This window comes from Xiphias gladius, chromosome 24, assembly GCF_016859285.1.
Source record: "Xiphias gladius isolate SHS-SW01 ecotype Sanya breed wild chromosome 24, ASM1685928v1, whole genome shotgun sequence".
In the NCBI taxonomy this organism is placed as follows: domain Eukaryota; kingdom Metazoa; phylum Chordata; class Actinopteri; order Istiophoriformes; family Xiphiidae; genus Xiphias; species Xiphias gladius.
In genome coordinates, this window is record NC_053423.1 from 16640413 (window position 1) to 16782622 (window position 142210).

General features: G+C 41.5%; 9 protein-coding genes and 1 long non-coding RNA gene across 22 annotated transcripts in view; 3 read left to right on the forward strand and 7 right to left on the reverse strand.

Annotated features, from left to right (window-relative positions):
• Positions 1–728: 728 nt before the first annotated feature.
• On the reverse strand, positions 729–20584 carry cgnb (cingulin b). 3 transcript variants are annotated; one of them, XM_040122649.1, is made up of 20 exons: positions 20383–20583; positions 14545–15707; positions 14337–14431; positions 14165–14234; positions 11542–11639; positions 11154–11286; positions 10839–11051; positions 9451–9599; positions 8005–8125; positions 7411–7623; positions 7064–7162; positions 6135–6392; positions 5717–5887; positions 4611–4772; positions 4287–4376; positions 4094–4177; positions 3854–3972; positions 3595–3703; positions 2474–2637; positions 729–2168 (listed from the first exon to the last, which is right to left on the reverse strand). In XM_040122649.1, the coding sequence occupies exons 2-20, from the start codon at positions 15676–15678 to the stop codon at positions 2036–2038; spliced, it is 3615 nt and encodes a 1204-aa protein (XP_039978583.1). In that variant the 5' UTR covers positions 15679–15707; positions 20383–20583; the 3' UTR covers positions 729–2035. The 3 variants fall into 3 exon arrangements, 2 of the variants coding, with proteins under 2 accessions (XP_039978583.1, XP_039978584.1); XM_040122650.1 differs by lacking the exon at positions 20383–20583 and adding an exon at positions 19819–19896; XR_005706779.1 differs by lacking the exons at positions 729–2168; positions 2474–2637; positions 3595–3703; positions 3854–3972 and having other exon boundaries at positions 4159–4177; positions 4533–4772; positions 20383–20584.
• A 1544-nt stretch (positions 20585–22128) lies between these two features.
• On the reverse strand, positions 22129–27479 carry pygo2 (pygopus homolog 2 (Drosophila)). 4 transcript variants are annotated; one of them, XM_040121481.1, is made up of 5 exons: positions 27262–27479; positions 26032–26095; positions 25363–25415; positions 23518–25229; positions 22129–22699 (listed from the first exon to the last, which is right to left on the reverse strand). In XM_040121481.1, the coding sequence occupies exons 2-4, from the start codon at positions 26081–26083 to the stop codon at positions 23556–23558; spliced, it is 1779 nt and encodes a 592-aa protein (XP_039977415.1). In that variant the 5' UTR covers positions 26084–26095; positions 27262–27479; the 3' UTR covers positions 22129–22699; positions 23518–23555. The 4 variants fall into 4 exon arrangements, with proteins under 4 accessions (XP_039977415.1, XP_039977413.1, XP_039977416.1 ...); XM_040121479.1 differs by lacking the exon at positions 27262–27479 and adding an exon at positions 26861–27088; XM_040121482.1 differs by lacking the exons at positions 26032–26095; positions 27262–27479 and adding an exon at positions 26861–27088.
• LOC120786206 (SH2 domain-containing adapter protein E-like) lies at positions 26261–38486 on the forward strand. Of its 2 annotated transcripts, none has more exons than XM_040121483.1 (7): positions 26261–26364; positions 27782–28826; positions 31571–31697; positions 34270–34506; positions 35078–35318; positions 35680–35799; positions 36654–38486. In XM_040121483.1, the coding sequence occupies exons 2-7, from the start codon at positions 28317–28319 to the stop codon at positions 36835–36837; spliced, it is 1419 nt and encodes a 472-aa protein (XP_039977417.1). In that variant the 5' UTR covers positions 26261–26364; positions 27782–28316; the 3' UTR covers positions 36838–38486. The 2 variants fall into 2 exon arrangements, with proteins under 2 accessions (XP_039977417.1, XP_039977418.1); XM_040121484.1 differs by lacking the exon at positions 26261–26364 and adding an exon at positions 27025–27102.
• LOC120786207 lies at positions 34354–35754 on the reverse strand. The gene is made up of 3 exons (XR_005706671.1): positions 35540–35754; positions 35136–35304; positions 34354–34464 (listed from the first exon to the last, which is right to left on the reverse strand). It is a non-coding gene; the product is annotated as an uncharacterized LOC120786207 (long non-coding RNA).
• A 4882-nt stretch (positions 38487–43368) lies between the features above and the next one.
• Positions 43369–45869, reverse strand: s100s (S100 calcium binding protein S). Its single transcript, XM_040121910.1, has 4 exons — positions 45827–45869; positions 44446–44492; positions 43791–43944; positions 43369–43577 (listed from the first exon to the last, which is right to left on the reverse strand). The coding sequence occupies exons 2-4, from the start codon at positions 44457–44459 to the stop codon at positions 43380–43382; spliced, it is 366 nt and encodes a 121-aa protein (XP_039977844.1). The 5' UTR covers positions 44460–44492; positions 45827–45869; the 3' UTR covers positions 43369–43379.
• A 252-nt stretch (positions 45870–46121) lies between these two features.
• On the reverse strand, positions 46122–53932 carry s100u (S100 calcium binding protein U). 2 transcript variants are annotated; one of them, XM_040122378.1, is made up of 3 exons: positions 53681–53932; positions 50781–50911; positions 46122–50481 (listed from the first exon to the last, which is right to left on the reverse strand). In XM_040122378.1, exons 2-3 carry the CDS (start codon positions 50898–50900, stop codon positions 49912–49914), a joined length of 690 nt encoding a protein of 229 aa, XP_039978312.1. In that variant the 5' UTR covers positions 50901–50911; positions 53681–53932; the 3' UTR covers positions 46122–49911. The 2 variants fall into 2 exon arrangements, with proteins under 2 accessions (XP_039978312.1, XP_039978313.1); XM_040122379.1 differs by lacking the exon at positions 53681–53932 and adding an exon at positions 52584–52657.
• A 1411-nt stretch (positions 53933–55343) lies between these two features.
• Positions 55344–56898, reverse strand: s100a11 (S100 calcium binding protein A11). The gene is made up of 3 exons (XM_040122275.1): positions 56831–56898; positions 56571–56717; positions 55344–55659 (listed from the first exon to the last, which is right to left on the reverse strand). The coding sequence occupies exons 2-3, from the start codon at positions 56697–56699 to the stop codon at positions 55525–55527; spliced, it is 264 nt and encodes an 87-aa protein (XP_039978209.1). The 5' UTR covers positions 56700–56717; positions 56831–56898; the 3' UTR covers positions 55344–55524.
• A 1244-nt stretch (positions 56899–58142) lies between these two features.
• On the reverse strand, positions 58143–70908 carry pbxip1a (pre-B-cell leukemia homeobox interacting protein 1a). Of its 6 annotated transcripts, none has more exons than XM_040121314.1 (10): positions 70739–70908; positions 68072–68200; positions 66920–67004; positions 66715–66782; positions 65245–65896; positions 63204–63440; positions 62275–62318; positions 61990–62085; positions 61604–61784; positions 58143–61404 (listed from the first exon to the last, which is right to left on the reverse strand). In XM_040121314.1, the coding sequence occupies exons 2-10, from the start codon at positions 68141–68143 to the stop codon at positions 60365–60367; spliced, it is 2475 nt and encodes an 824-aa protein (XP_039977248.1). In that variant the 5' UTR covers positions 68144–68200; positions 70739–70908; the 3' UTR covers positions 58143–60364. The 6 variants fall into 6 exon arrangements, with proteins under 6 accessions (XP_039977248.1, XP_039977247.1, XP_039977246.1 ...); XM_040121313.1 differs by lacking the exon at positions 70739–70908 and adding an exon at positions 68993–69167; XM_040121312.1 differs by lacking the exon at positions 70739–70908 and adding an exon at positions 68752–68979.
• Positions 70909–71109: 201 nt separating this feature from the next.
• cks1b (CDC28 protein kinase regulatory subunit 1B) lies at positions 71110–73993 on the forward strand. The gene is made up of 4 exons (XM_040121315.1): positions 71110–71245; positions 71494–71561; positions 71759–71886; positions 73189–73993. Exons 2-4 carry the CDS (start codon positions 71503–71505, stop codon positions 73236–73238), a joined length of 237 nt encoding a protein of 78 aa, XP_039977249.1. The 5' UTR covers positions 71110–71245; positions 71494–71502; the 3' UTR covers positions 73239–73993.
• Positions 73994–123105: 49112 nt separating this feature from the next.
• The window catches only part of efna3a (ephrin-A3a), a 56391-nt gene continuing 37286 nt past the window's right edge, over positions 123106–142210 (forward strand). Inside the window, exon 1 of the mRNA XM_040121004.1 lies at positions 123106–123215. Within this exon, the coding sequence (XP_039976938.1) occupies positions 123106–123215 (110 nt within the window). The remainder of the gene's footprint in view (positions 123216–142210) is intronic.

Sequence of the window (142210 nt, forward strand, 5' to 3'; positions counted from 1 at the left end):
TTTTACCCCTGTACTGGTGAAAGTTCTTGACCATCACTTTTTCAATACTATATAAAAAATAAATATTTAAAATATATATTATGACAAAAAATATCCTAAGAAATATCTCCTACTGTAAGACTATACAGTACACTGTACGGACCACACTAATCATGGGCTGATGGTTGATGTCAATCTGTTTATAAACTTTCTTTCTTATTGGACTGTGGGACTATTTTCAGTCTCACATTCATGGGTGTAGAGACTTTTGTGTTTATCTTGTTACTTTCGTGTTATGAGGATAACCATATTGGTGGGACAGTTAATGTCAGTTTTCAGTCTGGTCGATCGCCCTGTTTGGACACACAGAGGGGAAGGTCGCACAGTGCAGGATTATTATGTGAAGTGAGGATGAGACGTGAATTAACTGGCACTGGGTTCTCCTCCCACCGAGTACGCGAAGCAGGCAGGTATGATGTAATGGCTGCACCCCTGGGATAAGATGGTTCATGTGGCTATCATAGACAAATAGAGTATAGGGCACTCATATCCTAAAAACTTTGTCAGACTTTGTCAGTTGGACGATAATGAAATTTTGCGTTTGTGGATACAGTGTGTGGATCTTTTGTCTGATTTTTGCCTTTATGTGGCTATCATACCTACTGGGTTAGAACTGAAAAAAAATGAATATACTTAAATATTAAGAGATAGAGGAAAGGAAATTAGGAAAAGTTACAATATACCTCTTTTTATTGTGCACACGGTCCAAAATTTAATTAAAATATCTGTCAAAAATGTTGGGAAGGTTATAAAGCTCTTTGCCGCATATCAAATGTTACCAGCAGCTTAATGAACATACTCTAAATTTTTAACTTGCTTCTAATTGCCCGAATAAAAATGTTAAAAGTGACATATTTGAAATATAATAATACCATCAAAATGTCATTGGGAGACTATAATCAACATTCATAACAGCCGGGTGCAACAAGGATGATACGTCCGTTAGGAATGCACGGGAGACACAAGCAAGCCTATGAAATACAATTGAAATCATTACAGCAGCAGCATAACAGAACACAAGTGGTGACAAGTTAAAATAAAGATATAAAAGTAAATTTCAAGGCATTTGAGGGAAAACATGCAAATGGATCAAGCCAAATACACAGCGATATATTGAACCACATTCGGAAATATGGCCATTAAAGTAAAAAAAAATTTTTAAGCGAGAAAATTAATCTCTGAGGATACACAGTGTTACTGTATGTATATTTGATTGTCTTGAGTAACAGGTATGCAAAGCTAATACAGTGTAAAAATACTATACAGTTTAAACGGCCCATTACTGTCACAGTCAAAGGTAAAAAAAACAAAAACAACCAAAACATTACATTACTTTCAATACACAAAGAAACACCTGGAGCAACACTAACAACACTGACAGATGCAACTTATCATGCAAACAGATAAAACCAACAAAGTAAGAACAGTAAGAAAAAAAAATATTCTTTTGGTTTAAAATGGATTTGAATCTGCAAGTCTGGCGTCAGTGGAACTAAACTGGTAAAATATCTCGCTACCATTTGACCTCTGAACATAAACCATGTCACAGTAGTGTGCTACCACAGTAGTATACAGTAAATATGGTCAATAAAAAACACCAACAGCATAGAGCCTTTTTGAAAACAATTCAAGTTGAAGTACATGAAGTAAAACCTTATATTTTTAACTGTAATTGTAATTCTTCTCTTCAACAAAACAGAGAAACAGCAGATCTCGAGACAGATACAACATGACAATAAAGAAGCAATCCTAATCACAGCTGAAGGCTCAAAGAACTGCAGTCTAATTGTCCTGACAACCTGTCTCTGTTGGACTGCTGCACTAAAAATAAGTCCAAGAACAACTGCAAGGCAAGTCTGTAGTGCATGGCAACAGAGTTCTTCACACAAGCAAGCGAGTCCCTGATGCACTGAGTACCTTTCTCTGACAAATTCTTACATGTTTTTGCTAGGCAAAAAAAAAAAAAAAATCTTTTTACTCTTGCGGTCATCTTATTCTAGCAGTTGGTGGTCTGTAGGTGGCTTTCATTCAGGATGGAGGTGATGTTGGTGTTATAGAAACCGTCCTCATCCTCAGAGCTTAAAGTGGAGGAGCCCAGAGCTGCACGATGTGTCTGCTGTGACTTCCGCCTGAGACAAAGCAAACAACAGAAAATCCAACAGCAAGACTCAGTTCTTGTACTTTTACACCTTGCAGCTCAGTGAATACAGGCATGTGTCCCGCTAGTTACTATGTAGTGCCACCTAGTGTAAACAAGACACATGGTATTTATATGGTTACTTGTCAAGTATGGAAAGTTAGGGAAGTCATCTTACATTATGTGTGAAACAGTTAAATTATCAAATATAAGCTGACTTAGCATTTTTTTTTGTTTGCGAACAACATCTAAGATCAACATTATTTCTCAGAGTTGGATTAATAACTTAAGTCCTACTTTAGTTCAGTCTCCAGTGCTGTGACTTTTGCCTGCAGTGCCTCCTGGAGCTCCTGCTGCTCCTCCAAGTCCCTGAGAACCTTACGGCGGACTCCCTCCAGGCGCTCCACCTCTCCTTCGCTCTCGTCTACCTGCCGTTTCAGGGCCTTCACACGCAGAGACAGCTGGGGAAGGAGAAGGAGAGGCAGGGGGTTAGAGGGGAACGGAGGAGGTCGCAGGTGAAGGTGTGGGAGCAGAGGGGAAGAAGCCAGACAGGCAGGGGTTAAAGCCAGGGGTTCGATTGGTATGTGGGATTGTAAGGGGGGCAGCTACGGCTACTGAAAAAAAGGCTGAGGCAGCAGAAAGATGAGAGGGGAAGGGAGGTCAGAGAGTGTTCTGGTGACCGAGTGAGGTTGGGTGTGGGTCAGGAGGAGTGCAGATGAGATTAGTCTTATCTAAAAGAAGCAATTAACCACTGTTTGAACTGCATTAATGATTAAACAGCAGGTGTAAGTCAAACAGGATCTAAAGATAATTCTTACTACATAATTAAAACCGTGTCGAGTGGGTAAACTTGAGACGACCACAGGAACACGTGATACTTAGGAAGAGTAAATTTCACTTGTATGACAATGAAAGAATAGTTTGGCATTCTGGAAAATACCCTTATTTACCCTGTTGCCGAGAGTTAGACGAGAAGATTAATAAAACTTTTGTGTATAATGGTAAATATGTAGCTTAGAGCCAGCAGCCACATAGCTTAGCTTAGCTCAAAAAATGGAAACAGTGGGAAACAGCTAGCTTGGTTCCACCCAAAGCCCACAAAATCGACCTACCAGTACCTCTAAGCAGTAAACTCAACAATTAACATATTACACCTTGTTTGTTTGATTGCTTGATCCCTGAAAAAATCAAAGCGTAAAAACTACATATGTTGGTGTTAAGGGTGGTTATAGTATGTGCCAGCTTCCCTGGATCCTCTAACCCCCTGCAACAAAGTACCGTAAATAAGCGTATTTCCCAAAATATCTATCTGTTCCTTTAATTGATTAGATCCAATTTGAGTACCAGCATTTAGTATTTAATCAGCAAACACTAAAACAAAGAGCAAAGATTATTTGCATACAAAACTTGATATTTACCTGATCTCTCTGCTCAACATGCTGGCTTCTCTCCTGGTCTAACGTGGCGTTTAGCTCCTTTAGTTTTCTCTCCACTCGTCTCTGAGAGGCCTGGATACTGGCCTTCTCCCTGAGGGGAGAAAATCAGGATTCACACAATACTACCACAATATTATCTGTCAATAATGGCACTAAATATTTTTTTCGTCCCTTGTTCCTTTCCGGGTTTCCAGGTAGAGACTGTTTCTTTCTAAACTTGTCATTTTGTTTTCAATCATACCTTTCTTCACTGCGAAGTCTCTCCTCTAACTCCTGAATTTTGTTTTCCAGCAGAGCGATTCCAGCTGAGGGCCGAGTCTGTCCCTCCATGTCTGCCACACGAGACTTCAACTCCTTCACCTGGGTGGGGAGTGGTATAGTGAGGTGAATAAATGGCTGATTTTGCAAAAAGCTGTTCTAACTGTGTGTGTGTGTGTGTGTGTTTGCGTGCATGTCCAGGCACTGGATGAATGAACAGTACTTGTCTCTCAATTGCACTCTTGTCCATCTCCAGGTCATGTCTTGCCGACCGCTCTTGCATCAGCTCTGAACGAAGCTGATCCACCTGAGAGGAGAATGAGGAGACAATGTAAGTACACCTGGGATCAGTTCTACCAGTACATAGAAATGCCTCCTGCCTATTTGCATGTGAATTCAAATATTTTGTGTGGTACCTGATCTCTGCTACGTGTGATACGGTCATTTAGAAGCTCCACACTGCTCCTCTCCTCATCCAGCTCAATCTCCAGTGTCTTAATTTTATCCTGTGAACACACACATGGGAAAACGAGGAGATTAATGCATACTATAACATATTTCTTTTTTTTTTTTTTTTCAACCTGCTTGTACTCAAAGCTTTTTGATACCTCAACTTCACATGCATGACTCCCTCACCATTACTTTAAACTCCATTTGCTTACACGTCACTGAATCCCCACTTTGCTTCTTCATCCATCTTTAGATTCCCCAGTTCATGACCTTTGACCCTGAAGCCTCACCTCCAGGCCCCTGATCTCCCTGGTGCGATCAGTGTGGGTGCTCTTCTCTGACTCTAGTTCACTCTCCAAGTGTTTGAGACGGTTGCTGAGGAGGTCTCTCTCCAGCTGGGCGCTGTCTCGGTCCTCACTGCACACCAGCATCTCCTTCTTCAGACGGGAAACCTGAAAAAAAGGTCATTATATATGAAATTCTATAGGAATTCCACCCATTCTCATGCAATTTCTGCTTTCACAATTCCCCTCAAGCTTGCCTTAGAGTTTGCCAAAGATGCATGCTCTTTTTAGAACCCTGCTACACTTCCTCAGACTAAATGTTAAATATATACAGTATTTACACAGTTCTATGCAAGTCTTAACCACTTCTGCATCTTCATAAAGACTTGCTGTTCTAGTTTACACTCCTGAAAGCTACTTCATACAGTTTCATAAAACATGTATAAAAGAGTACTAAGCCACAAACAGTCCATCACCTTATATACTCTTATATACACTTACACTTATATACTATATTCTAACTCAACTTAGAGTCTACTGCCATGCTTGCAGCTCTGTGAGACTGTACTTAGGCACAGCAATGCTATGAGCTACATGCTAACATCAGTATGCTAACATGCCTACAATGACAATGTTACCATTATGTTTAGCTGGTGTAATGTTTACCATGTCAGTTACCACGTTCCTATACTAGCCTGTTAGCATGCTAACATTTCCTAATTAGTACTAAACACAAAGTACAGCTGACACTGATGGAAATATCATTAGTTTTGCACGTATCCATTTGACATGAATGTGTGTGCCAAATTTTATGGTAATCCATCCAGTAGTTGTTGAGATATTTCAGTCTGGACAACAGTGCTGGACACTGCCATCCCTAAAATCGCAATGCTGGCACAGCTAAAAAAAAGCTGAAATACTTTTAAAAGCCTTTAAAAACAATAGAAAAAAAAATTAAGGGTAACAATTAAGTTTCCATTGTTTGAGGGATCTAGTTTTTTACAAAAGAATTCATTTACGTACTGCTAAAATAATGAAAAACTTTTTGAAAGTTTCAGACGTTCTGGGTTTTCCAACACAAGCAGATTTGTTTTTTAGCCTTTCGTCCTCACCTCTTCTTGCTGGGCCTTCAGGTTGCTCTGGGCTCTCTGCAGCTCAGTCAGCCTGTCTTTGCAGTTGCGCTGCGCCTCCAGCAGGTCCTTCCTCGAACGCTCCCTGTAGTCATCAAGTTGTGTTTGAAGGGCTGCCACCGACTGACGGGAATCTCCCATCATCATCTCCATCTGACAGTGGGGGAAGCACAAAAGAGGAAATGGCGAGGTATGAAAACATCTATCTATCTATCTATCTATCTATCTATCTATATATCTATATATATATATATATATATATATATATATATATCTATATAGACACACACACACACACACACACACACACACACACACACACACACACACACACACACACACACACACACACAGTATATGAGCAAACCATGCTGTTGATCTAACCGTAACACACACACACCTCTTTGTTAATCTTCTCCAGGGCTCGGTCCAGCAGTCTCTTCTGCTCCTCCAGGTCGCTCTTGCTCCTCCGCAGTGCCTCCCTCTCGAGGTCCCTCTCTTCCAGCCGCCGGGTCAGCTCATCCCTCTCCTTGCTTAGGCGGGTGGCTCCTCTCTTGGCCTCCTCCAGCTGAGACTTCAGGGAGCGGTTCTCATCCTCCATAGCTTCCACTGCCTCCTCGGCTTCCAAGCTCCGGGGCATGCTGGAATGAAGCCTCGTCTGGAGAATGAGAAAATATCCCCTGATGAAGATGGGGTCTATAGCATGTGGACTAATTTTTGTTTTTATTGCTATCATGCTGTAGGTAAAAAGTATTTTGTGTGAGAGAACAATATTTACCACATAGCAAACCTATTTGTATTTCTCAAGTATTTCATAATTTGGTTTTGTATTCTGTATTATTACATCTGTTATGTAAAATAGGTGCTCTAAGTCCTTTCATATTCAAAATATATTTGAAATAAAGACTCTGTACTTTAAACTTAATTGTCCTGATCACTGCATACAAACTCCAGACCAAAGCTTTACCCCGCAACCTTGACACGTTGATTTTTCTTCAATTTGCACCTATACTGATTTGTATATGACTATGCCTGTCACATGATCAAAAGTAATACGATTATAGCACTTAAAACAGCTGTAATACGTTAGTGTTCCAGCACATACGGAGTACAATGCACAGCTTATGCAAATTTATCTTTGAGGGATTATTTTCTAAGCTTACGTTTGAGTTTTCTTTTGGATCTAATTTACCTCACATCTCTCATTTGAAAATAGAATCTGTGGGAGGCCTTTTCTTTTGTTCTTGTACAGTACGTGTGTTTACATAATTTTGCGTGCATGTGTGCGTACAGCTGTGTACTGCACTGTCTTTTTTTTGTGTGTGGTACCATGCGTGCCAGCCTCTCCCTGAGGCGAGTATTTGCTTCCTGGAGCTCCAGGTTGGTGCCGTAGTCCACCACGCTCCTTCCTGTGGATCCAATTGATGACTGCAGAGAGACATGGGTCAAAATAGAGAGAAGAAAGGGGGAGGTGAAACAGAAACTTGATACACGGTTTAGAATTTACTGACTATACATAAATACCAATTTTTGATATTTATACAAAAACTATAATCTCCTGTTTATTTTGTACATTAAATCCATTTCAGCGATGCAAGAGGGGTTCCTTTTATCTTTTTAAATTTTCTATATTATCAAATTCACTTGTTTTCCATTGAATCTAGATGCCGCTTCACCTCTTTTGACTTCTCGAGAGCCTTTTCCAGCTCGGCCCTGTCTTTTTGCGACTGCTCCTTCAACCTGGTGATTTCAGACAGAAGCTCGGCCTCTTTCTCTCCACTCGCTTTCTTCACGGCTTGAAGGGCCTCGCTCTTCTCGTCTAACTCGCCCTTTTGTTTGTCCAGATCGGCGCAAGCCCGCTTCAGGTCGTCATGGCAACGCTGAAGCTCCTTGGGATAAGTAATCAGAGATGAACAATGCGTGTGTGAGCAAGAGGAATGTGCCAGGGCGCATAACTAAGTGTTAATATGAGTATGGGGCATGCGAGTGTCATTGCGTTTGTGTGTGTGTGTGTGCGTGTGTGCGTGTGTGCGTGTGTGCGTGTGTGTGTGTGTGTGTGTGTGTTTGTGTGTGTGTGCAGGAAAAATGAATGATAATGAGAGAGAAATGATCTAAACTCCACCCAAAGGAAAACCCACAGCCACATTTCTGGTCTGACAGATTATCAAAAACTAAACATACTGCAAAACAGAAAAGATGAGCCCTTGGATTTCACCCATACAGCGAGAAGGAATTTGTTCTGCCTCGTGGCTAATGTGAACGTGAATTACCTCTGTTAAAGAACGGTTATCGTCAGATGCAGGCTTTTGTTTCTTCATGGCGAGAAGTGAAACCTGGAGATCCTTCAGCTCACCCTCAAATTCTTCCTTCTCTAAACGGGATTTCAGCAGCCTGTGGAAAGAAAGTAGATCTTAAAGAGCACACAGTGGTTACAGTAGCTCTATGTACTGCAGACATGCTCACACACTGCAAGGCCATAAGCACAAACACACACACGTGCACATGCCAAGGATAGCAGTGACAAACGACAAACGAAGCGCCAGGGAGTTAAACTACTGCACTGAAAACATCATCCCATTCAGAATCTGTCTTTTGTTGAAGGAGAGACACTTTCACTGTAGGATTGCACCTTAAACTGAAATGCATCACATACTTATTAATTATGTCCATTAGCTATTAAATCAGGAAATGTGTTGTTTGGATTGTATGATTGGAAAAAAACAATAAAATAATGATTGATCAATATAACTTCATTAAGACACAATCATTTAACTAAATTTCTGAATGTTGATTTGTTTGAAGGAATGATATGATTGGGTTTATTATCACTGGATTACTGTTAGTAAAGGTTCACCAATCTAATGATCAAAACAGATGTCATCAGATACACAATCCACTCTGAGATATGAGCTTTTCAGGTGAATTTCAGGGAACATATCTCAAATTCTGATTGAAACCAGGCTAAATCTACTCGAATCAGACACAGTGAGATTAATTTCCCCTCTCACATTCGACTGCTGTTGTTCTTCCATCTCCTGCCGAATGAAAAGTAAAGTCAAAGAGTGCATGCATTAAAAATATCTTGAGAGAAATGCAATTGTATAGGAGTGAACCAAAAACTCTTCTGATTGTAAAAACATCCAATATGACAGATGGTGTTCGATGCTTGACCGAGGCTGGAATATGTTACAACTGCCAGTTCAAAGCAATGAAGAATAGCTGTGATTAAAATCCTATTTTAATGTGTACATGAGTCTTTTTATGGATCCAAAGTGTTGGGATAGCTCCATAATCCTTTTGGTTCAGCATGCGATCTTAAGACATTTAAACTTCTATCCTATGTCTTTAAAATAAACATTGATGTATCCACATATTTGTTGTCTTTCAACGTTGCTTCATGCTTGTGTGTTGTTTTTTTAAAGACATCTTGAAAAAGATACAGTATGTGTCCTCCACATCACTACGGATTCATACAATTTAGAGAGGCTTCTGATGTGAGTTACCTCCATACAAAACGTCACAGTAGCAAGTGGTGCCATATCTGCACAAAGTGTGAAATACTTTAGTTTTTGGTGACATGTCTTTTACGCTCAATGGCTGAACAGCTTACTATTGGTTGACATTGATATTTTTTACGGTCATCTGCCATTTAACGGTAAAATAAAGAACATATTTATGTAAATATATGTAAATATTTATGACTTATAGACACTAACTCTTCTCTGGTGATGTGCAGCTTCTGTGTGGTGATCTCCAGCTGTGTCTTCCACTGCTCTCCCTGATCTTTGCAGCTCTCCAGCTCTTCCTCCAGGGTCAACACGGAGGTGTTCACCCTCTCCCTCTCCTCCTCTATCTGCTCCTGGGACTGATATATAACCACAAACATACACACAAAAAAAATGATATTTAGAGCTCTCATTATTATGACATAGTGTATAAACAGTGATTCAAAGGGAGTTCACACTCCCAAATGTATCACATTTTCTTTTAATTCATAATCTTTTTCAAGCAAATGCTTGGCACAAAGGAACAGAGACACAGATGTTTCAGCTTACTCCTTCACCAGCGGGCCTTCAACTTCTAAAAAATACTTCTACATAAGAAATAACACTATCAAATTTCAGACAAGATAGGGCATAGTACAATCGACACAAACAGCGATCCAGCTCCTTTAATCCTCCTCCCGTCAAATAAATCACCTCATCAAAAGCAGCTGACAGTCTGTTTGCTTATTTCCTGCTCTCAGGCTGTGTGTTACTTTTTTCCTGACACTGCTGTTAATGTTTCCATAAATCTGCATAATGATCAATTCCTGTATATACATATATGCTTCAAATTTCTTCTACACCACATCCTACAGTACTCCAAAAATACACCACTGGTAGAAACAGAAACTCTACAATAGAAATTCTGATGGAAAAGTTTTACATTACAATAACAAGTAGCAAGATTCTCTTTTCTAGCTCTGCACACTGGGCTTAACCTGACGTTACAGTACCCTGATTCAGTGTTTGAACAATGCATACTGATACATAAAACAGAGTAGCAAGACAAAGCCTGGGTGTATAAAAGATGCAACATCAAAGCACAATTTAATAATCGACTTAATAACGCACAGAGGTCACACGAACTACCTGACAGGTTTAACCTGACCGCTCTCCCACTACATCTGTACAAAGAGCTTCTCTGAAAAAAAAAAAAAAAAATGTTCTGACTGTTTCTGTCTTAAGAGTGCATTAGGAGACTATGATCTAACAGAAAAAAAAAAAGAAAAAAAACTCACACAGTGATCAGAAACTGAGAAATATTCATCGTGATTGCTGCATTGCAAGTTTTGCTATGGCCATCAAAGAGGTTAAAAAAATCCTTCCTGGTTAACTGAAGTCTAGCCTGAGACAGTTCAAAAAGACTCAGCTCAGCTGCTCAGTTTTTATTCCTTTTATCCCTGTTTCCAATGTTTAGTCGTCATTTTTGCTATGATAAACCTTTTTTTTGTTAAATATTCAATAAACCACTGCTGCACCACAGTTCAAGCCCCAGGAGATCTGTTCCGAAAAGTTGCGTTTTAACTTAAGTTCGACTAACTTAAGACAGTGCCATCCACCTGTGTGACCTGTTCCATGGTTTTTCTCAGGTTCTCCATGTCCTGGCTGTACTGCTCCCTGAGAGCCTCCATCTCTCTGTCATGGCACTCAACCTCCTCCTTCAGCGCTCCCTTCAGGGCCGTCAGCTCGCGCTCCCGCTGGTGGAGCATATCCTCCTGGCGCTGACGCAACATGGCAGCCTCAGCCAGCTCGGCCTGCAGAGTCATCACATCCTATGGAAAAAAAATTACAAATGATACAGAGGAGTAGATAGTAAGATAAACAGATTAAAGTGTTTGTGTGTGTGTGTGCGCAGCTGTGCGGCGTGTCAGTACCGTCTGCAGTGATTCTGAGTGGGGTGAGATTTCTGAAACCCTCCTCAGCTCCTCCTGAAGGTGAGCCAGCTGATCTTCCTGTAGGCGCAGACGAGATTCTGCAGCCTCTCTGGCCATTCGCTCCTCGGCCAGTCTGCGCACACACAAACACACACACACACACACACACACACACACATACACACACACACATTAATATTGCAACACCAGAGTCATTAGCATGCCAATCGATAAGGCAATAGAGAAATAATCTTTTGACATAAAAACCAAAGTAGCAATAACTGGAAGCTTATTGTTGGTTGCTAAGTGTACACACAAAACCACACACACACACACACACACACACACACACACACACACACACACACACACACGCAAACATCCTTACTCATCATGGGCCTGCTGCAGTTCTTTCTTGCAGCGATTGAGTTGCTCCTGAAGTTCCTCAAGATTCCCCTTTTGGAGGCTTCCATCAGATCCTCCCTTCTGTACACAAAAACAGGGTGAGACTTAAGAGAAAAAGGACAAAGAGAGAGCACAAAGACATAGAGAGCAGGACTGCAACAGAGTGTCACTGTCAACCTTGCAAATACATTATACACTCTGTATTATCTTCAACATTAAAAGAAAAAACCCTGCCTCGGATTTTCTTGCCCTAGTTTCTGACAGTCAAAAAATCTTTGGTAGAACAGGCCCTGCAAGTGTGCTCAGTCGTTGTCAAGAAAGACGGTTTCCCCACATGAACAACAGTTTCTGACAGGCTGCAGGGGAGCAGAGCCGGAGCGGCGGCTCCTTTGTCGCCTACACCACTCTGCCACTCGTCAAGGCCCCCTCTCACTGAAAAGGAGGTGTAAGCGCAGCCTGCCCATGAAACCTCTCTTATCCTCCTACACACTCATTACAGGGACGCACACACAGAGACAGAAAAGAGAAACAAAGCGAGGATCACAGACGGTTTTGCTCCTCAGGGGACCTCACATTTCTGTTACTTATTAGCAATGGATTATGACGATACGCTTTGTACAGATTTGTTTCATTTTCTTTTCGTCCCACAGTCTCTCGCTGTCTTCACAAAGAGATAATTAAGAGACGATAACATAACTGAGAATATGTATAAGTTCTTTTGAGCACTTGAAGTGAATTGCATCAGCTGTATCCTTATGTGTATTAGTAATAAGAGACTCTCCCGCAATGCTAAATACATCAGAAGTTATAGCTGAAAAACTTGTGATTACATACTGCAAATGACATTCAATATAAGCCTGGTCTAAAAGAATAGCTGATTTGATCTTGATAGCCTCTAGATGATGAGCCCTTTAGTGTGCAACAACACATGTCATCTGATCCTGCTCTAATGTCTGATCTCATGTTTTGGTTGTACACAAGCAAAACGGTGTTTTGGTTTCGAAGCAGAGCAACAGAAGAAGTAACCTCAGGCAAAAAAAAAAAGCAAACAAAAAAAAAAAAACAGTAGTAAACCCCTTCATCCAGCACTTGGTGCTTGGTTGAGAAATCAGCCGCTAATCCGCTAAAGCGGACGGTATAACACATTGCGAAAAACAAGGAGGTTTTCGTATAACAAGACCCCACTGAGAAGGATCTGTCCCATCCGGCAAGCCAACCCCCAGCTGGTGCAGGGTTCCAGTCCAGTTAAATTATTGATGGCCCTCGATGACTCTCTCTCAACACACACTGAGCCCTCAACAGCTTTCCTCTGCAGGTGCATCGTTGCCAAGAGACAAGACGGGCAAATAATTCACAAGTAGCCATGGTCACAAACACGCTGAGAGGTACATAACAAGGGATCATATATAATCAAGTGCATGTAATACGATGAGTGAAGGACACAAAGGAATTACTTCTGTATGTAGATTTATGCAAAAGGTTGCAAATTTAAAGGAAGCAGTGTGTGCGTCCTCATAAAAACCATGGCATAGTCTATTTTAATAAGGTGTCAGAGGGGCACAAAGGAGCAGAGATGGCAGCAAAATTGACAGAGGGATACAACAATAGCATGCCCATTACTTTTCACATTTTTGGCCCGCCAAAAGAGGATCCTCAGAGACAAAGTTGAATGAAATAGAAAACTTCATATCCTCAGTATAGAGGATCGGCTGCCAACCATCTGCTAACTTCATTAAAAGAACTGCTCTGTTGAGAAGAGGCTTCCCATCCCAGACACAACTACTTTCTATCCTTTTGTTTGACCAATATGCTGAATCTAGACACAACAAAAGCTAAGTTGATCATGTGCCATTATAAATGCAATGTCTTAATTGTTATTATTTCTTCTGCTATACAGTAGGTTTGCTGAGCTTTCTGTGAAGTGGTAAAGTTTTAGGTTAGATGGCTGCAAAATAACAACAAATAAAGTCTACTACTGATACTTTCAATGCTGCTGCAGCTACTAATATTACAACTACAGCCACATTAACAGTAACATTCAAAAGAAATGGGGTCTCAAAGTTTACCTTAAAAGTCTGCTGTATTATCAGTAAACAGGCCCTTTTAACCTTCTTATTAATACAATTTTAAAAGGACAGGGCTGATTCTCGCTAGCTTGTAGTTTTTAGAGCTTGTATACCAGCTTGAAAGAAACAGTTCAACATGGGGAAATAAGCTTAGGGTAGGGTAAATATGAAGCTACAACCAGCAGTCAGCTAGCTTAGCACAAAGACTGGAACCAGGGGGAAAACACTAGCTAGCCTGGCTATGTCTAAAGCTAGCAAACTGACTGTGACTGTGCCCGGTGCAACAAGATGTAATTTGTTAATTGGTGAGCTTTAGAGGTGCTAGTAGGTGGATTTTGTTAGCTTTGGAGAGATCCAGGTTAACGGTTTCTCCCCGTTTCTAGTCTTTGTGCAAAGCTAACTGGCTGCCAGTTGTAGCTTAATATTTACTCTACAGACATGACAGTGGTATTGATCTTTTTATCAAAGTGAATAAGCATACTTTCAAAAATGTCGAAATGCGTGGGCAAAATAATAATGAGCTTTAATGTCTTGTCATACCTTAAAACTGCCGGTTGTCTCATAACCAAGGTTGACCTTTCTTTTGAGGGATCCTTCACTCTCACTGTTGCTGATGAGAAAACATTGGACAAACGATTAGATTAGAAACTACGTCTATCCATATACAGTAACAATGACCCTAGCCCTTCAGTAAATCTTGTTTGTAGTTTACCCGTCTTTCTGGATGTTGAAAATAGACTGCTTGACCTGAGCTTCTTCTTCACTAATGAACTCTGTGCTTTGACTCAGGCTCCTCCGAGGTATCTCCTTCAAATATAAAGTAAGCAAAGTAAAAAAAAAAAAAAAAAAACAAGATACAAAACAAGGAGCCAATTAAATACCTGCAAATAGCTCCTTAGCTCCCCCTTGCTGGTACTTACGGGCTTTTTAGCTACAGCTGGAGAGAAGTCCTTGGCAACGAACTTCCCTGGTGACTTAAAGCTCGGCTTGGGGGCCTTGAGTGCCGTCACCTTGGCAACAGATGCAGGGCTCCTTCCCAGGCTACCGCTTGCCATGGCAGATGACGTCAACAAATTGGAGGAGGTAGACAGAGGAGGAGCATAGGGATTCAGAGTGGGAGAGGTAGGAGAGGGAAGGGAAACCTCTGGCTGAACATCTTTTCTGGCATCAAGACTTCTGGACCGCCTGCGTTCGTCAAACCTGAGCCGCTGCCTTGCTCCAGAGCGGCCTCTGGTCTGTGGGGTGCTGCCTGGTGTCCCACTGTTAAACTTACTGATGAGCTTGTTGATGGGTGCCAGGGAGTTGGTGTCGATTGCTGGGGCAGGCTCCTCATTGTTTGATGCTGGAGGTGCTGGGAACAACTCTGAAGGGGAATCTGTACTCTGTTTTTTCCCGCAGTACCTCCCCAAAGAGCCAGTGAAACCAGAACTGGTTTGCTTGACCCCTCTGGGTCCCATGCCGTTTAATTTGACAGGTTTCAGCCCTGCTTCGTTATAACCATCTATACTAGTCCAATCTCTGTTTTTCTCTGTTTCACTAGCTGTTGCTTTGAGTTGGGGTTCAGTTTTTGCCCTTTCCACCTGTCCTTCTCTTCCAGGTCCACCTTCCTCCTCCACTTGTGTTCCTGCTTGACCATCCCCTGGAGGTCGTCTAAGAGGGCTCCTGAAAACCTCCCCATCCTCATCCTCTGCTGGAGAAACAGGGGAGCATGCTGTGTTTACAACAGGGATGTAGGGGTTTGTGAATTCTTCTGGTTCTTTATTAGTTTTTGGGAGGCTGCTGTAAGGTGATGGTGGACCTGAGCTGGTGGTGGGAGTGTTTAGTTGAACTCCATATGAGTCACCTTTCTCGCCATCTTTCAGGACCACATAAGGCTGTCCAGAGATTCCCTGGACCCGCACTGCCACCCCATATTTACTGGAAGTAGGAGTTGCACTGTTGTTTCCTTTGGATTTATCGGGATAACCCCCGCCTGTGTCATGGAGGTCCTTGATGAAGCGGATCTGAACGCCGTAATCCACGAGCGGCTTCCTGTCGTTGGAGAGAGTGCTCATGTTCACTTCCTGGTTTCTGTGCAAGCAGCCTGGTCAGACGGGGAGGGTAAAACAGCAGAAATGCAAATGAGGTTATGTGAGCAACAAGAACACTGAACATGAAAGTTTAGGTGCTGAGAGCCTTCTTTAAAAAAAAAAAAAATCTGTTCCACAATACAGACCTGCAGATGATTAAATCCTCACTGACCCTTTGTTTCGGCCACCTTACTGTTAATATGTGCCCTAGTCCTTTTCGCTTTTGCTGTTTCCAGGCTTTACAAAATGTAATTACTCCCTAACTCAGATGCCTCTTTTTAACCCATGTCGCTCCTTCTTCATAACCTTTTCCGTGGCTTTTGTATAAATTGCCTACTTCTTCCTGGGTGGAGTGAGTCTGACTCAGTTAAAATTACAGATTGCTAGTATATCTTGATGAAAGTGTCATCTCCTTTTGCTGCTCTACAGGTAAAATTCCCTTTCAACCAGAATGTATTGTATTCATGTCATGCCAAATATGCCACTGCGGCACCAAGAGTCTCTTTGTGCAGGTTGAGGCCATAATCTTTCCAGAGGGTGTGTTCAGATAGCAGGGAATACATGGTGAGAGTAGTAGTTTGTGTGTATGAGACACCAAAAAGATTGATATGTTGCCTCTAACTTATATAGGTAGGCTGATATGCTACTTTATGCGTTTATCCAATCATTCTTAAAGAACGACAAGACACAAAAAGGACAACTGGGTCGACTCATTCATGGAGTTTTTGATATTTATAAACGGGAACAAAGACCTATTGTGTGAAGGTGTTTGACATGAAAATGGTGGATTGTATTTGCATTACTGGTGACCACAGTGGCAATGAGATGCTGACAGTTTATGCCGTATTTTACTGACAAATAAATATAACTTTTAATATCACGTTAAAGGGGCATTCCACAGATTTTACACACAAAGGTCAGTTTAGTTTTCACGAGGGGCACTGCTCAGCCAGTGATAGAAAGTTGTATAATGTCTTCTTTATCTCTGAGGGAGCTTTCTAAAGTTTATAAAATAAGTAACCCATTGCCCATAAATACATTATGGGGAATGTACGATCCAGCATTTTTGGAGCTTGACCTATAGCGGAGACTGAAAGTCAGGATATCTTAGCCTCCATTGCTTCGATTTTGATCACTCTTTTCAAAATTTTGTCTCTTGTGAGTTCTCCAACTATATGGAAGTACAACAATAAATTGCTGGAGTACCTCTTTGAATGACACACTGAGTCTGTATTGCTGTTTTCAATTGAAATATGGCTGCATCTAACATTTTCATTGTCGATTAATCATTTTATGTTTAGTCCAACGTGAAGTGTTCAAATTCCTTGTTTTATCTAACCATCAGTCCATAACCCAAAGCTGTTCTATTGTACATCACAAAGAAAAAACCATCAAATTCTCACATTTGAGATGCTGGACCCGGTATATATTTTGTATTTATAAAAAAAATAAATAAAATAAAAATAAAAATAAATCACTGAAACAATTCATTGATGATCAAAATATTTGCACATCAATGTTCAGTTTATAGACTGAATTTAAACAACTCAGACAGCAACAACAATGGTGCAGAAACTAAGTCGCAGTAGCAGAAACTAAGCATGTCCACCTTACATGCTCTGAAAATTAGCTTGGTAATGAACACTATGAGAAGGTGAATACTCCTCCTTTTGTACGGGCTCTGTGGAGCATTAAACACTAGGGACTACATCAGGAATGGGCCTCCCCTCTTTCTCTCTGCCCCTGCCTTTGCCAGAGTCTCCGCAGTCACCAGCCCTCAGAGTAGAGTCACTCAGGCGTAGACTGTTTACTTTGAGCTGTGCAGGCACACACACATCAGCTCAAGCATATGCACATACACACACACACACAAATATGCAAGGGTGTGCACAGACGTATGCAGAAATCTGCTGTGCATTCCTCATCTGGTAGCAGGTAGTTGATCTAATAAGCATCACTCCTTTCAGTATCTCTATAAGCAAGTACTAAGTAATGTGCAGTATCTTATAATAGCTTCTTGACAAACACAAAGTGTTATTTCTCCTGCGTACATTCATCTTTGTATTTAAACTCTGCTAATGCTGATTTTCAGTGCCACACTCTGACCCCAGCCTGTTTCCTTGGTCCATACCTACAGCACTTAGAGGTGTGGTCCACAGAGGACTTAAAAAGTAACCGACTCTAAGCGATGGCTAGTTATAGAGTAACGTGCAGCAACCTCGACTAGCAATGAGTCTAGATTAGCGAATCAAAGTCGGCCTTTGTCTTTCCCAAAAACATTCTTAGGATTCCAGACGTTGCCTTTACACTCGGCATTGCGCGTGGTTTGCATTTGTATAATAAGGACAGATCAAGAGGAAACTGAGAAATGGGGCAGCATCCACTGTAAAGCCTACACATGCGGAAAACTGTCCACATAGGCAATAAATAAAAAGTGAAGAGACTAATTAAAGGACGACAAACTTGAGACTAAAGATATAGCGCAAAACAAATTAATTCTCCTGTCCTAACATAACAACAGGCAACCAGGTTTGCAGACCATGTTGGACATAACAATGAAAAACTATGAGCTGAAGGTTAAAAAAAAATAATGTTTCCATTTCATATTTCTGAACCTTGTTCATGTGCAACTGTTGTCAAGGTGCTCAGCCCCTCAGCTGCTGATCGCTGCTCACACTGAATGCTCCCAGATGTAAATATGCTCCCTGGGTAAACACAGATTTCGACGACAGCTCAGTTATTGTGCACGTTCAGCAACCAGTAGCGGTGCAGTTGTTTGATGACAACTGGTTCCTCTCCTCTCTTGCTCTCTGTCACTTGTCACAAGGAAAGGCTGTGTCAACAGAGACAGGAATGTCGCTAAACGGGCCAATCTGCCATCACGCCTCCCTTTCTCCTCACCCAGCATTCACTTCTCATTTTCCTCCGGTCCTGCCCCCTCTGCTGCTTCTTACTGCATATCTGATCTTCAGCCTTCTCCCCCCAGTTTCTCTTGCCCCCTGGGAATCTGAAGAAGACCAGTTACTTTGACACTAGGGCTGGGCGATATGGCTGAAATCAATGTCAGAAGGCCTATATTACAACTGAACTGATTAGTCGAATAATATATAAACAGAAGTAATTTGCAACAATTTTTGATTATTAAATCAAAACTGCAGTAATTTTTCAAACAAAAACTCCAAACATTCGCTGGTTCAAGCTTTTCGAATGTGGGCATTTCCTGTTTTTCTCTACCTTACTTTATTTTTAAATTGAATATCACTGGGTTTTGGACAGTTGGTTAGATAAATTTAAAAATTTGAAGCTATCACAGATATCCTATCACGATATCACATTTTTCACTATTTTCTAACATTTTTCTTGATGAACCTGGGAAAAAGTTGATTGCTTAATCCTCAATCAAAATAATTAGTTACAGCCCTAAAGAATTTTATGTCAAATATAGACAAAAGGCGTAATTAAATTGATGTTCAACTCTTCACATGTGTAAAACAAAACCTTATTTATAGTTTTGTCAGTACTTAGTATAATTTCCTTGGATTGAATATTTAAGATAAGAATTTTCGTAAAACAATAACACAAAATGGACATATCACCATGCAATTTCACTAAAGTCTATTAATGATGTGATGCTGAATTAACACCCAGCCCTGTTTGATACCAAAAAAACCCCATATCATTTCAATTCCTGGAGTTTGTTTTTGAGGGAGTGTAGTTAATTTTCTACAACAGAAAAGCCACACCAGGCAAACTGCTCTGGTCGCCAGTATCGTGGGCTGTGTTGGTGAGGTAGGGGCAGGTTCTCTTGTGTAAAGTAACAACAACATGGTGACATGTTGACCCATGCACCTTCAACACCGGAGCTTTAAGTGTCGCCCAGAGCTCCCATTTGTAAACTTTATTGCTGGCTGGGAAACGGGGGCCTCTCATACGGCTCGTCCCACTTTTCAGCCACGCACACCTCAACAGTGCGGAGACGACGTTGTAATTCATTGTTTGCACGCCTCGACTCATAAATTAAATAATGTCGCTTTCCAATTCATACCGTAATGTCAAATGAAACCATTAGAGCAGTGTCGCCCCTGTGAGCCAAGTCTGCTCCTGGATTAATTGCGTCACACCCACCTATCCAGTCAGTCAGTATCGGTGCGCGTCGAAACCACCCGGGTTGTTTACACGAGCCAGTGGGACCACGAGCGGAGCTACAAGGTAGATAAAAAAAAAACCTTTCACCTGCCCCCCCCCCCAAACGAGACGCCGTCGGATCCGATTTGAAGCCTTTCCCTGCTGTAATAACCTCTCATATCCTCTTTGCGCAGCGCAGTCAGATCCAATTATACGGAGCAGAGCCGCAAACACACAGAGCTCCATTCAAACCTCTGGACTAACGCCTGAGAGCGACCAAACAAAACGCGCACCCCCCCCACAGTTCTTGTTTTCGGTCATTATCGTGAGCAGGAAAAGCTGAGCACAAGAAGAGGGCTGCCAAAAGCCTATCACCAATCCACAGGTGTCCATCTCTGCTTATCCAAATATTAAAAAAAAAAAAAAAAAAACGCTCAGCAAAACGGGGATTACAGTATTACTCACACATCCGACACTTTCCCCCACTTGTAGACCAAGTAGATATGTAATAAATAGGCAGCAGCTGTGTGAAAACTCGAGACTAGGATACCTGTTCTACTGTACCTGCAAAGATAATCCAAATCCCTTTCCAGTCAGGGGCTCCTCTGTCAGACCTTACCACAGCAGCAGCAGCAGCAGCAGCAGCAGCAGCAGCAGCCCTGTAACAGTGCTGGTGGGATGAGAGGATGTTACTCAAGGAACCGAAGACGTGAGGGGAAAATCCACCGCGCCACCAGCGCAACCTGTTGCCAGCGCATCGGACAGTCGTCGTCCCGCCTCAGGTCCGGCTTGATTGGTGGGAGGCTCCCCGAGGAGGCGGTGCCCACGGGCGGTACTCCCGTCTAATCTCCGTACACCAGGGTTAACGGAGCGAGCGCGTGACCCGTTTGTGTTGCGCGAAATCATCTCTCCATCAATCTGACAGTGTTCGCGAGACAGTGTTGGGCCATAATCGTACCCAACGCCAAAGCCGGTCAGGGGAAATATTTATCACTGCTCAGGCAAAACGAATTGATCATCGACAGGAATAAGAGGAAAAAGGCGATTCTAGTTAGTTAACATGGTAAGTTACTTTCTATAGCTCCACTATAGCCTATATAGCCATTAAATTGACAGTGTAACTGTAAAAATAGGGCATTAATGGCTTTGAAAACTCAGTGGAAAATATTGTTTATGATCCATAGTTTGCCGTCTTCTGAGTTTCCCGGTAGGGCACTTGACAACAACTCGATCAGCTTTTAAGACTTTTTCTTTTTAAATGACCTAATATTAATCATTTTAACCCATCTCTATACATCAACAGGCCACTCATAGTCTATAATATTACTGTTCAAATAAACACTCTCTCGTGTGTCTATCTTTGTAAAGACTCTCACAACATGATCTTAAATATCCAAATAATCTCCCAATAATTTATTGAAAATTCCTGGAAAGAACTATGCAATTCAGTATTAATTACGGGAAAAAGAGAGACAAACATTTGGATGCGTTGGGTGCACATGCAGTTCTTGATTTCTTGGGGGATTCCATTGAAAGGACAGCTCAATTTAAACCCAAGTTAGTAACTATCATTAATTGAATCACTGGAAACTTTACTATCTATATTTGTTGAACTGTTTGTTGCCCTATAGACTAATTGTCTATTTTTGCATGTTCAGCTGGCTTGGGTATGCTACTGTATTATAGCATTTCACTGGAATTAATTTGAACACTGTCTCTATTTTAACTATATTTAGAGCCAAATTACACCTTTTTTTTCCTGGACACTTATTAGTAAATTATTTGGTCATTATTAAGAATTTTACAAGCTATTAAACAAAGTTTTACCTATTTTTTTTTCTTGTAACAAGTCAACAACATTAAGAACCACCACAGAGCCAACTATTATTCCACTAATAAAAGCTTCCCAAAATAACTTTTTCAAATTAATTTCACACAAACTTTAAAGAAAACCTTGAAACAAATCACTGATGATGGTTTAGCACAATGACCTGGGAGAAATTAACCTTTAAATGAAGTTAATAACTGTACAGTAACTGAGCATTATGACAAAGAAATTACATTATCGGTTCTCCAACCCTCATTTTAATGCAATGATTAGCAAAGAACTAAAAAAAGGGAATAAAAACAGACATGGACAAAGTACAAAAAAATCTGTCTTTACTTCAGAGTTCAGTACCTTTCCCTTCCCCACCTGGTGTGGGACTCACTGGTTCCTCCAGGTTCCACCAGGAGGCGCCAGAGCAGAGCAAAAGCACAGCACAAATACCAGTACAAAAAAAAAAAAAAAAAAAAAAAAGGAACAGCTGAGAGAGCAAGAAAAGAAAGGCAACTTGGACATTGAATAAAGAAAAATTAAGGAAAGAGAGAAGGAAGAATAGTCATAAACACCTTATACCATGACAGAAATGTGAAAAATGGGTATTTTGCGCTCTTTAGTTATTTGGTCTACTTCAAGGCCCCTTGCAGCACAAAGGCCAGAATATAAACATAAACAGATGACAGTTACTGCATTGGTTCACATGCACCCCCCCCCCTTTTTTTAAAAAAAAAAAAGGACTATGCACATCTGATATGAAATGATGTCACTACTTGCTATGCCAACACCATCCAAAAGCACTGATTTCACAATTCATGTGTATTGCAGAGATAAAAAGAAATTTTTGACTCAAATGTACTGTATAAAAACCAAAACTCCATACAACCAAGACACAAGTTCAACTCATTATTTTGTTCATTGGTCAACTCTGCGGCATGTTCACAACTGATGTAGTTCCAGACAAATGTTTTGTCCTAATATTTACAACTATTTCGGTGGTAAAACCTTCTCTGTGAAGTGTGGATGAAGTCTCGGCCCGGGTCTCCTTTGGATTAATCAGCACTGTGTACAAAATGACAGATATAAGAAGTACAGGGTCAAAGTGTGTGTATGTATGCATGTGTGGAGGAGCAGGATTTATCAAAAGAACTTTACATTTATGTTTCACAATACGCCTGATATAGATAGTTTACATTGCAATATACTGATGTATTTTTCCATTTTTCTTTCACTGTATACTGTTACTGCCTGTATACTGAAAAACAGGCTAATTGATGGGATAGAATGAAATTCTAGTCCCTTTTAGGTTTTAAGGGACTCTTTCAAATATAGTTTTTTTTTCAATGTTAAGGAATTTATATATCGTGTGCTTCAATTCAAAGCCATGGAAATCAAAGAATAATGTCGATACTTTGAGTCATTGTATCAAAGCACAGTAGGGGATTATTTCAACATTTCTTTCCCGTCTAACGTTGGTTTGTGAGTGTGTGTTTGAAATATCATTACACTCATGTGGTGCATGAATGTGGCAAGTCAATCACAGTCAGTCAGTGCAGGAGCTTCCATGCCAGTCAGTCACAAAGTGCGTGAGGTAGTGTGTTGGTGTCAGTGCTTTGCTGGTTGGCAGGCTAGATGTCTGAAGGACTGTTTAGTTTAACATTCATCATGATTTGACTCCTATTGGGGGGTTGGGGGGTGGGAGAAAAATCATTTGCCTAGAGTCACTCAAAGTGCTATATATAAGCATGAATGTCAATGAGTGTGTTTCTCTGTGTAGTGAACAAGTAAAGGGCTAGTCAAGAGAAAATTGGGCAAGTAGCTTACATGACACAGAGGTCATTCAGTTAGATCAGAACAAAGATGTCTCTATGTGTCCTTACGTGTCGCACCTCCACGCTGCTCCTTTGTCATCCACGCCTCAACTCTCATTAGCTGCCACCAGCTGGCCTAATCCTTGGCGCACAAACACAGCCTGGATATCCTTGGTCTTGATGCAGAAGTCACAGGCCCAAACAGCAGCGCTCTCTCGAGTCAGCAGCCCGTACGCTGGCTCTGTCAGGCCTGTGCAGTCACGGTGGAACCAGCGTTGGCACGATGCCTCGCACAGGATGGCGTCCTGGTCGTCATGCACCTCCGCCATACAGAGGCCGCAGGGGAAGACCATACCGGGGCCACCGAGTTTTCCTGGGCCAGAACCAGGGCCGGTTGAGGGGGCAGCAGGGCCAGGGGGCAAGGGAGACTGGGTGTTTGGGGTTGAGGTGGAGTTAGAGGGGGGATTGGGGTTGCTGCCAGGAGTGTTGCCTCCATTGTTGTTGGTCATGTTGTTCTGACCTGAACTGGGGGCCGTGTTTGGCATTGAACCACCAGCACCAGGAGTGTTGTTCTGCTGATTGTAAGGCGTGGAGCCAGGGGCAGAGTTAGGTGGAGTGGATTGTTGCGGCTGCTGCTGGGTAGAATTATTAGAGTTCGGGGTGTTTGTATTGCTGGGGGGCTGTAGCTGATTGGGTGGTGGATGCTGGGGCTGGCCTGATCCATTCAGGGGACCAGTCGGAGAAGAGTTTGGGTTAGGCTGTGGTGGTGCTGAGGGAGGTTGACCCGGTGTATTGGCATTGGGCTGCTGGACATCAGGGTGGCCAGGGAAGCCGCCCCCAGGCTGTGGTGGGCCAGAGTTAGGAGGAGGGCCAGGAGTGGTATTATTAGGAGGGGGGCCATTGGGATTTAGGTTAAGCTGTTGCTGCTGCTGTTGTTGCTGCTGCTGCTGAGGCCCAGGTGGTGGCCCTCCTCCACCAAAGTTCTTTCCATCCTCGTTGCCTGGCCCTGGTGGACTGGGGCCAGGATAGGGACCATCCTGTGAGGGAGGGAACTGTCCTTGGGGGGGCATACCTGGCAACCCTCCCACCATGTTGCCTCCGGGACCACCACCCATGCCACCCATCATGTTCATCCCAGGACCCATGCCTCCTCCCATGGGAGGAAGGGGGCCATGCGGGGCTCCTCTGGGGCCCCCACCACCAGGTAATGGTGGGCTGTTGAATGGGTGTCCACCCTGTCCATGCTGCTGCTGTGGAGGCATGCCAAACCGAGGATGGGGTGGCCCCCCTCCTCCGGGACCTCCCATACCCCCCGGAGACAACATGGGATTGAATCCTGGCCCAGGGTGCATAGGTGGACTGAAGTTTGGTGGCATATTGAACTGAGAAGGGGCACCAGGGGGGAAACCACCACCTCCTCCTCCCCCACTGCCGCCCCCACCACCAGCTCCAAAGCCAGGCATTCCTCCAAAGCCTAGCTGGTGGTGAGGTCCAGCGTTGGATGGAGGGCCGAATGGTGGCCTCCGTCCAGGCTGGCCACTGCCTGGTCCTCCTGGGCCTCCCATGAAGCCCATGCCTCCGCCCAATCTGCCTCCACCTCCATACCCACCTCCTCCACCTGTGCCTGGGCTAGGAAGAAACGGAGCACCACCTGGTCCACCTGCCCCACTAGGTCGGGATGGGGGCCCAAAGTCATCGTCAAAGGGGTTGGAGGCAACCAGGTGGTCCACCATGGGGGTAGGAGGTGGTGCAAACTCAGTAAGGTGGGAGAACCCCGCCGCCTAAAACAAAGGAGAAGAAAATGCAGAGCAAATTGTTTTTATGAAACCACATATCTGAATTTCTTATTGTATCAGCCTTCAAGGCCCTTTATGTATTTCCTTTGTAGCAAAGTAATCGGACTTCCAAAATTACCTGAGTGGTTGATTTTCTTGCCTTCTTCTTCTCCGGGCTCTTCATCTGTGAAGCTGAAATAGTAAAATATAGAGGGAAGGGGTGGAAAGGGAGAGATATAATATCAGCAACAACAAAAATAGACCCCCATGTCTCATGCCATTGGTCCACCACCAATCAAGTGCTGAATCACATTTGGATTGGCCAATACCCCTTAGTGACAGAGTGGAGCAGCTTTAGACCCAGGGCTTCTTTTTCAAGTCCAACAGTTGAGATGAATTCAATGATGGGACATAGACTGGCATGAGGACAAGATGCTGAACATCCAGGCGCTATCATCACCAAGGTTATGAAGCCTTGAATCGCAAATGACCCAGGCAGACCAAATGACCCAGGCGAGAGGGAGAGAGGCCGCAAACAGAGGCAGAAGAGGTAAGGTCAATGAGGGAGACAGGAAAAGACGAAGACATGAGAACGAGGAAACGAAGTTGAAGGTACATTGATAGCAAGATAGACATCAACCCCGTTCACAGGTCCACTCTGTGAGAAACAGCCACCACCGGAGACAGTCGTGAAGTTTACATATGGGGGAGGCGAGAAGGGAATTGCTAACAGCACCAGTGCAGCCCATTGCAGCGCAGTAATGGATGATTCCGATCTGATTGGGAGATGGGTGAAATTAATTCCTACCTTTGCTTCGTTTTCCTTGTCCCGCCAGTAGTCTCCCCGATTCGGCAGCCATTAGCTAATATGACTGTCAGTGAAGTGGCATATCACCGTTCATATGCAAGAAAAAAAAAGTTAAAAATGACGACGTCTTGAAGGCTATGAGCCGAGTAGGTGGAATCTGCCTTCAGGTCATGTCAATAACGATAAAATGGTTATCATCACAGCAGTAACTAACACGTATTGGTAACTAAATCGTATTATAACGCCGGCCCAGGTCTGCAAACTCCTTTCCAGCTGCAAATCTTTCGCCACGGTGTCTGTCACGCCGGGATTTGGTCACCAAATAAACCTCAGGTAAACCCGAGCTGGTTCACGTTATTTAGCAAAGTTCGTCTTGTTGCAAGCCAGTTTCTGCTAGCTGAGTGAAACTGGTTGCTTGCCACCTGGCTCGTCTGCCAGTACAAGCAAGTTACAGGGCACCCCCCCACCACCCCTTTTTCTCTCTCTAAAATGATCACTTACAGATGTGCAGCTAAGAACTCGACCAGCTAGCTAACGCAAGGTAGTTACTGTCTTGGCTAACTAGCTAGCCACGTTATTCAATGTGGCTAGCTAGCAGCGTTGAGTAGCCGCAACACTGGCACATTAATCGGAAACTGTGATTTATCTTTCTACATTCACTTGTGAAGATGTGCACTTAATTTCACTTATCACAGCATGTATGAGATACAGCAATCGATCAGGTTTGAAAACTGTTGTTTACTATGCTAACATTAGCTTACTAGCTAACGTTAGCATGCCACTGAAGATAGCTAGCCATCTTGCAGACTGTCTTGGAAGCAAACTGTACCCTTTCTCCGTTGCTTGCTCTGCTGTCCTTTAAATTGAAACTCTCTGGTGTGTCATTGCCAGCAAACCAGTCCTCACACGGTGTATGCTTGATGATCCACCATTAAACTATAATTCATTCAAAAACGCAAATTTTGCCATAATTATCATGGCCTTCCGTCGCCACCGGACAAAGAGGGACAAGCAGGAGTATAGCGCACCATGGAAGGTTACATCTCGTTGCAAAAATGGGGGTGTTGATAAGTATATATCATGACTATTAAAAGCATTTTTGAAAGCATTTGTAAAAATACAGATTCTATTGCATTATATAGAGAACTATACAATTAAATTTTGAAAATTTACTACCTTTACCATCGTTCAAAGTATATATTTTATTTATTTACATAATTTGTGTCATACCTTTCGCTGGTACATATGGAGCAGCTCAGAACGGACCATCTCCCATCTATACCGTGTACAATTAAATCAGGGGTGGGGATTAATTGGACAGCCAATTAAGCACATTATCAAGCGACATTAAGATTCATATTTAATTAATATCCAACATCAAAATATTAGCATAACTGTCAACTTTGGTTTAAGTCGCTATCCGAAAAAAACTTTCGCATGAATGGAGGTAGGATACTGTGTGGGAGCCTATTATTCATGTCTCAGAGCGGAATCAATAATAAAAAATCAGCATTTTAGGAGGCCTGTACACTGATTTTTGTTCTCAGTAGCAATTTTGATTCGTATATAATTATCAAACAGAGGCTCCATTACTTACAGGCTAAAGCCAAGGAATAATACATGTGTGGCTATCATTGGTGGGTTACCTGGGTAGAGGTCTGAGCTCCACACATGGTTATTCCACCATGGTGTCTACAATTAAAAGCTTAACACCGCCCACCAGGTCCTGCCTCCCCTCTCTCAACTTCAGATACCCCCCTCCCCTCTATACTCCAGGCGCAGTCAGGAGCCTCATTGCGACCGTGGACAGTTGTTAAAGACCAGATAAGCCACTCTGGGAATGGGACCACAAATCAGAAGCGAGAAAAACTTTGCCTTCTTTCGGGTCTTCCTCCTTCGAAGACACCTCTTCATCCAAAGGGAATAAGCTTTTCCTCCTGAGCAGAAGAAGGAACAGGTGTAAGAAAATCACAAATGGGATAAAGTCCCCCCCCCCCCCATTGCCAAATAGGCATGAAGGCTGCAAGTACTTTACTTACAACCACTTTTTTAAAAGTTGGAGGTCTAAGAACAGAGCCACTGACTTTTAAAAGCATTTATGATATGTTTTAAACTGAGGTGTGGAGATCCTGTATTCTACACGGGCTCTATCCTAGAATAAAGCGACGGAAGTCTTTTGTTAGAAAGGCTGTGATTTCTAAAGGTGCGTCTCTGGGGCCCTGGTGTATGGCGCTAAAAGGTGTCGGAGAAGGTAGAGAGGTTTATTGGTTTCCATCTGAGTTGCAATGGCAAAGTGGTTCAAGGAGTTCCCCATCAATCTGAAGAATGGTACCGACAGGATCCGCTCGGTCTCCGAATCAGGCTCGCAACCGAGAGCCAACAAAGGCGGGCTGGTGGCCAGCATTGGTACCAAAGCAACGGGCTCCAAAACGGGCCATCGCAAAAACTCCACTGCTGACAGCACAGGCGGGGGAGGTGGAGGAGTCGGGTCGCTCCTGTCGGGAAGAAACCGAAAGAACTCCGCCGTGGAGCTGAGTCGAAACAGCGCGAGCTCCCCGAAAGATGGAAAAGTCTGGGACAACCTCCTGTCCGGGAAGAGTCGCAAGAACTCCAAAGCGGAGCCGGTGTTTGAGGAGCAGCAAAGACCCCCGAAGAGCTCTCCGCCTGCCTGCGCCTACATCAACCGGCTGATCAGGGTGGACAAACAGGACAAAAGCCCCAACTTCAACAGCGGTACCATCGGCAGCCAAGTGGTACCGGACGCAGAGAAACCAGCCCAGTGCAAAACAGAAACAGTGAGTTACAGTCTCGGCCCTGAAAGATCCACATTCATACACCAGCAGCAGATATTCTGATGTTGTAGTTGGAACTCGCAAATGTAAGTTTGCTCTTGTTTTTCCCCTGTGAGGTGTTACACGTCAAGCAAATATTCCTTGGAGGCCGAGGATATCTGAGACATTAAATATTTAATTAGTAGTCGCCCTTTTGTCATATTTTTAATCTCCCACCAAGATCATTTTTTTCTTTAAAAACATCTCAAAGTTTTGCAGTGATATTTGAGTGTCCACATTTCGACATCTAACCGAAGTAAATTATGGATATTTTAAAAACCATTACGAAAAACTTTTGAGTCACTTCTTCTACTTTACTTATTTCCATTTTATGCTACTTTACTTTCCCACTGCGCTACGTTTCAGAGGAAATGAAACCAGATTAAAAACAATTACCTGGCTGCTAAACTTACTAGTTACATTTAAGAATAAGTTTTTACACTTAAAACCTATGATACGTTACAAAAAAAAAATATGATGGAACTACCAAACTGTATATAACCTAGCAGTTGAAAAAATCTCCAACTCATCCAGCAGCAACATTGCATTGCTGCTTATGGTTTAATACACCAGTGATGACCAATTATCTAAAATATAATATATAATACAATAATACAGTCTTCTTCCTAACAAGTACAAGTACTTTTACCTTTGATACTTAAAGTACATTTTGTTGGTTGTCCGTACTTTTACTCAGCCTAAGTATTGCTTCTGTAACGGAGTCTTTCTACAGTGTGGCACTGCTGCTTTTACTCAAGTAAAAGATGCAAATGCTTTCTTCACCACTGCTGAATGATTTTTGGGTTTCTATCTGTTGATGGGATCTCAAGGTGAACTAAATGAACAGAATCTGAAGCTCCTCTGTCTAATTCTAGCAGCGGTGCAACACACTCCACGCCAGCAAAAATAACGTGGTGTCATCAATACTAGCGACAATGAGGTAGCCAGGATCCAGTCCAAGCTCTGAAAACTGATATTGTTTTTGTTTCTCCCTCCCCTTTGTCTCTGCAATACCCATTGTGTCCACTCCTCCCAGTCTGTCTTTCTATCTCTCTTTCTCTTCCTCCCCACCCCTCTTACACCCACCTTCCCTGCCTTGAATACAAATCTGTGGTCAGACGTGAGGCCTTTACCTTCCTTTCCTGTATGTAATCTGGCTCAGTAACACCCCCCCCCCAGTCTCATTCCTCTTTTTCACTAGATTCAGGCCCCCTGGTGAGAGCTATCACATTATAAAAAGCATTGTGTTATTTGACACTCAGGCGCTAACCCAAGTCCCCTCCAGCTTGGCTTTGAGAAAAAAAATGGAAAAAGATAGAGAAGTCAGGGAGGTGGTAGTGGGTAAATGGTGAGAAAAAAGACATATGAAAGAGTTGAAGAATAAAATGGGAGTTTTATCTCGCAGAAAGGGAGTAAATCATCATTCTTTATCTCAAATTCAAGCATCAGCCATTAGCTTTGATTGGTGGAGTTCTAGTTCATGTGTGCTGTATGTCTACCGTTGACCCCAGTCAATAAAGAATATGCAGGTATTTCCACAGGAGGTGAAGGTAAAGGCAAGGCAAATGTGTGTCCGTGTATCTGTGCTCTGCATTTGTCCCACTAAACCTCTCTAAACTAATCACCTGAAAAACACTTGAGTTTCAGCCTCTCATGCGTCTGCTGCTTTGTTAAAACACATTCAAAGGCCAGCATTTCTTTGGAAAGGGAGCACAACTGGAAGTGATTACAGAGACGGTTTCATTTTACGGCCTATTATTGTCTCTTGGCTAGTGGCTTGTAAAGTAAACAAGAAATTATATGGCACTGATAAGACAGGCCAGTCAAGCACGACTGGTGTGGCAGAAAGAGGCTGTTAACAGAGAGATATGAATGTGAAGAGAATGGGCTTTACAAGAGTGCCTCTTTGGAAGAAATGTAAATGAGGTTGCAGGTATTCCTCTGACTAGCTGAAGCCTGTCTTGTAGTTTATTGAAGTTTGTTTACTATCTTTTTTTTTTTTTTTTTTTTTTGGTCTGACGTACCCCTTCAGCCCTATCAGATGAGCTCCAGTACCTCTTCATCAAATATATGATAAGAAATTGACTATCGTTGGGTTTTTGGACTGTTGTTCAAACAAACAAGATATTAGAAGATGTCACTTTGGGCTCTGGCAAAATATAATGAGCATTTTTAACTATTTTCTGACAGACAAAATAATCAAGAAAATAACCAGCAGATGACTTAATGATTAAAATAATCATTAGTTGCAGCCCTATTTTAAACTGGATGATGTTTAACACTATAAATTATATAGACGTGGATGATGTTACAATATTTTTTCATACAAGACCTGATCCTGGAATTTTCCATGGTCATTTTTCCTCTTTTTTCGGTAGATGTGGTTAGATTTTTGTACTGCTACCATTTGGAGTGGTGGACGTGGGACGATTCAACCATTTACCCAATACTACTAGATACCTGTGTCTACTTTTCTGCTTGCTTGCTAACACGCTTCCATGCAGATTCAGTTGCAGCATGCGGCATTAATGTGTTACCACTGACTGGAAGGTGGAAGGTGTGTCCTGTGGAAGGCTGGTAGATTGCTGTGACCACAATATATATTAAAGATTAGCATCACCGCAATTTGTAAACCTATTTCTATGTTCAGAGTTTATAGTATCTAAGTATGCATGAAAAATATTGATTTCTTGTATTTTTTGATGCAGGTGATCATTCTTGAGGATTATGCAGATCCGTTTGACGCTCAGAAGACCAGAGACCAAAGGGAGGCAGAGAGGGTCGGGGAGAACGATGGTTACATGGAGCCTTACGATGCCCAGCAGATGATTACTGGTAAGACTTTTGTTAATATCCTCTTACTGCCGTCTCTTGTAGCTGTCAGCCGTTACGGTGGAAATGTAGTAAGAGAATCTGTACAGCTGTGCTTGACCACGTAGTCCCTGTGTGAATGACGGGATTCTCATTTTCAGTCTCTCTGGGCCGAGCAGTGAGAACATGAACTCACTCCCCTAGTGCTCTCCGTACCCCATGGGGTTGCCACAGCAACTCTGTTGCGTTCGGACAATGGGTGCAGTTTCCTGCCCCTGCTTCCTCTTTCCTGTCTCTGTTTCCTGGTACTATTCTCTAAAAAGGAAGCTGGAGCTCGGTGCCCCCCTCCTCTCGGATGCAGCTCTGTGTAAACCCCTATATGGACCTGTCTGACCATTTATCAAAACTTCCCAGCATCCAGGATGACTGGTGGTCCGTCGTCCAATCACGTGCTCTCCTGACCTTTCATTCCATCACTCCATTGTTCTTAACTAAAGGGGTTACACAATAGCCTGCTGCGAATGTGAAAATGTTTTATTGCAATGCTCTCTAGTAGATTTTACCTCAATCAGTGCCTGTGCTACTTCCAGGCCTCCTCAAAGAAGTCTGCAGAGGATGCGATGAGGTGACTGAGTCAATTTGTGAGGCTTAAATCATACTGAGGAAGTAAGCAAGAGTCTGATGTCACTGTGATTCGTAAGCAAAGCCATGAGAGTAGGGAAGCATTGTTATTAACACTCTAACATCATATACCAGAAAAAAATTCTATAATTGAGTGGGACTAATGTGGAATTAATCGCATAGTTTTAGATAAGAATTTGTGTCTAATCCTGACTATTAATTTAAGTTGATATTCCCAGCCCGAAAAAAGGACAGAGAACACTTACATTTTTAAAATTAATTTCAAGTCAAAATACTCTATTTGTCTCCCAGTGGGCAGTTTTAGGCAAGATGGTTTGCATACATTAAAAATTTCCAAAAATACTGAATCGACAGTCCATAGATAACCAAGGGTGTCTGCTGTGGATACAGTCTTTTTCCTTAGATCCACGTTTTATTGTTCAGGTACAGTATAGTTTTTGTCAAATAAATCAAAGGAAAAATCATACAGTAAAATACTAAACAATATGATATGATAGGAAACCAATAAAGGTTCAAGATCCCTTATGTAAAGCTTTATTGTAATATGGATTGAGAACAAGTTGCACTTGACAATGGAAAAGTCTGCTTTTCTCTGTGAACAATAAAAAATAGTTAAAATGTTAAAGGATTTTAGGATATTCGTCGGGGATCTAGGATCTTAACGGATGGATTGGTATGGCCAATCCAAATATATATAAATGTACTTTTTATTTTGTTTTGTGTTTGTGTTTTAAGCTGATTATAGTCTTACTTTTCATCACTCACTTTTTTTACTGTTTTTTTGCGACAACTGATGACCCACAATCCTCTCTCAGCTTTCCTCTTTCAGCTCCGCTCCCCTCTCCTCCCTCCCCTCTGATGACTTTCATCTTTTGACAAAGGGTGTAGTAACCCTGTAACCATGTGATGATCTTTTTCTGAAAAAAAAAATAGATAAATGGTAATTTTTTTTTTTTTTTTTTTTTTTAAAAAAAAAAAAAAAAAAAAAAAAAAAAAAAAAAAAAAAAAAAATGAAAAAAAAATAGGTAAATCCAAGCATATCCTCCATATACTGTAGTGGTCTATTAAAGGAAGGATCTTTCTTTTTTTTCTCTTCCTTTTTTTTTTTCTTTTTTTTTTAGTTGTTTTTTTTGTTTTGTTTTGAATTGAAATGATAAAAAACTGACGGGGAAAAGCTTACCATCTGTTTTTTTTTTTTTTTCTTTAAAAAAACCCAACATAAATGAGATTTTTTTTATTTTTTTTTTTTTTTTTTTTCATTTCATTAAACTTACACTTTTTAAAATTTCAAAATATTCTTCATGTTTTGTTTTGGTTGACTTCTAATTTTCTCTAAGCTAGAATTGGAGAATGCATACAGAGGAAAGAAGTGATTAGAGTATGAAAATAAGTATGAAAAATTAAAAAACCGTACAATGTGAGTCTGACGTGCTACAGTTGTAACTCAATGCTGTATGCTTTTCTTGCACTGTGGTAAAATTGTGTTGCACTGTCATCAACCTTGATTTCACATTTAACCCATTAAAACATGTTAACGGGAGTCTTGTAAATCACATAATTGATAGAAATTACTCTGAAATAAAATTATTATTTTAGACCATCAGTTATGGTCATTGAATCATGGCCTGTCAGTAACCCTTTAATCCATCTGAGCGTCGAAGTTCATTCTTGACCTTTGGGTATAAGAATATCTAACAAAATAAACTAAATTCAAAGTTCCTCTTTGCTTTCAATCACTTCTCATGGCTTTCAAATGGAGATGGCTGAGGTATCACCACATGACCTAAGTCTCTGTTTAAAGATGGCGTCAGATGTGGAAGCTGTAGCCAGTTTTGGTCTGATGTTCACAGACAGCTGCTTCTGCTGTTCACTCACTGACGTACACCACTCATACCACTTTAGCGTTTATTAGCAGAGGTACTAAATCTTTAGTCTCATGTTTTCTACCTGAAAGAGATCAGACGTCGGGGGTCCAAGGACCTGCTGAAGGTGTGTGTGCTGATGGAGGGGAGTGAGGGGAACGCGGAGGAAGGTCAGGCCGCGCCCCTACAGATCTATGACGTCCCGTATGAGGGAAGTGGTGACAGTGACAAGACGGCGGTCACACGGCCAGAGCTGGACCCTCGTCCCTCCACTGAGTACGAGCTGCCTTGGGAGTGGAAGAAGGAGCATATTGTCAAAGCTCTGTCAGGTACAGCAGACTACATTTGTCACAGCACACCCAGTTAGAGCTTGATCACACACACACACACACACACACACACACACACACACACACAATGATACCTGACAACAGGCTCTGCACACACCTGAACTGAGCTTCCTGCACTTTTCGATTGCTAATCCTTTCTTCTCCTTATCTTAATAACCCAACTAGCAAAACCTTTAAAAGTAACTAAAAGAAATAAATGTATATCACTAACTTTAGGCTGTCCGTTTTTCGGATCGTGATACTGGTTACACTTTTGCTGAACTAGTAGCCAGTAATGTTTAAATAACACAGTACCAACCCTGCCTCTTCTCTGCCTCTTTCCATATGAAAAATATTTGTTCAAAAACAAGTCGGGCCTACTCTCACATTCATATTTTATATGCTGCATAGGCCAACAGCATACTGAATAATATCTTGCATGAAACATCAAAGTGCTGTCTTCTTATTCTATATTTACTGGAGGCTTCGGCATCCCGTTCAAACTCGAGCATAGAGTCAGTTGTGTCTTTTCATAAATTCATATCTTCTTTCAACACTCTTCTTCCCCCAGCACAGTTTGACAGCCCTGAACGCCCAGCCAAAGATGAGACACCTCACCCCACACTCACCAGGCAGCCCCAGCATCCACCAACGCAGCCACTGCCTCAGCACCAGCATCTGAGGCAGAAAAGCTGGACCCAGAAGATCCTGCGTTCCTCGCCCCCAACCCTGTCACCTTCCTCCACCCCAGGCAGCAGCCCTGACACTGAGGCCTGCTGTGTGGACCCCTCCCTGCCCCTGGAAAAACAGAGGTACCAGCACTAGTATGATGAATATAGAATAATTCACCCAAATCCTGAGCGTAAAAAGATTGTGAGCAAAAGACAAACAAAACAAGGCAAATAATAAGATTGTACCTCAGTGTTGGCTTTTACCTGTAGATACATGTATCATAGATATTCAAAATGTAATACTCAAACTATTTTATAAGGAATTTAAATTGTATTTGTATGAAATATGTTAAAGTGCTTACCTCACCCCAGAATTTTTAATACATAGTGTAACTTAGTAACATTAAGGTTAATTTCCAGGGATTTTGTATAAAATGAGGTTCTACACTTGATCAATAGCAGATGAACTGTAATCTTCCCTCACTCCCACAATCTGTCTCAGCTGGTACCATGGCTGTGTGACTCGCCAGGAGGCGGAGTTTCAGCTGCAGTCCCACAAAGAGGCCAGCTTCCTGGTCAGGAACAGCGAGTCGGACAGCAGCAAGTACTCCATCGCCCTCAAGTGAGTGTAACCGGAAAGTGCATCAGTAGTTTCTAAAGGGCTGAAATATTATTTTGTGAGCTCGCATTGGTCTCTTACTGCGCCGTATGAAAGGAATAAAATCTAACAGGTCCAGCTGTAAACTCAACAGTTGAAAATGACAAAATTTACTTTTTGCACAATTTAAAGTATCAGGCTTTTAATACTCAGTACTTTTCTTTTTGTCAACAAATCCCTTTAAAAGACCAAAACCAACAATAAATTTGCACTAGTAACAAGTATTGACCATGTATCCAAAGGAATATAAAACTTATTCTTCTGCGTCATAGAGCTCCATCTGCCAAGACTATTAAAAAAAAAAAGTAAGCCACACTGTTGCACTGGCTAACATCATCTCATATGTATTTTATTCTAGAGTATAAAATGTGTATTTTAAACGCTAGTAGTCCCTAACAAAGTCCCTATTTGCTGCTGTTTGAGTAATGTTTGCTAAAAACTACACTGCCCAGCTGTTTTAGGAAATATTTAACAGTTTATAAAAAGGAAACACCCAAACTTGACCAAATTGACCATATATATTCCTATTTTTTATATTTACATCTTCAGTAGTAATGAATGTGTCTGAGTATTGCAGAATGGGCAGAGATGTCAGAAGGCACTACGAGATGTTACATTAATGAAAATATTGCATACTAGTAGGGGAAAGCTTACTAACTATGCATAATGCAAAATAAGATCCACACAAAGAGCTAATTCATGTTTCATTTTTACAAAGAAATTCTGTTTTCATGATCAAAACGCACACCAGGATGTATGAATTTATAATATTTTTGGTTAATTCCCCTTTCTTCTTTCCTCTCCTGTGTGTGACTCAGGACGAGCCAAGGTTGCGTTCATATCATTGTTGCCCAAACCAAAGAAAACGGCTACACCCTGGACCAGAGCAGCTGCGTGTTCCCCAGCATCCCAGAGGTGGTGCACCATTACTGCACTCAGCGTCTGCCTTTCAATGGCGCCGAGCACATGACCCTGCTGCACCCAGTGCCTCGCATCCACTGACTCCAACCCAGCCCACGTTAGGTATACAAAACAAACACACCTCTGGGCCTGCATGGACAAAATGTTTCCAGACCTCATTTCTGGTCAGTGAAGCTCAATGTGTACTTCTACTGCTATGTCCTTATTCTTATGACCCTTCCTTATTTGTTCTTTTAAAATAATTTCTATTTGATCATCAGGAAATGTCTGCAGCTCACACTGTGTCTTGAAACTCTGGCTTCTTTTGTCTTTATTTTACTTTGATGTTCAGCTGATGCAAAACAGCCAGGCTGATGTTTTGCATGTGAACAAAGGGGAAGCATGAGGCACTTTTATTGATTAAATGTGACCTGGAGTTGGATTTGAACAGGACTCAAACATAGATGTGATGTTTTAAGTATCCACTGTGACTCTATTAAAAGATACAGATGCTATTTTTATTATTGTTACTAAGTGAAATTTATTATGAAGCAGGAAGTACTTTAGACATGTTTGTGGCTCTCTTTCTCCTTCTGGTGGATGTGCTGGTACACTGCACCAACTTACCGACGCCAATTTTCTTCTTTCCTTGAAGTTTATAGTTGGTAAATTCCATGCACATAAGCATATCATTCCACTTATCAAGATATGAACAAAGACCAGCTATTTTATCTTGATGCTTGCAGCAGATTTCTAATTTATGCTCTTAAACTTGTTAGTCTTCTGTAACCACCCTTGTCCCTTGAGGTTTTCCTCTGTTTTACTGTGAATGAGGGAGTTGTTTCTACTGTATTATCTGCACTGTGAAGAGTGAGTGATTCACGCTGATACAGCGGGCTTGAAGGAGGAATGGGTGTATAACAGTTAGAGCTTTTTAGGACAAGAACTGTGGCCAAGTTTCATTTTTAGTTTTCAGCTAAATAAACCTGTTCATTCTGAGGAACGTCTGTAGGATGACCCTGCAAGTTACTGTGATCTGTGGTCTGCGTCGAACCAATCTGGGTGTACAAAAGTTGATGATTTACAGATATACTGTAAGTACAGGAAATTAACACCAGATAATGAAATAATGGAAACAAGAAAATTGATTTAATTCCATTATCGGCATAAAAGAAATGTCAGTCTTGTCATAGCCTCTCTCTTTTTAATATTCTTTATTCAGACCCCTGTTGCTAAAAAATAATGCTGTTCTCCCTCGAGGTGTAATGACCCCTGGTGCTAAGAGGCAGAACAGCAAATTGAGAAGTGGCAACTACTGTGTATTGTATTCACGGTCTTATTTTCTTTGTGTATTCTAAATGTAACTGAAACATCTGACATTTTGTGTTTTAATTTAGTGATATGCTGGAAATCATTCGGGCAACTCTGATCTGGAGCACAGCCTGATGTTAGCCATCAGACCGACAATTAAACATGGTATAACCAAGGTTAAGTTTTATCTTATGTTATAGTTTATTTGGAGGTCTGCCATTCCCATGTCTTTTCAAGGATTTAAGGGAAGTTAGTTTGGGGTTTTTGACAGAGCGTTCAGGCAGAAGTGATCCAAGGAGACACACCTGCTATACATTTTTCACCATTATCTTTTGATATGAGGAGACCTGCTGTTCAAACATTTTAAAACAAGTTATAATAAAAGGTCCTGAATCTCAGTGCTGGAGATCCCCTGTGAGCTTCTCTCTGATCCCAATAAATCAACAACGTAAACAGCAAAATGTGAGAGTGTTTATGTCAACGTGGGGCCTCTGATAGAGAATGATCAAAGCATCAAACCCTCCCATCATCCCGGAGCAACCAGCCTCTTCACACATGCTGGAATGACTGACGGCATTTTTGAGCATAATGAATCTTTTAACTATGAGAGTTTGACTGTGGTTTCAGCAGGGGTTTCAATTATGGTTGATAATTATGCCAGGTAAGAGTGAAAAGGTTAGAGGGAAAGGTCCAGTGGGGAGATTAGATTTAGCCCAGGATCATGTGGAGGACAAAGAGCTTACGTACCTGCAATGAGCATCCCAGCCTGTGTCGTGTGTGGAAGGTAAATGCGGCTCTAAAAACAGACAAAAGAGTACGAGTGGTATCATTACACCCATCTCAAGGAGGCTTAGTGTGAAGGAAAAAAAGAGCAAATGACACCATCCCTCTCTCCTTTCCTCCTTTTCTTACGTATCGTTCGCCCCTCTCCTTTACCTTCTTCACCCTGTCAGTGTTATCTGAGGCTGACATCTGTCTGTCACCCGTTTCTCCTTCACTCACAGGGAGGACACTATCACTGTTTGCTTCTGTTGGGTGCCAAGAGTTTTTTGCTTTAATTTAAGAATGCGAGTGAGCCACAGGTTGTGTTTCCTTTCTCTTAGACCAGAGGTAACCTTCAGTCTTCCCGCGAATGCTGTGTTACCTAATGGATAAGTGTTTGCTGTTACCTTTTGAAGCAGCTCACTAGGTTGCAGTTGACTTATGAGACACTTTACCTCCCTAGCTACAAAAATAAACCTCTTAACAGTGGTCAAAGAAGTATTAAGATCATTTAATTAAGTAAAATTACCAATATAACACTTTGAGAATACTGTATTACAACTAAAAGTTCTGCATTCAAAGTTTTCTCAAGTAAAAATACAGAATTAGCAAAATATACTGAAAGTATCAGAAGTAAAAGTACTCTTTCTGCAAAAAAAGGTCCATGTGACTGATTTATCATTAAATATTACATTATTACATTACATTATATACAGTATATTAGATTCTTTGGTGAAACTGCTAACAACCAATAGACATTTGACATGTGACAGGGGGCCCAAACAAAGGGGCCACAAAAAGATTGGAAACTACTGGTTCCATATCTAACAATGTGTTCTATTTTTTAGGCTTATTTTAAGATTTTAAATGTAAAATCTTAATCTGAAAAGTGACTAGAAACTACAGCTGTCGGAAAAAATGTAATGGAGTTAAAAGTGCAATATTTCCTTCTGAAATGTAGTGCAGTATAAGTATAAAGTAATCGAGTAAAGTCCAAGTAACGCAAAACTGCACTTCAGTTCAGTACTTGAGTAAGTATACTTAGTTACTTCCCACCACTGCCTGTTACATCAACGCATGTTCTTTATGAATTAATAGTGCCAGAGCCTTGTAATTTATATGCGTCCTGACTCCTCCTTGGCAGTGTGCTGCAGCCATAAGGTCTCCCTGTGCTCCTCTATCAAGATGGATTTCATGAACCGGAGGAAAGCAGGCCTTCTCAAATTCTACCCAAGAGCGCGAGCTACGCCGGGAAAGGAATTAATCATCAGCTGATATAGACCTGGCTCCACTTATGCTACTGTATACTTGAATGAATAATTTCATTTTGTTCTCACGTGTATGTCATCCTATTCTCACGCAATCGCTGCCCCCTCTCGGGCTCGCATGACAGCTTGACGTGATCGCTGCCTGACTCTGTCTGATGGACGTGGTGCGTTGACATCGTAGTGTCTGCTCTGTTGGTAACCAAAGTGTCCCCGCCATCCTTATCAGATGCCTCACATTCATTGCCAGCGACATGGCTCGGCTTTGTGTCGCTCATCTCCTTTCCTCGCACAGGCAGCACCTGCCACGCGTGATCCGTCAGCAGAGACTCCTGCCTTTTAGTTTGAATTGGCTCACCTGGTGAGGTCAGGCGTGTAGATACAGTTTGCAGGACGTCCTCAAGCCATTGTGTGTCTTAAGTAACAGCTCCGGAGCATAACTCATGGAGGATGTCTGTCTCACTTTGGTTCACAACTGATACACCTCAGTTATGAACAAACATCATCCTTCTCTCTTTTACTAAATACAGAATCACATGCATTTAATTGACACTAAATCTGATTCCAAATTAAATTTATAGTCTAAAATATTCATAAATAACACTTGACTCTTCACATAGTTTTACTCACCAGTCCAAACATTGTTGCTTTTTTTAAATTACAAGCCAGTTAGCACTATTTGTAATCCTCCTATAGGCGTATTGTGGTGGAATGTAACTAAGTACATTTACCCTAGTGTTTACCCTACTGTACTTAAGTACAAATTGTAGGTATTGTACATATTTATATTACATATTTATATTCAATTAAATATTTATTGTATTTATATTTATTTGACAACTGCAGTTACTAGTTAATTTTCGTACTGGTTAAGTACGATACGCTTATAAAGCACAATGCGTTGTTAAGGATTAAACCAGTGGTTCCAAACATTTTTGGGCCTGTGACCTCTCACAAAAAGCAGTGTGAAGTGGTCCCATTTCAGATGACTGTGAAAAAAGCCAAGATCGGAGAAAAGCCCTAGAAATTAATGTAAATTTGTTTTTTCTTCTTTCCTATCCCATTGATTATCTCATGACCTGTCAGATTTAGTCTGTGACATTTTGGAGGGCCCCAGCCCCTAGGTTGGGAACCATGGTTGAATTTAGCTCCACCTTGACCAGCTACAAAAATTAAAACAGTACTTGTGCATTGATGCACGAGTATTAACAATCTGCAATTGTAATTTATAATAATATATCATTCACCGGGGCAGTTTTTCGGCAGGACAAGTACTTTTGCTACTTAAAATATATTTTGCTGATAATAGTTCTGTGTTAAGTAGTAGATTGAATGCAGGATTTTTTCTTGTATTGTTGTCTTGGTACTTTTACTTGAGTAATGTATTCCACTGTAGGTATACTGCACACTGAAGCTTTTCCTCTTAACATATGAAATAACACTCCTTTTTTCACCAATGCACCTGCAGCTAGGGAGCAGAGGATTTGACTTCTGGTTACATTATTTTTTCCGCCCTCTTATGTCCCTACATGAAAGCAGTTGATTTATTGGTCTCTTGGAATGAGTAAGCAGGTAACCGAGGCTGTCAACACTCGTAACAGGTTGTCTGTTTCCCCTCAGGTTGCAACAGGGTTAACAGTCATGAACATGGTTTTGTTTTGAATTGTTTACCTATCTGCAGGCCATGCGCGTTGAGCTCAAATATTCAAACCAACCAATCAGAGGACGCCTTTAGAGAACACAGCGGCCTGAAGGAATGAAAGCAGATAGGGCTAACCCCGCCCATAAACACTGACTATCCTGGAATTAGCTTCTTATTGTTGCCGAAGGTAAGATGAGGAGGCGGTTAAGCTCATCAGCGTTCAAGCACAATTACACCCAGACGTGAAGATATCCATCTAGTTGAAAGGAGAGGATCCGCTATTCAACTGCTCAGCATTTCTTCCTCTGTCATATTTTAAAAGTGACGAGCAGCTCTAAAAGCCAATGAGGAGGAAGAAGACGTGTTGATTTACTGATTTGTGTGTGTGTGTGTGTGTGTGTGTGTGTGTGTGTGTGTGTGTGTGTGTGTGTGTGTGTGTGAGGCAGACACTGAGGGACAGTAAGTGTGCTAAGAGTCACAGCAACTTGAACATTCCTCTGTGATTATACCACTGCTTTCCAAGTTGCATACTTGACTGATGTACTCCATAAATTGGACTCACTCCCTGCCCTTGCTGTCCTTCCTTCAATCACCAACACACACTTACACACACTTATAGACACAAACACTGTCTTTATCTTCCCGCTCACCCTTACTTCTCTGTCTTTCTTTCTTTCTTCCTATCTCTTCTCCCTCTGTCGCCCTCTTTTGAAGAAGTTTTCCATGCAGATCCAAGTCAAACATCTGGGTCAGCTTATATCTAGTGGAGCAAGACTTGCAGGATATTGTTGGCAGGATGTATGAGCTAGAGCAGTTTACTCTGTGGGAATCCCCAATACACACACACACACACACACACACACACACACACATACAAACATGGACGCTCACACACCAGCGCACACTCTCTGTTTGCTGACATTGTTTCTCTCTGCACCATTCAACTTGATTTCCAGGGGCAGCAACTCATGTCTGACATGTCGGGGAATACTTGTGCAGCATGAAGGATTTTAAAGTATGTGAAACCAAGCGAACCACAATTAATAGCTGGTTAAATGCCATGTTTAATATTGTGAAGAATGCATTGGTTATTACCAAAAAAGATTACAAAATAGGCTCAAGAAAGATGATAAATCATATTCTATTGTTCAACACTGAGTACATACAATAATATGATAATCTGTCACTTAATACATGTTCACAAATTATTCCTGTGCAAGAAATGCTTAAACATCCCGGTGTGCGTTCTGCAAAAATTTAACTTCCTCTCTCCCCAGCGCCTTATTCAGAACATACAAAAAACTGTCAGAACTGCTGAGTTTGAGTTGGAAGAAGTTGGAATATACCCCGTTCTGTATGTAAAGTCACTCCCTGCTTTGAGAGCAGAGCAGCAACCTCTGGATATGCTGCGGTATGGAAAAACGAGTTGCAGAGGGAAGACACTACTGCTGCTGAATGCTCCATTTTCTGTGAACTCACAAACTATCTGCTGGGCCACCTCCCTTAAGTGAAAATGTAGTGTTTACAAATTGCATATGACAAAAATCCATTGCAACTCTCTCCTCTATCTTTCCTGATTTACAATTCTTTTCCCTACTCCTCCTCTTCTCCCCCTTTCCACCTCTCCCTCCCACTTCCCCCACTCGTCTCTCTCTTGCACTGATTCAATCTTTCTTCTCCACCGACTCGCCTTTGCTTCCGTCTTTGGGTTTGTCGTCTGTTTTGTACTCCAGGAAGAAGTCATTGCAGGCAACCGTGAGGGCGCCCATCAGAATGATGAACTCAGTGAAGTCCACCTCCCCGTCATTGTTGGCGTCCAAGTCGTTCATCACCTTCTCAACTGCTTCATTATCTTTGGAGCTCTGTCAGTGGGGAACAGAGAGAGAGGGAGAGTTAAGAATGTGTTCTCTGTTATGTGCGTGTGTGTGGGAATACATCACTGCACAGGCTTGTTCCAGCTTGTGTGTCAGAGTATGCGAGTGCATACCTTCACTTGTGTGTTGCATGTTTTCAAACTGCATTAGTGTGTTAGTGTGACACCACATATTTGCCTCTTCACACACTTCTTCTCTTACCCCTAAGTAACTCCCCAGCTCCTCTAGTAGAAGCTCCTTCAGTTCACCCCTGCTCAGCGTGTACTTGTCGCCCTCCTTCCCCGAGTATTTGTGGAACGTCTTTATGAGCATCTGCATGGCACTCTCCAGATTGGAACTGGGCTCCTTGGACATGCTAGAAAAAGGAAGCGGGTCAAGAGGTCAGACTCTGCCACAAAATGCCCGCTCCAGCCCCAGCTGCATGTGCTTTCACATAGCAGTCAGGGTGAAGCCACCTCCAAGACAAATTGATAGTTGGACAGGCAGATGCATGGATGGAAGGAAACCAAAGCAGAAAGGTTTACCCATTTGTAGAAAACAGGTCGAATAACGCTCTGCATGTAGTGCAGAGGCTATTACTGACCCTAATTTAAGTAGTCTGGTCCCTGTCTGTGTGTGTGTGTGTGTGTGTGTGTGTGTGTGTGTGTGTGTGTGTTTGTGTGTGTGTTTGTGTGTGTGTTGTGTGTGTGTGTTTGTGTGTGTGTTTGTGTGTGTGTTTGTGTGTGTGTGTGTTTGTGTGTGTGTGTGTGTGTGTGTGTGTGTGTGTGTGTGTGACCTCACTGGGTTTTACATTTCAGAGGTTTGGATAGAAAGGTGGAGGATAGCTTGGAGAGGCTTTTCGAACAATCTTACACACATTGTGTCCGGCATCGTGGACCTTCTTGTACTGGACTCTGGGAGAGACTGTGCACACACAGACACAGATAAGTCACCGTCAATGATGCAGAGTCTGAGTGTGAATACTTCTTATTTCAATGTGTTTAAAAAGAAAAAAAAAAGCACATTCATATCACCTCATTTGCCACATAAAAAAGGCACCTAAAAGAACGGTTGAGTTGTATTGATAATCCCCAGGTTATAGCTCTTGTAAGTTAAATTGATATTGCACGTAACAATTAACACCATGGTATCAGCAAAATGTTGTATCAGTGTAAAACATGTTCTCTGTCCATTGATCGTGCAACGGCCTTATCATTTAAAATGGAAACCAGAAGAGAAACAAAAAACTCGTCTGGTAATGACATTTAGAAACTAAGGGGCCGAGTAACCTCAGGTGCCATAATGTACACTAACGTGTGCGTACAGATGAGGGCAGTCATTCACTTCCATGCACGCTCAGTCACATTTAAAGTTTAGGGAACTTCCTACAGAACCACACAAAACACTGAGGAAAACATTCAATCTGTCAACCAATCTCCCTTTGCATGATTTATTAACTAATCAGCTATTACTAAAGGAGACAGCGATGCTAATGTGAGTCACCGGTTATTGCCTCTCATGATGCTGCAGAGCTTTGTACCGGAGAGGTCAGAGTTGTAGGCCGTGGAGACAAAAGGGGAGGTGAGCGGACACCAAAGCTGGCTAACTGGAAAATCTATAGGGGTCATCTGTCTCACTGACTGACACAATACAATAGGGAACCTTGGAGACAAAAATGCTATCAGTAACACAATATTGAGGAAGGTAATAGTGCATATGCACTATGCAATCTTAATGACGGAACAAAATCCATGTTGAGAGATGTGATGTTACAAATTTGGACGAAAAAGGTGAAATCCATTTCATAGTTCAGGAAATATTGATGCAGTGGTGGTGTGGTATATCCATGTCATTCTTACTTTTGCCATTCATACATGTCACATAGTTTATTCTATATTAATCCCATTATATTGTTATTTCTTAACACTACTTTGCCACAAATCCCTATTGGCTTCGCTTGTTTCCATATTTCACTGATGTATACATTTCCTGTCATGCTCTTCTCAAAGCCCGCATATCAACAGAAAGCAAACTGTAACTTTTCGAGACAAAAAGTCTTCGAATTAATCCCAGTTTTCTTTTCCAGGTCTTGTGATGAGCGCCCACTTCTCAGTGTCTTAATTCTCTAAAAATGTTTAATTTGACCACTATTTGCTGCAGTTGCACAGTTGATTGAATACTTTACTTTGTAAGGAAACCTTCATCAGATACAGAGGAGAAAGTACAGTGAAGCAAACCCACCAAGCTGTCTGTCTTACCTGAGTGCTGATGGAGGGCCTCCTTTGTCTTTGAAGAGATGCAGGGGACAGCGCCAAGGCAGAGATGGATGGGGCGAGAGTTTGCCAGTGGCTTAAATATCACCTGCCAGCCCCCCCCCCCCACTCTTTCACCCACTTACATACATACACTCTGTGTCTGTTTCTCTATCCTCCCTCTCTCTCTCTCTCTTTACAGGTGCTCTCTTTCCCTTCCTCTCCATCCCACATAAACATGCACATATATGGTGACTGCAAGTAGCCAAGCACATAGGAGGCCACAAATAAAAATATGTTATTGTCACAGTTTTATTCAATATTAGCCATTACACGTTACATAGAATAAACAAAAATGATACAGCATTTCATATGAAATTGAAATACTAGCATAGTGGAGTTTTAGTAGACTTGACAGTAGACTGAAATTAGTCCAACTGCTAAACAAAAACACCCTCTAGTACTCGGCAGGAAATAAACAGAGAACATCAATGTACAGTGATGAAAGCCTGCACAGTATCCTGGGAATGGTCCCATAATCACAAACATTTTGACCCAGTGAGCCTTTAAAGCATATCTATATACTTGTATGTACACCACTGGGAGGGTTCTTGACACAGGCTTTTATCTTCATCTACTGTGTCTCAGTGAATGAGACTCATTGTGTGGCAATAAAAATCTGGCTGCAAACACTCCCCGCTGCAAATCTGCTGTGTCTGGTTCCAGCATGTTTTTAATCTACATGGAGTTAAGGTTGGGTGGGGTTTACACTATGGGACAGCAACAAAACTGCCAGTGCAGACAGTTCAACCCTGTACATCTCACTCCGTCCTTTTCCAAATAGATTAAAAGAAAGCATTAGCTGAGATAAAATAATTTCCAGATGATGTTTAACCCAAGCCTGTTCACTCTAAATCCAGGAATCTGTTGGTAGTGTAGTTTCTTCTTACGATAATTTCTCTTATGATGATCGGTTAAGAGCAAAGAAAGAATAAAAGATCACATTTTAAATGAATTACCCGAACGAGGATAAAAGTGATAAAAACTGCAGTGTTTAAACACACTTGGCCTATGGAATATGGCAAATAAAGTATGCAGCTTGCCATTAGTGTGTATGTATGTATGTGTGTGTGTGTGTGTGTGTGTGTGTGTGTGTATATATATACATATATATATATATAAACACACATATATGAAAGATACAAGTGCTTGAGGCCTTCGTACATGTTGAACAGGAAAAGGGCTGTAGATGGTGCAAGAGAGTGATATGTTTCCATTATTCACAGGAAGTACCTAGATTAGAAAAATTTTTCATATAAAAAGAATATAGGTTTTAATAAAAAAAATAATGATGTAGTCTAAATAGCCCAAAATGCGTTTGTTAGTAATAGATCATGCAGGAAACATAGCGTACTACTGTATGAGTGTAAAGGCTGAGCAGGGTGATTGTAAATGAGAGTATTTACAATGGGAGTGTCGCAGCGAGGCAGGATGACCACATGACTCGATTTGTTTGTCTTGCCCATTTTGCTGCCAAGCAGTTTGAAGTGCCTGGTGCTGTTACAGTGCATAAGGTGCGGATTTGGTAGTGTGCCCAAAACATGTGTGCCTTAAGCACTGCGCAGCTGGCCAGGTAGACCTATAACATAGCAATCCTGAAACACGAGCCCCTTTCTAATGGCTACATTATTGATGATGAGACAATTTACAAATCATTAAATTCTAATTAACAAATTGCATGTAATGTGACAAAGAACTAAAATTTCAAGTGATCTCCATAGTGGTCCAAACAAGAAAGAATTCGGTTAAAAAGTTAAATATAAAGAGGCCATGTAGAACTTAAATAATGGCCAAAATAATGGCAATACAATGGTAATATTTAGCAAATAAGTTTCTGATAGCATGCAACACCTTATTATTAGTCAGTTGTAAAATATCACACCACATAGATTCATATTGATGGCTCAGCATTCTTTTTTACTTAAAAAAAGCACAACCTCTGACAGTGATCCCTCTGACACTACCACCTCGTCTGATGGGCAGGATCAATGGCGCCCGGGATTACTTTCACGTAATTGTTTGAGTCCCAGGGTGTGTTACCCATCAGATGCCTAATCCAGTAGTTCCCCAATGCCTGGGACTCAAGGAATCCAGGGTCTTTAAACCGTGCAAGGGTGTGACCGACACAGAAACACGCAAGCCTGAACAACTGGTGATAAAACCAATGGGGAACAACAAGCAACAATCAGCAATTTTAAACAGAGCCTCAAAAAAAGAGGTCAAGATTTGGTCACTCCAATCCAGTGCTACGCCAGATACTCAACACTCCAGCACCTTTTTGGATCAATAAGTAGAATATGACCATTGTAACAGCGTGGTTTGGAAAACAAAATAACAACATATGTAATTATTGTATCGTATATTGCTTTAGATAAAAACTGCCACCAGCTGACACCTGTTGTGGGTTTCTTTACTTCTTGGTGTTTGTTATCTTGTTCTTGTCCACCAGTTGTAATCCAGTTGGATTAGGTTGCATAAAGACCTTTGCTGACTGGCTCCTCCAGTGACCAGCTCTCTCCCATGGGGCTATTTTTGGCTCCCCTTTGACCCTAAGGGTCCTGGTGTGGGTTCCATCCTTGAACCTTAATTATTTAGCCAAGGGCCACGCCTCATCTTCCAGTTCCTAATCCATGGCTGACTACTAGTGAGGAGAATATACCATAGACTCCAGATGAAGTTAACCTCTTTGGGAATTAAAGACAAAAAAAAGCAAGAGACAAAGAGCCCATAAAGTAGACTGAAAGAAAGGGAGGAGGGTGTGATGGGGCATTGAGTACACATTTATGATAAGATGAATGCAAAGCTTCAGCAAAACAATTTGTTTATTGTCATGCCAAATCTGCTCCATAGCACGGCGAGTTAAAAGATGAGAATGTAAAAAAAACAAAAAAAACAATATAGTGTTATTGACAGATTTTCATGCAACCATTACAGGAATAGTTTGAGATTTTGGGATTTATATCACACTTATTTTCTTTTTTTGCCAAGAGTTAGATGAGAAGATTGATACCTCTTTCATATCTGTCCGGTAAATATGAAGCTGTATTCATTAGCCATTTAGCTTAGCTTAGCATAAGGAATGAAAACAGGGGGAAATGGCTAGCGTGGCTCTGTCTGTCGGAAACAACGTCTGCCTACCAGCAGGTTTTGAGCTCACTAATTAACACGTTATATCTTGCTTGTTTACTCAGTGCAAAAAACCGAAGTATAAACAAGATTAAACTGCCTAGATATAACATTTTAGTCAGTGAGCTTTAAATGAGCTGGTAGATCCCTCTGTTTCCAGTCCTTATGCTAGGCTGAACTAACCACCCGCTGGCTGTAGCTTCATATTCAATGGACACACACAGTGTAGGAGTGGTGTCGACTGTCTCCTCTGTGTTCTCGGCAAGAAAGCTAATAAGCTTATTTCCCGAAATGCCCAACTGTTCCTTTAAGCCATTAGTACCTAGTGAGATGTATACTAGCGATATATCACCCGGAGGACTGAACAGTAAGTAATGTAGGGCAGCGTGACACGACTGTGGAAGAAGAGACCCAGAGAGAGTCAAAAGTAAGGAGAGGGCAAGATTTAAACTGAACCTCTTGTCTGCAGCAGTGTGTTAACGTGTAGTAACACCTTGGTCTCGTGTGCAGGGGAATCATACTTCGCAGTAAAGTTTTCACAGGGATATGGCATGCACATGATAGTGTACGTCCGCATGCAGTCATGGTATATTATCATGATGAGGTAAATGTGCTAGATAGTGGGATGCACATGCTGTACATATGAACATAGTGGTAACTAGCAGTACAAAGCAATAATTCTACTGTCATGTACATGTATTATTTATCATATATAAAGAATGGGGTTTCTTCAGAGCTGGGTTTGTAGTGTTTGAACTTTTACCCATATCTTCTATTTCAAAGTTGTATTTAAAAAAACATCTTTAGTGGCTTACAAACTTACTTTGTCAATGTCAATGCTATGTTTTGTGTAGTGTTTAATGTAAGTGTGTAGTGTGATTTTCTGTGAAGCAATGGATTGTTCCCTATGAGGTCGCCTCCTCTTTCTTCTTCTCCACTTCTTCCTCCACAGCTGCCGCCAGCTTCTCTGCAGCTTCCTCCACCTTTTCTGTTTCCTCCACCTTCTCCTCTTCTTTCACCACCACTTCTACTGCCGCCGCTGCCGCTTCTGCTGTAACTGCCTCTGCTGCTGCTGCCACCGCTGCTGCTGTGGGCTCCTCCTTCGCAGCCTCGGGCTGCGTCTCTCCTTCTGCTTTTACTTCTACCTTTACTTCTACCTTTCCATCTGCATTTGCTTCTACCTTTCCTTCTGCATTTGCTTCTGCCTTCGCCTCTTCATTTGCTCCTGGCTTTGCTTCCTCCTTTGCCTCTAGGTTTGCCCCTGTCTTCTCCTCTTCTTTGTCAGGGGAGCTTTGCGCCACTTGCCCGGATGCAGCATTTTGGGCAGGCTCCTCTTTGGCGAGGGAACGCTGCTCGCTGACCGAGAGTGCCAGGTAGCCGACCAGCTTTAGGTACTCCTCAAAGCCAACTTTGCCATCCTGGTTTTCATCCAGTCCTTGACCCATGTTGTTGACCGCCTCCTTGCTGTCTGTGTCCTGGGTAGTATGCACACACAGCCATTGAGACAATCAAGCATGATGATCAGTAACTCTGCCTGGACTGTTTATGGTGAGATCATCATACACTATTTGTAAATGACCATCTATCAGTGGCTCTTTTTACATTATAGCGCTGATGAATGTCATTCTATCATATTGAATCACTTTTCTCATTCACCTACTGTATATTACACCACCATTTGGTCACATTGCTCTGGGCAGGTTAAGACTTGTCAGCGCCAACGGCAAGATTACTGGGTTAACATTTCAGAAAGGTTCAATGAAGATTTCCTAACCGACAGTATGTTGCTGAGCTGACTCTTGACGAGGCTCTGGAATTCTTTCTTTCCTAGACTCTCCTTTCCCTTGGTCGACTTCAGGAAGACCTTCACCATGGTCTGAATGGCAGCCTCCATGACTCCTCTCTCTGGGAAAAGGGAGAGTAAAGACACTGGTGTGAGTTAGATAGATCGATAGATAGATAGATAGAAACAGTAGACCGTGGCAGAAGCGATTAAACTGCTGTTACGTGCTGTGTAAGGGAGGAAGTTGCAGGACGGTCTGATTCAAAACACATTCAAGTGACGGGAACATCGAGTGGAAAATGAAATCGAGGCTCTCCTCGCGTCCCTACGAGGCCTTTCATTTCAGGTGTTGAGCCTAGAGCTGCAATAAGGGAGGGAGGGTGACGTGAGATAAGTGGAGAGGGTGAGAGGGAGTCTGATTGAGAAACAAGCACTGATGCACAATAGAAGTTTTGATCTTTGATAGGTCATCTGATCTCATGAAGCTACCTAGGGGACTGGGCTTCAGATTACCTGAGGGATTACCTAGTCCCCGTCTGCTCCTCTCGCTCTCTCTCTTTCTTTCTTTGTCTCTCTCTCTCTCGCAAGCTGTACCTGCCTCTTTCAGTGCCACTGTGTCATCCTTGTTTTCAGTTTGCAGCCCTGTCTTCTTGCCAAGCCACTGCCTTCACACTGTTGTACACAAACACACGCGCACCCTAGCGTATTTGCCACTGTGGCCTGCTATGGATTACATATAAATAGCTAATTCCTATATGTTCAAAACATGCACAAATATTAAAAAAGTCTACTTAGACGTTACCTGACCTACGTAGAGAAACAATCATAAATTTGTATCTCGACAGATGTTTAGATAATCTACAGACACTGCTCAAAATCTAAAACATGCCAGTAGGTGACACATCTTTGCAGGAATTCCATTCATTGCTGTCTGTGGAGATCACTTAGACAGGAATTTACAGGCTAACGCCGAGCTAGTTTGCCCCAAAGCGGTGTGAGGATATGATGAAGCTGGCCGTACTCGTCTGTCAGCTTCAGTGTTCAAATGCTACAGAGCAAACAACAGTTTACGCTGGTGAGAAAACACACTGTTGACTCACTTCTTCCGACCGGGATGGCGTCTGGCTCACATCAGCTGAGTGTTCGCTTGTGAGCAGCAAACTAATATCTCAACTACTGAAGTGTATGTCACACTCAAGCACCCTCCAGTTTTTCTACAGCAGACACCACAAGCATGTGTGGCCAAGAGCAGGTACCTGTTCGTCTCATTATACCCTGAGACACAGTGAGCTCTGATACTGTGGCACAGGGCCACTAAAATCTAAAATTTTACTCGACCCCTTTCGTATTTTGCAAGGTGACCAACCGATCTCTGACTGTCTGAGTCATTCTGAGCCACAACCCTAAGTTTGCACGTAACAGAGTGAGCACGTCTCATCTGATTGTCAATACAGCTCCCATTGACCGATAGTAATAATGTTATGAGCACTGATTCAGAAAAGGAGTTAATTTGGCGCATCTTCTTTAAAATTTCCACCCACGGACCATGTCGTCTCTCAGTTTTTGTTATATAATAGGCTTGACACAGTCCGTGTTTTGTAGGAACTTTAGGGGACTTCTCCCTGCACCGGTGACACACCCTCTGCAGCCTGAGTACACAAGGGCCTCAATGGCTCTCATCGCGTCCTATCAAAAAAATACCCAGGAAAGACATTTCTCCCACTCTTAGATTGACATTTCTGTCCATTCTCACATTCCTTATTCACTCCGTGTGCTGTCTTAAGGTGGTATTACCTGCTTGGATAGCGTCCCAACATGTGCCCTAATTTCGACAAATGAATTCAAGACTTGCATCACCCGTCCCACGTCAGAGCTTCGTCTTGTCCCACTCAGGGGGCAAACTGATCCCCGTTATTTGTCTTAAAAGGCCGAAAAACAACTGCGCAAATAATTAAATATACAGGCCTACAACCAGAGGTTTCCCCTTTCCCTCCAGAGCCCAAAGGAGATTGAGTGTTGCGTTTCCAAATGGGCGAATGTGATACGGTATGTGCGCAGAGTAATGACAATACTACCGCTCGTCCGTCATGAAATATTAACAGAGGAACAAGTTAGGCTGTGGCTGTAAATTGCGGTGAACAGACGTATAGTGGCTGTATTTCATCCAAGTCGTCGGCCAGGCTCGAAAATACAGTCGACTGAACGTTGAGACGCGTGCGCAACACTATCAACACGCATCAGGTTTGCCAGGACCCGTCCTCACTGACACCGCAAGCAATTTTTAATATTGAAAACCCTGCACTGGAAGAAGCTGTCATAAGCGACACAGCTCCCCCAAAAAACCCACCCACCCAGCAAGCCAAGCTGTCAGTCGTGTGGGCCTCTCCATACAAAGCATATTGTGCGCAAAATGTTAATTTTGCGCAAAATTACGGATTTTACGCACGACCCGAAATACTACACTTAAGGTCAATGATCTTTCACCTAAAGTCACTTCAATTTTTGATAAACTGTTTGCAGTTGATCGGGAACTTGAAAACTGATCTACATCAAAATATCAAATGTCTTTCCGAGAGAAAGGAGGAGGAGGAGGAGGGGGGGGGCATATGGCAATTAAACACAGCTAATAACACCGAAAAAGTTAAGGGGTAATAAAAGCAAAATAGCCACCAACGACTGTTATTCACTCTTTTATAAAAGTGCAACGTGAGAATCCAAACTTCTGAGAACTATAGTCATTGAAACCGTCCTGCAGTCAGACCGCGGCCAAGTTTCATGGGATGGCTCTTGGAAGAGTGTAGCCTACCGAAACGTGGCAAAAACCATGCGCAAATACCATGCTTATACGGCGGAGAAACTTAAAATAATCCCGAAAGACGCAGTCAACTCACCGTATACCGTCTGCGGGACAAGTGAAGTGTAGAAATGTGCACAAATTTGAGTTTCTGCCCTCTTCTCCGCCTTTCAACGCCGCTTTGAGCCCAGAGAACTTGCCAAACTAGTAGGACTGCAGAATCTCTTCCGTGATTTAGGTTTTTTTTTTTTTTTTTTTTTTCTTTCCTTAAAACTTTTCCCCCTTGACAAGTCAAAGGGCGTGTACCTGGAAGAGACAGAGGGAGAACTGGGAATTTGGAAGAGCGCGGTTCAAAACTCTCAGGAAAAGGGAGTGAAGGTTTATCAAAACACTTATACTTGGTTTTCATTCGAATTACCGTGGCTTACGGGCCAGCTGTTTCACGTCAAGTGCGATTTGCACAGTTTCACGCCTGCTAGCCAGGTTTGTGGCTTGGAGCCACAGGGGCGAGGAGACAGGGCGGATGGGATTACTTCATCTGCACAAGTCTCAGTCGCTTTCAAATGCATCTCCCTTATTAAATGTAGACACCGGAAAAAAAAAATAACAGTTCGATATTTAAAGTGTAGTTATCACCCAGACTCCTACAATCCCTTTTAGAGAGGAGGTGCCTCTTTTTTTATGTCTTAGAACAACAAACAGATGTGTTAAGGGCCACAAATACGAAATACCCGTCTGTTTTTGCACCAAAAGTTACAAACATGAAGAAAATCCTATTTTGCAACCACAAACCACAGTTAAAACTTAAAGTTGGCAGGGATCTTTTCCCAACTGACACTTTGGAAATTTGAGAGAGAAGGAATCTTCCTTGAAAATACTTCAGGAAAGCCAGTGTGGGTGGCAAAATGGTGCAAGAGGTAAAGCTGTCTGGCCAGATTCTTGAGGGGGCTTTCAAGTCTTTTATTTTTTAAACTACCCCCCCTATTTAAATCTCACTACTGGTGCTTCTTTTTATGGATAAGTGAGATACAAGCCTCCACATTCTGGGAAAGCTCCTGACTGCCAACTAAGAGACCTTCCCTCTACAGACCATGTATTCACAGCCCACACTAGACGGGTGCCCTGTTCATTTAGTCTCTCACTTTGTTGCTGCTGACTCATTTGCCCATCATCACTCCTCCCACACTGGCACCTTACCATGTGTAATTTCGATACAAAGGTCACATTTACTTATCTGTTGAAAGATCCACATTCTCAAAATCAGGTGGAAGCACCTTTTCTCTTTTACAAAATTAAAGCAGGCCTATAGGCTATAAAACAGCTGGGGAGCATGCCAGTACACATAACTCTGTCTAGACATCAGCATTAATACGCCGTCATACCAAGAATTACCAGCTAAATGAGCAAAATGCAATTTAACTATAAAACCCCAAATGTTGCAAAATCAGTAAGTCCTCCCAAACATAATGGGATGCATTTGGTCCACATATCCCCATTACATAGTTTGCTGAGGCCACACTGACAGACAATGAAGACCAGGCTACGCTTTTGCATCACTGCTGCTAAACGCTTGGACAGGCAGCTTTGTACAGGCATTATGAAGCTCTATGGAACAAGATATTGTCTGCATGGTGTAGTTGTGGCAGCAGTAACGCATATAGGATTACAGGCTCCTAAATCAAGGCTGTAATATACTCCTGCTCAAATGTGTGTGGCTGGACATCATATAATGTGGTGAATGAATGACAGGAGACTGAGTGTTGGTGGCTTAGGGTTCAGGACATAGAAGCCTTTAATTCAGAGTTCCCTGCATTCAACGAATGGTTGACTAAAGAGTTACACATGTGGCATCGATGGAGTGATAGAAGAATTCAAATGCCTCTGAGTTTACAGCCGGACAGGTTAAATTAAGCCACAACTGACACAGGACACAGTCACGCTCTACTGACTGAAGCCGCCCTGTTTGCTCGCAAGTTTTCCAATCAGCTGCCAGAATTCGGAGAAAGTCAGCTCCCCGTCGCTGTTTTCATCCAGTGAGCCCATGAGCGCGTCAATCGCTCCAGCGTCGCTGGAGTTCTGTGGGCAATCACAAGAGAAGAGAGCCTGATCAATACAAGATCCCTCTGAGCTGCAACATCAGCTACTCTGAAAGACTGTCCTGCCACCTAATGGTTGAGCGTAGTAATAACTACAGCTGAGATAAAGATTCATTTAACAGCCACACAAAGTTTCCTTATCATAAAATCTGTCGAAAGCACATATTTAATCTGTGTATTTGCAGAGCTCAAACCCTACAACTTACAATCCCCATTATAAAACATGTATTGAATGAATATATGTTGCGGAAATGTGCAATTAAGATATTGTGCATATAAATATAGAATGTCTGATGTATGTGTCGTATAGGATTATTTCCATTCCGCTTTCATCCAGGTGCAATCCAACATTACACTTACAAATTCTAAATCAACTGGTGAAAAAATTGATAACCAGTTAATCATTTAAGCAATTATCAAGTAAAACTATTATCAACTGGTGGTTAGAGCTGCTCAAACATGGCATTTGCTTGCTTTTCTTTATTCCATATCGCTGTAAACTGAATCTATTTAACTGGCAGCCAGACAAACTGAGCGTTTGTAAGGCAACATCTTATGCTGGAGATGCTAATGTGAGACTGGAAGTTGACACAATTTTATATGCAAAGTTATTCACTGATAAATGGAAAAAATGGTACATTAATAATAATAAAAAAAATATCAAGCATCATCTGTATCCCTAGTATATTATTTTGTATATAGAAGCACAGTTTAAAAGCAATTACCCACAGTAATATGTTTGAATAACAGTACAGTGATATCTCAAGAGGCTTCAGACGCCTTAATGTTGCATAATAAACCACCAGTTTCTTTAATGTCTGTAGGGGTTCAGGATGCAGAGTCAATGAAAATCATTGGGCAAATTGTCTAAGAACAACTCCAGAGATGTACCTTGACATAGTTGGGCAGCTGAGAGGTCACCAGGTTTTGGAATTCATCTTTGCTCAGGGTGCTGGCGGATCCATCTTTCCCAGCATACGCCTTGAACTGGGTGACAAGGGTGCAGATGGCGGCTTCCATGGCGGTTTGTGCTAAGACCTGCAAAGTAAACGGACAGGGAAAGATAAGCCTCGGCAAAGCTGCAAACATCATTCACACAGGAAATAAGTGAAATATAGAATTCTGATGAAAAACCGTGGCTGCGATCTCACCTGTTGTGTTGAGATGCTGTGTGGAGTGTTTCAGCAGGTGCCAAGAACCTTGTCTCTCCACTCTGACATGTCCTCCCTAAATATATATGCTTCATCTCCATTCACTGATGCACACATCAGCGGAAAACACTTAGCCTGCCCTCTTCTCCCCCATCCAGCAGGCTGCCCTTATCTCTGCCCGATTTCCCCTACTCTGGGGATACACATCACAAAAATGCACACATACGTAGCTACATTAACACACACACACACACACACTAACACACACACACACACACACACACACACACACACACACACACACACACACACACACAAAATCTGCCACTCTGTCCTGCAAAGGGCAAATTTCTTACTGATGATAGCACAAAACCTTTTTTGGTCTGTTTGCAGAGCAAGGGATTTACTGACATCATCCTTGTCAGGCCATTCTAATCAAGCGACTGAATCATGCACGCCTAAGCAGTAATTAGTTTATACAAAACATGACTCAAATAATATGGCATTCAGGAGAAACACACACCATCTTTTGTGTATATATTTCCGGGTAGAGGAGTACATCTGCCTGGAATACCTGCGGAAAGATGGTAACTTTAGCGTTGAAGGACGCATTTTAAGGACAACAGAGGAAGATTTTGAGTATTTTACCTTTCTGTTATTTCTTTTCTCAAGATTGTCTGTTGGATGTTGGGGACCCGCCTGCACTTTAATGGGGCTCAGTTTCCCTTTTTTCAGTCAGGGTGTACCTTGAAGAGAAAGTCTTAGAGAGGATCCTCTCTGGAAGAACAGGAGGGGGGAAAAAAGTTCAGACACACAGAAATGCTCGCATGGTGGCTCGTGTGCAGAATTCAAAGAATGACAAGCGCTCTCTGCAGTTTCATAGGGACTGACTTGTTCTCTATCACTGCTTACATTCTCGTTCATCAGCATAACGGGTCAGTGACCAACGCCGGCTGGCTCACATATGAAGACAGGCTGGAAGTGAGTTCATTCCTGTGAATGTGTAAGATCCTGCACAGAGTATTTAATCTGGCTGTAAATATTTTTAGTCTGGCAGCATAGCTGTGATAATAGATACCTGTTCTAAAAACACTTCCACTTCCCACCAGAGAGTGAGTCGGATGATACAAAGTCACACATGGCTGGGTATCACTGTAAATTTTTCACTACTAGAATAGTTGAATTAACACATCTCATTCTGATTCTTAACACTGAAGCGGGGGATATACTCTGTGATATCCTTTTTGCATGTTATCCACACAATTAATCAAATTAAGTGTTTAAAGAAAGACAGTATTTACATATTTAACGGTGAAAAATTTATTGAACTTAACACTGACTTCCGTAAAGAGGACATAACTGATGAATGGGAAAAATTAGAAATGATCCACATTTATCAATACATTTGTCCCGAGATCAATTACATGCACATCTGTGCCACATTATTAGTAAGCACAGAGCCCCACTGCTGTCCCACAAAGACAAAAAGCTCAGATATTGATTAAACTTTAATACGTGTGTTTCATTAAAGGATTCATCTGTTCTTGTAAAGCTTTCTTTTGATCCATTTGGTCTAAAAACTTTAAAAAAAAAAAAGTTCCTCTGTAGAAACTGGAGATAAGACAACGTTTAACAAAATCTGTTCAACACTTCAGTAAAGTAAACTCTCTGACATTAATTCTCCGTCCTATCAACAAAGTAAAACTCCAAGTAGTGTAAACTTGTTTTCTTTTTAACCTAGCAGAAGCAAATGAAATTAAAGACCTCTTGTTCAATCTAACATATTTATAATAATAAAGGCACGTATGCAGCAGCTGGAAAACTAAATTTCTGAAACCCAAAGTAACTGAACACTTCACCATTTTCACATTTAATGTGTATGGCCTAGAACAAAGTCTGTGGTTCTTCTAGTTAATAATAAGAAAAGAGTTGCAGTGTAGTGACTGAATAAATAAATATAACACTTCAAAGCTTCTTTCAATCACTGAAAAGGAGAACTAACAATCACAACCTGTCGATTTTAACTTGCACTTAACATCCACCTAAAGAGGAAAACTTTCATGATCAAATATGACTAAGATCAGAAACTGAAAGAAAAAAGCAATTCTTTTATTTCCACTAAAAAGTAATGCTGCACTACTTTAGAGACATTGTTTTGTACCATTCTTGTTTAGCCTTTGTCTGGCTTATTCAACTCAGAAAACAAAATGAAATGTAGCAGCTTCCTTATATATATTTTTTCTCTAGAACCAAACAGCTACCACCAAGTCACTTGTGTCCATGTCAATTTGCATCAACCTACTAACAAAATATGTACTGGTTTGGTTTTCAATCTCATTTAGATGAATTAACAAATTCATTAAATGAATGACTTTGGGGATTATTAGAAGATCATCAAGCTCTCTACTTTTTACTCTGCGTACTTGCGTACTCTGGGATACCCAGTATATGTAGATCACGTGTTAGAGGTCCCCATGGCTACATTACAAAAAAAATATTAAAGAGAACCGGTGGTCTAAAAAAAGAAAAGTAAGTAAATAGTGAGAAAAAAAACTGCTGTAAATGTTTGAAAAAAGTGCTAAAGTGGTTTAGCAGTCATCAATTCAACTAATTTTTTATATATATATATATATATATATATATAAAAATCAGTTTGTCCAATTTTTTTTTTTTTTTTTTTTGAAGTTTCACAAACTGGTTCCTCGCTCCACACATCTGCTTTCAACTGACAGTTGGGAGTTGGAGCATGGACCGTCTTTCAAATCTAGAAACCAAACGCTTAGGGCTCTAAAACAGCGCTCCCTGTGTGTTTGCCCAAATCTACTGACGAGCTGCTGACACAAAACTGGTCTGACCTGATCTTATTCTTATCACTGAAAGAACCGGGATCTCATCCCCTGGGATTGGAGAGTTACACTCGACTAGAGGCAAATGGTATCTGCAAAAATTTCTTAGCATTTGTTTTAACCTGTTTGGAGTAGAGGCAGTTTGTATTTCTTGACAAGGGAGAAAGTCAAGTGACCAAAAAAGTTTTTAACAGTCAATTTAACATGTCTTTCTGTATTTGACAACTTATCTAATACTATATGAACTGTATGAATAGATTTAACTCCATTGTACTGGTGCTCAACAGAGTTATTTGCTAATACTACCTCTTTAAAACCCTGTTTTTTGTGTGATCTGAATATTATCAGTTTGAATTTAAATTATGAACTTCAACATGCACTTGGTACTGACAAAACACTATATAGAAGAAGAAAATCCACACAACACATTACTGAAGGATTTCGCAGTAGGAGGCATGACCTGACAGAGGTAGGTAACAACAACTAAGTCCAAAATGACAAGTACAAGTCTAGCTTATAATTAAAGACTCAAAGGGACACATTTATGAGAGGCACAACCACTCTGTACCAGAAGCTACTACAATTACAGCTCTGAAGAGGAGAAGGTAGGCAAGAAATGTCCTATAAAACCACCACTTGTGTTGTATCTTAGTGTTGTATTTTACTCCTTTCCCCTATGTGTCTCTATTTAAGCGGTGGCAGCAAACTTCCAGAGGGCTTCTCGTTCAAACTCCTCCATCTCCTCCTCCAGGGAGTCGTCATCCTTCTGCCCGTCATCCTCTAAAACGTCCGCCATGTCCTCCAAAATGTCTGCTACATCCTCAGCAAAGTCACTGAAAAGAACCCTGTCGTGGATAAACACGCCGTCCTCGAAAAACTCTGCAGTCAGCTTTCGGATCTTGTCCTTGCTCTCGGATGAAGATCCTTCAAGCTTGCTCAGGTAGCCCTCCAGCAGTTCCTCAAACTCGGACAGCTCCACTGTGTACAGCCCCTCCTTGCTGGCGCAGTCGTCCACAGAGCTGCAGCCCAGCTGGGGGTGGATGTTGTGTCGGAGCTTCTTTTCCTGGTCTCTCCAGAAAATGTTGTGGTTGTACTGATGAGACTGGCGGGGCTGGTGATGCTGGTGCTGATGATGATGGATGTTGTGGTGAGACTTTTTACTAGGCCGGCTGTGCCATGGTTTCTCCTTCCTCCTCTCCTCTCTGTCCATTCTGCGCTCGTCCTTCTTCCTCTCCCACTCGTCCTGGTGTTTCCTCCATGCCTCTTTGTGAGAATTTTGCTTCTGAGACTTCCACTCTTTCTCCTTCTCCTCTTTGTCCTTCCATCCTCCCTCCTTGCTGTGCTTATACTCTTTCTCTCCTCTCCACTCTTTCTTTTCTTCTTTCTTCCCATGGTCCCACTCATTGTTTTTGCCTTTGTGTCCTTTCCATTTGGACTCCTGTGGCTTCTTCTTCCCCCACTTCTCAACTTGTTCAGAAATCTTCTTCTGGATCTCCTCCAAACTATCCCTGACGCGTTTCCTGCCACCTCCATCTTTTTTCATCCCCTCGAGTCTCTTTCTGCTCTCCTCCAAAAGAACCTTCTGTCTCTGGAGTTCCTCCTTCAGCCTGCCTCCCCTATTTGTGTCCTTTCTCCTCTCAGGTCCAGCTGCTTTCTGGTTACTCTGACCATCTTTGTCACCAGGCTGAGGGGCTGGACTAGGAGTAGCTGGAGGCATTTTTTGATCAGCTGTGAAGGAAGCAAGATATCAAAGTTAATTGATATTAATTTATGTCAGAAAGATCAAAAGATTATCACTGAGAACTACTTTTTATTGCACAGAAGCCTTCTAATTGCATTATCATTTAAATAAATATTAAACGAGTACAATATACAGCGGCGAAGACGATTGAATCCCTTCATTCACTTCATGTTTGCCACATCATACCTGTGAGCTGGCTGAGTTCGGTCACCCTGGCCCTCAGACTCTCCAGCTCTTTCTTCAGTTTAGGCAGAGATGACAGCTCCTCTTTCAACTTTGCATTTTCTTTTTCCAGATCTGCTTTACCTTTTTCATCACCACTTGCTGCCACTACCTTCAGCGCTGAGTCGAGTTCTTCTTTCTGAGACTGGAAGGTAGAGAAAAATATAGACGGTTAACAATGTTAACTAAATTAATAAAGTGCCTTAATCAAATCCAGATTCTAAACAACTACCAACAATAATCAAAAATATTTATTGAAAACATGCTGTCTAATCAATATATTGCAGTGCACTTAAACATCATGACAATGTAAAGTAACATCATTAGCATCAATATGACTGTATACTGACCTGTAGCTGAGCCTCTAGCTGAGCGATTTGTTGGTTTTCCTGTGTCAGTTTATCCAATAACTCTTTCATATCCTGTGGATCAGTGCTAAGCCAGTCCTGGATTGAAAATCATTGGCAAATGAATAATACAAATATTTTTAAATAATCCAGTCTTTTTATCCTTTTAGCATTTGTCTTTAAATTCTTAAGACTCGAGTTTTCTTTAAATAGTACTGTTTTGACACATACTGGGCAACATATGAAGCTGAGATTGAGTAAGTGAAGTGAGAGACAGTAGGAACAGACCTGGCTTTGTTCTCCATCACTCAGTTCAGAGGCGTCAAAGTCACCTTTTAGATAAGAAAACACATCTTTCACACAAGTCTTACGGCAGACACTTTTATTGACACACAGCTGTCAGTCGGTCTTACAACAACGCAGGGCATTTTATGAGCCCAGGCCACTACTTGTGCAATAGATGGAAACTTTTTATTTAGGCAGATTATTTTAAATTACATTTTTAAAGTATGATATATTTGCCTTTCCAAGCAAACTGCCTGCAACAGATAATTTTCTCCTCAACCTAAGCACCCCTAACATCCAGTGAGTCCTTCCAGACAGTGGTATAGAGTGTTATTGTACAACTGAAAATGCGTGTTTTCTGCTGCCACTGCATGAAATGTCAGGCCAGATAAGTGTTAGGACAAGCTAATGAGTGTTAGCCAGCTATTGCAGAAGCTTACACTGCTGTCTTATCTTTAGCGCCGGACCTACCATAATCCAGGTCAGAGAGGAAACCTGTTGACACAGTTCAGCTTAGTCAACAAGATCTAAAAACGGACATTGAACTATTGCTGAAAACTGCAAATAAATGTGCTTATGTAATTTGTAAATACTGACATTTTCAAATAATGTCGAATAATGTCATTTTCTGACAATGTTTACAATAAACCCTAAAGCTGTCAAATCTGTGATGCAATATGTGTAAATAGGTGCATTGATTCTGATCATTTATAAAAGACGATGTGCAGTAAGTACAAACTGTCACAATAAGTTATTTCTAACATATGCATTATTAAGTATTAGTTAACAAATATAATAAACATGGTTCCATGGGTTCTAACTGTTAATGCAGAGCATGCAGAAACTATGAGCAAAGGCAGTGTCTCTTACTGTATCTGGCCATAAAAGCAAAGGCAAGCTGTCAGGCTTTTTTAGGCATGAGAGGAACTCACCTGAGAGGAAGAGGGAACCTAAAAAGAGCAGGATCAGAGCACCCACAATGCATTTGTCCAAGGAGAACCATGGCTTTTCCCCCTTCTTCTCAGCCAGCTTGAACTCCACTTCCTCATCCTCATCTTCCTCATCTGATGTTCTTGATCTCGACGCCTCAAAAGAGGGGACATTCCTCCTCCTCAGTCCATCATCGAAGCTGCTTGTGTTTCCCAAATCAAAACTAGTTGATGGTTCTAAGAAAGGTATAAATGTGATAAGAGAAAACAGAGATTCTGATTTCTGTATTTTTGTGCCAGAGGATAATTTTGCTCCTAAACCTAAACCACATGTATTCACATGTGGCTCCGAGTCACTTCAACAAATCATCTCGACATCTTTGGCTGGAGAAGTGTCAGAGCGAAGCTTATTTCCAAATATCATGATTATCTACTTGCAGACTGCCTAAAACAAAATACTAAAATCTAAGTGAATACATGAACTGCAAAACTCAAGAGTGTGTACACAGTGTGTAAAAAAAAAAAAAAAAAAAAAAAAGGCTGACAAAAAGTCAGTGCTGCTCGTGGAAGTGGATGACATTTTCTCATTAAATTACAACAGTAATTTCATGCATGGGGGTTTCTCATTTTCTCAGCGGGGTGTATGCCTCCCTGTCATACTGATAAATCACTTTGCAAATGCAAGTGTGACACAGATAAGAAACATGTTAACCAGTTCTTCTGCAAGAGGACTCTCATTTTTTGCTTCTGTTGACTAGTGCTAATTACAAAGAGCCATAAACCACTTACTTCCCTCAAGGCTGTGTTACAAAATGGGCAAAGCGGTTAACTTCTGCAGGGCCACAGATCCCCCAGGCACCAACTAAAACCTCACGTTCACCATGTGGCAATTGGTTTATGGTAATATGATCTATTTTAACTTCACTTGGTAACATGCCCCAGTAATGTGAAATATTAACTGACATGTCACAGGCCTTAAGATGAGTCCTGCTTTACTAATTGACCCTGAGGCCCTGTTTCAAAATGTAGCTTTTAGATCTCATAACTTCAGCTGATACTGTGCTTATATGGTGCATATTTCCACATTACCTTGTGTTTAAGATTACCGGATAGCAAACACAGGGCCACATATTATTCCAGTACAGGAAAATTGTACTCAATGCAGAGAGACACGAATGGGGGATTATTAGGCATCCAGCAACTTGTTTTTGCCCTTGGGCACCAAAGCAGGTTACTCTAGCCATGACTTCACTTCAGAAAGGACTTTGTTCTTCTGTAAATCAATTTAAGTGCTCGTGTCTTTTATATAAGTATATATATATTTCTTGGGTGTAAGGCTGTTGGGTCAATGTCACCGGGGCTGGAATGGGTTGGAAAACAGTGGATACACTGTTTGAGGTGAGGACACACATTATATATGCTGGTATATGTATGTGAATATGCTATATTGCCTTGCTGCACCTATAAACTGTGTATGTCCATTTCCCAAGGCTAACTGGTAGATCGGGTGTTCAGAAATGATGCATTATTTGTTTCGCTTGTTTTGTTCTGTTGCTTTTTCTTGATTCATTCATATATAACCTTTCTGACTGGCATTTGATTTGTTATAGTATTACGGCTTTTTTTTGGCTTTTATCCAGCCAGTAGCAAAGCAAGAGGATGGTGCTGTTGTTCTAGTCATCACTTTGGTGCAGAGTGAGATATCTCAACAACTGGCCAAATTGCAATGGGTGTATTATGAACAAGTCTGTCTCTGGGTATTTTTAGCCTTGTGAATATAATATATAATTACATTTAGGTGTAATCAGTGTGATTGTATCATGTCATCTATTACACCAGTGGTTCCAAGTCTTTTCGGCTTGTGACCCCTTAAGATGAATCAATGCCTACTTGCAACTATTGCCATAGATTACAGCCTTAGGGTTGAATTGAGTTTTTCCCTAATTTGGGAGCTGATTGACTACCTCTAAATTTTCTCCTCCAAAATAAAGATCATTCTAGTGCCATGTGCTCATATATCTTGCATGCATCATCCATTCTATACCTTCTTCTTCTTCTTCTTCTTCTTCTCTCTCATCCTGGGTCACTGTCTCAGAGGGCTCTGTTGCTTCTTTTTCCACTACTTCCTCCTCCTCTGCTTCTGCTGAACCCAAAGTCTCTGGTGCAGGACTTTCATCAGTGGGGTCTTCTGTCACCAGGCTCACTGGGACTGGGCTTGGCAGCTCTGTGCTTTCTGGAACAAAGCTGATAGCAGCATCAAGATGAGAGGGAGGATCGGTGGCTGCAATGGTCTCCGTGGTGATGTTAACCTCAAGTTCAGAAGTGAGGACAGGACTCTCCCCAGCAGGGCTCCCAGGAAGTGGCCCAATATCAGCAGGCGTGTCAAAATCTGGTTTTGTAAAGACAGGGATCTCAGTCATGGGAGGAGCAGAGCATGACTCCTCAGGCTCTGCTGGGGGGAGTTGGGCAGCAGGAATATCGAGTGGAGCCCCCAAATCAATGTTGGTGACAAAGGGTATGCCTCCTAGATGATCATTGTCACTGGGGGAGCTGGTGTCAATATCATGGATAACTGGAGGGTGACTCTCCAGGTCAAGGTCTGCAGAGTCCAGGGGGTTGTGTGGTAGAGGACTCATCCGGACCGGACTAGAAGGGATGGGACCCTCACTTGACTCTGGAGAGGTCTCTTGACACACCTAGAAATAAGGGCAGTAGAGAAAAAAAGTTATCTGTGAATACTTCTACACTTTGATTTCACCTTTTTGTGATCTTCATTACAATCAAGGTGTTATTTTGTAATAAATTGCTATGATTTTGTTTTTCGGTGCATCCATTTCCCTCACTCTATATTGTCTACAGTGTGTCTCTTTCATTTAATGACTTCCAATGCTGCCCCCAGTGACTTTTGACAATTTCAAGAGAGCAGGTTTCAACTTTCTGATTTATACTGAGCAATAGGCTTTGGCATAGTAAGAATGAGGCAGTTGTAATTTCACAGTCATCTCACTGAAAAAAACAACATCTGATACGGCAAAAGGCATCACACTCTATTGAGGCTACTTTTAGTGTAAAGACGGGTATTTCTTACTCCATCTGTGATAAATTTCACTCTGTACAATTCTTGAACATGATTGAAAAAGGGTAAAATAGAAAGGAGTACTGCTTATTGATTCTGGGGCAAGAAAGTCCAGAACATATTTTTTTTTAATGTTATAGATCTGGTAAGTGCTCAACTGTTAAACTTGACTGCAGCTACAATAAGCTGGACAGTAACTATGTACATGTGGTCACTAAGATAAAAATACACCATCAAACAAGAAATTAGACCAAAGAATAAATCACCAACAGTTGGTGGTAACTGTGTAAATATGCTCTGGGTTAGGATTTGTTCTCTTAATAATGACTTGATTAATGGTTTTGTATTGGCATGATATTTTAGAACATAGATAAAAATTAGCATCTGTACTTAACTTAAACCTTGATAGGATTAAGACATTGCTTATCGTGTACTAACCTGATGGCCTTCCTCAGACAGGATAGTTTCTACTGGAATGTCACTTGGTTTGAACTCCACAGCAGCTCCTGAAATAAGATCGACACAGTGTCAACACTACGATTTGATACTGCCGAAGTTTTAAAAGCAATATCTTGAAATGCATCTTGCCACAACCCTGACCATAGGTCTTATTAAATGCTCCAGCCCTTTTGACTTTCAGTACCTGCCACCTCCTCAGACAGACTGGGAACGTCGCCCAGGCTCTCAGTGCCGTCGTCCACAGGTCCAACATTCTCAACAGCAGCTTCCTGTGGAGTAGGAAGATCAAAGGAGATCAGGCTTCCTACAAGCATTTACATTAACACCTATATTGCTCTTATTGGTAATGCTGACCTTGACATTTACAGCACACCCAATACAGGCCCGCATGCTTGCCCATGCACATAAATGACATGGCTGATATTTCTTTTGGGTCATTGTTATCGAATCATGGGGTTTTATTTTAATTTGCAGTGTGCCATTTTGTTGTCTTAATTAACAATAGAGTAGTGACTGAATCGGATTTCTTCCATAATGATTTCTGAAATAATTTATAAAAGCTGCTACAAATTACAGTCACAGTTTGACTTAGCACCCATTATTGTCAAATGTGATTGTTATACATGTAGATATATAATTCTCCATTTTTAAACTGATATTGTGATATATACTCAGCTGACATATTTAGTGTTCTACAAGCATTGATGTAAATGTAGTAAGCAAAATATTACGTCTTAGTATAACACAACAAAATTCAACAGCACCATGTACTACGGAGTCCAATCAACACACCTCTAAAACAGTTTCAACAAAAACTGAGCACTATAATCATCGTGAAGGCAGGATTCATTGCACGGCTGTTGTATTAGTCCGCATTCGTTTTAGTTAGGTGTACTTAATAAAATGGCAATTGAATGTACATTGATATCTTAGGAGGATCTTTTGATTATTACAGTGTAAACGTTTTTGTTTTCCCTGCTGTTAACACAGCCACAAAGTCATACACAAGTGCATGCACATGGAGTTGACATATAAACAAAAAAACAAAACAAAAAAAACAGACAACAGCTATTAAAGAGTTGACAAGTCGATGCCTTAAATATTCATAAATACACATATTTCGTGAATGTGCATTCAAACTGGTAAGTATCTGACTAATGGGTCATAATTCGGCAGAAACATTCACCATGATTTGATGTTGTAGGGGGCTCAAGTTCAGACGTCAAAATTTTACATGAGCCTGTATTCACGAGACAGGATTCTAACCATGTCCCAAAAGATATCCAGGCATACAGATCTCCAAGCAAAGTTTCCTGAGCCGGTTTCTAAGTCTTACCTCGGGGCAGAGGAGGGTCCAGCTGTTGGTTGAGGACGCACTGCTGCCTGTGCTATTGCTGTTGTCAGACATCGCCCTCCTCCGGCTCAGCTTGGCACAGCACGGTGCAGATTCACCTTTACGGTATTCCTGCGGACGACGACGGAAACGGCGTTTCTTCACTGAACATGCCTGACGCAAAACACCATACGCCTTGTGGGAGTTAAAAGTCTAATCTAGATAATAATAGCATGACTGTAACTTGGTTATTAGCATAGTACGGAAATTAGTTGTCTTAAACATTAAAATTCACACTAAATGACAAACTATGTCTCATTTCCCGCAGTATTTTGATTCTTGCTATCCACATGCCAGTCCAAGAGGACGCAGTTATGCGGTAACGTTACAGTTTTGGGCCCTAATTCACCGCTAGTTGATAAAGACCAGATTTGTCGTTGATCCAAGTTATGTAACTCTATGGTGGCAACCATAATGTTGTGCTGCGCAGTTAAACAAAGGCTTCCGTCAGAAGAACCAGGCATATCCTGATTATACTCATCACCACTATTTTCAGCCGACCATTGATTTAGATTTATCCATCCACTCAATCTGTGTGGCAGTAAAATGACCAAAAATGGTCAAACCCCAGACACGAGCAGCTCATTGATCCAGAAAACGAGCGAACAAAGGTTAATACTCACTTGTCGACAACACTGTGCGCGCTTGGGTTCTGTTTTGCACATATGAGATACAAAATTCAGGGGCTGTGGTTGTTGTAGCAACCAAAATCAAGGCGCACACATGATGGTAAACAAAGGACGGCAGGCTGAATATTCCCACTCCCACTCTTCCGCGTTCTCACTCGGGCCCCGCTAATGGCGAACACTTCAAACACCTGCTCGACTCGTATCAAGTTGAACACAAAGAAGACGTTTTATTTACCCCACTCGTTTACAGCTCAGTCGTCGGCTGTTTTTCCCTTCAAAACGTTTTTTAAAAAAAATATTATTATTTTTACTAAGAACAACGCTCCTCTCTTCCCCCGAACTTGGGAACTTTGGGAATTCCAAGCTGCGTCACGTCGACCACGGCGCCTCTCGTCCTATAGGATCTCAGCAAAGCCTACGGAGCGCCCGCCCCTGAGGCAAGGCTGGACCAATCAGAAAGAAGTGTCGTGTCAGGAAAAACGACGCAGAGCCTCGCTTGATTGACGCCCGCAGGTGAAAGTGGCAGGTGACGGACGCAGGTCCCTCCCCTAGGTTTTAATAACACAACTTCATGCGTGAACCCAACCCTCAAGTTGCAAGCGTGCACATATATATATACACCGAAGGAGAGAGGTTGCCAGGACCAGCCTCTCACTGACACGTCTGCAGAGTTATATTTGAACTGGGGGACTTACCACAGTGCACACCCCCTCCGCTCCTATTGCTCCCCTTGGGACATGCATTTCATCATCTGAATCCCTCTCCTCTACTATCAGTGTGTTAATTGGTTTTTTTTTGTTTTTTTTTCTGGGATAGGCATTAGTCTACAAATCGGGCAGAGCGGGCAGCTGTCCAGAGGCCCCAAAAGCCTCAGGGTTTATTTCATATCAATTGGGTCAACATAATTTGATTAATCACAAAATTGGTGGAAATTTGCAAAACTAAAGTACAATATCAACCGTGACCGGTTATCCATCTTGTGGCCCTGGTCTTGCAGTGGGACCCTGTGTCAAAATACAGTTTTAAGACCCTAGCTGTTTCAGTTTATATTGAGCTCATTTGTTTTAAAGTTGTATTTTATCCAACTGCTTTAATTTTTTACTTGGCAAAGGTAGTATTATTCCATCATATGAGTACTGTAAGGCTGCAACCAATAATTAATTTAATTATCAGTAGATCTGACAATTCTTTTCTTTAATAACTGATTGATTGTTTAGTCTATAAAATGTCAGAAACTAGTGAAAATGCCCATCATTGCCCTCTGAAGCCCAAGTTTACATATTCAAATTGCTTTTGCTGTCTTACCAACAGTCCAAACAGAAAAAAAACCCTCTGTAAAAATAAAATAAACAATTTATACCATATACATACAGTTAAATCTCTAATAATGCATCATTATTTATAAGGTGATAACATTTTGTTTATAGTGTACATAATATTAATCTCCAAAGTAACTAGCTACAACTCTCAAATAAGTATGGAGGAATAACATATATGATAATTCATTCTAAAAATGTAGATTGGAGTATAAGTATAAAGTATCATAAAATTAAGTACTCAAGGAATGTATGTATACCAAAATGTTATTTATATTTTTAATATACATTTACCTTTATATTTTCTGACTTCTTTACAAGATAGGAATACCTCTTCCCACTTTATTTTTATTTATTACAAAATACAGACTAACAAAGTCTACAATTCATAGACTTTATTAGTTTATGAACATGCTTTGTTTGATATCTCAGCAGAGAATTATATCTTAGCCCCCCTGCAATAAATCATGTAGCTCTTACTGTGTACCTATAGCTTATAGTGTTAATGTCATGTTCATCACAGTCACAGACTCAGCTCAGATTGCCATCCCCTCAACTTAAGGAACACTTTTTTTTAACGTCTACAGACATAGAGAGTAGCGTGGAAATTATTTTGGAAATATGGCATTTTAATGGAACATGGTAAATGGTATAAAACTTATAACCTTATGAAGTTGTTATCAGTTTGCTGAGGTCAGTACCCTGGAGGTCCTACTGCAGCTGCTCTTAGAGCATCATGTCACTTATCGGTCTCTTTAATTGCATCTGTTACAGTTGTATCAAGACTTTAAATCCAGACACGACAGTACCGTGAAAACGAATCTGAGTCACTCGTTATGCAATAACATTAAAGTATGTCATGTTTGTTTTGCGGCACACTCGCTGCAGCTTCCACGAATAACCTGAATGGTTTCTCTACCACGATGACCAATTAGAGGGCGAGGTGGCGTTTGCGACAATTCCCTGCGACAGACAGAACTGGCCAATGGCAGGACAGCTCTTCAGTTCGATTGGCCAATGGGATGAGTAGAGGTGTATTTGAACGGTGAAAAGCGGGCTTGCAAACATTCGAGAGGGAAACAAAGACGGAGAAAACATCTCACTGCTGTTGGACACAAAAAACTGGAATAAGTTACTTATTTAAACACCAGGATACATTGGCAATCGACAAGGTAACTTTGGAACCTCACTGACTGTGTCGTACAATGGCAGAAACGTCTAGTTTGGCATTTACATCGACCTAAGTTGTCAGAGATAACTCTTGTTCTCAGCTAACTTAAGCAACGTTAGCCTAGCCACACTCGCTTAGCAATACGAACTAAAACACGCTGTCACGTTGCCGCTAAACTATTTAGCTAATCTGCTTTATTTGTGATTCTGAATGTTGACTAATGTAAAAAAAACAAAAACTCTCCACCAGATTTCCGTCATGTCTCACAAACAGATCTACTACTCTGACAAATACGATGATGACAAGTACGAGTACAGGTGGGTATGGCTTATTCTTGTACAACATGCACTTAAACTTTGTCAATGTGTCAACGTTATTCTATAACAAATTTAATAATCTTACCCAAGGAAACATTGTACTGAAACTATTCTCAATTACGTAATAATGTACGCTATAATCATTTTTATCTGGTGCACTAATTTTCTGTCAATAATAATACCGTAAATTTATACAGGCATGTAATGCTACCCAAAGACATTGCAAAGCGTGTACCGAAGACCCATTTGATGTCGGAGACCGAGTGGCGGAACCTGGGTGTTCAACAGAGCCAAGGATGGGTGCATTACATGATCCACCAGCCAGGTATCTTATTTTGATGATAAGCCAGGAATGTCTTCAACAACTGACCTGAAATGATACCAGTAGTAAAAAAAGATGTCCAAACCATCTCGTTTTGATATGTTTCGGATGTTGCCTGTCTCCTAGCTGGGGTTAGTAGCAGGCCATTATGGAAAAAAAATTAACAAATATAATTTTGACTGTTTGTGTCACTGAGATAAGTCTTCATAGATGGAAACTTGAGCAAACATGCAAAACATCATACATGATATTGATCATACATGAAAGGAGAATAGTGTATATGTGATGTTTTTGCTACTAAATATAATTAGTAGACAAGTTGAGCATGAGGTTTTTGTTTTGATTTTTGGGGTGGGGGCACATCTATTATAAGTAATGACAAGAGACTATGACAACACAGACCCGATGGGGCCAGCCTGTTACCTGTAGCTGTAGATTTTCAAGTCTTTAACAGTTTTCAAAAAAGTACAATGCCAAAATAAATGAGCAGTCACTGAGCATTGGTTATCATTAAGTGTGAAAATTGGATTCTAATCTGGACAACAGCTTAGGTTTATACACGTTTAAATGATAGATATTTTACAGTCAAATATCTCTAACTGTTTCTGTGTCTTTTATATAAAGGAGATATTGTTTTGACTGCAGGCCCCGCTAACTCACAATCACAAACTGAAACTAGGCCCACTACACAATATAGAGAATTCGGGCCTTTTAATCATGATTAGTCCATGTATTTTTTTTTTTATTATTATTATTATTTTTTTTAACTTTTAATCAACTGATCATTCAGTCTATAAAGTCAGAAAATTGGGAAATGTGTGTCAGTTTCCCAGAGTCTAAGGTGACTATTTATATTTGTCAAATTGTTTGCAGATTAATTTTTCTTTTGATCAGCTAAGCAATTAATTGACTAATTGTTTCAGCTCTTTAGAGGATCTATATCTTGCTAATTTGCATGTTTGTTGTTTAGCTGATTGAAAGTTGCAGCCCTTTTTGCCCCCTTTTTGTTTTGTGATGGTGAAAGATAAGTCCTTAAATGACCCAGGCGTGTGTCTGACACTTAAACGGGTTCCTTCACACCTTTTTTGAAGAGGTGGTACAGATTAGGGGGGTCAACATTTCAATAGATTTGGTGGCCACAAGCGTATGGACAACAGATGTTAACCGAGTCACACGTTCCATTCAAAAATTGTGTAATAGGACTACAAGACTCAAGTTTCCCCACAGAGAATCACAGCATCACAACTGCTTAAGTATGATTATCTCTGCTTATATATTGTATACCTTCCTTCTTTCCTCCCCTAGAGCCGCACATCTTGCTGTTCCGGCGCCCTCTGCCCAACCCAAAATCATAAGTGAGAGATACTCTGGGTCCTTGGAAGATCAGTCACACTTATGTGCCACAGATCAACGCATCAAAATGGGGATCATGCTTTCAGATTACCAGGCTCTTGTGTGGTAGGTGACTTGTAATTTGGGCTGATCATGTTGGACCTGGAGAAGGACTATCACAGTTATGAACAGTGGTTGTGGAATGGAGTGTGTGTTGAAGGAACAAAATCATCACCCTTCTTTTGGGGAAAAGACTTGTGCACGTTAACAGCGAGACACCGAAACATTAAGATCAGCTAACACTGTCTTTTTGACTTAACCTATCTGTCCAACTTGCTGAACCTGCTTGGATATTCCAGCTTTTTAGAGCAATTGTTATAAGATGTGGGGAGTGAAACTTGTTCAAACATTTGATTTATTCTAACAGAGTGTATTCTGGGTCAAGCGCGGGTCACAACACAAGCCAGATAGAGTACTTGGTGCCAAAATTAAGTTGAACTCTGAAACATCAAACTGCGGTTTTAAGTGACATGTTGCTGCTCAGTTTAAATGACACTATAAATTGGCATTTAACAATTTGTCATGTGCATGGAAAGCCGTATCTATAACAGTCACCTAGAAACTAGTTTTGATCGCCTTTTTTCCATAAGAGCATATATTAGTTTGGGGCCTACTTTAAAACAAATCTTCTTGATGGGTCTGATTTGTACCAGTGAGCTGCTCAGTATTTATGAATGTGTTGCCCTTTCTGAAATAAATGTAAACTTTTAAATCTTAATCGTGCAGACTTGTATTTTGACAGTATTTGGGGTTTACAGCGACTGTATGATTACACAGAGCCACTTGACAAATGAAATGCATGTTAAAAAAAAAAAAGAAGGCGGTGGACAGCTTTAATGACAGGCATTACCTTAAAAATGCTCCTATAGAATAAACCCAGTTAATTGAATCAGATGTTGGAATGGCAGTTGCATTTATTTTTGGTTTGGTGTTTAGTAGTATTGCATTGAGGCACTTGGGTTTTTTTTTTTTTGTTTTGTTTTTTGGACATACTTGTTCTGAATACTTTCACCCATTCTGATATGTCATTTTACAGTTTGTCCCACTTTACTACCACGTACTGAGCTGCTTTGCTGTCATTTGAGGCCAAGATTTTGGCTTTAAGTTGTACTGTGAACTTGTGCCTTTTTGTAAAGTTTGCTTCCTAATTCTTTCTGACAGAATTAGTTTGTGTAATTAAATGTATAGGTAAAGAGATCTTCTACCTTTCAGAATTATTAAATCAATATGGGGAAGTCACAATTCGCATTTAGTCTTTGAAATAACTGAAATCATGTTGGATCAAATCCCTATATCTTTAGAGCATGTGATGGGGTTTGACCTTGTGCGGTAATCTTGACTATACTAGAATACTGGATTATTACAGATGGAGCATGGAATTGATAATGCCCTATTCTGCATCGTATCATATCGCAGCTGAATCAAAATGGAAATATTTACTCATCCTCAATGTTTTCACTCTATTCTTTTTCACTCATCTTCGCTCTGTAGTATATATCCCATCACGTAGTGGTTGTTACAAACACATCCACCAGACGGCAGCATGAAATACACCCTTACTTCTCACTGTTTCCTGTCTCTGTCGACTGTGAGGCAAAGGGGAAGCTTACACTTAGGGAAATAAGGGGATTCCCATGTCCTTTCAACAGCCTGTTTTTCAAAGGCAACTAGATGTCTAACAAAACATTTCTGTTAACTCATGAACTGAACTTAATGATGCTCAACGACCGTACAAAGTAATCATTTGGAGAAATTGAGGTGTGCCAGTTGAAATGCGTCACAATTATATCCCAACACTTCAGTTGAAAGCTTTTATCATTAAAACCAAGATTTTTTTTTTAATTTTTTTTTTTTCCCTCACTGTAAATGTATTTACAATTTAACAGATTGAATGTAACAATTTTGAACGTGAGCACATGAAATTCAGTCAGGCCTGTTGCAACAATGCGTTAAAATGTTTGTTTTAACACTGCTTTATACTTGCATGGAGAACTTTGCTTTTCAAATAGTGCTAGTTCCATGATGTTTCTGTATGTACCACTTTCTTTTGTTACCAATCACTGCTGCAGCCATTCACAGAAAATAAAACTACTGTAAAGTCTAAGTTTAACCCTGGTTTGTAATGCAAAATGTTTTATGTTCATACAGCCTTTTTTTTCTTTTTATTCTCTTCTTTTGACACTGATATACTGCTTTCCTGTATGACCCCAGAAACGACTTGCAGTTTATTCACAGCTGAAGCCTTGCATATTATAATGTGTGATATTATGGCACAGTTGGTGTTCATCCAGTGGCGCAGTGATCCTGCATCTGTTGTCTGGCACTGTGACCGGACTCTTGTTCTACTTATTAGCTGCCGGTAATCCAATTCCAGTTTCTCCCATTTCATGTGTAATATATGGGTCTCATCTACCGGTAAATGTCTCTGTGAATGTAATGGACAAAGTGTTTTACTGAATGGGCAGCTCATGCACATGCATAAAGGCAGACGCAGCACCTGCCACACATTTAGCAGTTATATGTGGTGTAAATGACTAGTAGATTATTGCTGTACAGAGGAGTCAATGAAAAGGCGGTGACAAAACTTAAAAGGCTGGATAAGTCAGAGGATATGTTAAACTGGTTTGGGTGTCGATTTTTAAACAGGATTCAGCTATTCATGAATTGTTGTTTTGTTTTGTTTTTTGTTTTTTTGTTTTTTTTTGTTTAAAAACATGATTTAAAAAGTTGTCTAGCCCCATTTAAGTATTTTAATCCTGCAAGTAATCTATGAACTAACAGATAGCAAACTACAAGAAATTATCATTTCCAACAAAAACGTGACACCACTGATATGGAAATCCTTTTGACTAAAGCGAGTATTTAGGTTATAATAGTGTTAGGGCTACAACTACTATATACTTATCAATTAATGTGCCGCTTATTTTCTTAACCATTCGGTCTATAAAATTTCAGAAAAAAATCAAATGTGCAATTTCTCAGAGCCCAAGTTGACATCTTTAGATGTCTTTTCCAGCCAATGGTCTAAAGATATTAATTTTTTACTATCTGATAGGACTATGAAAATCAGCAAATATTCACATTTCAGAAGTTGGAGACTTTTTTTTTTTTTTTTTTTTTTTTTTTGCGTAATGACTTAAGAGAGTGCTGGTTTTTAATTTTCTATTGATCGGCTAACCAATCAATCAACAAAATTGTTTCGGGTCTAGTTATTTTCTTACATTTTGGGAATTTGTCTGACATCATTGAGTAATTTAATGCCATTGATGTGGTTCACGTCTCAGGTTCGATAACACCCCATGTCGGACAAAAAGTGGGGTAATGCTTTCACTGAGCTTCAGCCTGGAGGAAGCTGTTAAGAGGCAAAGAGATGCTGTACTCAGTTAATTTCATCAGTGGGGAATCCCAGTGTCAGTTTGTCATGGGCCTCTGAATTTCTGGCAGCACACCCGGAGTAAACCGGTTGGCCTTTTTTGTTATGGGATAAACTGTATTTATAATTATCAGCCGCCCTTGAAGCATGTTATAAAGACCGATCCATCCCTATTAACCTTTCACTCTGCATCATTCTGGCCGCGGTATGTTTCAATATGTAGACCTCTCAAATGCCATTTCATTGGAAAGTTAATATCGTCATGTATTAAATGTGTCGCCAGATTTGACTTAGATTTTTCTTTTTGGTCATTGTGGTAATTTTCAAAAACAGACCAAGAAGGTACAGTGTAAAGCAGAATATACGACTAAAACCGCAAAAATATGTCTCCTTATCCTCAAAACAGTCCTGCAGTCTTATAATGCAATAAATCCTTGAAGGCATAGTGATCAAAAATAGTCAATTTATTTCAATGTAGGCAGTCCAACCCAAATCAAAGAGAGCTTCCTGTTTACCAGAACACCCAGTTGCCTTAGGCTGACTCGTTCTAGACGGTATATAATAATCAAAGTGAGACCAACCTAATCCATTAGCAAAACAGTTCAATGCAAAAATGAAATTCCCCATTCAAATACAGTAGGATATTTCAAAAAAGGCAGAGCCCAGAACAATGTCTCTGCTGTCTCACACACCTTTTTTTTTTTTTTTTTCCTAAGTTTCACAAGTTGGGCTGTAGAGGGCAGTACAACATAACCACGAAAAAGGAGACTGTCTATATTAATTCATGTGGCTTTTTGCATATACAGTGTGCTGCATTGAACACAAGATGTAAACGAAAATGCTTCTTACTCAGGGTTGTATTTAAACTGAATCTGCACTTTCTATTTGTCTACATCACATTTGTAAGATCATTTTTGTAATGTGCTGTTCCTCTAATCTTTAAAAAAAAAAAAAAAATCTGTTTAGGGTGTGTTTCCCAGATGTGTTCAGACTGAGATTTGCTGCAAACAGCTCGTGGCGACAGTCAGACACTGTGGGTAGTAACTACACAACTTTGGAAGTCACGGGTAATGGAGAAAAGAAAATGTTTTGTTCAGTCACGGGGAGATTTCTGGAAAATGTTGCCCAGGTAATCACTAGGCTGTGATGGTCAGCAATTTAAGCCTCCTGCTGGGATCCACAGATGTGTGGTGGGCAGAATAAGAAAAAAAAGCTTGAGCGTCTGCCAGAGGAATCATGCTGAAAACTGCTTCCTGTTGGAAACATAAAGGTAAATGATAACCTAAATCTGGAACTGTATTTACAGAATAGCTAGGTGCAGCAAGATGGGGAGCCAGTTTATCAGGCCAATAGCCCTTTATTGAAAGTCTACCGGTCAGCGTTGTTCACCTATAATATTAATAATATTACTGTGCTCATTTTCAAAGGAGAGATTTAATGGTGTTCAGAGGAAGTTTCACCCTGACAGAAAATCTAGCAGGGCATACACCTGGTGGTTGAAGTTGGGGCTGCAACTAACAATTATTTCCATTATCGCTTAAGCTTCACATTAGTGTCTCTAGTAATTTAGATTATTCCTTTGGTCAATAAAATGTAAGAAAATAGTGAAAATACCAGTTTCATAAACCAATGGTGATGTATTCAAATTACTTTGTTTTGTCTAACCAAATCATTCAAAAGAAAAGCAGCATATTCTCAAATTTGAGAAGCTGGAACTCGGTAATTTTTGGCATTGTTGCTTGAAAAATTAATTAAACCAATTAACTGAGTAACTGTGTTAGCCTAAAGTTTAAAGGGTATTTTGGCACACAGATATGAAGCAAGAGGTATTTTGCTAGGAAATTGTTTAACACACTCAAAAAGGGTTGCAAAAAAATTTAAGTTGGTGGTTGTCAAATCTCCTCGGCTGTGGCCCCCTCAGAAAATTGAAAATGGTAACCTAGATAATTTTAGTTATTGTAGCAGTGTAAAATATCTAGGTTGGTGGTTCCCAATCCAGGTGTCGGGACCAAGGGGTTGCAAGGAACAAGAAACACATTTTTTTTAAATTTTTCAGTATCTTGCTTTCTTATGAAACGCTGCAGACTTGTTACCACTTCAGGCCTCCAAAATCATTTGAATTAAAGAATCTGAGAGGGTAAAGTCCTCACTTCCAAGTCTTAATGAGGGGTAACCATCGCTCATTGCTTAATCAGGGTCATTTCTTTTCGTGCATACTTCTCATTATGCTTCTCTTGCGCAGATAAGAAATGAAGGCTTAAAGATTGACGAGAGTTTCTGCAAACAAAAGACACAAACGCTCAGGACTATTTGTGCTCAATGTCTGAACCAATTGTGCTAACGTGAACCTTGCTAGCTTTGTAGTATCCGAGAACTCCTCTGGTTATAGTTCATCAATCGGATTCATCCCATTTAAGAGACTATCCAAATCCCCCTGGTCATGCATGCCCCCCCTGCAATGGCTCTATGTTAACCCAGGGCCCCCCCGACCCCGAAAGGTACAGACTAAAAATCATGGGGTCATTGAGGCACCAATTACTTACTGTTTGGTTATTAACCCAAACTAAAAACATGTTATGGTTGTGAGCTTTTATAATGTACTCTCGCTCTTTTTACTTTTTGTCGCTATTTGCTGTTGACTCTTAATAATACAGTCAAGACTGGAAGTATTTGGAAACTTACACGTTTTTTTGTTCTTTAGGCTCTGAGCTTCAGCACATTCATTTTTAAATAAAATAATGGATACTACATTAAAGGTCCAGGTCTCAGCCTTAATTTGAATAAGTTTACATCAATATAGAAAGAACTGTGTGGGAGATATAGCCCTTTAAACACACAGTGCCCAGAGTTTAGGTGTTCAAAAGTAATTGGAGAGTTACACATGAAGTCAAATATTATTCTCATATTGAATATTTTGTGGAAAATTCTTTGCAGTCAATGACTGCCTGGAGTCTTTGACCCACAGACATCAGCAGGTGCTTTGCATCTTCCCTGGTGATGCTCTCCCAGAGCTTCCGTGCAACCACCTTCTTGCTTGTTGTGGGGTCTCTCTGCCTTTATTCTGGTCTGTGTTTGCATCTTGCAAATTTTCTCTTGATCATTGACAATGATCATTGATCGTTGGTCTCTTGATCATTTTTTGAGCCCCATTATTATCTTCTTCACTTGCATGGTTCTATAAACCTACTCAAATTAAAGCTGAGACCTGGTACTTTAATGTAGTGTCCATCATTTTATTTCAAATTAAATGTGCTGAAACTCAGAGTCAGAAGTAAAGAAAAAAGTGTAACTGTCCAAATACTTCTGGTCTTGACTGTATGTGTATCCTTTGCAGTTTTTAATGTAATATGCACATTGTTTGGGGCAATTAACAATAAATGTGTGACAGTTTTAAGGTAAAAAATTGAGCTTTTTGTGTCTAACACTGGGTAAAAATATTTACATATACCTTTATATTATCTCATTTGGCAAACATCTTTATCCAAAGCTACTTACAAGTGAGGGGCAACACTAAAGCTTCAGTACAGCAAGATACCTTGAAGTGAGTACTAAATACTAAATCTATTCAATAAGACAAAGCGCAAGGAGATCAGGTAAAGAAATGCACGAAAAGTGCTAGATAGACATGTTAGGGAGTTAGAGGCGTTGGGACAGGGGGTGCGCTCAGACGAAATGAGTCTTCAAGAGATTCTTGAAGACGGAGAAGGACGCCCCTACTCTGATAAGATTTGGTAACTTGTTCCACCATTGGGAAACCACGAATGAGAACAGTCCTGACTGTGATTGCGTTAATGTGTAAAAAAATTTAAAACATTTTTTAACTCAGTGATTTTTAGAATGCAACTTAACACCTCCTGAAAATCTTGTTTTTTGCTGACCTCTGTTGGTTCAACTTCTCACCTTGCTGCAGTGATGTGCACGTGTACTCCAGGACCTTGTGACATCACTGTTTGGAGCCGTAACAGGTGCAACCGAGCACAAATCTTGCCAAACCCAACCACACCTATCGGTGAGGCAGCGTCTGGTCAAAACCAAAACAGGCTTGAATATTTTCAGCCAGAGAGGTTGAAATTACTCATCACTGATGAAAAAAATGTAAAAGTATACAATACGTTGACTTTATCACAAAGTCTCGTACAGTTTTCTTTACATAAACAAGTAAAACAAAGCCTAAAAAGATATTTCACTTTAATTTTGGCATCTGTGAGACATAAAAACGGACAACTACTTTAACTGTAAGTTCTGGGTTTGGACACAGAACTTACTGTACATTATGAACATTTATAGAGCATGAAAAAAGAATCATGGTTTGGTTCTGCATCACTGTTCTATTTTTGGTATTGGGAACTGACACTGTACCTCCATTCAATAAAGTGAACTTCCAAAAGACCTCTCAAGTGTTAATAAGTTTATCCACGTATATGAATAATTTAAAGCAAAAATGACGAGCAGTGAGAGGAAAGTGTGATGGATAACTGGGTGTGAAGATGTGCTCAGTTAAGGACCAGAGGAGAGAAATGAGAGGGAAATTTTACACTGAAAAACAGATGTGAGACACAAAGAGACAGAGACAAGCAGGGCAAAAGGTAAGTCTTTACAGGAGCAGGTAGGAGAGAAGTGAATGGAAAAGAAATACAAAAAGGGGAGAGTCAGAGAGAGAGAGAGGCGAGAGAAGGAAGGTCAGACAGAAAGATGGAAAGTGCTCTGCCAAGAGGGGATATTTAGAGTGTCGCTGGCGCAGCGGGACGCCTCCTAAAAGGAAGCCAAGTTTGATACAGAGTGTGAAAGAAGAGAGAGCTGCTGTTTGAAAGACAGCCGATGGAACAAAGAGCTCAAAATTGCTCCATTAGTCTGTCCAGAGAATCATTTTCTAAAAATGAATTTTAGAATAGCATGAAATAATTTATAGGACTAATCTATCAAAGTGTACAAAAAACCTGGCAATTCATTCTAAGGTTAATATTCAACAACAAACTGTCTGTGATAAATTAATCTTTGAATAATACATTTCGCAAAATGTATAATTCAGTTAATATGATTTACCGATTTGCTTCAGACCGATACTGTCAGGGAAAATGAAAGTATGAAATGATCCGCCACCCACTAAGACACATGACATGAGACATTGGGGCCAGAAGGGCAATTCTGGCAAAAAAAAGTGTGTTATATATTAAATTAAAGCTCCTGATGGGATCTGTCCAGGGGCAAAGGCACACTGCTGAGGACATTATAGAAGACAAAGAGAAATGATAAATAACTTCTTTCAAGTTTTAATACAATATATTAAAAATCCCCACTGCAAGTTTCTTACATGGCATGTTGTTTTTTCTGCCAAATGAAAGAAAAGAAAAATTGAACGTCACTCACCGTGACTGCTTGTTGGCCCCCTTGCGAAGGTTTACATAACCTAGTCAAGCTCACACATCAAGTAGTGAATCTAATATGGTATAAGTCAGTTATTCAGGCAGCTCTCACATGAACAACAATAAATCAACTTGTAATCTATAGTACCTGCTTAAAATAAGTATTGCTCAAATTCCAACCCTATCTTTTAGATAAAATATCATGTACGACTCATATTTCAGTATAAGTCACCTCTTTTTGTCATAGCAGTTTTCTCATATACGATTTAAAATAATCACAGCTTCTGTCTAGTGTTTAACAGTTCAGATTTTACAGATAATTAGTGCTGCAAGACTAAACAAGGACATAAATTAAACTTCCAAGGAGCCGTGTTTAACACCACATCAATGTTGTTGAACCGTGGTGGTGTCATAAAAAGGAGAAAAAGAGAGCGACAGAAAAACAGAGACCTCTGAGGAAAATCGATGATACTTTGTACAGTTAAACATTTTCTAGGATTTCTAAGGTCTGTGTGATCTGCCAGAAATCCATCTGAGCGTCTGACAGCCAGATTGCTGATTGTTCAGGCAATTAATCAGGTGTTGTGACACCCCCCTCAAACTGCACGTCAAGCGACAACCAATCTGTTAGAAGAGCAAACAGTTTTTGGTTGAAACTGGGCTGCACGTACACAGTGTCTGGCCAGCTTAATGAATACACCGCATCTTTACCATATCCTCGTCTTGTCCTTGTTTTTTAATGAGCGCTGGTCAAAGCTTAGTCAGGACAACGGCAAGAGTTCCACCAAGACCTCAAATGAGTTCATCCACTTAAGTGCAACTGAAACTTACTGGAAGAGGCTGAAGGCTAAGCCAGCACCTGCGCCAGCACTAACTCTTCCACCTCTACGATTCACTTCTGTTGATAAAACGGTCCTGTAATGGAGTCAGCCAGGAATCGATCTGGTCTGAGGAGCAACTCCGGCACCTCTGGTGATACCGATTTTAAGATGTTTGGTCCGTGGCACGTTGCCGTTAGCTGTATTGATCTAACCTGCGGATTCTGCCCATTGTACTTTATGGCGTGTCTGTGTAAGAGTTGTTCTATGAGTTGGCTTATTGAAAAGGTCATTGAGATTGACGGTGAGAGTTCTTTCATGAGCTGGCCTGTTGGGATTGCTAGCGGCACACTGAGTCCTATATCAGAAAAAAATCAGTAATGACTGTCGATATGAGCGGCAGGGGTCAAGCTGCCTGTCCTTACAATGCTGCACTGTAAACACACGACATCATTCCCTGGAGCCAGCTTTAAGGCTGACAGAAATACTATCTGACCATATTTTTGGATTATGTCCTGAGACTCTATTCAAAGCGTATATGCCTCAAAATGAAATCAGCCTTAAAGACTGTGGCACTGGCTCATGTATTTTCAAGAGCTCTTTCTGAGAGGAAGGTTATAAATCAATTTTAGGATCGACTCAGCACTTTATCTTGATTTTCGACCTTGGCAGATCCTTTATGGGTCTTTTAAACATTAGTATATTTCTTGCACTGGCGAGTGGCGGTCGAAGCATCTGACTGCTCTCTTTATGTAGAACAAGGCGCCTCAATCTACGATGATTCAATGACTCACTCTTATAAATGAGGCATATTTAACTGCACCTGTTGATGGGAAGTTGGGAGCAAATGGAGAGCCTGCGATTGTGTGTATGCATGGTGTATTGATCCCGCTGGAGGAGAGCTGGGGAAGACTCCCACATGGCCTTGATGTGTGAGATGCCGTCTGGACCTGGAGACTGCACTATTGATCAACATGTCGAGTCTTAAGTAGCCTCTCCATTCAGACCCCTTGACGGCAACACACTTCCAAAACGACAGTAATCAATGGAAATGGTTAAATGACCCCACACAACTCAAACATTATGAATTGCCTTCGCATCGTGGATTTATCTTTGTGGATTATGGAGCACCGTCTGATTTATTGACCACTCGTGAGACTACTTATCGTCCCCGAGGACAGACTTTGTGTCAAACTAGAGCTTAGTGTTTATTAACTATACCCCCAGTGAGTCAGTGAATGTTTACTTCTCTTCCCTTGCTGCTGCAAAAAAAACCCTCTTTGCATGATAGATAGGCAATATATGAGCCATTTTCCCCTTTTCACTCCTCACTGCTTGTAATCCAAACACATTTGAGTGTGATGGTTGTCAAATGATAGCGGGTAATCAGACACAGACAAAAATGAATAATGCATAACAATATGTCTGGCTATCATTGTGTTGATTATTGTCAGAATGAGCCAGAGCACAGTTGTTGAAACGAAAAGGCATTCAACACAGCTCTAGCGCTACGTCCAACAGCAAAATATACATTGTCACTCTCTCTCTAACATGCAGTTAGAATATATTGTGGCATAATACCATAAAGTTATAAAAACTCAGAACTGAAATTGTCACTTCCTCCCTCGTATATTGTAAGCTCAAGAGACGAGAAGTTAGTCAAGTCGTCTATCACTTCACTTGGCTCCAGTAGTGTAGACACATTGACAAACAGTATTACGCAGACAATTGAGATTGATACAACCGCAGAGAGACACAAAAAGCTCCGGACATAACAAAGCAGACCACAGCAGCAATACTGTCTTCTCACAGACTGCATTTATTAAAGTGAACTGAACTCCAAGAGTGAGAGCTGCAGTGTTATGAAAACCGCAAGCGAAGAATGGACATGTATGATAAACTGGCATGAATGTCCACAGTATGCATATAAAAACTGTAATCTTCTCTGTCAAGAGTCTGACATTCGGTGCTGCTATTGCATTTTTTCAGAGCGTTACATGATGACAAGCCCCTTCCATTTTTATCTGAGCCTTAATGCTTTTAGCCCCACTTTCTGAATTAGCTGTCAGCCACTGTGGTCTCCTTCTCAATGCTTCTTTGATGCTCAAATGACTGAATTAGGCTCTACCTTTAAAGATAATTGCTTAATTGGGGTCTTTTCATATGCTGTCGGTAGCTGAGGACCTGAGAAAGGCTCTGATAACTCTGTAATTATGCGGCTACGGCAGATATTCCCAATCGAGGCAGAGCAGCGAAGAATGAGCCGTCAACCTCATGCTCTCTCTATGTCCATTCTCCCTCCATGGACTTTGAGATAGAATTAAAATTGCAGGGCCTCTTTCGATACAAATACACGAGTATTTGTGTGTGTGGCTGTCTCCGTGTGTGTGTGTGTGTGTGTGCGTGTGTGCGCGCTTATGTCAGGACTCATGAGTGTATCTCAGTATATGAATGAGACGTCAGAGGATGTCTGAATCCAGCTAGGCTGCAAGTATGTCTGGGAAAAATATTTGTTTCTGCTTTTATTCCTGCTGCACTGCCCCCGTCTCCTACTTGAAAGGTGGAAGAACACTATTACACGGTACATCTTCTCCCTTCTAGTAAAGCCCTTGGATACAAAGTGTCAGATGAATTGTATCTGTGTGAGATGTTTTGGGGAGGAACATCACATACATGGCTTTCACCTGAGCCTTTTTTCCAAATGCTCGGCTGTCAATATAACTTTGCCCGCAGAGAGTAGGAGAGATCTACTGTGGTGGGGAAGGAGCGGGGAGAGAGGTAAATACAGTTACGGTCTGAGGTGAATAACAGTTGGGTGTCAGAGGGAAGAAGCGGGAGCCAGAGTAGGAAGGAGGGAGGAGGGGGCAAGGAGGACTGGAGCCACAGCGGGTAGAGAAGGATGGGGGAAGATTAGTTTTGCTCCGGTAACGACAGATCATAAAAACACAAAGGGGAGGAAAGAGGAGATGAAAAACAGAGAAGGGGGGAGGATTAGTGCCGATTCAGGAATGACAGAACATGGGGGAGTGAGAGAAAGAGGAGTGGGATGGCAGACCGTAGGAATCCTGGGAGTTTAGTTAGGATTAGTTTTGCTTCAGGGACTGGGGATTGAATGAGGGAGACGGAGTTGGGTGATCTGGGTGGCGTCATGAAAACAAAACCTCTTATCAATCAGTTGATGACAAAGTGAGACCCAGAGCAATCTCTCTCTCTCTCCCTCTCACCCCGCACTCCCAGCCCTCGTGTATTGTATATCTACTGGACGTCACTGGCAGCACACTTTTATAACCGGTGATGCAGTGGTAAATAAAAATGCAGTCGGTGACGATTGTAAGAAAACAAGTATAAAATCATATCTCCAAAAAATATGACTAGTTTTGAACTCACTTTTGGTTACTCACTTCATAAATAATTCACTTTTTGGAAATCTTATACACAAAAGATTCCCAGCATTTTAAGCTTTGCTAGTCGTGTGGCTCTAGGGATGGAAATGTTGGTCTGGTTGTCGGTTTGACAGTTGGCCAGTCCACCACTGTGGTACAGAATGAAATATCTCAATAACTTGATGATGGACTGTCATTGTCCCAAAAAGGATGAATAATACCGACTTGGTGATGCTCTGACTTTTCCTCTAGCACCACTACCAGGTTGACATTTTTGGCTTTTAGTGAAGTACTGTATCTTGACAACTTCTGGATGGATTGCCATGGAATTTGGTGAAAGCCATTCATGGTACCCAGATGATGAATCCTAATGACTTTGGTGATCCTCTGATCATCCCTCTAGCACCATCATCCGGTCAACATTTCAATGTGTCCAAGACTTTGGTTTTACACCAAAACTAATGACATTCCCATAAGCTTCAGCTGTAAGTCGTGCATGCTAACACACTAAACAAATATGGTGATTGTGGTGAACATTGTAACTTCTTACTATCAGCAAGTTAACCTTATCATTGTGAGCATGTTTGCATGGTGATGTTAGCATTTAGCTCAACTGCTGTGCCTTAGTACAGCCTCACAGAGCTGCTAGCATGGCTGAAGACACTTAAGATGCCAGTACACTCCATCAGAACTGCTTGTTGCCCCATGTTATATAGCTGATAAAAACTTGTCTTCATCTCATGACCGATCAATTCCATTTTGGGATGTCCTAACCCCGATGCTGGCAACCAATGTCATACATTAATTGTGTGTCTGCTTGTAAAACGCTGGGTAAACACAGTGTTGCTGACCAGAAGATAGATCATGTCACCTCATTGGTGTAGACAAATTTCTCCTGTTTACTGGAGGTAGTCCATCCCCAAAATTTACGACTAATTACCTTAATCAGCTCAAAACAAAAACTAGTTTGCAGCACATGAATCAGAATGAGCACCTACAGCTGTTCCTTTTTCGGTTGGCAGGAATCTCTTGTTGCTCCTATTTTGCGTTGGAAATGAAAGATTTGCTTGTGAGATTTTTTCCTTTTACTGAGTCTGTCAGGGGAGCCTTTAACATAGAAATAGTGCTCAACAGGGTGTTGTTTCCTGTGATAGAGGGTCTGAAAATGATGCGATAACAAACCATTTGTGGATTCTGAAGCTTTCTTCAAAGTTGTATAGATATAAGAGGAAAAAAGGAGATAACAGGAAAGATTTCTAAGCAGCTCCTTAGTTATTAAATAAATCTGCACGGCAGCCAAAAAAAACAGAACAAATAGCTGTGCCTAATGGGAATAAACACCACGGCTGGATAATATCTTTGACTAATCAAGTTTCTTGGATGAAACCGAGTAAATAAAAGTATGGAAATGACAGATGTCTTCTGTTTTTCTTTGGCAAAATTTACATGTAGTGAGAACAGACTGACATGTTGCCAAGCCAGGTTAATGATTCTGTGAAGCTGCGTGTATTTGCTTCATGCTCTCCCCTGACAGAAAGTGATGGGGGAGAGAATAAAAAAGGAGATTGAGAGAAAAAGCAGGACTACAGTGGGTAACTATGACTGGTCCATTAACAGGGCTGGTCGTCAGTGTCAGCGGGCTCAGCTGCAGACAGTGGGCAACAGCAGTTGCAGAGGAACGTTGTTAAAAAGCAGCAGCACTGTCAGATCTGGACATTCTCCTAAAGTGTACATGGCTGAGGTCACAGGGCACATGGTTAACAGTAGCAGAGGAGAATAACAGAGATAACATGTCTGGTGCTATGTACAGATTGACTCTGAAGACTGTCCCAATGTGAATATCCAACCTCTACCGTGACAAATAGGCAAAGAGGCTGAGGGAGGAAGGGCCAGGCGAGAGTTGTGAAAAGAGAGAAGCATGAGCGAAAACTGATGGAAAAAGGTTGCTGGGAGGGATGGAGGGTGGGAAAGAGAGAGAGCAGGGGGATGAGGCAGATGGAGAGAGGTGACAGTGCGGGGAGGGAGAGAGAGAGAAAGAGAGAAAGGAAGAGACAGAAAGGGGGAAGGTTCGTGTTTAATTAGTGGCCCTGGAGAGAGTCTTGGTTGAGCCAAGAAGGAACATGGGATGTTCTCTAATTGGCCCTGTTCTGTGGAGAGGGAGGGAAGGAGGAAAAGTGAGAAAGATAGGAGACAGACACAAAAGGGAGGAGAAGAAAATGAGGGGAAAAAAGACTGGACTCCTGTCTACTTGGCTGCATGTGCATATGAGGAAGCTGTTGTGGATGTACACAATATAGTGTGTACTGATTAATTCCACTATATCATTTTGGACAGTTTTTCAGTGTTTTATTATTAAACAGATAGTATTTCATTTAAACTTCTATAACTATCATTATTGTTTATGTATAACATTTACATGAATAGTGTGACTTTTTTGGAAATATGCTAATTCACTTTGTTGCAGAAAGTTAGATGAGAAGATAGATACCACTCTCAAATTTATCCATTAAATATGGAGGTGGAACCAGTGGACAATTAGGTTAGCTTTGCATAAGGGAAACTGGAAACAGTCCAAGGTGTAGTCCAGACTGTAAACTGCAAGTTTTCATTTTTACACTTAGTTTTTTTTTGTAGAGCTTAAACAAATGAGATGATTAGCGAGCTGTAGGGGTGCTGGTAGTCTTGCAGTTTCCCTGTTTCCCCCTGCTTTCAGTCTTTAGGCTAAGCTACAATTAGCTAACCAGCTGCTGGCAGTAGCTTCATATTTACCATACAAACATACTGATCTTCTAATCTAACCCTCTGCAAGAAAGTGTATTAGTGTATTTTCTAAAATGTCAGACTACTGCTTTAAGTTGCTCATTCATTTCCCCTTGCCTCAGGATGATTTTAGTTCTTACCTGCTGTGGTTTTATCTGAACCCTGAGAAAGAGAAGTTGGGTGTTTACTGACTTGCCATGTTGGAGTTGACTTTAATGCTGCCAACAAAGAATTCAGGTTTTGTGTACTTTTAATCTAGTTCTGTTTGTATTAGCAAGGGCTTTTACTTTTAGTTCCAATTAAGGGAAATATTAATCCTTCCAGATACAACTTGTACACAGTAGTGTACTTCCAAAATTGTTTCAATATGGCAGTGCCCTCAAGCGTAAAGTGAGGATCATAACGAAATGGCTTTTTTCCCAGTCTGCTGTGGAAAAATTTGACTGGCCTGCACAGAGACCTGACCTCAACCCTATCCAACGTCGATGGGATGAACCGGAGCACTGACTGAGTGTCAGTGGCCGACCTCACTAATGCTCTTGTGAATGAATAGGAGCAAATCCCTCTTCCAAAGAAAGCGTTCTCAGAAATATCAACAATAGATAAACAATAACATATGGGTGTAATGTCTGACCGTCCAAATATTTTTGACCATGTAGTATAGACAGATACAGGGAGAGATAGATGTAGGTAAAATACTGCAAAACATACAGAGCAATAAAAAATACATAACTTTCTATGAATGATATACTAATGTATTGATTGTATTGTCTCACAGTAATGTGTGTGTGCTTTTGCTGCAAAGGGTCAAGGAGAAACTTGGTTGCTATGACACGCAACAAAGAAAAGAGGAGAGAAAGCTCAGAGGATATGAAAAAAGGGAGCAGGAGAGATGGATGAGGGGAGTGGGGAGAGGCAGGAGAGAGACAGAGATGGATGGAGTGAAGAGTCTGGCTGTATAGGGGCACAGCCACGGAGAGACACAATTCACAGATGCACAGAGGAGATCTAGGAGAGGCTTTGGAAAAATGACAAGTCAAGAAGTTGGGGAAGGAGGGATAATGAACAAAGACAGAAAGGAAGGAGTGTGTGTTGTGTTGTGTTGTGTGTGTGAAAAGGAGAGACTGAGGCCAAGAGGGAGAGAATTATTGGAGAATTTGGAGAGGAGAGGAAGAGATGTGTGCAGAGAAGGAACCGTCCAGAAACAAATCGGGCCAGCTCAGCACGTTCTTCTTCATCCACCCCATTTAGGATGGTGGCATTATTCTAACCATAGTCCCAATCAATACTTGTGACAGCATATTGGTGATCAATCAAAGTGCCAGGACAGAATTGATCATGCTCAGTCAAATGTGACATAAACAAGGCCTTGAAATCAATATGATGTCGGTGTATTCAGTCCAAGACAAACGCTCTGTATCTCAATTAACTGTGCATTTTGCCACTCTATACTTTGATAGAGAGTCATTTATGCACACATAAAAGCAGGAGAGTGAAAGACTGGAGCAACCACTGGCCAAAAAAGAGTTAAATAGTAACCTTTATCGTATTGTTAACATCACTGAATTATGTCTACCTTTATACCTTTGCCCTACTTTCACTCAAACAAGGAAAGTTGCATATTGAACTATCACTTTTGTACTCTTTGTTTATCCTTTCATGTGCACAGTTGAAAAAAGAGTAAATTACCATAAAAAAGTACAATAAAGAAATGAAAAACATACACCTGAAACATTTAAGTGAGCATGTTACTGAAGAGACAGTCGGCAGAGAAACAGGAGCAAAGTTAACAACACAGCACACCACAGCAAAACCTTCAGATAGTGAAGAGCCACGAGAGATGCCTTAATTATAGGTAGGAGCTAATTATACTAGATTGAAGTTATGTTTGCCGCACAGATGTCACCACATAATGAAATAGAGTGGAACAAGGGTCAGGAAGAAGGTGCATAAGGCAATTGACCACACATCTTGATGCTGAGGTCTCACCAGATCCAGACGCAGATTTAAAATCTTCATTAAAGCTTTGATAATTGTGCAGCCTATTGAATGTAAATGAGGCTTGAAGATCGATACCCCGACACTTGGTTCAGTCTAATGGGGAAAGGAGTGACGGTGATACATGGTTATAACCACACTGCTTCGCATTACGGATAACCCTGGCTAACCCTGTGTACCCGCTATACCTGCAATTAAACGATAATGCCTATGGGAGCGAGAGCAAGAGAGAGGCCCACTGCTCAAAGCACAGATGCTTCTATCGGAGCTAAATGATACTAGGTCTGACCTCCGGTGTTGCTGGCTGCAGCGCATTGGGAGCTTTAATGCACCATTATGATATCGAACGGCCGATAGCTCCCCCTCCCCTACTCCTACCACCACCCCCGCACAACTCTACACAAACCCCTCTTCTCCTCCTCCTTCCACCCAGTTCAATGCTCCCATCGAATGGGAGAGCGTTAGCGTGATTTCCAGGAGCTGAAAACCCTGAGGAGAAAGCTGAATGGCTAAAAAAAACAGATTACTGAGACTAATTGGTCCAATCCTGAAGAACTGGCTAATTACGGTGTGTGTGGAGATAACGAAGCATGCTACAGAGTGCAGAGGAAATGTGTGAATAACACACATGCAGACACCATGGCTCAGTGCACCCAAATCAGGAATAAATATTTCCTCACTAACTCTTCGTAGAATCTTGCCATTCAGTTCTGAGAGACCCACGTCTGACATTTCTGCCTCCACCTGAATCTCTGATTTTTTTTCTACCAGAGCAATAATCCCTATGCAACCCTGTCTCTTTAAATTTGTGTTTATATACAACTAATATTGTTTTGTCAGTGATGTATTGCTGAGTGGATTACACTTTTTTGATCAACATATTTTGGAAATGATGTTAATTAATGTATCGGGCAAGCCAAAATGTTGATACTGAACTTAACAGTAAAATATTTGCTGACAATGTAATTCAGTTTTTTTCCTATTATAGCCACTCTAGCAACCGTACTGTAAAACCTTTTTTATGGTTTTGTTTAAGAACATGTCTGTTTAGAAACACGACCAAAAATTTTTTGCAAACCTTAACCAAAGTACTTCTATCAGCCCACATGAGTCTCGGGATAAAAGCCCTGGTTTCTAGTTTCGAAGTCCTGCGCTTTGTGCACCCACCATCCACCCTGACCACCTCCCTATGACTTCTCTAAAGTATAAGGATATAGGAAACAATGTTCCCACAGAACATAATCTTGGCAAGAATTATTTTCCCCTCAGTAGTAATATTAGTAGTTGTTTCTAGGAGACAAGGTAGCCCTGTGATAAATGTTCAGAGCAATTTCTGTTGATTATCCAGCCATTGTTTTTTTGTAGAAGTTTTCAGTGCTGTAACCACAAATAAAATCCACTAACCTCCATAGAGACAGAAATCTCAAAACCCAGACAAATAAAACCAAAACAATTTCCCTGGCTAGATAGTTCAAGAGGTAAGATAGATAAAAGTCCTTTTGTAATTTGGGTTAACTGACCCTTTAATGTAACAAGCACACCAGCTCTGATGTTCTGAAGGTTGACATACAGACAATAAATGATTAATTGGGTAGATGTTTAGGGCCAACACAAGATGCCAAAAGAGGGAAGGGAGTGTGTTTCCCCGTGCTGAAGGCCTCCATCGCTTCACCGCCCCTTCACTCCGCAGGCCATCCCTCCATCACAGAGTGAGAGAGGGGAACGGACAGCATTGCCTGAAGCCAACAGAGCAGTAGAGCGAGCAGCAGAGAAAGAGGAAGAGAGAGAGAGTGAGAAAAACAAAAGGAGTGGTAGGCAGACCCAGGTATGGAAGAAAGAAATAAAGAGACAGAGCAGGAGAGCATGAGAGAGACGCAAATGCTACCCAGAGAAGTTGTCCTCTCCTCTGGTTATCCTCCATCACCCTGCTTGTGTTTTCTCCATCCCTGTGACTCTTCATGGCCCTTTGGCTCTGTGACCCCTGTGTTGGCTGCCATTTCCTAGGCCGGCCCTGTCACTCTCTTCCCGGCTCACATGCAGCCCACACTGGAGGGTAGAGTGTCGTCAGCGGAGCCTGAACCTCACACCATTGTTGTAAGACAGAGCAGATCCTGTGACGGACTAAACGTGACAGTTGAGCTGCTGACCTTTGGTCCGGACACGACAGACAGAAACCGGCAGCCGCAGCAGCAGCGCCCATGCACACATGGGGATTCGATACATAGAGAGACACAACCAAAGGAACGCGCAACCTCACAGGTGAAGCATTCACTGTGCATGAATGTGTGTACAATTCTCTGATTCATACAGTCAATACAAAAATGTATTAATACCATAACAGTTTGGTGTGAAATAAATTTGTGTATTAGGCATATTATGTATTTAAGTAATATTTTAAATTATTATTACAAATATCTGAGGTCCTTCTCAGTGAGGAAACAAAATGCTAATCTAAAGCGCACTAATTTACTTGATATATATCAGGTGTTTAATCTGAACACAAACAGAATAATAAAAACAGTTTGTGATGTTAGGGGGAGTTATGTAATGTGACTATTTCTTGACAAGCAACAGTTTATCACTCTCTTGACTGTTATTCCCCAAAGTACAGTTATAGGTATAGTTACAGTTTTTTTTTTTACATTTTTATTTGTGTACATACTGAAAAAACAAGGTATATTAGGTTGATTAGTGAGCTTCAGCTGTAATTTTGCATCTTTTTGAAATGTGGACAGGGTCAGGCTAGCTGTTTCCCTTCGCTTCGAGTCTTTATGCTAAGCTAAGATAAACGAATCACCTCCTGGCTACAAATGCTTACTTTAGGCACTTATTCCGGCTGTAAATTCTCTTTGGGATTTGGAAAAATTTGTCAAAAACTTTTAAAGTCCTCTGAAATTTGCATCAGCTCAAATAACTTACTTCATACTGTATGTTCTTTATTATTATATAATTTAAATTAATAATTCATGAAACACACACCCTGTATTACTGTATGTATCTAGCGATGCTAATGCAGAAACCAACCACCTCTGCACTAAAAGCTCTACGACATAAAGGGGCTCACTCAATATTAGAAAGAGAAGAACTGGTGGATGAAAACCTCATATCTTAACTATAGCACTTTCTGTTAAACTACCATTTATTTTTGTAAATGTCAGTTTTAATAGGTAGTATAATCCCTATAGAGCCATGACACTGGCTCCTCACGTAACAGACTGTGCCAACATTGGCTGAAGTGAATATGGAAATTACCGGGATTGGAGGTAAAAGGTTTTTCTGTCACAGGAGCGTTATGTGAGTTAAGGCTGAAGTGGTCCCTGAGGCATTTTTTCCCCTCTGGCAGTCGTCACTTCTGTTTCCATCGATTCACTCTCCTCAGTCACTCGCTATCTTCCTTTCTATTTTGCCACCTTTTATCCTAACTGCATTTCACCTTCATTGCCTCCATCTTTTAAAATGCTCCACAATTTTATGGTCTAGTTTGTAATCAGGCTTTTCATCTCTGTTTTTTTTTTTGTTTGGTGACACATAGCATCTACCTCACTTTTTACCCTAGTGTCTATATCCTTAATGACACTCTTCTTCTTCTTCTTCTTCTTCCTAACGTAAAAAATAGCCTGTATCCCATCTCTTTCCTTTATTCTTTTGCTTTTTTCCTCCCTCGGAGGGACCCAATCGCTCACTTTCTCCCCCTCCCTCCATCCCTCCACCCCTCCTGCTCTCTTGCACTGTTTATTTAAGCCGTTTCACAGTCAGTGCACCCTGCTCTGTGTCGAACGACCAACCCTCCCATCCCTCCATCGCTCATGGACACACTTTGTATTTGTTACTCTGTATCTCTGTATTCCTCTTGTACTACTCTTTATTCTTGTACACTCCTCCTTTACTTTATCCCTTTTTCCTTTCACTCTTCCTCCCGGTGCTCCCTCCTTCTTTAGACATTCTGAGAGTCAGAGTTCCTTGAAAGACTTATCAGCCCACCTCTGTCGCTGGAGCTATTCAAATCTGAGAGGAGCAGGCAGCAGAAAACTGGGCCAGATAGAGCTAGGCATAGGCAGGAAAAATATATCTTTACACTTAGACTGTCTCTGAGACATGTAATTGTTAAATATAAAGGAAGATCTTCCCAGGCGGCTATTATCGAAAGAGATAGATGCCCTCAATTGGCAAGTTAATAACCTGAAGAGGGCAGGGACTGTTGGATCTAGCTAATGTTTGAAAAGAGCAGAGTTAAGACACTAATCCCATTCATCTCAAATTCTATATCCATTTTCTTGTGTTCATAATAGCTGCACAAGGAAATGCGACTGCTTCAGTAGGCCCGTCTCTTTCATCTTTTTAGTTTTAAAATGAGTTTGTAATGAAATTATATATATATCATATCTCAAATACCTGCTGAGAGGGATAACTATTGTAAGAATATTTTCCTCGAAAGTGTTGCCTGCAGCCAGTCACTTTCACCAGCAGCTTAAAGTGAAGCTGGAAAGATAGGCAGCTAAACAATACACTGTCGTGTCCCAACATGTAAATTTCAACGACTCCCTGCCAAATTAACACTAATGTGACACTCATAGCTGCTACAAGCATTGCACGCCTCTATCCCTGACCACGCTGTCCGTGGTTGAGTAGCATTTTGGGTAATGTAGGTCCCAGATTTGAAAAGGGTTTGGAATGTGAGTAATAAAAACACAGTACTCTGCTGCATCGATGTTTTTCTTAAACTATCCACTGTTGTTATAGGAGTGTAATAGGGGAAACAGCTAGCCATACTCTGTCCAAGGCCAATAAAATCGACCCACCATCACCTCAAATGCTCACTAATTAAGATGCTACATCTTGTTTGTTTAATCTATTTAATCAAAGTGTAAAAAACAACAGGCAGTGGTTTTATGGGGTGTTATGGGCTGTCTTGGTCATGGTTACCACAATGAGTTTGCCAGGCAACCAACGGAGACTTTAGGAAGTTACTTCTCCCAACCAGGTAACAGTCTGGCACACATAATCCCCTATGAAACCACTATCTGTCACATTTAAATTTCATTTTAGTACGGATTAAACAAAAGAGAGGAGAGTTGTTTCACCTGTTTCTAGTCTTTGTCTGAAGCTAAGCTAACTGGCTGCTGGTTGACGCTTTGTATTTAATGGCAAGATATGAGAGTGGTATCAATCTAATCCCAAAATTTCTAACTATTATTCCAAGCTTTAGAAAAGTGCAACCAAAGCTTGTACGGATTCTAAATTTTGCTCAAGGACCCGTCAGCAGGACAGAGATTATTTGGTTTAACAGTTCTGTCTGTTAAACCAAAAGTCTGTTAGACTTCCATCTTACATGCTTTAGAAATAAGGCAGATACTCTTAAGTGAGAGCTATTCAAAGAGTCAACCGTTCTTTCATCAGTGAAATCACATTTGTTGTATTTCATTACTACGAGCCTCTAGTGTTTGCCTCTAATCCACCACCACTACACGCTCACATTCACACATGAATACGCCTCCAAATCCCATCCCCTGCATCATCACAGCCACACTGACAGCCAGAACACTTTGTAGTTCAATAGAATCAGTTGTGTTCTGCGTTCCCCTTGCTCTCAATGCTACTTTCTAGCTGTGTGGGTCTGGGGAACTGCACCAACGATAAAAGTAATGTATACTGGACCTCTCTGCAGGCCTCCATGGACCTGGCTCCCTTCTTCTTCTTTTCCTCCTGGGACTACCTTGATGTTGTGGGAGCTGAGGCCTGATGACTACCTCTCCACACATCCTTTTATAATGTGTTTCCTCCCCTGTTGATTCCATCTTCCTGCCTTTATTACGGGTTAATATCTTCTTTCCTAGACCTGGCAAACAAGATTGGAGAAACTGTGAGAGAGAAACCGGGAGGCAGAGAGAGAGAGGATCTAGTGCAATGTGGCCTCATAAAACTGAAATTCAGATTATGTGCTGTGGATCAGAATAATGCCGAGATTACATTACTGCTCCAAAAATCAGATTATTTGACATTAGCATCATTTGGATTGTGAATAAGTGACAACATTTTTATCTTTTTTTATCAGTGTGTTCCACGAAAACCTGGATAAATGTTACTTTTAGACAAGAAAATTATTTTTGATTAGGGTTTTGTTTGTATCAAGTTTAGGAAACTAATATACAGAAATTAAAACTTTATATTCAGTAATCTGTGCACCCTTTCTTCACATATTTCAGTGTCAAGCTGCTTTTTTTTTTCTCACTTTCAGTGTACCAAAACACATTTGCATTTAATCAGTACAAACACCTCAGCTAAATACAGTTGTCACTCCTCAGCATTGTGCTAAACCCAGTTCGCACATAGTGTTCACTCTGTGACAACTCCATTCTACCTGAATTTGGTCAGGTACTTACCATCAAATCGGATTGAAGACTTGATACCTGCAGAGTGTGTTAGTTTTTTACTAGAAAGCCAGCAGTTGCAGATGCTGGTAACTTGGAGATAATACAGATGTGACATTCTTACATTTTATACCAATTCGTTATGGTTCCACCAGATTTGTTTTCACCAGTTTTGTGTGCTCCAGGCATGAAAATGATTCATGTCAAGAAAAAGCTGAAAATTTTTTTGTCACATAACTTGAAGAACAAACTCATACTTCTTGTTGTTTGGCCGCTCAGGTGAGGTATAAATATTCTCCAAAACTGCTGAAGTAACCATCTTTTGTCTGTACTAAACGTTACCGTGTTTACGTACCTTAATCACAGCTAAAGCATTATTCATTGTGTTAGGGAGCTAACTCTGATAACCTGTTCTCACACACACAGACACACACACACACACACACACACACACACACACACACACACACACACACACACACACACACACAGTGCTCATTTCATTCTGCTCTCCTGTGCACTACAAATTGAAATTCACTCCTATTAGCGAATAACTTGTCAATCTCAGACACTGACTCTATGAATGTAGCCACAGGTGCACAGCGGTGTGAGCCTTAGAGGAAAAACAAAACAGAAAACAAACATAGTAGCATGGTAGAGACTTTAAAGCAAATCTATTTCATCTTTTTTTTCAGCAAGTCAAGGTGTCAGGTATGTCTGCCGTGATATGATCAGCTGCGTCTGCCAATAATCTGTAATGCTAGCATGCAAAAAGAGAAACCAGTTGCGTTTGTAGCTATTAGCTATAGAGTGCAAGCACCCAGATGGCCTGTGTGTATCGATGTTAAACAAAGAATAAGTGTTTGCACAGAAGAGGCATCAGAAGAGTAATAGCGGTATCTTTTTCTCCTTCTTTATTTTCTTCATATCTGTGTTCTCATGCTGTCTGCTGTGTCCCTGTATTTGCCCTCTAAAATTAATTACCACATTGACACACTTTACCTCCGATGCACGCACACATAGATGTACACAAAGGCTATACAGACACGTGTGCACACACATACTCCTTCTATAGATCAATGAACTCATGACATGCGCAGAAGAATGCACACACACACACACACACACACACACACGGATGCAGTCAGACACACACCCACAGGGAAACTTTACTCAGCTTTTGGTATCTTGGGTAAATCTGTCTGGCAGAAGTTGAATTTGGCAGAGCAACGTCTCCACAGCGAATAACACTGAAACTAATGAGTTCATCTCTTCCACTCCTCTTTTCTCTTCATCTTCCTCTTCTCCTTTGCTCGCATTTACACTCGTGCTCTCTCTCTTCCTCTCCTTAGTTCTGCCCTCTGTCTCGATCTGTCTCTCTCATACAAACTTCTCCTCTTCATTTCTCTGCTAGTCCGACTGCTTCTCTTTCCCTCCTCTTCCCCCCTCTTGGACCTCCTCTATTTACCTGCACAGATGGCTTCAGTGACTCCTCTGAGTCTTAATTATTCCATCAATTACTGTGGGAAAATCTGCAATTAAAGTGGACAGTTATTCTGCGCTGTGTGGCTCCATACTTATTAGTGTTACACCTGATTTCTGGGGCTCAGGAGTTTTTCGATGCTCCACGCCATCTTTTCCGGTGCGTTTGGGTATGTGTGAGGGACATCTTGAGGGAATTAGCACATTTTATTTCCCTAATTTTTTTCTCTGTAGGGACTCCCACTAAAGAATGAGATAGCATATGGCCTATAAACAATTAGATGACACACCACAGTATATCAAATATTTTTCTGGATTTACTAATGCTGTAAAGCTTAGTTTAGCATTAAAATAAGAACCCATATCAACATGTATTCATTCAGACTTTGTAATAGCAGTGATCTGTTTTCCTGCCAATCTTACTCAGGCTCACTGTATCCATGGCTGGGTTCGAAGAAACCCATAGAGAGTATTTCTCTGGGAATGATTTTGTCAAATCAGGCACTGTGGTGCAACCAAACACTTAAGGTGCTGTGTTATTCCATGGGGGTACTGTTCTAACCCAACCTTGGGGTCAGTGGCTCTCCCCCTGCTCTTCATAAGAGGCCGTAATGCCGATAGCGACACTACACCCACAGGGCAGCGAGGAGATGGACGAACAACGGGAGACCTGCTTATTTTCTGAAAGCCCAAAGCAAACACTGAGGCTGCTACGGGTGGGTGATGCTGACAGCTAGAGCAGCGTGTGGGGGCTAGAGAGAGGGAGAGGCATTTACGGTGAGAATGATAGGTAGGGCAATCTTGATTAGTATCCAGTGTAATGACACCCACGGAGAGAGATAGACACAGATACAGAGAGAAAAGGGAAGATGTGAAAGGAAGAGGCAAGAGGAGTGGTGTGCGAGGAGTAAGGAGAAAAGGCTCAGAAGAGGAAGCTGAAGAGAACAGAAAATAAAAAAGAGAGAGAAGTGGGAGGAAGGGGAAGAAAAAGAGGGAATACGAGTGAAAGATTAATAGGCAGAAGACGGAGATGGAGGATTGTGGTGGAGTAGAGTGAAGGGCCCATGGCGCCACTCTAAGTCATCCTAACCAATGAGGACCTGGATGCTGAGAGGGCTTGTTCACAGCAGGCAGCTGCTAGCACATCATTTTGAAATCTCTCTCACATTCCTCTTCCTCCTGTCTTTCCTGATCTCCTGCTTCCTTTTGCTTAGACTGCATGCTACTTATCATGAATTGTTTATTTTATTCATTTTATTTTTGGTTTGTTAGTGGCTCAGTATGAAGTTGTCGTCTTGGCTTGTAAATGAGATCCTAGATCATAGTGGGAGTACCTTGGATTAAAAAAAAAGTTAATTAAAGTTAAAATATAACATTAAAAAAAATCTCTCCTACTCCTCTTTTTTTCTCTCCATCTGTAGACTGGCAGTAAATTTACACGGTGTAACTGGGCCTCCTCCTCTTACTCATTTATGAAAAGAGTGAAGGAAACCTAGAATAACACAACATGATTTCTGAATATATTTCTCTCTATCATGAGGGAATATCAAGTTTTAAGCCTTTACAAGTCAATGTTAAGGAACGCTAAGCTGCTGATGGAAAACAAATTGGCCTATCTGTATATCCGTCGACTGTCTGCTTACCATCTACAAGACACATTCTCAAGCCTTTGTTGCCAACTTCAGTCTCATCACACTGATTGACAGGTTGACAGGGGCCACACTGTATCATTTCATTGTGGTGTCCAGACCAAACTATCACTCCACTGAAGTTCAATTGTGAGGCACGGAGGGAAAATGCATCACACGCTGACGATTCACAGTTAATGGGAAGCAAGAAGAACAACAGGGAACCTTATCAGCCACATGATGTAATGTTTACCGGCTTTTTAATTAATTATGAAAATTAGCCGAAGCGGTAGGCACACTGAGAAGTGAAATCAGATCTTAACGCTTATCGCAGCCTCACAGCCTCACAGCACTCACAGCGCACTATTTGAATGACATCTCATGCAGAACAGACAGTCCCACACACCGTTCCTCACAAGCCCACACACATACATACCCACAATCACCCAGAAATATATCTCTGCACACACGGACACATTTAAAAGAATCCATAAATACACATACACATGCACCTGGAGGCTCATGAAGTTCACAGATTGACGGTAATGTATGCAAACATTAAAAAACACACAATACCACGGAAAAGAATATGCTATTGATTGGATTCACCGTGTTCAAGGTGAATAAAATTAGATTTTGCCCTCTGATCTTTGAATGGTGACAGAGTACACCTCATTAAATTCATCTGTCAAAATGGACTGCAAATGTGAGCTTGCCTGATCTATATTCGTAAACATTGATTTGGAAAAAAATAGGTGAACCAAATATGCTCAGAGTAACACAACCAACATTTACTCTTGTGGCTGACAGGAGATTTCTGTGGTGTTCGTTTATTCAAAAAATATCCTTGTGTAGTGTCTCCAGTCAGTGATCTGTTGCCTCAGTGTTAAGTGTTCAAGGAGAGTTTTTCTTTTTCCCAGACAGTTGAGAATATGTGGGCTGTACATGATAGTATAGTAGTAACACTGCTGTAGTCCGATTGTTTCAGTTTGTAGTGTTTATCATTAACTGTACAGTGCTGTAGCAGGGAATCTTCTCTCTGTTAGGTCTTGATTACTCATTACACACAGTTGGTCCCTGCAGGACGGAGATGGGCAACAGGCAGAATCCATTATTCCTCTTTGGAAGAACCTGCTCTGTTCCCATCATCTCAAGGCGGATTAGGGAACAGGATATTTTCGGATATGAGAGAGAAAGAGAGAAGTTGCACTGCCAAGTTTCCTCCTCCTCCTCCCATTGGACCTGTGTGTGGAGAAGTAGTGCACAAGAGAAACGTGAACGAGACAAAAAGTTTTTTTTTTTTTTTCTCCTGCAACTTTGGATCAAAGGAGGGGAGCCAAGAGACACAAGGTATCCGTGGGGAGAGGCAGGATTAGCTGGATTAGCCCAAATGCACCAGTGATAGGACTAGGCCCTCCCTGGCCAGATAGGCAAACACTGGCAGCTGGGCCTATGTGCAGGGGCCAGATGAATGGGGCCCAGCATTGTCTCAGTAAAGCATTGCTCAGGACCGCGTTCAGCACAGAGAAGCCTGCATTTACTATTTCTCTCCCTCCTGTGTTTGTTTATCGGTGATAAAATGGACAAGTTTTTGCTGTCAGGTGCAATGAATTCTAGTTTGGGTCCATAAGTAGGTCTTTCCCCTCCTCTTCTTTAGAGAATATCCTGCTTTCAGCTCCAGCGCCTTACAGGGTCCTGGCGGTAAATTGTTACGAATTTGCACTGCATAATCCGATTCTCAACCCCAGATATTGAGAAGAAACACTATTATTAATCACTGAATTATTAATGTATGAAAGGATAAAAAATAAATGAATAATTACGGTAGATGACCTTAATATAAACCAGTGATTTATTTGGTTGATCAGCCTTGTGAGGCTGCATTAATGATACAGTGTCATTGCACTCCACACTCCTCTGATGTAAAAAAATGTTTCCCTCCCAGGACATTAAATTTCCCTTGTTTTTACTTCTCCTCGCTGTGCATTATGTATATTTTTACACTGGCATTCTTTGTGCAGATGCCTTGTTGCAGGCATAATCCCCATACGTCCTCTACGGCAGCACATGGGCTGCACACTGCTCAACTTAAGTGCTGTATATCTATATGCATCTTGTGTGATACACTCTTGGCGTTTATTTCCATGTATGTTGCCTCAATGCCTCAAAGGTTCCCTGCGGAATAGATTTCCTCTACTGTATCTATAACCGAAATCACAGAGAGAGAGAAAAATAAAGAGAACAAAACAGAGAGCAACAAAGAGGAAGCAAGAGAGCAAAAAGAGAAAGAGAGCAGTGAAAAGATCGGAGAGAAGCAATTAAATGAGTTTGGGAGAGAGCCAAAGTGGGCAAGTGAGAAAGAGAGAGATGTGGAACTGTGAAGAAGGAGTGGGAATTGCATGTTATTAGCCATGTTGGTGTCACATTACAGCACCGCAGAGTTTGTAAAGTGGCGAGATAACTCTCACCTGAGGCTGTATGCCGCTGCCATCATTCACAAGGGCAGTCATGCGGCGAGACTAATGCTGCTGCTCCTACTGTTACCACTGTGCATGCACGTGTTTGTGTAGCTGTGCACAAGTTCGTGTGTTTCTTTGTGTGTATTCATCTCTGTCTGGGTTGTGACAAGTGTGTATGTTCATGTGAATTAATGTAGTGCATGTCGAGGGCCAGAACCACAAAGGAGCAGCTCCTGCAAGCAGGCCTCGGCTGGTCCCTAGAAATCAAGGAGTGGCTGCTCTGCCCGTGATTAATTCTCCAGTCTGCATGGTGTCCAAGGAGTCAAGCATGCACTGTTATTTATCTGCTCCCTGGCTAGTCCCAGGAAGGGCTCCCTCTTGGTCTCTGGTGACACCGTTGGCTCCACAAGACTGCGGTCTTATTGTTGTTTGCTGGTGTCTTATCTGCAGTCTTGTCTGGAAAGACAGAGGGCGCAAAGGAAGAGGGGGAGGAGGTAGAGGGAGGGAAGGGCCAGCGAGGGGCAGAGCTTTACCCGGTCTGTCTTTACTCCAGCTTTACAAAAGGAGATTAAAAGTAAAGGAATACTGTCTCATTCCTCGGCTCAAATATTCCTGGTTAATGGAAACTGTCAGAAAATTGAATGCAGATTAAAAAATTTTCGCTGCCTGAGTGTCTTGGATGACAACTTGATGAAACAGTATATCACACACTCCAGATGTAATGCCCTGCTGTATGCATATGAGTGGTGGCGTGTGTCGATTTCATACAGAGATATTATTGAGGTTTATTCATGGAAGTGGGTGTTCAAGCTGATCTGGCTTACAGGCCCACCCTTGCCTTCACGGTGTATTACATGATCTGTGTGTCGCGCGTGCAGTGTTTGTGCGTGTCTCTTTGAGGGAGACAGAGCCACAGGGGAGGAGAAAAGAGACATACAGTAATAAGAGAACGGCTGTTTGTTACAGTACATTAGAAAACATTATGGCTCGAGTAGCAGAGCCTCAGTGATGAAAGAACAACGACAGCCAAAGACATGCACACTCGCACACTCGCACCCTTGCACACGCAAACACTTAGTAATCACTAAGCAATCACACCGCCAAAGGGTAATTGCACTTAGTAGAAAAAGGGCTGCAGCTCTTTACAGTATGTGAAGCACGTAGTGATACAGGAAAAATGACCTCTACGTTCCATGTTCACTCTCACCTTTTTTGTCTTTACTCTGCCAACATTATCACCTACCTTACTGTCGTAAAGGTGGGCTGTAACTGCTTGTGATTTTACACAGCGAGGCTCGGAGCACCCTGGAAACTGCTCACAGTAAAAGGAAAGGATGGAATCACTCCCACAGCATGGGGAAACTACAGACCAATCACAGAATTACAGAGCCCCGGGGAGCACGACCTGTTTTCTGCTTGTGTTCACAGAAAAGTGATGGAGTGTGAGTGTCTCTCAGTTTTCTTTCTTCATCTACGAGACTAAGATTTTCCTCTTATTCATTTTTATTCCAAACAACCTCTGAGTCAGTTTTATTTTTTAAATTTTAATGGCCTGCCTTTCCCAGTGTTCTCCTTTTTCGTTTCCTTACTGTAATAACTAGCCTGATTCTAGTGATGCCTGTAAGTGGTGGCCCAGTTTGTCCCCCCTCCTTCTTCCCTGTGCTCCTGCTAGAGAAATTACCAGTTGGTTACTATAGAGATGTGTTTATAAATGCAGTTTATGACTCCTTTTCTGCCCTTTCTCTCACTGCATTTACCTCCTCATTTTCCACACCTGCCTTCCCTTCTCCTCTAAAATGACATTTTTTTCCCTTTTCTTTCTTTCTTTCTTTTCTTTCTTTCCTTTCCTTTTTCCGTCTGTCTGTCTGTCTGTCTGCCTGTCTGTCTCACTGCTTTCTCCTTCATCTGTCCCTTCCATCTGGTTGCCCTTTCTCTCTTTTCTCTTTGTCGAAATCTCATTATTTTGTTAATTTTGTCGCCAGCCGCCGTCAACGTGACTTGGTATGCAAGTCTCATTGCACAGAATTAATACCTAATTTACCCCAATACTCAAATGGGCTCAGTTTAAACAGCTTCCCAATCTAGGTATTTACAATACCATAGAGGTTCCACGCTTGTCTAGCTCAGCGCTCCAAGCTCCTTTTCTGCAATGATAAGTAACTGTAAGGCTCTTCATTATGACAATTCATTTGTGTGGGTATGTGCCACATATCACTGTTTGCAAAGCGCCCTTCTACCTTTGTGACCAGAGCGGTAATGTAAAGGAAATAAAAGCTGTGGGTGGTCTTTCTTCTCCCTCATGAAAGTCTAATGGAGAGCTGATTCATGCTTGTATCTATCCAAGAAGACAATGGACATATAGGCGCATTTATACCACTCATAGCAAAGTGCTGCTGAGGCTACAGTTTTACTCCTACTGGGTTCAGGTGTGGAGGGGAACTAATGCACAACAGAGGATAATGCTTTATGTAATTATGTAATAACCAACCTACCTCCACTGGCTCCAAGCAAAACACTTAGCTCCAGTTTGAATTTTCCATTTTCCTAAGTGCTTGTTTAAAAACACATTTACCAGTCTTGTAGTGAGACAGTTATGGTGAAAGTTATAATGTGGATTTATTTTTAACACTTCAAAAACTATTCCCATGTAAAACACAACAGAAAAAGACAACCTGAACTAAGCTAAAGTGAGGGTAAAACACCTCTACTCAGGGTGGATCCTCGACTGTTTATGACTGTTGATGTGACCGACAGATTTTCTTCATTGATAGCGATTGGCTCTGCTCAGGCCGTTACAGTAAAATGTCACTCTTCTCTGCAGGCTGGTGAGCTTGCAACAGAGAGGATTTCGATGCCTTCTATTGCCTGTCTGTCCTGCTCTGACAGTACTTACATCCTAGCGGTGTTACAGTATGCCAGTCTGTCTATTCTGTGTAGAAGCTAATGTATACTGAGCCTTGTGGATAGAGCCTGTCACCTTACAACATCATCAAACAAATGTGTGAATACAGTTTCAGGAAAAAAATGATTCTTGGATATTTACTTATAAGTTCATGTAGGTTTAGATTCTAAATATATTTCAAGAAATGTTTTTTGATTAAACTTTGTAATTTACCTTAATGGTGTATCTGCTTTCCACCCACGAGCCTTTCTTTAATCCGAATTTATGGATTGGATTTTTCAGTTTCTCAGTGAACTTGCCTGAATTTAGTAGCATATTTACCCTTAATCTTCTCCTTATCTTTTTTACTGTAAAGGTACTGTATATGTAGCTGGGGAAACCAATTGTGAAAGTGTAACGTGTTAATAAAAGAGTTGAAGAGTCTTTTCTCTCAGTCATACACAGCATATACATATTGTATGGCTGCATTGTATTCTGGTTTATTTAGATGATTCTGGAAAAAATGGTGCAGTATCTCCTAATCCAAACTGGATTTTTCCCTGAATGACTGACAATCCATCCATCCATCAAAATCTTAGGTGTAATAAATAAGACCCTTGCCGTTTCATTCAGCCAGGCCATCATTAAATCCATTGGTGTTTGCCAAGTTTTAGAGTAGCTCAAAATATTTCTGCCATCAAATTTTATTGCGGCTACACTGCAAATTATCTCAGTTTGATTTTACACCAGTTATGCTTGGCCATGTAACCGTAACTATAAAAAAAATATACCACAAACCACTACATAAAACATAATGGGGGGGGGAATTAAAACAACAAAACAATCAGGTCCAGTCCATAATTCAGTTTGAGATGGATATTACTGTGTGTAGGGGGGGAGTTATGCCTGTCTGTCTGTCATGCTGCATGCATCATCCATGTATGTTTCTGTGTGTCGTTGCACACCATCCCCATTCCCCATATGGCAGCATGGCATAAAAAAGCCTGTCTAACACCCGGGTTGGTTAGATTATAATGTACAAAACAGTGGGACGCGCTGCCGTTACATTGGTGACACAATGTGTGTCACCCCTCTGCTGTCTCTCTGCCATTTAGCGATGTGGCGCTCTGTGTGGGGCCCTCTCTGTATTTCTTTCCGTCTCTCCCTCTGGGGATGTGATGAGGTGCAGTAATATAAAAGAAATGACTTGGTGGCAACTTATCTAACATGATTTGTGTAGGTGCTCATAACACCTCGCCAAGCGTAACTTTAAGAGAATGAAATGGACGGGCCGTGTTGATTCAGCTCACTCTGTCGCATTGCGGGGATTGAAAATGTGTTTAAAATCTGGCTGTGGGATGATGATTTTCTGTGAGTTTCTATCAGAGCTAATGGCAGCCATATCATTTTGTCATAAAATGTTTAAGTGCACAATGTGTGTCACCCAGCAGATACTTAGATTACACAGACCTCTACCTGGGTAACTCTCCTTCAGTCTGTGTCATCCTATAAGGAAGCAGTGAGGCGTCTGATTCCCCGTGCTTCCCCCCTGCAATGACTCTGGAAATAAATAATAAACACATTTAATTAAAATGAAAATGTGCTGCATTTCTGCGTTAATCCTAATTTATTTGCCTTAATTGAGCTTCCATTTGCTTTGCCACTGGTTGGCAGAAGTGTTAATAAATAAGCCATTGTCTAGATGCCATGGAGCATTTAGCTGAGCAAATCCTAATATACTGTAGCACTTCACCTGCCTAATCAGCAAGAAGAAAACTCCTCAATGTCATAAACTTCTACATGCAGCAGTCACATACAAACACACACACAAAGCTCAAAACTCACATGCATACTCACATGCTTATGCATGCCATGGCATGGCAATTTTTCTGCAATAATTACATCCTTTTCACATTGGAGCCCCCCCCCCACCACACAAAAAAACCCCATTAATTATAACAGTGTAATGCAATCATAGCAAACTGTGTGTTGTATGATGTGCTGTGATAATATTTTTTCACTCATTTATCTTTTTCCTCACCCAACATTTGGTCAGTGGTTGGACAATCGATCCATTTGTCCCTGTGTTCCTCAGGTCTCTGTGTAGTGTCATTTGGTGAGAGGATATCTCTCTGATGGCAGCCTTTACTCCCCTCCTTGCTCCTCATCTTTCCCATCTCATCCCCCCACTTTACTGTATTTTTCTACTCTAAAATGATGAAAAGCTAGCTGTCTTTCTCTCAGGGCTAGAATAATCATTTTTCCAAAGCAGGGATTTAATTGCAAGTTAAAAGTCCTTTTCTACAGTCTTTCACTGTTATTGAACTATGTACTTTTTTCTGTCACCAAACCAGCATAGAAGTAAACTCTCTCTCTCTCCTTCTGTGTCTCTCTTTCTCATTAGCAAAGTTTTCCCTTCATTACCCTAATGTCACAATTTTGTCTCTTCCTTCTTCTTTTCAGAAAATGTAATTAGGCCTTTGCGTGTTGGTGATTGTCCCTGTGTCTGCTGCATGTAAAATCGCCTAGAGTGAAATTTCACCCTGGGCATATTTTCACCGTCTCTTAACCTCCCTCTTAGCTTCCTTGGCCTCCCATTGGGAGACGATGAAGGATTTTGGAAGAGTGGTAAATTCAGAGAGCATGAAAGAAAAGGTTGAATATGGCAAATTTGTATATCTCCCTTTCCCTGCCCCTTTCCCTGCCCCTCCAAATGTTACTCTGTCAACAGTAATACAGACAGGCCAGCAAAATATTACGCCTCATGCACTGAAAAGAATGTTTATTCAGAGCATCTAACTAGAGTCCATGTGTTTTTCTAGGGGCGTAGCAGATATCTGGTGTATACATATATCAAGTGGCACGGTCCTCTTCCATGTGGCCCCAGGCGAAACATCTGCACGCATCTGCAGAGTGCGGAGTATCCCCCATTGCCTCGTTATCTTCTCCAGAGCTGCTTAGTGATTTATTTACCTGCTCACCACATGCTGCTCAGGCAAAAAGAACGAGGTGAGTATGGGAGAGAAAATCGAGGGGGGGGGGGTGACTGGTTGAGGACTGGTGATGAGAGACAGGGGAGAGGAGAGAGATAGGAGGCAATGAGTGAGAAAGAGTGTTCAGGAGATGATAACATGCTGACGATGTTAGGAGCAGGTCGAGAGACACATTCAGTTGTCGTTTACAGACTGACAGAGCCAATAAAGGGCCAGGCAAGAGGAGGAAGAAGAAAATGAAAACGACATGCCTGAGATTCACTAAACTCACTGTGCCTTGTGCGCCGCTCTTACTTCTAATCAAGAGATTTGATTTGAAGAAAATAAAATCCATGCAAACCCCAAGGATGCCACTTCACATTAGTCTGGACCCTGTCATCCCTAAGAAGATATCACCAACAGCTGAGAGACACCAGGTGGTGGGAGAGAAAAGGTATTAGCCAGTGAAAAGTGAATGGATTGCATAAAGAAATTCCACCATAATAAATGAGTTTGGTTGGATATGTAAACACACACTGAAGTATAGTACACATAGTTACATTTCAGTGACAATGTCCACTTTAAATTGATATTTATTAAGACACGGAAAGGTACATTCTGTGATCCAAATGTAATGTAAATAAAATGTTACATGTTAACATCACCTCACCAGCAAAATCCAAAGCTCAAGCAGTTTCAAATTTGTGGACAGGTATTATAATACATGGACTAACAGTAAAAAACAACAAAATATAAATCAAAATTATTTTCTGTGGCTGTTAAAGGTTTGTTTACATCAGTTATTATTGTAATCAATGATAAAGATTTTTTTTTATCATCACTGTTTAGTTATTTTTCTGAATTTAGCTCAAATCCATATGTTGAGAAGAAAAAATTGGGCAGTTTAAGATTTTACTACAGTTCATTTTAAGAATTCAAGTTTATTGCTCGGTAGCTGTAAGTATATGGTTAGAGCCCTGGAAAACTCGGTGACAGATCTTACATAGTTCTCTATAGCATTAAATATTCATGACTTAATAAATAAAAATCAAAGTTAAAGTTCAGAAAAAGAAATCTTTATTTATTATCTATTCAGAGTTTAACACTCAAACCCTCAGCAAGACTGTGTCGGTGTCATCTATCACGAAATAACCAAAACTGTTCTAACTTTGGCAGTACATTTTGTCTTCATATAGGACCCCATTTCTCATAGTAATGGCCTTTAACTCATTTATTTCTTTAGTGTACATAATGGCTTCTTTTTACACTGTAAATACTAGATACCAACTTATTGTTAAATATATCACAGTTACATTCATTATACTGTATATTAGTTACCGTTTATACTATACATGTCACCAATACATTTACTCTTGCTAGTATAGTATTAATTGGTTTATTGTTCACACCGTTATAATATTTACATCCATTCCTGGTGTACTTATGCCACATGGGTTTGGTTCACTCTGTACATATCATAGTATCATTCATTCATCTTTTTATTTATCTGCATGCACTTCGCTACTGTTTGTATTTTGTGGTTAGATGCTAAACTGCATTCCATTGAACTGGTGTAGTTGAATCAAATGTAGTCAAATCTAATATAAAGTCTGTTTGAACCTACACACAATAAGTGGCTAGAGAAAATAAATAAATGTGTGGATGGACATGTCAAAATTATTTATTGGCTTTCCTTTACGCTGTGAAAATATCATTGTTTTGATTTTGAGCTGAGTTTCTTGTTTCGGTTTGGTGCATGCAACATTTTAAACAGATTTCTGATGACAAACCTGTAATATGGTACCTCACATACGACCCTAACCATTACATCTCTATAAAAGCAGATGGGTTGGCAGTGAGTGCAGGCTTGCCAAGGTCAACCCAGGGGTACTCAGAGATATCGGTGCCTGTGAGGCAGCACTTTTATCCACAGCCAAGACTCACGCTGCTCCCTGGAGCTCTGCCTCTCCTCCCCATGCCACCCCTTCTGTCCCCTCTGGATCTGCAGGCTTAGCTAACTCAACCGTGTAAGCACATCTCCCCCACCGCTGGAACCAGCCTCCATAGGGGCCCTTGCCTGCTTTGCCACGCAGCATGCACCAGGTACACACTGCCAGATTCAGTGGAAGCCAGACAGACGTTCATGGAGATACCCCCCCCGCAACCCCTCTCCTGTGCTCTCAGCCCTTTCCCAAACCAGCATGCTGGTTATACCTCTGAGGTTCAGTGCCAGTCATGTCACAGCCAAGCCCTAAACCGTCTGAGAGCTTGCTATCACATTCCACTGACTCCTGTCTGCTGCAGCTTGGGGGGAAAGCCCTTGTTCAGCCCAATGAGGGTTTTTGAAGCTGGACTGCTAAATGACCCTCTTAATGTCACTGGGGAGAAAAATGGGCAATCTCTCAATTTGGCATGAGCCAGTCTGTGGCAGCAAGGCAAGAACTTGATAGAGTGTGGAGGTTTTAGGCGGCAGGAAACCTGGTGACCTTTCCCTGTTTTCTGACGAGCTGACTCGATTGCCCTTTTGAAAATGCTAATACCAAATGGTTCTGTACAAAACAGGCCCTCTGAGAGCCCCTTGGCATGTCAAATAAAAGGGTGGAAGAAAACCACAATCAGTGTGTGTTCAGTGGGCACTGTGTCAAGTTTCCGGGTTAAAGCCCTGTGTAATGTAAAACTGGCTGCATTCATCATAGACAGTGTTTATTAATGGCAGAACAACTTTTCAGCAACACCTAAATCACTTTAAACACCCAGTTAAGTTCAGGCACGAAACAAAACTGAGCTGCTCTGTACAATTTCAACATCTGAAGCGCCAATTTAGAATTTTATGGAACAGTTATGAAATCACCTCAAGCCTACGGTTTATGATTATGTCAGTTTTGTTTCTCCACTGAGAAAGTATTTATTTCTCTCCTTGCAGCACCTGCCAAACCATGCACATGACACATAGCTGCTTAGTTTTCTTGAGCTCTGCAAGAAACACATAAAGAGCAACTTAATTATCTGCGATTTTATTCATTCAGTGGGCCAGAGAGGTGTGCAAAAGGCGACAGAAAGCATAATTATCTTAATGGAAGACTGAGATGCATGCCCTTTGTAACACAAGCACCTCTTAAAAGCCAAATCAATAGCACACTACGGCTGTGCCCTCAGCCCAGGAGTGGATCACCTCCATCTCCACTATCGAGCACTGATGATCATAATAAGCTGCTTTGATGCAATTCACATCACCACAAATAATGAGGCATCCTCAATTGAGAGAGTGCTATTACCTTTTCCATCTCTCTCTCCCTCTCTCTCTTTGCAAAGTTCAACATTAATGTAGCTAAACAAGTTTCTCTTCGAAACCTCTCCAGGGTTTTACATCCCACTCAGTCGTTTATACTTTCTCCCTTTCTCTTCACTTCTCTTGCAGTCTGAGTGGCATTTTTCAGCAGATTAAGTAACATTTGGAAAACTTATCAAATCATGATAAACTCTGTCTGGCAGCACGATCAAGTTGAAAATAGAACAATAGAATCTGATGACTGCTTTTGCACAAGTGTCACCCCTGTCGATTATCAGCTCACCAGAGAGCACAGATCAAGAAACAAGGAGGACATATTCTTCCAAGATGGCTTCCATACATCTGAGAATATTCTGCTTAAAAACAGAAGTAGCGCCACACAAAGTCCCTCATGAGGCTTGTATGACTCCATATAAGCCCACGTCAGCTGTGTGTCACTGGGCTATGAACAAGTAACACTGATTGCTTGGCTCATTACTCCTCCTCACTGGACTACTGACTAACAATACTCCTCTGAGGCATTGCACTTGGCCTTTGTACAAGTGCTTTCAGCAGAGCGGACTGTGTGGCTCGCTGAAATAGCTCTCTGAGCATCAGCTGATCCCCCTGTGGCTCCCACTGACGTCCACAGAAAAAAAGAAAGAGCCAGGGTGTTAGGGGAGAGGCCAAAAATAAATAGATGCAGATATTGCTTCGTGATTTTCAGTCGGGAATGCTGTCAATAGGGTCAATCTGGAGGAACAATCTTGTTATGTGATCAGGAGCAGACCAAAGGCGTGAGGCCTCCTAACATTTGGGCGATGTATGTCTCAAGCACCGCCATGATTACTACTATGCTGGCATAGCTGAACTGAACGCATTTATATCAGTCGCCCCCTGTGACAGATGAAGGTAGTCTGTGTGAACGCAGACGTTATTAGTCTCTAGCACTACTCTAAAATTTGTTATGACACAGGCATTGGGAATAAAATGATATAAGCATGCTACTTCTGTCCGACCTAACAGCTAGCATGTGTAACAGATAGCTAATTAAACCCAGCAGGAATTGCATAATTTAAATCCTCAAACTCCATGATTTCTTGCATTTCAACTTGAAGTAATGCATCACTTAATACAAAATAGAAACACGATACTGTAATAGTGGAATTTCAGCCAGGAAACGTGTTGTAATACCAATCTAGTAAGTGATGCTATGTGGTGTGGTAGCTCTGTTTTTAGCAGTCCCTGGTTACTTGTCAAAAGTGCCTAAAAAACGAAAATCTTTACGGGTACACACATTACAACGTTATATTTAGGTTGAGAAGTGAGCTGCAACTGCAGTAATGGCAGCGTGTCCGCTTTGCTTACAACTCCAGATTTGTCTATAGTAATGAATGAAAGGAGCTGAAATTGTTTCATTTTAGTCCAACCACTGACCATCTGTCCTCGCTGTCACTCCCTATGTTACGTAGACACAAGTACTAAAACACACATACACACACACACACACACACACACACACACACACACACACACACACACACACACACACACACACACACACACACACACACACACACACACACGTCCAAATCAGCCACATGCCAGGCAGTAGGGCAATTATTCAAACAGCTAATTAGGTCAGTCAGCTCCTTTGGCCCTGCAGACGGAGGGGTTGTGCAAGATGGTCAGGCCTGACCCAGTCACCTCATGACGGCTTGCCTGGGCATCACTAGCTGGGACTGGTCCAAAGCCAAAGGAATGAATGACCCAAGCATCAGTTGGACTCATGATTGAAATCCTGAGCATCAAGCACAGACCTTCTGGGCTTCTTGCCATGTGTCGCTGTGATACTGTACTCTATGGATATAAGACAAGCAGGAGTAAATTCCTTTTGAACAGCTGAACAGGGTTTCATTTTTCACCCAGTAGACAAACCCTTGATACAACAATTGATCTGGTTTAGGCAGATAACCACAGACCACTCACAGACATCAGTGCAGGGATTTACTGAGATCATGGTTGAATTTTATTTGCAAATAATTCTTAGTTTTTATTTGAAGTTGCATAAAGTAGCAGAGTTTGCAACACAGCACAGTATGACATTGAGAGAGACTACACAATTGCATAAAAAGATGCTGTGTGAATGTTTTCTTAGTTTTTGAATTGTCTCAATGCTGTAGTCAATCTGATGCTCTGAGTACGTTCAAATACAACCAAGGATTGTGGTTTCCAACCATTTATTTTAGTTTGTAATCCCTTCAAATGAAGCAATGTCTTCTTGTGACCAGTCATCACTGGCTGTACGTTGGAGAAATAAAGGTAAAGCTGTTAGCAGTTATGTTGACGTGCTGGCAAACAGGTAGACATCAAAGAAAGAAAGGCGAAAGCCAGACAATCAACTCAAGTACAGTGTTTTAACTTTAAATTGCGTAAATAAACATTTGGGCACATGCATGCCTTTTTCAGGGTTTATCCTGAATTTAATCAGGTCAGTGAGTGTGCAGCTTTCTCTGACTTGCATACATATATGTCCAGCGATCAGCCACAACAATAAAACCTGTAACTGGTTTCCCAAAATTGTAACATTCCCTAAATCTCTACAACAGATGTGACAAGTGTAAAGTTAGCATGCACATTAGTCAGAATGGTTACGATATGAACACCTCAGATTTATCTTGCAACCCCTTGGGGAGGCCTAACACCCAGGCTGGATACTACCATTGACCTATGACATACATAGAGTTTAACTTGTACATGTTCATAGCAGGTGAATGATAACATTAAATGAAAAAGGAGGATCATGCAGAATAATAGGATACATAATGAATGTTTGAAATACTCAAGGCTGAGCTACAGTAGCTCATTTCATGCAGACCATTTGGTGAATACAGCAGTCTAAAGCACTTCACTACAGCACACTACAGCACTGGCTATAGACTAGTTCTGAATAATAACCTATGCAGGCCTGTACACTCGGAATGATACTGCACTTCACTCTCTGTCTGATAATATATAAATAATCAAACCATTACTTAACAGCTAGATGGATGTTGAACCTACTGAATCACCATCCTCCATAATGAGCTTGTCCTCATCCTCATCTCATTCAAAACACATGTTCCAGTTCCCTAATTTGAAGCCATAATCCAGAGGCTGTGGGGTTTTTTTTCCCTTCCACAAAGCACACACAGGGAAAGGTTGATGTCCACGCCAGGCCTTACTCCAGTAGTGATTGTGACATTTCTCCTTCTCCCTCAGGGCTTGGTTGAACCCTCCGCCTCTGTACACCCTCTCATCCAAAATGCTCCAATTCCTCCGGAGCAATATCGTCTGCTCGCAAAGAAAAAGGTCACATGCTCCATTATTTCAAAGTGAACTTTCGACCTAACATTTACTGAGGAGGCAAAAAATAGCTATCATTGCGAAGACGCAGCAGGTTTAGTATGGCTGTATATTTTTGGATGAAGGATGGATGGATAGGTGAGTGGCGGCAGCGTGTAAGGATTATCATTGTTTGACAACACAGGGCTATGTGTCTATATAGAGACAAGAGATAACAAGGAAGAGAGGGCTAAGTGGTCACACATTGATCTGAGTGTTCCAGCCGCATGTACTAGACAAACTATTATGGCATATTGCAAGTCATCTCTATGCTAATTATAGCTGTTCTTCTTGTGCATTATAGAGCCTTTACATGCAGGATACAGCCAACCCCTAAGGCTGTGATGGCAATGACTAACACCGCCTTTTGACTCTGATTCACTCTGCCAGTCAGTTCTCTCTGCCAGTGCAGTTCTACCTCCATAGTTTCTCATTAGAGCTGTGGGCAAGCACAGTGATGAGATGCAAAGCGAAATTTTTTGCCATTCAGAGCGTTTCATTAAGTTAGCAAAGTTACAATGAGAGGGAAGCTGTGTTTACTGATGTCGCCCTCCTACCAGCCAATTACTGATCATTAAATAATTTTACGGACAGTACCTTTGCTTACCAAGTGCGGGCAATGAGGACGAATAGAGAGGAAGAAAGAGGAAGAGATGCTTAGGAGACAGACAATCCTTTATGAATACATTGAGATGCTGACTTAATTGCTTCCTCAATCAATGCTCTTCCTGTGGTCAGTGGAGGCTGCTGATGTAGGCCTAGTTATTGACGCAGCTGTTGTTTGATTTGTTGTACGTAACCAATCCTCTGAGTTTCACTAAGAACAGAACCCAGTGAGGAAAAAACCTTTTCACCAGATAGAAAAAAGTGCACAATCAACATCACCTCCTGTCTTTCTGATTTTCTCTTTTTTACAACTCTTGTAGCTCTCAGCATGTAATCAGGTTTGTCAATACGTGTTCCTGCTTGAACTTGTCAAACGTTATTGCATAAGGCTTAGGTAGGCATTTTTAATTCTTGGTGTTCTGTAATGACTTTCATGACCTAATTTCCAAGACAAAACACTTGGCAACAGGATTTTCCATTACTCATATTGATTCGTATTCAATTATGAAGAAGCAGGAAGATTTGTTATCAATCTATCTATCAATCTATCTATCAATCTATCTATCTATCTATCTATCTATCTATCTATCTATCTATCTATCTATCTATCTATCTATCTATCTATCTATCTATCTTTGTAGTTAAAGTATGGATTTCAAGCAACAATGTCAGTCAGATCAATATACAATTAATAGACTCTATAGTTATTAATTCATGAATCATATTATTAAGGCAGTCTGTACTGCATATTGGCAGCAGATTACAGACTCTCTTTACTGCAGATCAAACCATCAGATTAGGTCACCGAGTTGCACCAGTTTCTATCAGTAATGCAATATGAAAGTGAAGCCTCAATATTTTCAAAGCTTTATTTATTATTTCTTTTGTGAATAAAGGATCGACAGAGCAATTCTCTTCTATGATCAAGCATATCTGTGATTCAAGCCACTCCTCCCATCTCTGTTTGCATATTTAATCATACCTACAATAAAAAAACAAAAAAAGATTATGTCTTTATCTTTCTCTGTGTTTGATATGTTATAAAAACATGATCTCATTACTCGTCTATTGTTTGCAGCATTGGTACACTAGTGACATTCCTACTGCTACAGCATCTTCTTCTTCTTCTTCGTGAGGTTCACTAGAACAACAAATGTCCTACACTATTCTGTTTCAGCTTCCTACAGGTTCTGTGCAGTGGAAAATATTCCCCTTTCCTTTAACAGTCCTGCTAATAATTTGCTCCTCTTTTTGTTTGCTCATCGGACACATGCTGCTCGGCTCTCTTGTTTTTTTTCTCTCCCTTCCTAAATATTTCATGCCATTGAAAGTGCACCTATTCTTGGCGTTCCCGATGCCCTGCCACCTCCTGTCAAAACATAATTTTCTATCATTCGACACTCCTCCACCTTCTCAGCCCTCTCTCCGCCTCTCGGTCTTAGTCCAAGTAGAGCCCATCATGTGCATTGGGCTGACCTTGGGTGTACTAAATGAGCTTTCTGTTACTCTCTTAGCCACATATAGGGTTAGTTAAACATTTAAACCTGAAGGAAGTGTGGCCTGAAACTGGCCTTTCACTCATAAAAAACGCACAACATGCACGGTTTGGTTGCACGTTAGAGAGTTTTGAGTGAGCAAAAGCCAAAACCTGTGATACCAAATCTTGTGGAGAAAGGTTGATGAGATTTGAGACATATGCTTTAGAGGCATATACATAAAATCTGTGTTGGATTACTAAATTACCGAAAACTGAAAGTGTGTGTGGCCTATAAAGAAATGACGATCTGACAGACTGTAGATTCAGCTTCTGTTGGAAAATCATAAGAACTCTTGTCTTAAGAAACCATTTTAAACATGCCTCCCAAATTTTAGGTGATTGAGACTAAGCAATGCTATAATTTCTAAACTATTTCAACTTAACTGATTCAACTGTTGAACTTTACCAAAACCTTCTTGGGATCAATCAAGTCCGAAGTAAAAAAGTTTCTGCCAAAACTCCAATCTGTTTCCCAAAGGTTTTATTTTATTTGTTGATCAGTTTTACTGTGTGTAAGTAAATATACCAGCTAAATCATATTCCATTAGTGCAGGTAACGTGCTTATCAGATGGTCAAACAGCGACTGGAACCCCCATCCCCGACAACTTTCTAATGTCAGAATATGAGGGGCTGCGATTTTGTAACTTTGTGAGACTGACAGTCTGTCAAGCACACCCTGTTCAACACAGCAACTGGTCAGGTGCAGAAAGGTTAAAAAGAAGCAGGGTCTGAAGGTCTTTCTCAAGCTCTCTTTTTCATTCTACTATTGCTTCCCTCACTTTTTGGATGTACAGTGTATGTATGGTAGGCTTTTCAACCCAGCTTCAACTGTTGTTGTTCAGAGCAGCTACACTTTTCCCTTCAGACGTTTAACGCATACTTGTGCCTTACCCCTTAAAGGATAGGGTAACAATAGTCAGGTGCCTATATGAACAGGTTTTTATTTCCGTACTAATTCCTTCTGTTCATACTGGCTATTGATAGATCCCTTCCTCATGCATTCAATGTAAGTGATGAGGGACAAAATCCACAGTTCTCCATTCTTGCAAAAATGTATTCAAAAGTTCATCTGAAGTTAATATGAGGCTTCAGCCATCCTGGTTAGACAAATCTAGTTGATGCCTTCCAAAGTTAAAGTCGTTTCAGTACAAAATCCCCTCTTTTTCTTACTATCCCTCCACAGAGAGAACTGGGAAACATAAAGAATACGTTATATAGCATCCATTACATTGCCTACTATGAAATGCAATGATTAAATAGGCTTTACAAGCCTAACACACCAATGGTTTCCAAACTAGGTCAAGCTCCCAAGAAAAGAATCCTGGTGCATTGTGGTTATTTTTCTGTTTGTTTTCAATGCCCTCAGACGATGACCATATTTTGATTTATTAAGAAGTATTGTGCCCTTAATCCATACCAATTCTCTACTAACATTATTTTGCTATTTCATTCCTATCTGTTCCTCTAAACAGATTTTCTTCACAGTGCATCTCCTTGCTTATCCAACCCTCTGTCCTTTACGACCATTTACCAACATATCACTCCCTTCCCCAAAGGCTCAGCCCTCATCCGAACATCCATTTTCCGGTTCTCCCTTTTCATCACAGCCTGATGCTGAGGAACATTGTTCTTGATTGCTTGGCAGATGCCATTATCCTGGGCTTATATCTTCACAATCACATTAGCCATTTGCACAGCTGGGTACTTACTGAAGCGAGGCAGGTTAAGCGCCACACTCTAGGGGACAAAACAATGGAGGCCCACCTGGAGCTTAGGCCAGGCTACTTTTCAGCACCATGCCATTACCAAAAACACACTTGGCCTTTCTTCCATTTAGCTAATGCCTCCATGTCTCCCTCTCCATCTTCCCTGTACACGCTCCTCAGTTGCTCAGTTTATACTTATGTCTTCTTTAACCTTCTCTACCTCTCCTTTGATACCTGCACTATCATGTATACCTACCTCCAACCTCAATCTATCTGTGCCCCCAGGCTTTCTCTATTTCTTCCTCTCTTTCCTCACACCAAATAAAATAAGTAAGGAAAGGACGATGAGGTAGGTTGGCGAGGTGACTCTGTCTGCATGGTGTGCTAAGACACTGCTGAGCTTGGGTGGCAGGCCAGAAATACATTTTTACACACTCTTACTTTCAAACAGAGATTTTTATTTGTCTGTGTCTCCAAGTTCAAAAGGCTTCTGCGTCTGTTGTTATTTTTTTCACAGTTACTTTATATTCAAAGTGTGACATTTCACTAGATTAACTGATTAATCAAATAAATCGTTGTTTACTGACACCGCCACTGGACATTAAACTCAGTAAAGACAACCTCATTTTAATCCATTAACATTGAAGCTGAGATAACTCCGAAATGAGACGTAAGGAAAAAAGGAACAGAGGGGTGTAGGAAATTAGAGATAGCGCAGATAGAGGCCAGGAGGAAGAATAAAGAAATCCCACTGAGGGAGAGACCAGCACATTTTCCACTGGAATATTGCTTACACCGGGAATGAAGTCAGTTAGGAAATCAATATCAAGCCAACATGGATGTATGAAAGTGTTGAGGCTGATTGATGATAACAAATTATCTGAATAATCAATATACCCATAGCTGCTGTTCATGAATTAATCACAAACAGATTCAGATTCAAGGTAACGAGCCGTGGTTACTGTTACTATGCTATGTACCGATGCCTGTAGAAAAATGCAAGCTGTGCAGCTGCAGAGGCTGCACGAGGCAATAAGCATACATAAAGTACATCACATGGTACACGGTCGAAAGAACAAATATGTTCAATAACTTATGAGACTGGGAAGCGTCACTCAGCCACGTGTTCAAAATACACACAAAGCACATCATAAATATGCATTTTGTGCCTCTGCTGTTTGAGATGGGTGCAGGAAACATATTAAATGTCACTCTCTATATTTTCATCTTTCTTTCATTGGCACTGCGTGGTTGGCACGCGCAGCAGGAAGCGAGAGATCATCAGTTTATAAAAAAAATGGAAGATTATGCTCCTTATATATGCAGCACTTTCCTCCTGAGTGCGGGGTGACAAAAGGATGACAAATGTTATAGCGAAAAGAGGTGAGTGATCCGGTGGAGCCATAAAGATACAGGCGGGTGTCAAATTAAAGGAAAAAGCTGAAAAATGAGTGGAGAAACAGGACGACAGTGCCCCCGACTATAGGGCACGATGGCTCACTGAATGGTTTAATGAGTATGAAAATGATGTGAATCATACGTGATGGCATTTCAGTCACCAGATCTCCACCCAGTTGAACACCTAATGGAGGTTTTGGATTGACGTTTTATACAGCGCCCTCCACCACCATCATCAAAACACCAAATGAGGGAATATCTTTAGGAAGAATGGTGCTCCGTCCCTCCAGCAGAGATCCAGAGACTTATACAATCAATGCCCAGGCGCACCGATGATGTTCTGGCAGCACTTGGTGGCCCAACACCTTACTAAAACATGTTATGTTTGTTTTTCCTTTGATTTGTCACTGTCTGTAGGTGGTGGGACAGAGAGAGGAAGAGTTGGAGGAAGAAAGTGATGTTGTTCTTTCATCCGCGCCTTTACTCCAGTCGCCACGGCAACATGCCTGGAGGGCACTCAAGAGAGGCGTCATCACTGACAAAAACAACAGAGAAGCAGAGAGTGAGCGAGAGCAAATGTGAGCAAACTAGATATACTGTGTGTATGAATGAGAGCTGAGAGAGGAGAAAGTAGGCAGCAGATCTACAGCTGACTCCAGGTACTCCTCCTCACTCAAAGAAGTGTGAATTTGACCTTCAGGGATTCAGCTAAGAAGTGTAATGAACGCTCATTCATCATTGGAGGTCACTCAGATTAATGTTTGGATCCCCCCAGCTAAGGTTTCACCAACAGTGTCTACGACCACGTTTATGGGTGTGAATATCACTGATATCCCCTCCAAAGAGGACACTATTATGAGATATGAAATTGGCAGAGTTAATGAAACCGAGGCTAATGCCTAATATTTAGAATTAACTGAGCCATTAATACTGCAGGCTGCCGTTAGGGTAGATAGAGTGGTTAAACCACCGCGGGCGAAATTAAACAGGTTAATTAAAGTTTCCAAATTTTCATACGCTGCCCCTTGGTTCAATGCTGAACACACAGACACACACACACACACACACACACACACACACACACACACACACACACACACACACACACACACACACACACACAATTTCTCACAAATTTCTCACACGTGTATTATTATTCGACTTGTGATGACCGTCTACTGACTGTATTAATTTTCTAATATTAATCCTAATTCTAACCTTAACCCCTAACCCCTGTGGAACAGTGAATCCGATATAATCTTATTTCACAAAATTCTCTCACCCCAAAGACCTAAAGAATAAACTCTTTCATACAAAGCCGGCGAAGACAGGAAATCGCACACAAACACCTACTTTTTGCACTGTATGTTCCAATTATCTGGAAACCAAATCGGGCCTCAGACCAGTTGGAGTACCACACTAACTGTCAGGTGACCTAAATAGTGTGTGCAGCTAGATGGGACTTGTGCTGTCTCATCGTTTGTGGTCATTGAAAGTTAATGCCCATGAACTAAACCTTCTCCTAACTCTCACCTTCCCTTCGAACTCAAACAAACCTTATGAAAACTATAAACTGCAATCGATATCTTAAACTAAACCTACCGTTTTCTTATCTTAATCTTGAACCTAAATCCTTCCCCTAGAATATAACTGAACCTCTCAAGAATGATGTGCCGTCAAAACACTGTCACGATCTTTCCTCCTCTTTCAAGTGAAAGGGCTTTAACACAGTTACTGAAACCCCACACGGGGACGCACACGCCGTGCATGTTGTGAGGGGGCGGGGCGGCGGGATAGACGGACGAGTGAGCGCATCTCGGGCGTCGGAGGGCGGGTTTCTAGCGTTGTGTGCGCAGCGTGTGGCTGCTGCTGCTGCTGCTGCCGCCGCCGCCGCCGCCACCTCCGCCGCTGCTGCCGCTGCTGCTGCTGCTGCTGCTGACGATGATGACGAGAGGAGCGGCAGGTAGCCCACACAGACCTCCCAACGGTGGCCCAGCGTCTTGGATGCGGCTTTAAAAGCTGCGCAAAGAACGAAAACAAAAACAAAAAAACAAAAACAAAACACCGTTCCTCAGCTGTCAGTTTTGATTGTGGCAGCCTTGCCTCGTCTTTAACAACAGCCTCGCTCCTGTTTAATGAAAGCACACTTGCCAAACAAAAGAAGGAGTGACTTCAAAGTGCGCAGCCGGCACGAGGGAGAAGTCCACATAGATCTGGCACTAGTGAAGATGCCCAAATGGGTCTCGCCGCGATGGGATTTGAGTTGAAGAACACGTAGGCACTCAGAAGTCACCCTGATCCAGCCCGTTGTTAAGGCAACCGGGGACTTGAAAAGGCGCTTCTGACCGCCGGGATGTTGTGAACGACACCGTCGCCTGGGACCGAAGGAGCGGGGACGCAGAAGGCAGAGAGGGGAACCAGGGCTGGACGAGCACCGGAGGGATTATGGCTCTCGCAACGTTTTCTCTCAGCCTCATCACGCTGGCGCTGACAAACTTGCACCTGACGCGAGCCAGCAACCGGCATGCGGTGTACTGGAACAGCTCAAACCTGTTGTAAGTGGCTTTCTGCAGTCGTAACGCAGCCCCGTCCGTGGTAGCGGCGAATTAACTTGTTTTCCTCTCTGTTGACGTGCACCTGTGCTGATAACTTGCTTACAAGACAGTGGTCATCCTCTGCAGCGGCGCGTTTCTTTTGTTTGGCATGAAATCCTTGAAACGCCACTGAAATACATTTAATGCCAAGAATGAGCCAGTGATTTTTTTTTCCCTCCAGTTTTAAGATAAGGCTTCAGGTAATCAAACTGATTGTCTGTAATAGTGAACCACTGCCTCATTGAATACTGGCTTCTTTTGATCTCACAACCTCAAATTTCCTTCTTTTCCAGTCATTTAATCAGAGTACAGTGATGCACCACCAGATGGAAACTGGTTCTACAATGTTCCCTCTTTTACACCCTGCATGCAGAGTGGTTACTATATAAATATTTGATTTCCATCTCACATTTAGTCCATCTACTGCTTCAGGATAATGACTCATTTAAGAAGTCATCTTTTCATCTCGCCACTTTCCGTTCTGTGTTGTCTATTATCCTACCTGCTGCCATGCAGCATGGATACATAATTCATAGACGCAGCTCAAACTTCCATAAATCTGCATGAGTATGTGCACTCACCATAAATAAGTATGCTTGCCACACACACACACACACACACACACACACACAAATACAGGAATTAATGTATGAACACACATGCAGACATCTGAGCCTATCCTTGGACTCTGATTCCTCCTTCAACAGTGAGGTTGCTTACCTCAGGTAAGCTTCCCCAGGCTCCCCTATCTCTCCCTACCTCTGAGTTATAAAGCCAGCTTGCTGTGGGGCAGAGATCGATGTGGATTCAACTGCCTTTGTCTTCTCATTAGGCAACAGTGAATCCATCTTTCTCACATTCTTTTATCTTCTCTCCTCACACAACCTCCCTCTTTGCCCCCCCTCACTCCTCCTCCTCCTCTATCTGTGTTCCTCCTCTGTCCATTTGTATTCACCTCAGACACGGGTCTCTCCTATCGCTTCTCTCTATCTCATACTTGGTTATTTTCTTCCCTCTCTTATTTTTCCACTGTGTCTCACCAGCCGGCCTGTCCCCCTCAATTCCCTTTTTTGTGCATCTCATTACCGCCCCCCCATCTGCTCCTGGTCCCTCATTCACCTCCCAAGCCTGCAGCTGCGAATACACATACAGTAGATGATTAGAATCAGGAACTGTATGAAAGTTATTTGAACGTATGTGGATGTGGGATAATTCAAATATTTGAAGGTTTCCTTGAGTCAAACAGTGAGAAAACTGATAGAAGACAAGTTGGTGCTGCAGCACAGTCACTTCCTTATTAATGTTAATGTGCGAACGGCACAGTCACATACAAAACTGTTTTAGATTTATGACTGCAGTTAATCCCATCAGTGTGACATGAATAGAGAAGGGGTATATTAACTGTGACTTAGCTGCTTTAAAAGTGCACAGGTTTTTGAATGTCATAATCAGTATTAGTCCTATCTATCAGTTTTAATTAGTCGTTCAGCGTGTGCTAAAATGATTTTCACAGCATGGGTATCGCTGCTCAGTGTAGTCATTCATTACAGTGTTAGCAACATTTGTGGCTTTAAATTGACATTTATGTGTTAAAAGTGCAAATATGTGTTCAAGATTAATGACTTCCGAATACTGTGCGTGTGTGAGACAGGCAGAGAGGGAGGGAAACACAGAACGAGATAAAGTGCAGGTGTGGGTCCACATTCCTGCATGTGCAAAACCTTTCCTTTCTCCACAGTGAGATACAAATCTCTAAAATAATGCAAAAATTGACCCAGTTTGCAGGTAGCAGACAAATCCTCAGAGGCTATGGCAAGAATACTGATGGCCATCAAGCTTTAAAAGGCCTCGGGCTCAGGGCCACTTCTCCACCACTCTGTCTACATGCATAGAGAACAAGCTGAAGGCCTCACTTGTTCAACAGTGCAGCTCCTTCACTCATCCAGTTCTGGTTAGAGAGACAAGCTCAGGAGGGAGCAGTAAGAAATGAAGGTAGCAACAGGGCCAGAAACCAGAAGCCTTCAGGGCCAAACTCTAGTTGAGGCCTTAATGTTTTACCCTTGAGCGCAGCATTAAGCGCAGATGGTTACGGTACAGCTGCAAGAAATGGGATCACTTGGAAGCCAAGCTGTGTGTGCCAAAGCCATGAAAACTGCTTTTTATGATAAAACTCAGCTAGAGATGTCTTGCTTTGGTGTATTGAAAGTCAAAAGGGGATTGTCACACAGTTGATACCCGGCAACACTGTGCTGTTTGTTTTTTTTGCAGCTTTTCTGCGGCAAACAACACCAGGCAATTTATTATAGCCTTTTCCTCTGCCTCGGACAATTTGAAAAGAGATGTGTCAATTATCATTACATAAAGAAATAGCTCAGAGTGCTTTGATTACCGCCCAAGTCCGTCACGACCGCACTACCCCCCATTAGAAAGTGTTGCTCCCAGCTTACGCTCTCAGCAGTGTGCCTGGCCAACTCGTTACAGATGTCCCTGCTAATGGCTGACTGAGGCAGGAAAAAACACACACAGGCCATTAAATCATCTCGCATCTGAGGCCATCTGCCAATTAGAGGCAGGAGATGTGGAACATCTTGAGAGCACGTGGGAGCAGCGGTGCACTGCGGTAGCCTCGCCTACCCACAAGCAGTGTCCCGTGCTCCTGCCACCTCTTCGCATCAGGTGTTTGGCATCACTGGTTAGACAGGCCGCATCTCCATAATTGGGCACCCCATATCAGCGTGATCAAAACAACAGCACAGCTTCCATTCACTCTCCCACTCATTCCGTAAGTCACACAGTGTCTTTATTAATGCTTATAACTTAGCAGGACACCGGAGCAAAAATCTTTGTGCAGGCGTGGGAGGCAATAGCAGGGATTTGAGTTTGAAAATGTGCCACACATCTCTCTGCTGAATCGCCGTTCCCTTGCCTGCTCAGCACGATGAAAGTCGTCTTTCACTGTTTGCGACTGATCCTCAGTGAATTACAGCTCTGTGTGTTTCACGCTACACATTATGACCCTGATTTAAACATGAAATGGTGTCTGTCAGGCCCCTAGACCACATGAAGAAAAAACAACCCAATCCCCGGCACACCATATCTTGTGCTACAAAATAAATTATCACCTTGACAAATAGCTTCCCTGAGCGTTCAAGTTACAGAGGCCTGGTGATCAATGTTGAGTCGAGGTGCCGTCTTACTCAACAGGCTCATTAACTGCCAGGTCAGTCTGTGTGGGTGTGTGCAGACCTAGCTAGACTTGGAGGTGGTTCCCTGCGGAGCAGACGAGAACCCCGACAACCTACAGGGAAAAGTTTGTAGATATTTAGTTGCAGTAAAGGGAATCGTTCCTGATAAAAGCGAAAAGAAAAAAAAAGAGAGAGCATGAGTGATGAAAAAGTTGATGGGGAAGGAGAAAACAGAAAATAGACGGAGGGAAAGAGAAGGATGCAAAGTGTGAAGAATATAACTGTAGGGAAAAGGTGGGCGGAATGGAAAAACACGCTGGAAAGTTGGAAAGTGGAATAGTCTTTCAGGAGAAGAAAGGGAGGGAAAGATTGATTGAGTTGGCCAAAAGTCAGGAAGGGTGGAAGAGAGCATGGGTTTTACCGGATATGGAAGTTAGATTATTTGGCCGAATGTGCTGTAGATGCTGTTTTCGGAGGAGATGATACCCACGGGAGCTGATCCGTGCTAATGTGGACATAGGCTGGGTCATTCATGTGGACCAGTGCTCAAAGACAATAGCACCTGCCATTCACCTGCCCCTCTGTCCTGGGCAACATGGCGCAGACGGAGCATACAGGAGACAAGCGGAATTGCTACCTGATTACATGCACATCCGTCTGCCTGCAGCTCTGCCTCTTGGCTGCCTCGGCAATCTTGCATACAAATACATCTTATTCACGGTTCTTTCACAGTCATTGTACCACAATGGCGCCTCAAACAGAAGTAGATAGTGTATAGATTCTTTTTTCCCTGGTTGTAGTTGTGTTAAATGAGAATGTAGGAATAATAGTGACTGAAAAGTGCAAATCGATCTTTAATATGTTTTTGAATTAAACATGTCTCCCCTTCTCAAATGAAGTATTTCTCTCTCCAACTTTTCACATTAATTGCTTTATATTCTATATCTGGCATAGAAATCCAGAAGATTCGTTTGATGAACAGCGCTGTTAAATGGATAGTTAACTTGACATTATCACCTAGGTTCATTATGCTGTAGGTCTGCAGTGTTGTCTGAAAGCTTACTGGTCTGCTACATGGTGTGCTGTCCATTTTTAGCTCACTGGAATCTGCTATGACTCGATAAATGGATGGAGAAACACTGAAAGGATGTTTAATGGTTTGTATGGATCCAAGAGTGGGTGTGCAGATCAATAAATTTATATGGTATGGGAAGGTGAATAGACCCTGGGTGAACAAAAACAGAACAAGTTTGCTTTCTGAGCAGCAATCAATCTGGGTGCATCAGGTGATCAATGTCCAAATGCATTTTTAATTTGATTTCACAGTGTCAGTAAATTGCCATGAAGTGTTTGGAGCTCAGCTCAGGAACCTCAGATCAAGTATTGCCTTGGAACAGCATGCTTGAGAATTGATTATTACAGGGTTTTCAGTTACTGCTCCGGGGTTCATGCTTCACGGAGACCTTAACTATGTCTACACTAAGCAAGGCCTTGGTATAGCTGCAGTGGCGGTTTCAGAGAAAACAAAGGTAAAAAAAAACATGAGGCTGAACAGCTGAAAAAAGAAAAAAAAAGAGAGAGCATGAGTGATGAAAAAGTTGATGGGGAAGGAGAAAACAGAAAATAGACGGAGGGAAAGAGAAGGATGCAAAGTGTGAAGAATATAACTGTAGGGAAAAGGTGGGCGGAATGGAAAAATACGCTGGAAAGTTGGAAAGTGGAATAGTCTTTCAGGAGAAGAAAGGGAGGGAAAGATTGATTGAGTTGGCCAAAAGTCAGGAAGGGTGGAAGAGAGCATGGGTTTTACCGGATATGGAAGTTAGATTATTTGGCCGAATGTGCTGTAGATGCTGTTTTCGGAGGAGATGATACCCACGGGAGCTGATCCGTGCTAATGTGGACATAGGCTGGGTCATTCATGTGGACCAGTGCTCAAAGACAATAGCACCTGCCATTCACCTGCCCCTCTGTCCTGGGCAACATGGCGCAGACGGAGCATACAGGAGACAAGCGGAATTGCTACCTGATTACATGCACATCCGTCTGCCTGCAGCTCTGCCTCTTGGCTGCCTCGGCAATCTTGCATACAAATACATCTTATTCACTGTTCTTTCACAGTCATTGTACCACAATGGCGCCTCAAACAGAAGTAGATAGTGTATAGATTATTTTTTTCCCTGGTTGTAGTTGTGTTAAATGAGAATGTAGGAATAATAGTGACTGAAAAGTGCAAATCGATCTTTAATATGTTTTTGAATTAAACATGTCTCCCCTTCTCAAATGAAGTATTTCTCTCTCCAACTTTTCACATTAATTGCTTTATATTCTATATCTGGCATAGAAATCCAGAAGATTCGTTTGATGAACAGCGCTGTTAAATGGATAGTTAACTTGACATTATCACCTAGGTTCATTATGCTGTAGGTCTGCAGTGTTGTCTGAAAGCTTACTGGTCTGCTACATGGTGTACTGTCCATTTTTAGCTCACTGGAATCTGCTATGACTCGATAAATGGATGGAGAAACACTGAAAGGATGTTTAATGGTTTGTATGGATCCAAGAGTGGGTGTGCAGATCAATAAATTTATATGGTATGGGAAGGTGAATAGACCCTGGGTGAACAAAAACAGAACAAGTTTGCTTTCTGAGCAGCAATCAATCTGGGTGCATCAGGTGATCAATGTCCAAATGCATTTTTAATTTGATTTCACAGTGTCAGTAAATTGCCATGAAGTGTTTGGAGCTCAGCTCAGGAACCTCAGATCAAGTATTGCCTTGGAACAGCATGCTTGAGAATTGATTATTACAGGGTTTTCAGTTACTGCTCCGGGGTTCATGCTTCACGGAGACCTTAACTATGTCTACACTAAGCAAGGCCTTGGTATAGCTGCAGTGGCGGTTTCAGAGAAAACAAAGGTAAAAAAAAACACGAGGCTGAACAGCTGAAAGAAAAAGATGTCTGAATACATCTGTGAGACCTAAACAAACTGTAAGTTATTACCACGAGATGTTTGAATAAGTCTGAGATCTAAACAAAATGCAACTAATAAAAAATGGCAAAAAAAATGTACTTAAATATGTGTATGTGTATGTGTAAGTCATTCCTCCAAAAGGTTAACATTAGAGGTTTTCATTAGAGCATACTTTCAGATTCAGCTGGCGTTACAGATTCAGTATACGCTTGTTGTTGCCAAATGTCTCACTGCTCCTCTGCATAACTTTTTAAAGCAAACATCTAGTACGTTATCGCTGAAAATTTGTTTTTTGTATTTGACTTATGTTGTTAAGAATTCTCCACACATACTGTCAGACTTATGTGAAAACAATTGCACACCCCAAAGAAAAGAGCACAAATGCATTAATGGTCATCTTGGGCTGTTGCTCTTGATAAACCCTAATCTGACTCTACGGTGCAGTGAACATGAATTAGGTTAAAAGGTGGGTCGGGATACAAATACAACCTCAGGAGGAGGCAATTAATCAACCTGGAATTTAGCAGATATAAACCAAAGGGAAATAGTGAAAACTTTGACTACAACTCTGTCACACTAAAGTCTCCCATCTTGGTGTTTCTACTTCTTTTCCCTCTGGCCCCTCTGGAGGTCCAGAACACCCAAAGCCTGCTGTGCTTCATTATTATGAGGAATTGGCAGGTTTGGTGGGCCATTATAACCTGTTCATGGGCTCTGATGGGAAGGCGCCATGGGACTCATCTAAGAGCTATCCCAGGTGAGGGGGAGTGCTACTTTCCTCAGCGGAATCCGAGGAGAAACATAGTTTGGCTTTTCATACGTCATCAAAAGCCATTTGCATTCCTTGCGCTCCAAGGTTATAAAAACTGCACTTAACTGGCAGTGGGAAACCACAGGAGATAGTCCTGATCTCAGACAGGTAGAACCAATTTCAGACTTAATGATTTGAATGCAAATGCTTTCTACAGAGAGGGCTTTCCTACCTCCGAATGGTAGCTCCACAGTACATTACACTGGGAGTCTGCAGTGCAGTGCCCGTAACCCACTGGGAAATTACATTGCTGCTATGATGTAAATGGCTGCCATGTAGGAAAAAGATCAAAGCTGTTGATAGGTGGATGGTCACTGGCTGGAGTTTAATTATTTGGGAAATGGGCCTTGTTACGCCACATGGCCTGGAAAACGATATGGCAGCCACAGCAGTGGGTCAAAATAATTTGTTTTGTTATTGAAGCAGAAGGCCTCTTCTGAGGCACGGCAATTGAGGTAGTATTTTGCACCGACTGGCACCCTTAGAGTTATCAGTGTCCCTTCATGAAAAAGGCAGCAAGTGAGGACACAGGTTTGTGCTCTGTCATATCTTGTTCTCTGTTCATTCCCTTCAGGTCCTGAGCCGTGACAGGTCTTCCCTCTAATGCTCTTGGGTGCTTAACAACAGCGGTGTTACGAGAAGTGGAAACTGTCCTCACAGCTTAGTGGATGATACGGCTCAAGTTTTCCTTTCATGCGAGGGCAATTTCAAATATGGGCTGCATAATAATTAGGTATTCTGTTATAATTGAGATTTTTCCTATTGAAGATGTAATTATATGAAGGGTTGAGACCCTTTGGCAACTGTCGTGTCCATAATGAGAATATTTGAAGAAAATTGAAATCTCTCTCTAATGCTCTGTGCAACCAGAATGACTGAAAGTAATTTGACCCTTCAGCCGCCACCACCTCCAGTGGATTAATGTATCCCTCTTATATTGTTAGAGGGAACATTTAAATCAGTAAATCTTCAAGCGAAACTGTTTCTATTACACATAAGATAGCAAAGTCTTTAGAGCTTGAAAGCGTGATGTAAGTGGATTGGACGGGAAGCTACCTACCGGCAAAAAATGGTCTCCACTTGTGATGAAGCTGGAGGGCTATGCCCCTCAGATTTTTACATTTGCAGATATCAAAATAGCATGCCTGGTGAGGCAGCTAGATAGAGTTATGAAATAAACCACGTTTTTGGAGAGAACATGTAACTGTTGTTGTAAACCGCACAATATGAACTGTACACACAACTAATTTCTCCAATTTAGCTTTTGATTACATTGAAGAAATTAGAATTGTTGTTTTTAATACAAATTGTAAAATCATATGGATGAAAAATAGGGTAAAAATATTCTCCCTTTCATACAGACTTAACTGTGCCATTGACAAATGTTTTATCAGTATTTTATTTACAGTCAACGTCAACATTCATCTGTATCTAGAAAACCAGACCATTACATTCTATCCTCCTTAAATTTTTAGATATCAAAATGATATGTAGGCCCATTTTGTAGTTTGGCTAATTCACACTATAAATGTTGATAGAGCTCATAAAATGTAACAATTAGAAGCTTTGATGACAGCTTTGATTCTGCCCTTGATTTTATGGGGAACAACTAGGCACAGGGAAGTTTGGACATCACAGTTTATCGTTTAAAGGGGTCATTATCACAATCGCATGCCCTGGCCCCAATCCTGAATATGTAATAAAAAGTCAGCAGATCAGAGTACAACGACAGAGCGCCACACTCTTTTCTTTTCATCCATGTTTCTTTACCTTCGACACCATCATTTAATCAGGTCTCGTTTTGGTCTGCATCAAAAATCTGTTTGGAATTCATTTGCTGCCTTGATGTGTAAATTCAGTTATGGTTAATACATGAGCTACGGCACATGCATAATCATGTCTCTCTACTCATACGTGCATTTTTTTTTTCCTTCCTGGTGCTCTCACCCATTGATTTATACGGACAATATGTGACTCATCTTTCACTACTGGCGTCCTCCATCAATGGGGGGGTGTTCCTATCCCCTCCTTTCCCCTGCCTTCTCTCTCTGGATCAGTGGCCCTGTTCATACCTGGCATCAACATGCATCTTGGCTGATCTGATCACAAGTGGACAGCTCTAAGTACGTCAGTTCACACCTGGCATTAGAATGCGTCTCCACATGTGTCTCGAGTGACCACTTGTGATCGGATCTCACCACCTTGCTCTATATGTAAATAAACAAGTACATAATTTCCGTTTGCAGGAAATCAGAACAAGAAATCAAAACAATACAGACTGGGTCTATTCATTGGCATGTTCCGGGCAAACCAGATCACCCAAGATGTTTGGTGCACTCTTAATCTATCATTGTTGACTTTTCAGAATTTTCAGACATTGTGGACAAAGCCATCTCATGCAATTTGTACGACTCATATTTGTTTGCGAATGAGTACGTACATCTGCTAACGCAGAGGACGCCATTTGAGTAGGCGGTCCTCCAGTGTGGCTCAGGACACATTCCCGTGCACGCTGCTAAAATAATGTGCCATATATGGCCCAGACCACCTCCGAATGTGGTCGCAGCGATCGGATCTCAGTGCGTCCTCAGCGCGTCATGGGTACATTCAAGTACTTGGTGATGGTGGTGGGATCACCAAAGATGATGTTAATGCCAGGTATGAACAGGACCAATGTATAGTGTTGGTTAGCGGAACAGCCCTACAGTGCAGTCTGTTATCTGTGTGTGTTCCAACCGGGGCTTATTTGAGGAGGGACGAGAAGGGGTGGCGTCCTGCTTGTTATCGCTAAATTTCTAATGCTTTACTATTAATGACCAGATTATAGAGGAAAGGTACAACAGAGTCAGAAGTCTACCTGTTTATCATGCTCCCCTGTCAAAACTGTGCAATTTCTCATCTGGCAATGATATCTGCTGCCATGCTGTGTTTGTTAAGGTATTTATTTGGTTGTTTCAGCTGCTTTTCGGTAGCTGCGGGCTATGTACAGCAGGCATCTGTGTGTGATGTTCTCATAACTGTAATAGCATTAAACTCACATTTCATACCAGACACGTGCTTTGTGTTCAGTATGTGTCAGAAAATGGCTTACATGATGTTTTCTCAAGGTAACAACCTGTGTTATGCTGCATGGGACTTTGTCTAGACCAACGTAGTGTGTAAAACACCAAGATGAGCCCAGAGCCTCACCATGCCGTGTGTGGGTGTATAGAATATCAATGTCCTGCTGTGCTCTCTCACTCTGTGTGTGTGTGTCTGGCTGGTATTAGGTGGCATTTAAGGTGTTTTCATGTCTCATTGTTTGGGTTATCTGCGTGTGTGTCTGTGCATACATGCTTGTTTTATTGATTGTAGGTGAAAGCAGAGTAATGATTCTGTTTTCTTGTCTTGGCCCTCTCCGTCTCTTTTGGTCAATCTCTCCCTCACGCCTGTGTTTCCTCTCTGTTCGTTGCATTTGCCTCGCAGAGCAGAAGCCCTCTCTGTCTTCCTGCCGTGTTGTTTGAAGTGTTTTTGCTCAGCCTTCTGTTCCTGCTCTGTTCTCACCTTGTGTGGAGTCAATGGGAAGTCCCCAAAGACCGCTTCGCTCAACCGCATTGCTGTGTGTGGGAGGAGAGTGGGCACTACCGCCCATTTACCTCCCTTTAATTTATCGCTCTATTGCTATTGAGAGAGTGAATCACATATATTGTATCATTATTTAGAAATCCTCTCGCTCACTGCACATGCACTTGTCTTTCTAGTACAGTGTGTAAGTAGAGACGAGAGAAGCTTTTTTTCTGTCTCTCTGCAGTCTGTGTTTGTGTGTGTAACTGTCTTTCAGTATAGCATAAAGTGTATGTACAGGAAGAGATAGATGGTTATGATAAATAGATTTACTTTTGCAGCATTTAAAGGGATTCTGTGCCACTTCCCAGGAGGAGTAGGAAGAGAAAGTAAGGTAAAGTTTCAACAGAAAATAACCAAAAGGAAGAGGAAGAAAGTAACGTTGGCGGAGGCAAGCGTTTAAAAAAAAAAAGGAGATGGAGGAGGGAGATATAAGGCGGTAAAGAGATGTAAAGGCAGAGAGTGGAGTGGAATTGGGGATACGGTAGGAGGAGGAGGAGGGGGGGTATTCATACGTAGAGGAGAGGAAGAGTGTATGGAGAATATTAATGGTGTGTCAGGAAGTGGAGTATCTTTAAATACTTCAACCTTTTCCTTTAGTGCTCATGTGTACTGTATCGGAACCAGCGGCTAGAGGCAGTGCTGTAAAGCAGTGCCGCTAAAGGAAAAAGAGAGGAATCGGCAACTGCATCATTGGCAGAAATGTTTTAACCACATGCAGTACCTTCATTACTGGTAGTAGTATTTGCAGGGAAAAATTGTAATGGCCACAACAACAGGAAAAGAAATATAACCGAGAAATCCTAACACCCACAATGTCACTGTTTGGCTGATTTTTATCCTGCTAGTGCAGCATTTAAGAGAATTTGTTCAGCTCACCATAACATTTTTATTAGAGGTGACTTGTTTGTTCTTCTCTCATTATCAAAACCAGTCTGCCTGGAGGTAGAGATCTGGTCTGCAACACCTGCTCTGTTTGCTGATTTAGATACAGCAAACATTTACTCTCTTTTTCACACTATCTATCTATCTATCTATCTATCTATCTATCTATCTATCTATCCTGTTTACTCACTTCTCAGTCTTAATCATTCACTCCATATCCTTTTCTTTCTGTATTATACGCACATACTTCAACACACTCGCTGATTTTTGAGTTGCCGCTGTGTCATGACTGAAATTGTTTCCAGCACCTGTCAGGCCGGGATCCACAGCAAGAGGGAGAAGAGAATGAGCTTCGGTTGTGTGAGTGTGTGTGTAAATTGCGTGTGTGTAAGTGCGGGAGAGGAAGGGAATCCTAAAAGGAAGGAGAAAGAGAGGGAGGCGATGCTCATTTACCACATGATGCAAGGGGGAAACGTGCACGCTGTCTTTCGTGGAAGCCTGTGTCGCAGGTGACAGTCATTGACAGGGCCAAGAACAGGCCTGTCACAGATGCAGGAACCAAAGACAAGAGGAAGCAAGGGAAATGAATATAGTATTCCTCATATAGGCATACAGTATTGTATCAGTGAGAACAACAGGAGAGCACACTGTTAACAGTTAAATGATGTAGTGAAGAGAATAACATATACAGCCTGAGGTCGTTGTTTATGATGGGAAAAGCAAGTGTGACACACGGCAACTGCAGAAGATGGATTCCTCCTGTGGAAATTGGTCTAATACCAAGAGGTTTATTCCCTGGGAGCCCAGACTGCCATTAAAAACATTGTGGGTTGTGATTGAAAAAAGAGAGAGAGAGAGACTGCAGATAATCAAATTCACATCTCAGCTTGTTATTTTTTTCATTTGATCTGGAGTAATGTAAATTGGAACATCAAGCTCTCTGGTTCTCGTTTCTGTCAACATAAATCCTGTCTGCTGAAAGAAAGTTGTACATGTAGCATTGTCACAATTTTTCTTATATCTGCTTCTAGTTTCTCACTTGGCCTTTTCAATTTATAAAACAGGTTCTAATCCCTAATTAGCAGGCTTTAATTTCCCTAACGGGAATTAACTTTTGGTCAAATTAGAGGTTCCATTAAGTTTTGATTCTAACCTCCAGCGCCCGTTATATAGGGGTAAATTAGTGCCAAAGAAACCGTATCCCTAGCTAAAATGCAGTACCAGGACGATAACAGCAGTTTCAAAAATGCCAGTGACATTAGCATTCCTGCATCGTGCTGTGTGCGAGGTCTCAGTTTTTTAAATCTATAGAAAAAAATAAATAAATTGCTGTTCGTCAGCAAAAACCTTGCTTCTCCTCTCCCCCTCCCCCCTCTGCCTCCTTTTCATTAGACAGTTCATCAGCAATCAATCATCTTATGTAATATTTATGAGCTGAGCCCAGTTCATTCTAAATACCTAGCACATGTTTCTTTAGTTATTTAGGTTTCAGTTACATGTTCAAACTATTCTGTATATATATATATATATATATATATATATATATATATGTGGAGAGAGAGAGAGAGAGGGAGAGTGCTCTGAACTCCAGCGTTGCCACCTCCACCCGTGCAGCGAGCCAATGGGTTGCCGCTCTGCCAGCCCCTGCTCAGTGTCTTGTATGCAAATATCAATTTTTCAGTCAACCTTGTGGTTCATCCGCGACGTTCAATATAGGTCTGGCCTCGTGCAAGGTAATTTACCCAGAATTCTTTTGACCTCCAAGGTCACCTGGTGGAACGACACCTTTAATCACTAACCCCCAGTCAGTGTTCATGGCCTCCGTAGTGACAGAGCGAGGTCGTTTAAAGTAAACTGATGGTGGTCTAACGGCACTTATTGAGTCATGTTATCACCACTGACTGCTCTAATATGACAAAACATTTGGCAACAGAGTTTGGCCCTTAATTAGGTCATTTTGCATCATAATAACAAAAGCCCTGGCTTGAAGTCGTGGTTGACTGACTAGCAGGCAGGAAAAACTCACCCAGGTGTCACAGAAACAATCCCAGGTCAGGCAACATTTCACTGAAAATAAGTCAGAGCACACATTGTAATATTTGGTAACAGCTGCTCAGACTGACAGCAGCACTGATGAGGCAATTACAAGTGAGCAGCCTTAATTTAAAGTAAATAATATCACACAAAGTTGTTGTATAGTCAAAGGAATTACACATATTTAAAATTTTTAATATTGTATTAACGCTTACATTTTAAAATTGTTTTGAACAAATAAATGTGGGGATTCATTTTTTGTCTTTATGATTCAAAGCCGTCATTTCTGAAACAATAGTGAAAGAAACTTGGCAATTACAAATTTGCTTCGTAATTAATATGACTCTTTTGTAACCTTTCACTCACATCTTTAAGTCTCTGATGTGAGTTGTGACACACCCACAAAAATTAAAATCCCTAAAACTAACAATTAGTGAGCAGAGCTAATGAAGCTTCTTGACGCACAGTAAATGCACGAGCTGCTTATTTTGCTCAAATAATTTAAAATTTAAAAAAGAATATTTGTTTTAATATTTCAAATTTTTTTGCATTATCAATTTAAAAAACAGACAGACAAGAATCAATAAGGAATTCAAGGTAATCAGATTGGTTGAGGTGCAAAAAATCTTTAAACAATACAGACATACTTGCTGGTTTGGCTACCACAATATTTGAATATTCCCCATCTCATGAATTACATACAATACCAATGTTCAGTGCCAATGCAGGAAGTTGTGTGCTCTTTATGTGGAGGTTATGGATGGCTAATGTCTGACTTTCATGCACAAGACCAGATTCTAGGTTGTGTCACAGGCCTGCAATTAACGTTCGCCTTTTAATTAACTAAGTGCTTTCATAGTCTAACCCTAACCATACCATTGTGTGCTTGCCAGGCACAGATGTTACAAAAATGTTGGCATTGGAATTCAAAAAAACATTATCCTTAAACATCCATTTGCAGAATAGTCCATCACTGATGTTCTTGTCTAGCGATAGGGTTGAAACATCTGGTTGTGAGGCCTTGAGAGAGAGAAGCTTCACGCTCTTTCGGCATTTACCATCAAGTTGCCCTTGAGCAAGGCAATAAACTTTGAATTACTCAAGTGAGGCTATTTAATGGCTAACGATACAGGACTGCTTTTGCTGTGTTTGTAAGCCTCCTTCCTTGTGTCTTTACGCCACTGCTGTAAAAATGAGAGTGGTCTGTGTAAACAAATCTAGATATCAATGAGTTAAAAAAGCAGCAGTCTATAAGATAGGTCTGAAACTGTAGAGAGGAGGTACACCTGCGTATGCACTCGTTCTCTGAAATGCTCCGGTTACATATGCTCACCAACGTCAGCATCCAGTCACAACCACTAAACCCTGTGATTTATACCAAAACACACCGTAAATCCGCTCGAAGATACTTTACATCTTCCGTTCACACCAGCAAACACATACATACACACACTGTGTGGTTCAGCTCAGATAAAAATTCTTAATTGAGGAATAATTCTAAAATTGTATTGGCGGTTTAGAAATTATGCGGACTTGCTTGTTCCACCTTTTTTCCTCCAAATGCACGTAGAGTTATCATGACAAACTGATTAAAGTTTTGATTGAAGGAGAGATTTTGAATGCTGTTGAGTTATCACTGATGTGCTTTCATAAAAGAGCTAATCAACCAAAAAAGTCTTTGTACGACCTGAAAAACATAATGTCTAACTAATCAAGGAAGAAAGGGTTTGCACACACATTGACACACAGACATATACACAGACAGAAAAGCCAGTACCTCTGATTCCTCTCTGTAAAGCCCTGCCGGTGTGGTCCACTCCTCCTGTGCTGGCTATTAGCAGAGCCTATCATTGGTATTCATTTCCTGCTCCTAATTCCCCCACCGTATTTTTTTTCCATCTCACTTGACAGAGGACCGTGGGTTAAACGCCGGGGGGAGCGCTCCATCACGACTAGATCTGATCCAATTAAATACAGATTTAATCAGCCCCGCAGTCGGCGAGTGAATACGCAATGTGATCGGGCCAGTGGTAACTAGAGGCCCAGCAGCGCGGGCGCTGGTTTCCGTCCCCGGGCAGGACAGCTGGTTTAGTGGGTGAGGAGGCACCTTGGTCCGATCTGACCTTTCAGCTGAGCACATACACAAATCTGCAGACAGATTTAGTTTTCACTTTTAATAAGCTGATGGCATGTTGAAGCTGTTCCTCATTTCTCTGCCGTGTCCGCAAACCCTTGCTCTGAAGGCCCTTTAACCCACTGATTTAGTGCTGTGAGATACTGAGGTGGCGACGACAGAGGCTCCCGTGGAAGATGTGCAAGATTTATTGTTGACGCAAACTCCATTAATTAATGATTTAGGGACTGGATTATATCATTTGCAATCGGGAACGATATGGAGGGGGTTAATCTTTCGTATACTGGCAGAGAACCAGAGCCTGTCAACCAGCGGCCACGTGGAAATCGTGGCAAAAAAACACCTCCTTCTGCCAGAGAAGGAAGATTTTCCTTCCTTCCTCCCAAATGGCTGCAGCTGCTGATTGTTGAAAGCTTTTACTCTGCAGAGGAAGCAGTCCTGTGATATGAAGTACAGCTCCCCAGCGCCCCATCAAAGTCCAATGTAACTGCTGTGTCACCTTCAGAGTTCCAAGGGAGGATTTTACATGGGAAGCTGCTGCAGAGCCTACTAATGAGAAGTCATTGGGAAACGGGTTGCTTTTCAACATAGCCCAATGTCTGGGGTCATTTCAGTTATGACCCAAGACTTAATTATAAATCCTGCTATTTAGTGTACGGTGGTGTGCCTGGGTGACTGTCTCTGTGTGACTAGATATTGCTGTGAAAAATAGCAATTCTGGCTGTGACTCAAATGTGTAGCGGCAAATAAGTAATGCCTGCCTCAGTTAGCCACATCCCACACCATGCAAACATTACACACCATGGCATTAAGTGCACTGTTTAGTGTCTGAACCAAATCCAACCTGGCAAGCAGATCGCCCTGGCTGGTGAATTTAACAAGCTGGGGGTTTGTTCCTCGTCCAGCATGCCAGTCATTTATGTTGACGCAATCAAGTACCCTCATTCTCTGTCTGTTTAATGTTTACAGTGATGAATTAGGTGCTATCAGAATGTAGCCTTATATCCTGAGTGTCATTGACATTCAAAGCATTCCTGCAATTTCTGTTGAAAAACCATAGAGGACCGATTCCTTGAATTCTTTGCATTATTCAGATAAGCTTATCTCTGCCTCTTGTGTGGGAAAAACAGCAATTAATACAAAAATTACTCTAGGAGATCTCATAGTGTTTCCCAATGAAAGGTCCAAAGAAGTGCAATTTGTTAATTATACTGAAATGATTCCAGTTTTGACTGAGAGCATTTTAGCCACATTCTGCCCCTGGGATGGGCATCTTTTTCTCCTCTTCCACCTCAGATCAGTAGTGTTTAATTGCCTCTAGTGTTTGGAGGAAGACTCACCTCACTTGTTATTTCCAGGTGTAAATGAGATGAGGAGCGAAAGGTTACCCTGAGTCCCACAGGACTGTGCAGTCCTTCAGGATGGTCTCAGCTCACCCCTGCCATCGCCTGGTATCTCAAACAGGGCTGTGTTTGAAGTGCTCGGTTGGGTGCCTGCGCTTTCTGCACTTGGGCGAGAATCGTGGTGCTTGTTCAACTCTGGCAGCTCTGTAGGTTCCTTCTTTTGTATTTGCATACCGAACAAACAGGAAATTGTGTTCATTTGTATGCAAATGTGTTTGTCCCCAAGGCTGGGATTTTGAATTAAAAGTTTTACCGTCCCATTAATTCCAAATTACACACAGGCACTGACATGGGCTCCTCCACCCGGCAGGGGGGTATCCAGCTTGCCATCCAAACGCGTCTCTGTCAGTTTAGGCTGTTTAGTTTGCCATCTGCGAAACGGAGTCAGAATTTGGATTTAATCTGGTCCACTGATTTGCAGATTGATCGTGTTCACCACATTGCAATCTCCTATTAATTATCTCGCGGAAATATGCAAAGATTTCGGTGTGATTGATATTCGAGGATACTACTAGAGACAGACATTAGGAGGCCTTGGAGTGGTTGACTGACAGGTTGTGAGCAACATGGTGAATGAGAGGGAGTTTTGAAGGCTGTCCTCCATGCCAATGTAGCACACCTCATCAGCCCTGCTCATTAAAATACATGTACAACCTTATGAAAAATGCATGACCCCATCAATGACGTGTGGCATGTATGGCCTGATGCTGACAGACAATTTTTCAGGTAATATGAAAAATTAGCACCTACACATCGGCTTCTCAGAAGGGACTCTGGATAAAGGGCCTTGTCTTGCCAATCACACGCTAAAATTGGGTTAATTCAGCTGTTCAAGGTATTGATTATAGTGCCTGAATACCTGGTTGTAATATTGAGTATGGGATTTGCATTAATGGTTTAATTTGAGCATGATTTGAACCTACTCTGAGGCTGATGGTTGATATATTCATTCTGATTTAATTGATGATCAAAGCATAGATAGATGGATAGATAGATTTAGATTTAGATTTATTTTTAAGTGTGTTTATTTTAAAAGAATAAAATGAATAAGGACTGCAGTTCACCTTGCACCAATGTATTCTTCCAATTTGAAACTACTCAAGGGCAGCCGAAGAAGCTAGTCGCACTCAAAGTAATGAATGAGAACATGCGCGTGTAGGAAAAGATTAACTAATCAGAGAAAATGATGGATCGATAGATGTTCTGATCTAAGTTATGCCCGAACCAACCTTCCTATTTTCACAAGTGCCAAGTGTGAGAGGAAGAAAACCCACCATTTTCACATGGTTCCAGCTTTATGTCAGCTTATTTATTCTTCCAGCTGGGACTTATGGAAATGCCATAACAAAGAAGTGATAAAAGCATTTTATTGGAAGTATTACTCAGCAGTTCTTACAGTATAACGCGATAGGCCTGCTGTCACTGTGGTTGTGTTCTTTCGTTCTGGTGTTCTATACTTTTACCGTGTTATTAATTATTTATCATGATTTGTCCACAAATAGTTAAAGACTTGTACTTTGTAGCTTGTGCTTGTTCATGAGCTGTACGACTGCTCTGAATACAGTGAAAAATATTTTGAAAATTTTCAAGGCAAACGCTGACAAATACAAATCTAACTTGTTTTTCACAAAGGTGGATGAACATCACCATCTATGAATGTGAATAAATGATGAAACACCCCGCATACACACAGTAATGTTCACAAATTAATAATGCATGGGGCAAAACACACACAGACTTTTGGCAGACATCTGATGTCTTCATGAGGAGCCAAGGGGTACGCATCCTTTTTGACTCCCCAGTCAGAGACTGATGGTGGCTGAGTGCTCGGTTGTCAGGTTTGCTAATGAAAGATGGAATTTGGCTTTGTGTCTTTTCAAAGACTGTATAACAGGTTGTGTTCTTTGGAGGTGGTACAGTACCTAACCT

Excerpts from the sequence above, each read along its gene's own strand:
- pbxip1a (XM_040121308.1), bottom strand. The coding sequence starts at position 68,793 with ATGTGCAAAACAGAACCCAAGCGCGCACAGTGTTGTCGACAA. Across the intron at positions 67,005-68,071 it reads GGACCCTCCTCTGCCCCGAG|GAAGCTGCTGTTGAGAATGT; the intron begins GTAAGACTTAGA and ends CCTACTCCACAG. Across the intron at positions 66,783-66,919 it reads TCTGTCTGAGGAGGTGGCAG|GAGCTGCTGTGGAGTTCAAA; the intron begins GTACTGAAAGTC and ends ATCTTATTTCAG.
- s100s (XM_040121910.1), bottom strand. Across the intron at positions 43,578-43,790 it reads AGCTGGGGAGTTACTTAGGG|AGCTCCAAAGATAATGAAGC; the intron begins GTAAGAGAAGAA and ends CCCCACTGACAG.
- cks1b (XM_040121315.1), top strand. The coding sequence starts at position 71,503 with ATGTCTCACAAACAGATCTACTACTCTGACAAATACGATGATGACAAG. Across the intron at positions 71,562-71,758 it reads GATGACAAGTACGAGTACAG|GCATGTAATGCTACCCAAAG; the intron begins GTGGGTATGGCT and ends AAATTTATACAG. Across the intron at positions 71,887-73,188 it reads TTACATGATCCACCAGCCAG|AGCCGCACATCTTGCTGTTC; the intron begins GTATCTTATTTT and ends TTCCTCCCCTAG.
- s100u (XM_040122378.1), bottom strand. The coding sequence starts at position 50,900 with ATGGAGGCTGCCATTCAGACCATGGTGAAGGTCTTCCTGAAGTCGACC. Across the intron at positions 50,482-50,780 it reads AGCTCAGCAACATACTGTCG|GACACAGACAGCAAGGAGGC; the intron begins GTTAGGAAATCT and ends CATACTACCCAG.
- cgnb (XM_040122649.1), bottom strand. The coding sequence starts at position 15,678 with ATGAGCACTCTCTCCAACGACAGGAAGCCGCTCGTGGATTACGGCGTT. Across the intron at positions 4,178-4,286 it reads TCACACGTAGCAGAGATCAG|GTGGATCAGCTTCGTTCAGA; the intron begins GTACCACACAAA and ends TTCTCCTCTCAG. Across the intron at positions 2,169-2,473 it reads GCACTGGAGACTGAACTAAA|GCGGAAGTCACAGCAGACAC; the intron begins GTAGGACTTAAG and ends GCTTTGTCTCAG.
- pygo2 (XM_040121481.1), bottom strand. The coding sequence starts at position 26,083 with ATGGCTGCCGAATCGGGGAGACTACTGGCGGGACAAGGAAAACGAAGC. Across the intron at positions 25,416-26,031 it reads ACAAGGAAAACGAAGCAAAG|CTTCACAGATGAAGAGCCCG; the intron begins GTAGGAATTAAT and ends TTACTATTTCAG. Across the intron at positions 25,230-25,362 it reads CAAGAAAATCAACCACTCAG|GCGGCGGGGTTCTCCCACCT; the intron begins GTAATTTTGGAA and ends CCTTTGTTTTAG.
- s100a11 (XM_040122275.1), bottom strand. The coding sequence starts at position 56,699 with ATGGAAGCCGCCATCTGCACCCTTGTCACCCAGTTCAAGGCGTATGCT. Across the intron at positions 55,660-56,570 it reads AGCTGCCCAACTATGTCAAG|AACTCCAGCGACGCTGGAGC; the intron begins GTACATCTCTGG and ends GATTGCCCACAG.
- LOC120786206 (XM_040121483.1), top strand. The coding sequence starts at position 28,317 with ATGGCAAAGTGGTTCAAGGAGTTCCCCATCAATCTGAAGAATGGTACC. Across the intron at positions 34,507-35,077 it reads TATTGTCAAAGCTCTGTCAG|CACAGTTTGACAGCCCTGAA; the intron begins GTACAGCAGACT and ends TTCTTCCCCCAG. Across the intron at positions 35,800-36,653 it reads AAGTACTCCATCGCCCTCAA|GACGAGCCAAGGTTGCGTTC; the intron begins GTGAGTGTAACC and ends TGTGTGACTCAG.